The sequence below is a fragment of the Carassius carassius genome, chromosome 19 (assembly GCF_963082965.1).
Source record: "Carassius carassius chromosome 19, fCarCar2.1, whole genome shotgun sequence".
NCBI lineage: Eukaryota > Metazoa > Chordata > Actinopteri > Cypriniformes > Cyprinidae > Carassius > Carassius carassius.
Genome location: NC_081773.1, coordinates 30216642 through 30360820, shown reverse-complemented (window position 1 = coordinate 30360820; position 144179 = coordinate 30216642). Strand labels below are relative to the sequence as shown.

The 144179-nt window shown below is 34.9% G+C and overlaps 2 protein-coding genes and 1 long non-coding RNA gene across 5 annotated transcripts in view; 1 reads left to right on the top strand and 2 right to left on the bottom strand.

The window, feature by feature from the left end:
- Window positions 1-32731, top strand: part of tanc1b (tetratricopeptide repeat, ankyrin repeat and coiled-coil containing 1b) — a 201634-nt gene extending 168903 nt beyond the window's left edge. The window contains exons 12-27 of one of the 3 annotated variants that reach the window (XM_059500645.1): window positions 363-529; window positions 3287-3894; window positions 11423-11531; window positions 11784-11906; window positions 13884-14120; window positions 15366-15548; window positions 19686-19764; window positions 25059-25192; window positions 25270-25393; window positions 25518-25693; window positions 26913-27045; window positions 27975-28004; window positions 28120-28211; window positions 30013-30159; window positions 31278-31378; window positions 31541-32731. In XM_059500645.1, coding sequence (XP_059356628.1) covers window positions 363-529; window positions 3287-3894; window positions 11423-11531; window positions 11784-11906; window positions 13884-14120; window positions 15366-15548; window positions 19686-19764; window positions 25059-25192; window positions 25270-25393; window positions 25518-25693; window positions 26913-27045; window positions 27975-28004; window positions 28120-28211; window positions 30013-30159; window positions 31278-31378; window positions 31541-32648 — 3551 coding nt within the window. In that variant the 3' untranslated portion in view covers window positions 32649-32731. Of the gene's footprint in view, window positions 1-362; window positions 530-3286; window positions 3895-11422; window positions 11532-11783; window positions 11907-13883; window positions 14121-15365; window positions 15549-19685; window positions 19765-25058; window positions 25193-25269; window positions 25394-25517; window positions 25694-26912; window positions 27046-27974; window positions 28018-28119; window positions 28212-30012; window positions 30160-31277; window positions 31379-31540 lie in introns of those variants that run through there. The other 2 variants (XM_059500646.1, XR_009422458.1) reach the window with 2 other exon arrangements.
- A 4986-nt stretch (window positions 32732-37717) lies between these two features.
- LOC132094805 (uncharacterized) lies at window positions 37718-40536 on the bottom strand. The gene is made up of 3 exons (XR_009422404.1): window positions 40288-40536; window positions 39524-39557; window positions 37718-37846 (listed from the first exon to the last, which is right to left on the bottom strand). It is a non-coding gene; the product is annotated as an uncharacterized LOC132094805 (long non-coding RNA).
- A 7634-nt stretch (window positions 40537-48170) lies between these two features.
- Window positions 48171-136639, bottom strand: LOC132094826 (bromodomain adjacent to zinc finger domain protein 2B). Its single transcript, XM_059499451.1, has 38 exons — window positions 136488-136639; window positions 116982-117041; window positions 96389-96493; window positions 87889-88077; window positions 83092-83241; window positions 81940-82103; window positions 80483-80692; window positions 79537-79944; window positions 77940-78321; window positions 75102-75377; window positions 74865-74919; window positions 73680-73788; window positions 73489-73590; window positions 72543-72720; window positions 71207-71299; window positions 71069-71130; window positions 70850-70915; window positions 69498-69563; window positions 69043-69087; window positions 68763-68789; window positions 67449-67514; window positions 67140-67280; window positions 65838-66092; window positions 64580-64803; window positions 63629-63703; window positions 63093-63324; window positions 62300-62362; window positions 61442-61586; window positions 59550-60085; window positions 57718-57979; window positions 56655-56810; window positions 56424-56584; window positions 55265-55548; window positions 53408-53543; window positions 53131-53277; window positions 51545-51807; window positions 51311-51454; window positions 48171-48459 (listed from the first exon to the last, which is right to left on the bottom strand). The coding sequence occupies exons 3-38, from the start codon at window positions 96489-96491 to the stop codon at window positions 48306-48308; spliced, it is 6129 nt and encodes a 2042-aa protein (XP_059355434.1). The 5' UTR covers window positions 96492-96493; window positions 116982-117041; window positions 136488-136639; the 3' UTR covers window positions 48171-48305.
- Between the last annotated feature and the right edge of the window lie 7540 nt (window positions 136640-144179).

Here is a 144179-nt window from a genome sequence, read left to right as displayed (position 1 = left end):
TTATTTTAATTAATGCACAAAATGACTCTTCTTGTTGACCGTAAGCCATGAACCGCTACAGCAAGACTAATGAACTGCTGACCGAATTTTTTTTTATTTCTATTATTATTATTATTGTTATGGTAACTCTTAGGTCAGATAATTAACATGAGTATATATATATGCAATATATATATACATATCCAATAAAAGCTCCTCTTTACCTTTATAAGACTTTGCAATTTGGCATTAATGTATTTAATTAATGTTTTGTATAATGCATGGCATTGTATTTAGTTAATGTTTTGTAGAATGTATGTAATGTATTTAGTTAATGTTTTGTATAATGTATGTAATGCATGCACTTTTATGTTGTTTTTCAGAGAGGAAGATTGCAGAGGAAGATTGCATCATCTTGATTGACGGGTTGAACGAGGCCGAGTTTCACAAACCGGACTATGGTGACACTGTCGCCTCCTTCATCACCAAGATCATCTCCAAGTTCCCCAACTGGCTCAAACTGATCATCACTGTGAGAACAAGCCTTCTGGTGAGACGTGAATATATGCTGTATCTAAAGCTGCTGGAATGGGTGGCAGGTCTATTCTGAATTAGGAAAATCAATGAAAATCAGTGCAAATAATAAAATGCAACTGATCATATAAATAAATGAACAACAACGTAAATGACTTAACTAGGAAAGAGAATATAGTCCAGTTTGACAGATGGACAAATTGAGTGACACCCTCATCCTCAAAACCATAAACAAAACGACACTAAATGGGAAAATATGACAGATTAGACAGGTTTTGATGGCAGTTTGGGTAGATATGGTTTGTGTGACCACAATGTGTTTTGCACAGTGAATCACTGGCTGCTGAGGCATGAAGCTGAATTTCAAGGTTTTTTCTTTCTTTCTTTTTCTTTTTTCACTTGCCATATTTCACCCAAAATCAAAAGAAATAAAAATGATATAGAAAATTGTTGGACACGCTTTATATTAAGGTCCAGTTCTCACTATTAACAAACCATTAACTATGAATTTTGCCTCAATAAACTCCTAATCTGCTGTTTAGTTTTAGGTGTTTGTAGGATTAGGGATGTAGAATATGTTCATGCAGAATACAGTGACATGCAAAAGTTTGGGAACCTCTTGCAGAATCTGTGAAAATGTGAATAATTTTATCATACAAAATAAGAGAGATCATACAAAAGGCATGTTATTTTTTATTTAGTACTGTCCTAAGATATTTTACATAAAAGATGTTTACATAAAGTCCACAAGACAAAAAAATAAATAGCTGAAATTATTAAAATAACCCCATTCAAAAGTTTGTGAACCCTTGGTTGTTAATACTGTGTGCTGTTCCCTGGATGATCCACGACTGTCTTTCTGTTTTGTGATGGTTGTTCATGAGTCTCTTGTTTGTTCTGAACAGTTAAACTGAGCTCTGTTCTTCAGAAAAATCCTCCAGCTTCTGCACATACTTCAGTTTTCCAGCTTCATTTGCATATTTGAACCCTTTCCAGGAGTGACTGTATGATTTTAGTATCTACCTTTTCACACTGAGGACAACTGAGGGACTCAAACACAACTATTAAAAAAGATTAAGCATTCACTGGTGCACCAGAAAACTTTTGAATTTGAAGATCAAGGTAAATTGTACTTACTTTGACTTCCAAGAAACATGCAAGTATCTTCTGTTGCTTCCGAAGGGCAGTACTAAGTGGAAAAAAAAAATATATTTCAACAAAATAAGAAAGATTTGGACAACTTCATGATGTTCAAAAGTTTTCAACCCCCGGCTCTGAATGCATAGTTTTTCCTTCTGGAGCTTAAGTGAATGTTTGAACCTTATTTAATAGTTGTGTTTGAGTGATTTTTCTGAAGAACAGTTCTCAGTTTAACTGTTCAGAAAAAAACAAGGGACTCATGAACAACCATCACAAACACAAAAACTGTTGTGGATCAACCAGGTATGTGCTTCCGCATGCTTTTCATTTGGTTTGCCAGAATATTTTTCTCATCTGCTCAGATCAGGTTGGGTGTTACGTTCCCCATCTCAGATTCTCTCCACCTCATCGTGTTACTTTTGGCAGGAGAGTCTTGTAGCTCTAATAAGGAACATTGACCCTTTAAGTGAGACGGTATGACAGCTAGACAGTAATCCAGACAGGAGGAGGTGAAAAGGAAAAGGGAGTGCATTCGAGAGAGAGACAGTGTTCGTGTTGGTTGCGTTTTGACAGTTTGAAAGGTAGTGCTCGACTAGCAGAGCAGAGTCATCTAGTGTTTGATATGTGTCAGACGACAGATTGGAGAGTGTGTGTGTGTGTGTGTGTACTTATGCTAAAGCCCTCTAATGCGTTCTGCTTTAGCTGTCACTATAAGAGAGGAGAGCTAGTCTGGCACTCAATAGGACTTTGCAATGGTTTTCAGCCTTTTGAAAGTATTTGTTGTATATCTTGAGATTTATGTATTTTCTCTGAAATATTTTAAAAATGCTCATTTTTTTATATATCCAGTATGGCACTGTAGACTGGTAATTTAACATGTTTAAGCAGTAAAATACAGTAAAAACTGCTGTAGTAAAAGTAGTCAAGGCATATGTTATTTTCATCAAATGAACCCAAGGAAGATTCATAATTAATTACAATATTAATTATTAATTGCAATAGTACAATACTTATAATATTTACATACATTACTTTCAAAAGTTTGGGTTAGTAAGTATTTATTTGTTTTGAAAGAAATTAATACTTTTATTCAGGAAGGATGCACAGTTTCTACAAAAATATCAAAGCAGCACAACTGTTTTCAACATTGATAATAATCAGAAATGTTTCTTGAGCAGTAAATCAGTGTATTAGAATGATTTCTGAAGATCATGTGACACTGAAGACTGGATGTGTGATATGAGGCTCCTGCGTGATGTAAAATTAATTGTGTTTCTCTCTCTCTCTCTCTCTCTCTCTCTCTCTCATCTCTGCGGTGCTGTGTTATTGCTGCAATATAACAGGATTATTGGCCTTATTGATTTGATGTGTGTGAGTGACTGTGTTTAACCAGTCTTTCAGTTGATCTTGTGGACCTTAATAATTGTGTGTGTGTGTGTGTGTGTGTGTGATTGTAAAGAAAAAGCAAGTATTTGTCAGTGACATATCTGATCAAAAATCTTCATTGGAGAAAAATGAACTGAACCGTATTCAAAACTTCCATCAGGCAGAAAATCAACATTGTCCTCCTCAGAGAAATCTGCTGGGAAAGGTTTTGGATGCATGTCATGACATTTCCATCTCGTCTTTTCAGGAGATCACCAGTCTGCTGCCCTTCTCTAAGATCAGTCTGGATGAGTTTCCAGACAGCAAGGAGATGGGGACGGACCTGAACGCCTACATCCAGCACCGCATCAACACCAGCCAGAACATCCTCAACAACATCTCCCTCAACGGCAAAGCAGACCCCATCATTGTGGGCAAAGTCAGCTCCCACCTCATCTCCCGCAGCCAGGGCTCGTACCTGTACCTCAAACTGACCCTTGACCTCTTTGAGAAGGGTCATCTGGTCATCAAGAGCGCCGGCTACAAGGTGGTGCCCGTCTCTGTGTCAGAGCTCTACCTGCTGCAGTGCAACATGAAGTTCATGAGCAACTCTGCGTTCGAGCGCGCCGTTCCCGTTCTCAACGTGGCGCTGGCGTCCCTTCACCCCATGACGGACGAGCAGCTGTTTCAGGCGCTGAATGCTGGCAGCGAGCGAGGAGAGCTGCTGTGGGACGACTTCCAGCAGAGGATGGAGACGCTCTCGTGTTTCCTCATCAAACGCAGGGATAAGACACGGATGTTCTGCCACCCGTCCTTCAGAGAGTGGCTGGTGTGGAGAGCGGATGGAGAGAGCTCCGACTTCCTGTGTGAGCCCAGGTGAGCTTCAGTGATGTGTCTTAACAGATGCCTCAGAGAGTGGAGGAAAAAAACTGTTTTCAGCTTCTACAGTATAGTTAAGTACAGTAGTGTTGACGTTTAATATGAATAATATAAACTAATAAATCAAATAATCATAATATTTTTTATTTTTTATAATATTGGTTTAATGTAAATATGTTTGTTTCATATATTTTGATAATTTAACATAAATTATTCAAATTTATTCTAAAGTAAGCAAAAAAAAAAAAATCACATATCCATGTCATAAAATTATAATCATTTTAAATCTCTCATAAAAAGGAGATATCAGTTAATCATTTCAAAAAGATATTTTAATAATAATAATTTAATGTATTCAAAAGGCTGAAAATGTAAATATGTATGTATATATAATATGGATTATATATAATATTTCCAGCCTTTTGAATATAGTCTGTTATTATAAATGTAAAAAAATAAAATTTGAATACATTATAAATAATGTAATTATCATACATTTTTGAGAAACTATCAGTTATCTTTTTATCAAATATAAAAAAATTAAAAAAGCTTACATTTTAAAATTATTCGAGTACATTATAAATAATATAATTATAAGTAATACATTTCTTGATAAACTTTCAGTTATCTTTTTTTTATAATAATAAAAAAATTATATTTTGTTTTTTTTGCTATATATTATGTAATGATGAATTTATTAAGTATATGTCACACAACCACAAATTCATCGTTTCAAGTGAATGTAGCCACATAGATGAATCCGGTATATGCTTAAATGATTGATTGACTCTAGTTTTTCAAGTGATTGAATTAGGGGTGTGCACGGATAGTCGAACATTCGAATATTCGTTCTGCTCTAATTATTCGATAAAAAGAAATGATATTCGAATTTCGCAAAAAAAAAAAAGTTCACAATAAAACCTAATTTGGTCACTTTTTGTGATTCTCCATGGCATATTTGAAAGTGTATGCAAGCAAAAAATGACTAATGAATGAATAAGGGGCCTGTCACATATCGCGCCTAATAACGCGTGGAAAAGGCTATGCGCACCGCTTTCTCCTTCTTTCCAAAGCGCTCGGGCAGAAGCGCTCCTAAGGCTAAGCAACAATGACGCGCTCTCTCCATGAAGACGCGGAAATTTCAGCAAAGGATAAATGTATTTGCAGCACAAAAAAAATCGCTTTCAGTAGCTCTGCTACTAAATTTATTTCAAAATGGCAATCCATATACAGCTATGATCAGCTGTTCCTTCATCTTGGCTGAGCTTTCAACGTTGTTACGGGAAAGGATGAAGCTGAATGTTTAGTTCTTGTCACATGACCCGCGGTGCGCTTGTGGCATTCTGAAAAGTTGAGATGTTTTTAACTCAATGCGGTGCGGACGCGCCTGGAAAAAACGGGACCGCGATGCGCACGCGTCGCTTCCATTATGAGCGCGCATACCGCGCACCTACATTAGAAATAACAAACTTGAGCATGCAAAAGACGCGATATGTGAACGCCCCCTAAACTGCGGTCTTCTACAGTACTTCAAATATGCCGTGGATAAACACAGAAAGTGATCCCAGAACATTGTTGTGGCATCTCTCAAGCAACGAATAAACACCGCTAACTTGGAGAATGCAGTGAAAACTCCTCTTCTCGCGTCCGCCCTAGACCCTCGGCACAAACATCTCAGGTTTCTTGATGAAAACATGAGAGAAGTAAGAAAAAAAAACTTTATTGAACATTATCAGAACATTTTCCTTGATGCGAGTGGTGCGGATGCAGCCGCCACGATGAAGAAGATGCAATGCCCACTCGTCGGAAAAGGCTGAGCCAGTTCTTCAGCGATGATTACAGAGAGTCCAGCCGAGACGAGTGGGAACAGTTCTTGCTGGAGCCATGTATTCCACCAGATGAGGATCCCATTCAGTGGTGAAACCAAAACACGAAGCGCTTCACAAAACGTATTCGCTTAGCACACTGTTATTTGTCCCGCCAACGTCTGTGCCGTCAGAGCGCGTTTTCTCCGCGGCCGGCCTTATTGTTAACAGACTAAGGAGCCGACTTTCCCCCAATCATGTTTACATGCCCGTATTTCTTAACAAGAACATTTGAAACAATAGAAAAAAAGCAAAAAACATTTGCTGACAGTTTAAAAGTTAAGTGTAAGCTACATTCTGTACAATAGCCTAATTGCTGCAGGCTGCTTTACGTTTTTTCTTTTTTCACTTTTTTTTTTTTTTTGCTTTTAATCTGTACTTTTGTTTGTTTGCACGCATTGTTAAAGGTTTTCAGCTACAAAACATGATGTTTAATGTTCAAGCTTATTGTAAGCATGTTCAAAATGACGAAAACAAATGTTGCTGAAAAATAACGTCTGACTCATTAAACTTAATTTAAATAAACGAATATTCGAATATTCGTTTTTTGTGAGCTCAAACATTCGAATGTGATATTTGTGGAAAACGCCCATCCCTAGATTGAATCAGTTTGACCTGATTCTCTTGAATGAATCAAACTCTAATGCTGTTTTTGTTACTGAGGTTTAATTGAAATCCTCTATTGAAACGTCTCTGTCTTTATACTCTCGTACCCATAAGTGTGTGTGTGTGTGTGTGTGTGTGTGTGTGTGTGTGTGTGTGTGTGAGTGAGTGAGTGTGAGTGAGTGTGTGTGTGTGTGTGTGTGAGTGTGAGTGAGTGAGTGAGTGAGATGCCAGATCTGTCTTCACAGTCGACTAATGAAATATCATGATCTGCTTGAGGAGATGATGAAAGCCAGTGCTGATTTAAGAACATCCAGTGTCCTCTCATTTAATTACTTTTAAATATATTGCCAGTCCAGCTTTGATAACAGACAGAAGAAGGTGAATCTTACAAAGACCAAAAAAATCAAATAAAGGGCTTTTTTTTTTTAACTATCAAGATTTTTGCATCATTTTATTTATTTATTTGTACTTTTGCATTATATTTATCATTATTATTTTGTATTGGTTATCATTATCTTCAAATTTGCATATTATATGTATATTTATGTATGTGTGTACCGTATTTTTCGCACATGAGTATAAGTCACATCAGTCCAAAAATACGCCATGACGAGGGAAAAAACATATATAAGTCGCACTGGACTATAAGTTGCATTTATTTAGAACCAAGAACCAAGAGAAAACATTACCATCTCCAGCCGCGAGAGGGCACTCTATGTCTTCAGTGTAGACTACAGGAGAACTGAGCAGTATAGAGTGCCGTCTCGCGGCTGGAGACGGTAATGTTTTAACTTGGTTAATTTCTCTCGGTTAATTTCTCTCAGTTCATGTCAAATTAATTTTGATAAATAAGTCGCACCTGACTATAAGTCACGGACCAGCCAAACTATGAAAAAAAAGTGCGACTTATAATCCGGAAAATATGGTGTATATATATATTATTGCTGTCAAACAATTGCATCGAAAATAAAAGTTTCTGTTCTCATAATATATGTGTGTGTACTGTGGATATTTATTATGTATATATAAAGACACACACATACAGCATATATTTTTTGAATATTTATACTCATATAAATTATATCATATATAAATATATTTAATATATAAATGTACCTTTTTTTTCTAAAATATGTATATGCATGTGTGTATTTATATATACATATATTAAATATACACAGTATACACACATAATATGTAAACAACAACTTTTATTTTGGATGTGATTAATTGCAATTAATTATTTTGACAGCACTAATATATATATGTGTGTGTGTGTGTATATATACACACAGTATATACTTAATTGGACATTATACTTATTATTTACTTATTTCTAATTTGTGGGTGTGTATATAAATAATGCATAAATTATGCTGTTATTATTTATCTTTATATATAAATGACTTACTTCTCATTTTGCCCTTGGCATGTAGTGCAGCATCAAAAGTCTTCCACCCCTGTCTGTTTTGGGCCGGCTGCTGGATGGGGCCCCAAGTGTGGTTCAGGTTCTTTAGTTCTTGTTCTACATCCGGCACCAGGTCTTCTTTAGTCTGCCTCTCTCACGTTTTTCCTCTGGTGTCCAGAAAAGAGCTGTGCGGGTAATATATTTCAGATCTCTCTCCTTAGTGACCAATCCACCTCCATCTTCTTCTCATGATGATGGTTCCAATACTGCCCTGTTTACAACGAGCAAGCAGCTCGTGGACAGTAAATTCAGAATGATCCTATCTGAATCCTATCAGAATGATCCTAAAGTAAAACGGAGATCTCTTTCAGGTCAATGTCTGTCATCCTCCAGCAGTCTGAACCATATAACATGGTGGAAGCACACAGCTCTGGTACACCTTCAGTTTAGTCTTTATGTAATACTGCTGGGACCTCCAGACACTATTCAGCTTTCTATATGCATCACCTCGGATTGAACCTTAGACCTATCTGCTCAGCATATGTATTAATATGGTTTGTCTTCTCCTGAATGTGCTGTTGTGTGTGGGAGATCAAACCCAGATCGTCCACCTCACAGGTCTTGACTGGTTTTCTGTAGTTCTCTGCATCACCCAGTCAATGGCAATGTTAAAAATGAATGCCCACATCACACAGCCGTGCCTCACTCCAGTCTTGACATAAAAAAGATGGTCGCTATTTCCCATCTTACATGTAAAGCTGTTGTAGAAGCTTTTGATGAGAAGGACTAAGTAAATGGTAAAATGGTAAATGGACTGCATTTATATAGCGCTTTCAACAGACCACATGGCCATCCAAAGCGCTTTACAATTTTGCCTCACATTCACCCATTCACACTCACATTCACACACCGACTGCGGTGTCTGCCATTGAAGGCGCCATCCAGCTCGTCGTGAGCAGCTGGGGTTAGGTGTCTTGCTCAAGGACACCTCGACACTTGGTCAGGTGGAGCCGGGGATTGAACCACCAACCTTCCGGTTTGTAGACAACCTACATGAACCACTGAGCCACTGCCGCCCCGATGTCCTGTTGTATTCCATATGAGCGTAGTATGCGCCAAAGGCTGTCTCTGTGGTGGCTGTCAGAAGCTTTCTCAAAATCTACCAAGTTGATGTATAGTTGTCTCCGCCATTCTGTGCACTGTTCAATGATGATTCAGTGATCTATACAGTCTGTTCCTCTCTGGAACCTGCCTGTTCTTTTCTAAGATGTTGGTCAACTGATTTTCATTAGGATTTCTTACATGGTATGGACATAAGCGTTATTCCACGTCACTTATTGCTAAGTGCACCTTTCTTGGGGATCCTCTCAATGATGTCTTCTGACCAGTCTGTTGGGATCTCTTTTTCTTTCCATGTAGCTGTAAAGAGTGGGAGAAGCATCTTGGATGTAAGCTCTGGATCTGCCTTGAACAGTTCTGCATTTATATTGTCCTGTCCTGTTTTTACGGGACATTATGGTTTCCATAATTTATTCCTTCCATTTTTGTCTTTGATTAATGTTTGCCACAGATCACCTTGGTTATTTTATATACTTTTTCTTGTTCTCTCCTGCTTCTAGCTTCTTCAGTGATCGCTCTTTGATCCGATCTTGCCAGTCTCATCACTTCTCTATTTACTTGTCGTAGTTCAGCTTATATCTCTCTTTCAGTCTCTCTGATTGAGCATCTTCTTCAGTTTTCTCCTGGTATTGATGGCCTGCAAGGTGTCTGTTGGGATCCATTATTTTCTTTCCTTTGGAACCCAAGCATGCTTCGCTGGTCTAGAGATACACTGCTTTGATATGTTTCCACCTGGTGTTAACATCTTGTTGTTCCATTAGGAGAGTAACAGGTCATGTTCTGAATCTCTCTGTAAGGAAAGAGCGTCCCTCCAATGATGAGATCTATCAGTCCTCCCCATTTTCATTCATGGTACCGCAGCCCTCTCTTCCCATGGCTATTTCATAGTTTTGATTGTAATTTCCAATTTTTGCATTCATGTCTCCCATCGCAACCTTCATGCCATGTCTTGGTGTTTCCTTCAACACAGCTTTTAGCTGCTCATGAAATTTGTCTTTTACATCTTTATCGCTGTCGTTTAATACTGATAGTCGTGTTAATTTGCTTCCCTCTCAGTCTGATCTTAATGAGTCTGTCATTAACAGGTTTCCACTATATCAAACATTTCTCTATAACTTTCTTAAAGATAATGGCTACTCCTTCAAAGTGCTGATTGTCATCTCTTCCGGAGTATAACACCGTTCCTCCTGTACTGCTTCTCAGTTTTCCTGATCCTAACCCTAGCTCCCAGGATATGTCAGTTATTACATCTACTTTCTGATGTTACTTAAGCCAGCTCACCTCTGTCATACATTGTCCTCCCATTCCAAAATCCTATTTTTGTCTTGGTTTTGGTGCTCAGGACATCCACCAGGTCTTCTGGCATTAACTCCAGTATCCAATCCCCAACCAGGAGGGTCAATGAGCCCTCTTAGTCTGATCTCTAACCTTTGACCTGTCTGACATGGCTCTGGGTCATTGAGACACACAAGGCCCCAAACCATGACAACGTAGTGATCTTTACAGGGGATATATAAATTACACATGTATATAATATATTTTTTCAATAGGCTGATGTCTAAATAATTAATAAATGATGCTGTTATAATTTATTAATATATAAATGACAAATATACATATTAAAATAAGTAACTTTTTTGCTTGTTTATGTTTGCTCTATGTATTTGTTTATGTGTCTGAACCCTCTCCCGGTTCATACTAGAAAAGTTGGCTCTGAAAAAGAGGGACTTCTAAAAGGTTCCCTGCCTTGTTATTCGGCTGCTGAGAGAGAGAAAAGAAAGGCGACAGAATGAGTTTAATGTAGAGGAGATGCAGCGCTGATCAAAGCCAGCTGCATTCATGCATGGCCTTTTAATGAAGCTCGGTTAATTAACACCAGCGACAGCCTATTCCACCCTTCTGTGTTTTACAGGGGCGCTGTTACTGACAGACCAAACTCTGGACTCTTTCACAGCCTTGCATCAACTACATTACACAGAGCTTTTAGTCAGAGATTTACCTCACGAGAAGCTCGTTTCATCTCAGAGATTAGAAGATTTGACCTTTAATTACATGCAATTGATCCTTCGTTAAAAGTGTGGAACAAATCTGAATTTATAAAGGCAGAAATTGCCATGAAAAGTGAACCAAACACTTATTTTCACTGCATGTTTAATTCGGCCAGTGGCATCCACTTAAGCCAGGAAATAAAAAGTGATATTTTCCTTTTTTTTTAATAATCTAATTGTAATCTCAGTGGTTTTGACAGTCCAATCAAATAAATCAAGGACCTGATGTTTAAAAACACGCCTTTCCGATTCACCCTTCACCCATCGAGAACATGAATGAGAATAATAGATTCAATTGCTATAAATACTGTGTGATGAACTGCAAGAGTGAGCAGAAAATAAAAGCAGGATTAAGTTTGTGCAGGGTTAAGGCAGATGACATGAAGGAAGGAGGGTTTTAACAGCTGGATCTGGCAATCATTGTGTTTCTCAGTGCTGTTTCTCATCTTCTTCCTTCATAAATGCACGGTTCTCTGCAGGAGTGGACATGCACTGATGGCCTTCATGTTGTCGAGGCAGGAGGGGAAGTTAAACAGACAGCAGACTATGGAGTTGGGACACCACATCCTGAAAGCACACATCTTCAAGGTACCTGATGCATCCATCTATCCATCTGTTAAAAAGTTGTTGGCTGCCTTATTTTTTGTTTTCAGTTATTAAATCAAAGAGATTTTATCTAGGCATGTCCTGTTGCATTTTTAAATGCACGTTAAACTGAAAAAATTAATTGCCTGCATTAAGCTTATTTTGACACCACTGAAATATACACATCTGTATTAATGATTTTTACATTTATGATGTAATATTGGAAATACTGTATTCATGTGTGCTCATTTGAAGGGTCTGAGTAAGAAGACCGGTGTGTCGTCCAGTGTTCTTCAAGCCTTATGGATCAGCTGTAGTACTGATGGTCTTTCAGCTGCTTTGGCTTCCCTTAGAAACCTCTACACACCCAATGTCAAGGTCAGCACATAGTCTCGCTTCCAGATGTTTTCCCCCATTACTTTTAGACTGTCTGTAGCTGTCTTCCTCATATAATACCTGCTGCTGATGTGTAACTGTATCAACACTGATGACTCATAGAGAACCAATTAGAATGTAGAGTTTTTCTCTGACCTTTGACCCCTACGATGAGTCCTGCTCCCTGTTGAATGACATTACAGCTCCCTGTGCAAGCGTTTATAATGAGATGTCATCATTAGGACTGCGTTCAGACACATCACTTCTTTTACTCATTAATATGTGTATATAATAGACCTGAAAGGATTTTGGTGACTTCCTGTATTTAATGAACAGGGAATGACCCGGGCGCTGATTAGTTTGATGGCAGCAGGTTTCGAGACTCATTACTGTAATCCAAAACAGTGTCATGATTATGTCTGTGTTGATCAAACTTTCAAATCCACTGTTAATTGTCAGATTAGTGCTGCATGTCTTTACTCCATCGAATGATCTGAAGATTATAAAAAGATGAAGCTGATGAGAAGCCTTGGCATTTTAAGTAATTATCAAACTCTTTTAGATTCGGTGTTAATTAATCATCTAAAGGTCATTTAAAGAGAAAAGCCGTCCAGATGATTGCTCTGAGCTGGACTTGTGTAATACAGCAATGAAACAATTGAATTGAGCAAATGAAGCAAAAACACATTACTCATATTGACAAATGCACTGAACACTCTCTGGTTTTCTTTATCCTCTTTTTTTGCATCCATCCAGATCAGATTTAACCATTACATTAACAGAAAACAAATTAATAAATAATACATGTATTTATTTCACTCCAAAATCAACACTAAAAAGAAATAAAAAAAATAAGAAAAAAAACACCAGAAAATGAACAAATATAAACATGCATATATTTATTTGCATTTCACTTCAAAATCAACAGAAAAAGTTGAAAACGAATAAATAAATATTTGTTTGTTTGTTTAGAATTTCAGTTTCAAATCAGAACTGCACTAATTTTTCCCACGTTTTGAGTTTTAAACGAATAAATTTAAACTTTATAAATTTAAAGCAGTTACAGTGTTGTTTTTGCTACATGTTAAAAGTATTTGTGGTTCTGTATCACTTTTATTTGGAATTTTGGAGAGAAAAAATTGCTTAAATGTCATAACTTAAAAAATCTAAAATAGTTCAAATTTTTAGTGCAGTATATCGTTAATTTATATAAAATTATATATAACATAGTAAAACCCTCTACTGCCACAAACAGTACATTTTGTTAAATCCCTCCAGGGCTATTAACCTTTGGACTAATTATTTTCTCTCCTCATATTGTGTTGATTAAACATGGTGTTTCACTTTCTGCTAACTTACTTTATACAAAGAGTTAACAGTTTTCTCTCTTCGTCCTTGAACTCTTTAAACAGTTTTTCAGTGACTGTTCATCGAGTTTGGTCCTGTAATTGCTGCATGCAGCTGTATTTTGTATTTATCTTTGGCCTCTTCTTTCTCTCTCTCTCTCTCTCTCTATCTCTCTCTCTCTCTATCTCTCTCTCTCTTCCTCAAGGTGGTATCTAAACATTCTCATGTGGTTTTGCTAAATAAAACAAATGTAATTTCCAGGCGCTCTGGGGCCGTGCAGCCGCTGCTGATTAAACGTTTGTTATTCATTCCCTTATCAAAAGCAGAATCCAGGCTGATTAATGACTGGGACACAATGTGCCGCCGCGCGCCGGAGCACTTAATGAACCCGTGAATCGTAATCAGCATGCTTTACCAATCAGCAGTTTGTTCATTGTGAACTTTAAACACAGGATGAGGCATTGTTTTACAAAGAAAGACACAATGTGAGGGCTGGAGGAAGATATCACTCTCTATCATTCTGGATTTTAGGGATTTTGTTTTTGTGGATGATGTCTCTTGTTCTTGATTCAGACTCGGTTTGAGCTCTCTAGCATCATTTGTCAGTTTCTGAACGGTCTGGTTTGTCTTTAGGTGAGCCGTCTGCTGATGCTGGGTGGAGCCAATGTCAACTATCGTACGGAGGTGTTGAACAACGCCCCGGTCCTCTGCGTCCAGGCTCACCTGGGCCATCAGGAAATGGTCAGCCTGCTGCTGGAGTTCGGAGCAAACGTGGATGTGATTTCAGAGAACGGCATGAGCTCCTTGTGTTACTCAGCGGCCGCTGGTCATCTGGGGCTGGTCAGTCTTCTCTGTAAGAGAGGAGCCACGGTCAGTGCAGATATAGAGGTTTATTTATTCACTTCAGATGCCCTTTTCAGGATTCTTTGAGTAAAAAGTATTTAAATATTTTGTAAATATAGACACTACCATTCAAAAGTTTGTGGTCAGTACTTGTTTTTTTTCTTTCCTTCTTTTTTTTGTAGAATTAAGAGTATTTTACATTGATAAAAAAAAAACAGATTTCTATTTTGAATAAATGCTGTTTATTCATCAAAGAATCCTGAAAAAATGTCACAAATTCCCATATAAATAAAAAATATATATTAAGCAGCACATCTGTTTCTAACATTGATCATTAATATTATTAGAATGATTTCTGAAGGTCATGTGACACTGAAGACTGAAAATACAGGTGCGCATCACAGAAATAAATTATATTTTAACAGATATTCAAATAAAAAACAGCTATTTTAAAATGAAACTTTTTTTTCACAATTTTTCTGTATTTTTAATCAAATAAATGCAGCCTTGATGAGCAGAAAAGGCTTGAAAAACTTAAAAATTCTAATGGTACATACATTTGTATTTATAATATATTTGTACTTAAACTCATTTATAAATATAATTACAAATATATTTAATTTAAGAGCGTTTTGTATGATTCATTTTTGTATGATTATTAAACTATCATTTAAAATGTCAACATAAAGTGTCATTAAAAATCCATTTTACTTTTTGAGTGAAACAAGATCTTTTAACAAAAGAAAATGTTGGACAGGACTTTATTTTTTCTACTCAACTGCTTGAAAATGCAAATGTTGCATTGGAAATAATATGCACCAATGAAACATCGACACTAACGTGTAAAAAGCAATGTTATTTTATTTTTGTTAATATTATGAATTAGATTTTACTTTTACATTTCCTGTATTCACTTTATTTGGCGATAAAATTCAAGTAATTTCAGTCTTTTTTGAAATTTATATAATTTGTCTGTATAGTTTTTATTAAAAATCATTAGTTTTAGTTCGCTTTAGTACTTCATGTTACACTAAATGAAAAATAGAAAAGGTGCTTTGGCAGCTAGCTGAAATAAAATAAAATATTATTTTATTTCAATTAATGTACATATGTTTTAATGGTTTTGGTTTTAGGTTAACAATAATAACCCTGGTATTAAGAAAGTAGAGTTCAGTCTTTCAATAAATTAACCTAAGACTAATATTTGAGATGTCTAGATTTGCGTGCATAATGATTAATTTACTCTGTGTTAATGTTGTGGTTTGTGGTCAGGTGGATCATGTGGACAAGAGCGGCCAGTGTGCGCTGGTGCATGCAGCCCTGCGGGGTCATTCAGAGGTCATCGAGTGTCTGCTGGAGCTGAGCTGGAGCACTGAGGGTCAACAGGACCTGAGTCTGAAGAACAAAGCCCTGCAGCAGGGGCTCATCGCCGCCTGCAGTATGGGACACATTCATGTGAGCTCACACACACTTTTCTATTATGGTGCAATAATTACAGGGCCATTTTGAACTTTTATGAGGGCAAATTGTTTTTCTTACCACCTAAAACATGTAGTGTGTCACAAATTTGTCAAATGCTTCCGTTGAGTACGTTAATAATAAATAAGCTGAATGAAAAGCATCTGTTACTTATAAAATCAAATCAGCATCACATACAAAAGCAGCTGTAAATAATGCACAAGAGTACAGTTTAGTATGAATCAGGCTTCGTACGGGTGCTTGAAATCCTTGAAAATGCTTGAATTTTAATGCATTGTTTTCAAAACTTAAAAAATTCTTGGATTTTGGATAAAGTGCTTGAAAATGCAGTTCCATTGGCTTCATAGTAATTTGCTTTCTTACTGAATAGTTTTTTATTTTTTACATAACATAAAGTTTCAAAGTGGCTCAGGCTGTTGTGTGCAAACTTTTTTTTCCTACTACAACCCAAACTAATAAGAATGACAGCATTAAAAGGTATAATTGCTGCTTTCTGCTGTGCAAATTTTGCTTGTGATGAAAATAACTCAGTTATTTGATCTGCAGATCAATGTATTTCTTACCGATTTCTGCTCATTCAAAATCAGTTACAGATAAAGTAGCACTGTAAGATTAAATTTGTTTGAATGCATTATTGTGAAAGCGATTGCGTGTGAATGTGCTGTATCTGTTTAAATCATGCTTTAAACTGAAAATATTCAGTAAAAGGAATAGACAAATGGCTTGAAAATGACAAATTATTGGTAAAATGAGAACTAAATACTTGAGTAGTCTCTTGCTAAGTCTGTTTTTATGTATTTTTTCATGGAAGATTCTGCGCTTTCGTTTAAACGAAATCTTTAAGACTGTCGCAATTTAAAGTGAAAAAGAATGAAAAGTGTTTATCGTGGCATATACCTTTAAGATCTGCTCACAATCCATACAAGTTTCTGCTCACAAATTTATTTATGCAGGTCTTTTCCCCAGCGTTAGGGTTAGGTTAATAGGCATTATAACAAATCACACATTGAGCTCACTAAACATATTCTGTACTCTCGAATAATGTCATCATTAACAGCAGAAATTATGTAAACAAAAGAAATTCATTTTGCGGTGTAGACAGCGAGATTCAGTGAAATCATCAGTCAATAATCAGAAATGTTTGTTGCTCGTTTTCTGTATGTTTTAATCACGAATTGAATTACCAACTTGTTTTCATGTTACTAAAATGACCAATTTGAAGAATGTCATGAATATGATGTGTCGTTTCCCCCAAACAAAAACTTTATTGTCATTGTCACTTCAAGTTTAAGGACATTCAAATGAACGACCTTCATATAAATGGTTTTGTACCGTTCCAAATGCGCCACCTGCTGGCAATTTGCTGATTTTGTTTCGAACAATGCAAAATTTCTAATGTGCCTACAAAAATCCAAACGATTTACAAAGAGAGGTGTGTGTGTGTGTGCGCGCTTTAAATTAAGATAATTTATACTTTTGTGTGTGGGTGTTTTATCTTAAGAAAAACGTAACTTAAAATAGCTACTTCTGACTTTAATGGCTGAAATGTGAGGTTTATCATTATAGAAAAGTTTAGTTACTTGTAAATAACCTGTAAATCATGTTGTTGTTTTTACAGTCATTTTATATGTTACTGTAACGGCCTCGGTTAGGGTATATGAAGGACGACTCACGAGATGACTTCTTTTTCACAATTTATTGGCTCCTGTAGAACACAATGCACATTAATTGCCTTCTGGACTCCTCTTACTGTACTTCTGCTTCCCTCAGCAGTGCAAAACGAGACTGAGCCACTTCATTCACCAGAATAATCTACATCATGTATTTAGAATACATTACTTTAACATTACATGAGGTATTTTGCTCAGTGTGCACATTACTCACAGAAAATCATTAACTAAGTCCAGAAAATATTAAGCATAAAATGCAACAAATCCATAAACACAGTACATATGTTTCCTTAAAGAAAATAGCATAACAGCAACACTTAGTGGGCTGAATAAAAAGTGTGTGGTAACAGAGACAACGAAAATTACATTAATAAACAAAAGAAAAACGCATACCTGTAGAACACAATGCACATTAATTGCCTTCTGGACTCTTCTTACTGTACTTCTGCTTCCTAAACATACAAAAATACAGCGTTTACTCTACACAAAAGGAGCGCTGAAATCTCCGACGAGCTACATTGTTCACATGAGAAGGCCCGCCTGCCGTGGTAAAATGCGGCTAGAAACTGAATATGAAAACACTGCTAATAATTATTTTAGCGGTCAAACTAACACAAAACTGCTACATCGCATTATTGTATTAACATCAGACAATGTGCATTGAAAGTTATAACTTAAATGATTCAATTTCCAAAGAAAACAGTACATTAGCCTAGCAGCACATTTCTTCACAGCTTACCCTCAGCAGTGCAAAACGAGACTGAGGGAGTGCGAGCACTACGGAAGCTTAGGAGGTACAGAAGGGATAGTGTGCAGATAGGGTAATTTCCACAGGAAACATTCGCAAAAATAACTCAAAGAGATAAAATTCACAGATATTCAATAAAATCATTAAATGATAAATGAAATTCACAGATACTTATTTTGAGAATAAGAATTATTAAAGTGCATTTTTAACTCCGTTACATTACCATAGACATTGCTCATACAGTATTCATTTTGTTTGTGCAGGTATTAAAAAGCCTTAAATTTTATTTTGAAAAATTTATTTATTAATTTGATAATTCATATACTTTATGCTGGTTATTTTAGGCAAAATATTATGTGCAATCCAGACGGGTGGCTTGATATTAGCACAGTAACATCTAGACCAATAAACTCAAAAACATGTATGTAAACGTAATTTACCACAGTTGTAAAGTGCTGGAAAATCTTTAAAAGGTGCCTTAAAACTGCTTGAAAAGAGCTTGAATTATACTTTGGAAAAGGTGTAAGAACCCTGATGAATGTAGAGTACTGTACTGACAGATTTGTTTTAGTCAATTTTTGGGAAGCTGTTCTTCTTCACATACAGTCAGTGTTTCAGAGCTGATTTCAGTTTTTTTTTATTCTTTTTTTTTTACTTTAACTGTCTGAGAGTAGCATGTGTGAAAACAACCACACTATTATTAAATTCGATATATGATGAAATATGTCAAATAGACATCTCCATCACCATCGATGTCATCCTGGTCCTATTGCATCCTCATGGCTCACATTTATGCACACATATAAGTTTATGTGGATGTATGTGCAGTGAACTCAAGACTCAGACCTTGAAGTATAATAAATCTTATAGATGTTGTGAGGATGCGGTTGCCATGGGAGAACAGCCATAGCAACACGCCGGTCTGTAAGGTCAAGCTGTTAGAGCCGATGAAGAAGCAGAGGGAAAAAGCTCTTGTGGTTTGTTTAGTCTTGATTTGGTTCCAGCACCAACGCTTCAGTCTGAACTTATTCATTCAACTTCCTGTTGATCAACCCAGATAGTCGAGAGTTATTGTTAATCTTGGGTGAAATGAGAAAATGAACCAGCCGTGAAACTGTTCGTTTTATTAAATATATTTCTTTGTCATTTTTTCCCCTTGTTTTTGTACCCAGCATTAATGTTTTTATTTTAAATCACTTTAGCAACAGTCGTGTTATTTTAGAAACATTGATATACTGTTATACTTTTTAGTAATATTTTACATTTTTATATTATCTGTTTTCTATCATTTTAGTTTTAATATGTATTTTGTTGTTTTGTCACTTTTATTTGTGTTTTTATCATTTTAATTTTTTTTTATTAATTTATTATCTATTTAATTTTTTTATGTTGTGTGTATTGATTAAAAATGTGAAATGTTACCTTGGCAAACAGATGAAATAAAATTAAAAAATGTTATATTAAATTTAGCAACTTTATTAAAGTACAACTAACCCAAATGTTTTTTATGGTTTAGTTTTAGTTAAATATAACTCAGACTCCCATTCTTATAATCAGTTTTAATCATGTAACATATTCCTCATTAAATGCCCAGCCACTGGAGGTCAGACCCTGGTTTCATCCGTGTAGCATTCTTCACTTGATCTTCTGTTCTAGTATTGTTTGAGTGATGTGAGCTGGTGTTTTGGTGTTCAGGTGCTGGAAGGCTTGTTGGCGTTGAATAATGAACTGGAGGTGCAGATGGATGCCCACGACACACTGTGGGGCGAAACAGGTACGTTCAGTCCTTCATGTCTTGTTTTATCTCTCGTCTGTCTCACCGTGTCATGATTTCTCTTTCTGTTTTTATTGCCTTTTTTCCCTGTCATAAAAGCTTAAATACTCCAAATGAATCCTGTTAAAACTATTTTAAAATAAGACGTTGCATGATAGTGGGTAGTGTCAAATATCAAATTACAGATTGTATTTTTCAGACTTTTTTTTTTAATTACAATTTTAAGGTCAGACGTGGGCGTTCTTCTCATTTAATTACACAGCTCTGCATCCAGTGTGACCTTCGCTGGCTTTAAGTGCCGCTGTAAAGAAAGAGAAACTGCTGTATTGTATGTATTGTGAGATAGAGGGAGAAATGAAGTGAATTATCCAGAAGAGACTGACTCTTCAAAACAAACTGTGCATTTCAGAGAAAGATAAATGCAAGACCTTGAGCTAATAAGTGCATCATCACATGGCCTTTTATTATGAATGTTTGCTTATTTAATTGCTACATATTGAACATTTATGGTGCAACTCGCATTGCAGTCATGGTACACAAACTGTGTATGTGTGTGTGGTCATGTGTTTAAATGCATTCATCTGTCTGAAGTTCTAGAAGTTTGTCCTTTTAGGTTCAGTAAGAGCTCTGTTTTCCCTGAGGAGGAGTTTTGAGATAGAAAGCTACAGTATGATTTATCTTACAGAGATGTCAAGCATATTTTGGTTCCTCATTACAAGGCCACACAGAAATACATGTATATCTCGGCATCATTTGTGTGTGTGCATTGAGGACGTCTACAAAAAGCTGAACCCAAACAGATATTCAACAGATAAGAGTGTCTTTCCCCAGGCAGCTGTTCACCTCTGCAAACCTGAAACAAGACGCTTTCTCACTTAACATGGGTTCCCCCTCGTCTTTCGAGAAAATATTATGTAAACTATTTTAATTTCCAGGCATGCCATGGAAAAAAAAAATCTTGATTTATTATTATCTTTTAAAGAAATTGCTGTTAATATTTTAAATTGATTTACATTTATTTTTATTTTTAAAATTTCTACATTTATATTTAGGTTTTTTTTTATATAATTTTATTTTTAAATGATATATATATTTTTTTAATTGATTTTATAATAATGAATAAATCCATTTCTTTCACTGTGAATTTCCAGGCCTAAATAAGTATCTAAATATAAATTTCACTCTTAAATATTTTTTTGGCTAAATATTGTTTTTTGACATTGCTAATGTTTGTAAAATTATTTTTTAAAGTCCAGTTATAATCAATGACTTAAAAATAATAATAAAATACAGTAGGAACTCTGAATTTGAACCCTTGTGCACAAAACAATATGGATTCATTTCTTTGAAATCATTCCTCATAATGAAAAGAGGAATAGGGGCTAGGATGAGAGAGCGGTCCTTCAGCAGCAGAAGAGCCGAGATCTCTTTTCTTCTGAGTGCTCTTGTGTTAGATATTAAATGGATGCTAGGACTTTCAGCTTGTGGCTAAGATAGATGGATGCACAGACAGACTGATGGATGTAGGATTGTTTTTACCTCCTCTGTGGTAATGGACCAACTCCCGCCGCCTGTGGTGCTGTGTGGATATACATAGATAATATATAATACATTTTATTTATACACAGTACTGTGCAAAAGTCTTAGGCCAGTAGTATTTTCATCATCAAAAATTGGTTTTAAGTCAGTTATTTCTATCTTTTGCTGTAGTGTGTCAATAGTAAATATCAGTTTACATTTCCAAACATTAATTTTGCCATTACTTGTTATAAACCAGTGAGATTTTTGTTTGCACAAGAAATCTGACATTGAGTCTGTCTCAGTTTGTTCTGTTTCTTCATGTTATTCCAGACAGACTGATGATGAACATTTTTTGTTGGTGAAAATACTAGTGGCCTCAAAGACTTTTGTACAGTACTGTGTATATATGCGTGTGTGTGTGTGTGTGTATATATATATATATTGTTAACCTAGAGAAATGTGCGCTATTGAAGTGTGTGTGGAAGCTGAAGCATGAAATTTTATGTGTGCAATACACACTGCATTGTTTAAGATGGCTTTCAGTTCCAATAAAATGGCAAATAACTAAATTTTGGATTTTTATTCAACTAAAGTGGGCATGCTGTGATCTGTGCTGTGTTTTTTATTTATATTTTTTTACTGCAACTGACAGATGACAAAAAAACAACACGGGTAAGGGAGGGAATGGGAATCATTCTTCCAGGATTAAAACAGGATGGGATTTCCCCCCAGTTTTTTCATGGGACGGGATGGGATTTTTTTGGTAGTGGGGCGGGAAAGGTTTGAAAACCCACTCCCGTGTCACCCTCTATTTCACAGCACAGTGAAGACTTTTATGTCAGAAGATCAGAGAGATCTGGATTCCTCTGATTTGAGATCTTTGATGTGTGTCAGATGTTTGTTGAGGATCCAGACCGCAGACTCATAGTGTTTACAGATGCATTGTGGGGGATTGTGTGGTTCTGCTCAGGTTAGCAGATGCTGTGTCACAGTCGTCCATGTTGAAGCCGTTTGGTTTCACTGAAGACGTCCCTTCACTGTCTGATGGATGAGCAGCGCCGTCACACACAGATAGATCTGTCCGCTGTGGGATATTAGATCTGCTCTGCAAAACATTCGTTTACACAAGGATTCCTCAAATTCACTTCCCTGTGCTTCTCTAGCGATCCTGAAGAGCTTGATGAGCTTGTTAGATTAGGATTGGAGCTAAATACACATTACCATAATGAAAATATGAGAGTTAATGTTCTTGCACTGGACTAAAACCTACTGACTTGGCTCACACAGGGTATAACAACTTTCCAAAAATAATGTCTGTACTTATTTGGGGTATTTTTCCCAACTTGTTACACTTGTGCTGTTTTTTCAGCACCGCAGAACGGATCTAAATTACAAGAGAGGGTTACAAAGTATTACTTGTTGGTTTATTCCTATTATTGAAGTCAAATGCAGCCCAGACACATTCTTGAGCTGTGAATGATGGGTGTTGTTTGTTGTGGGGTTTAGTGTTTGTTTCTCGAGCAGCGTATATGAGCTCAAATGGAAAGGCTGCAGTTAAAAATGACCAAAACACCACAGATGGGAAACTGTGAACACTAAAACCCCTTTAAAAACAAATCATGCTGTGGATTAGTTTAGGATGCATCCCTTCATGTTTTGATGCTTGACTCCATGATTCTGTGTCACTCTCTTGTGAAAGTGACATAAAGCAGTGCTCTTGAAGACGTCTCTCTGATGGCTCAGGCATCGTGTCTAAATGCATGCTGTGTGGATGTGTAGAGTCCCGATCCTTTAATCTTGCTCAGACTGCAGAGAGCTGTTAGTCATGTGACCCCTAGACGACCCCGTCAGAGCCGAGATGTTATGAGGACAGAGAGATTCCTCCAGTCAGATTCTGTGGCTGGCTGCAATGTTCAAAGCCTTTACTATCCTTATTATATTATTATTTAGTTGGACTGTATGAACATTTTGGATTATAAAACTAATAGTTCCAGTGCTACATTCTGATTGGATGAAATATAAAATGCAGATTAACACACACCCATGATAAACTTTGAACATTAATGCATTAATTTCCCAACCATAAACAAAATCCAGTTATATTGTTGTTACATTATATCATAATTACTTTATGAGATTCTTCCTAGTGCAGTTCTTTACTTAATTCATGTATTATTTCATGTTATTTTTATTTTCTAATTATTATAATATTATTATATTTATTGTTATATTAAATATATATATAATGTTACATAATGTTATATTAAATATTTTAAATGTAAATATTTGATTTATTATTAATGACTTAGGTTTTAGTTTATTCATAATTATTTTATTATTAATCAATTTATATTGTATTAGTTTATTTACAATTAATACATATACTATTTGAAATATATATATGTGTGTGTGTGTGTTCATATATAATTTTAATACAAAATAATATTAAATATTACTTAATTTAGTTTTTTGTACAATCAGTATCATTAAAGTATTATTAATCAATTTAAGTTTAATAATTTAATATATAATATTTTATTATATACAGTACAGATCAAAAGTTTGGAAACATTACTATTTGTAATGTTTTTGAAAGAAGTTTCTTCTGCTCATCAAGCCTGCATTTATTTGATCAAAAATACAGAAAAAACAGTAATATTGTGAAATATTATTTCAACTTAAAATAATTGTTTTTAAATGTATTATACTTTAAATTATCATTTATTTCTGTGATGCAAAGCTGAATTTTTAGGATCATTATCACATGATCCTTTAGAAATCATTCTAATATGATGATTCATTATCAAAGTTGGAAACAGTTCTGCTGCTTAATATTTTTTCAGAACGTGATACATTTTAGGATACTTTGATGAATAAAAAGTTAAAAAAAAAAAGAAGCTATGTTTTTAAAATATGAATATTTTGTAATAACAATATACACTACTGGTCAGTAATTTAGGGGTCAGTTTTTTTTTTTATAAAATCAATACTTTTTATTCAGCAAGGATGTGTTAAATTGATAAAAAGTGATAAAGAAAATATATTATTAGAATATATATTATTATAATTTTTTTTTTTTAATAAATGCAGTTCTTTTTAACCTTTTATTGATCAAATATATGAGACAGCAGAACTGTTTCCAACACATAATAAATCAGAATATCAGAATGATTTCTAAATGATCATGTGATAGACTGGATGTTACATGTGACACTGAAGGCTGGAGGAATGATGCTGAAAATTCAGCTTTGCATCACAGGAATAAATTATTTTTTTAAAGTATATTCAAATAGAAAACTATTATTTTAAGTTGTAATTATATTTCACAATATTACTGTTTTTTCTGTATTTTTGATCAAATAAATGCAGGCTTGATGAGCAGAAGAAACTTCTTTCAAAAACATTAAAAATAGTAATGTTTCCAAACTTTTGGTCTGTACTGTATATATGTGTATATATGTATATATATATATACATTTTATTTATTTTTACTAAGTAAATATTTTATATTAGTTTTCCTATAGCAATAGATAATTAATTTCCTTGTATTTTCCTTCCTGCTTTTATTAAACATTTTCAAAATAAAACGCAGAGGAGGCGTCATAAACTCAAAATAGTTACTGTCCTTTTTTGTGAAATCACACTTGCAAAGCTCCCCCCAAAAATCTAGAAACATGCATTATATGTGCCACGATTCAATATTGAGTTAGAATAGCATGTAAAATTCAGTGAAAACTCCGAATGTGTGTTTGCATTCCTCTTTATTCTCTCAGCTCTGACCGCGGCAGCAGGACGGGGGAAGATGGAGGTGTGCAGCTTCCTGCTGGAGCGGGGGGTGCAGGTTCAGCAGGTGAACAGGAGAGGAGCGTGTGCGCTGTTCTGCGCCGTCCGACAGGGACACTGGCAGGTGAGACCATGCACAACACCCCAACAACACAAACATCTTCAGGAAAGATGTTCAATGCAGGAACGTCTCTCTTTCAGATCGCAGAGCTGCTGCTGCAGCACGGGGCGGATGTGAATGTGAGTGACAAACAGGGCCGGACGCTGCTGATGGTGGCCGCATGTGAGGGCCATCTCAGCACCGCCGACTTCCTGTTGTCTAAAGGTGAGGGACATGCGCAAATGCATCAGCACAGTCTCTAGCAGTCATTGCCGTTTATAATGCAACAAAGAATAAAGAGGGAAAAAATAGTGGCAGGTCTCCAGCAAACATCCTCTGCTGTTCCCAGGTGCCTCTTTAGCGTCGGTGGACAAGGAAGGGTTAACGCCGCTCAGCTGGGCGTGTTTGAAAGGACACAAGAATGTTGTTCAGTTTTTGGTGGAGAAGGGTGCGGTTATCGACCACTCGGACAAGAACGGACGCACTCCGCTGGACCTGGCTGCTTTCTACGGAGACGCAGACATTGTGAGTGAATAACGTATCACAGATCAGATCAGACGGGGACCTGACTGATGCACTGGATTTTTGAGCATATATTTAGTAGCTTGATGCATTTGGATGGAATGAACACACTCACATTCACTAATTCTGCATCCAGTTTAAGGTAAGTTGTGTGATGGATGGTTTGTTCTGCTCTGTTTGGCAAACTGTGCATCTATTTTGATGCATATAATTATTTGATTTCTTTACTTTATTGTCTATAAAAAGAGGATGTTCAGGCTCATTTCTCAAATGAAGAGGCTGCAGTTAAAAATGACCGAACAAACTGTGAGCTCAGTGAGGAGAACAGTTTAATTCTGATCTGAAAACACTAAAATCCTTTAAAAAGTGTGTTCTAGATTATTTTCTGTATTTATGCTTCACTGCATGTTACAGTCACTCTCTTGTGTAAATGACATAAAGCAGGGGTTAATTCAATCCAAATGCATCAAGCTACTGAATACGCCAAAAAACGTACTTTGTTGAACATGAAATTTGTCAAACCAATTGAGGAATTTACAGTAGGAAACACACTATCAATAATTAGTCAATTATTTATTCACTACCATTTAAAAGTTTGGGTCAGAATCTTTTTTTATTTTTATATGTAAGTGTTTTTGAAAGAAGTCTGCTCTGGTCACCAAAGCTGCATTTATTTGCTCAAAATACACTATAAAATTGTGAAAAATTAAAATTTAAAATAACTGTTTTCTATGTGAATATACAGTAACATGCAATTTATTCCTGTGATGCACAGCTGTATTTTCAGCATCATTCCTCCAGTCTTCAGTGTCACATGATCTTCAGAAATCATTCTGATATGATGATTTACTGCTCAAGAAACATTTCTGATTATTATCAATGTTAAAAACAGTTGTGCTGCACAATGTTTTTTGTGGAAACTGATGCTTTTTTTCAGGATTTTTGGATTAATAGAAAGCTTGTTCAGAAGAACAGCATTTACAGTATTTTAAATGGATCTCTTGTTACATTGTGTCTTTACGCTCACTTTTGATCAGTTTATACATTCTATTTGTATTATTATTACTATATAATTGTTATATTGTTCTGAATTATTCTGACCCCAAACTTTTGAACAGTAGTGTATTTTGTCATAAAACTATTACTTCCTGTCATTGTAATTTCAGCATCCTGGCTATGGTTTCTGGCGGATGATTTGAGGCGTGTGTGTGTGTGTGTGCAGGTTCACTATCTGGTTGAGAAGGGCGCTGTGATTGAACATGTGGACTACAGTGGCATGAGGCCACTGGATCGAGCCATCGGCTGCAGAAACACCTCAGTGGTGCTGACCTTACTGAAGAAAGGAGCCAAACTAGGTGAGACCTGGACCAAACGGATCCAAATGTTGCCTTTTGGCAATATATCAATATGTGTGTATTTGCTGTGAAATATAAAAGTATGACGGGTTTTTTGTCAATCAGAGAAAATGTTGACTGAGTAGTTGTTGGAGCTTCATGTTTTAATGCAAGAAGTAAACTACAGTGAGAAGAAGAATGAATGAAATCACTGAAACCGGAGCATTTGTCATCAATAACATGAACATGTGATATTCATTAGCCAATCACATCTTTCCTCCCGAAGCGCTTACATCACAGACCCTGCTCTGTGTGTGTGTGTGTGTGTGTCTCTGTGTGTCTCAGTCTTTCTCAGACCCAGCTGTTTCCACTGACTTAGGCTGATTTAACTGCACTTAACATATAACAAAATTAACTCATCATAATCATCAAAACTTAAATGAAAGTGGCTGAAGCATAGCAAGAATTTATTTTATTTACACCAGGGTTTTTTTTTTTTGTCAGCTGAACCTCTTTGACGTAAAAATGGATGAAAACTAATAAAAAAAGACAAGAAATAAATAATTCAAAATATATATATATATAAAAAAAACAAATATTATCTTGATGCAAAAATAGCCCTGCTCTGATGACATACAGGTAAAAAAACAAACATTTTTTTACATTTAATGTTTCAATTTGATTTGATTTTAAAACGACACATACATGAACAGTGTGAGCTCTTCAGTATCAAGCAGGCTTCACCAGACTAAGGTTGATGAGGGAACTGCAGGAGACAGAACTTTCTTTTCTTCAGTGGAAACAAGCTAAAGCTCTGTGTTGGTGTAAAAGTGACACACATGTGGCGTCTGCTGTGGACGAGTGATGCTGTATTTTCTCTTTGCATGTCTCGTTCTGCTCTGTTTCTCATTCTTCTCTCTCTTAACTGCTTTCACTAAAACCCTGGTCAGGCTACAGAACGTCACCTTATGATCGAACAGGTACACTCTTTAGGTAACTCTATTTCACGCCAATTCCATTCTTCTGCTCAGCTGTGTTTTCAGGATCAGATTGATGTAACGCTCCACCCCTCTCCCTCTCCCTCTCTCTCTCAAGGTAACGCAGCCTGGGCGATGGCGACCTCCAAACCCGACATCCTCATCATCCTCTTGCAGAAGCTGATGGAGGAAGGCAACCTGCTGTATAAGGTCAGGACAGATTAAAGTTTAGCCTAATTACACAAACATGTTTGAAAGCCCAAGATAAATTTTGATACATGATATTAATTACTGAATACCTATTAAAATAAAAATGGGATTAACAGTGAAAAAAAAATGCAAGAGGGTGGATGGAGCGAAAGAAATGCTTATTATAATTATAATATTTTAGAATGTTATCATATTTAAGCAAATATTGTAATTGAATTATTATTATTATTAAAAGCATATATTAAAATGAATAATTTTACATGTACCGTATTTTTCGGACTATAAGTCGCACCTAAGGATAAGTTGCATCAGTCCAAAAATAATGACCCGGAACAATTGTACCAGGAACTTTTTACCCCCAGACCTGTTGCTTTCTGCGTTTCCCCCACGGTCTAAAGTACCGGGAACATTAGGCAAATAGACTGGTGACGTAGGTCTGAGCGTGTTTCTCAATACGAAGTACGCTGATTTTGGACGTACATCCTCGGTAGTGCGGACTTTGTGCATTCGACTCGGGAGTGTGATGTCCGCGATGATACGAATCCGATAAATCTGCAAACAGCAGCGTACTTGATAACTTCAGTCAGCTGACCATGGCTACTATTTTCCTCTCTGTATATTTACAATAAAACGAAATAGGATATCAAATATCACTGCCTCCTTTCGTTTTCATTTAAACATAATAACAGCTGCAGAAATGTACTTAGTTCAGGGATATGTGTATATATACAGCCATTACAATGAAACGAAATATTATATTGATTTGCCCGTTTTATTTTCATTTTAACATATAGATAAATTGAATACAGACCAAAGAAAACCTGTTAGATTTACCCCGCAGCTGAATTATATTTTATGTTTAACCACTAAAGAGACATCAGAGCCAGCGGCACACATCAGGTCTAGCCGAGGTTAGGCTGCTTCTCGGCGGATACATGATCACTGAGCTCCCACTGATCGCGTGGAGCTGACCGTCTCTGAGATCGGCCAAACACATTTTTAAATAGGCGCTGTCTTTATAACTAAACCACAGATTTGAGTTTTAAACAACTACATTCTCGCCTGAAATACTTTTAAAATTACATTTCATGACACAATAACACTAATATTTTGAAAATGATCCGACGTGATGCGTGAACTCAACCAATCAGGATGTTTAGCGGCCAAGTCCCGCCCCCGAAAGTTCCGGAACTTTGAAAAAGTACCACCTCACCAGCAGGGACTTTCTGAGGGGCATTTTTTACCCGGAACTTTTAGTTCCTGGTTCCTGTGGTGGAAACACACCGAGTACCAGGCCAAAGTCCCTAGTTCCTGCGGTGGAAACGCGGCATAAGTCGCATTTATTTAGACCCAAGAAACCAAGAGAAAACATTACCGTCTCCAGCCGCGAGAGGGTGCTCTATGTTTTCAGTGTAGGCTACAGGAGAACTGAGCAGAATAGAGCGAAACTATGAAAAGAAGTGTGACTTATAGTCCGGAAAATACGGTACTTAATTAATTTTTTATTACTATGCATGTTTATTTATATGTATAGGGTGGATGGAATGTGAGAAAGTTTAGCATAATTTCAGTGATATTTGAGAGCTCAGTGTTGAGACTGACTAATAATAATCAAGTTTTGATGTGTGATATTAATGTCTGAACGCTTATTAAAATAAAACTGAGAACGATTATCTCCGCACGCCTTAACAAAGAGCTGAGCTTTAATCCAGGAGAAGCGGGACTGGAGATAATGACATACTGAGTGATTGTTATCAGAGTAGACGATGTGTGATTGATGAGCTCTCTTTCTCTCTCTCAGAGGGGGAAGATGAAGGAAGCGGCTCAGCGGTATCAGTACGCACTGAGGAAGTTTCCCAGAGAGGGATTCGGTGATGAACTCAAGGCCTTTAAGGAGCTGCGTGTGTCTTTGTACCTCAATCTCTCTCGCTGTCGCCGGAAAACCAACGTAAGACACCAGAGATCATTAGAGACGCCTCACCAGACACCTGCTCTCATTCACTTGTGTCTCTATTGTGCAGGCTGCTGACACAGTTCCATATGAAGTCAGCAGGAGCTAGACATTAATAACATTCAGCTATTAATGCTGACATCAAGCTTTACAAACATCAGTCATCAGAAAATATTTTACTACCCACAAGATTTTTCAAAAAAGTTTTCAAATACAAGGCAGTGTTATTTTAGGATTATTAATAATATTTTAAATTAGAAATATAAATGTTACTTTTCTTTTGCATTTTTATTTTTCAGTTTAATTTGTAGTATTCGTTTTTTCTGTATTATATTTTTTTCAGTTAGTTGCCAATTCAAAATGCATCTATAATTAATTTAATTGCATTTGTTATTTAAACTTTTGCCAAAATGTTTTTTGTGATATCGATGCTAATGGTAATAATAGTAATTTTCTTCTTTTTTTTCAGATTTATTTCACTTAATAAAAACTGTTTAATAATTTTAGGTTTAGTCAAAAATAATATCGTTGCTGACTGGAAATTTATAAAAAGAGGAAAATACCAATATTTAATATACAATATAATTTCCTGTGCAAATTTATTAATAAATTATGAAATATATTTATAAAAACATTGACTGATGTGCTTTTTTGATATTGATTCTAAGAGTTATTCGATCCCTAATTTAAATGATCAACAACTCAACTATAGAAATTCTTGATAAATGAAACATGTTCTAATAATAACCAGTCATTATTACACTTCACGCTGAGAGTTTGTGCCGAGGTGTGCTGGTTCTTCTGGTCTGGATCAGTCAGGTTTTGGGTTTTTTCGCTGCTCAAGATGTCAGACACGGCAAGAAAAGAAAGATGCAGATTACTCCGAAGGCCTGAATTGATTTGAAGGTCTATTCAGAAGTAATAGCCCGGCTCCAAAACAGAGCCAATTTCCAGTCTGCACCTCTGACTGATGACAATCAACAACTGCTGAAGAGTTCATTAATTAAATCACCTAATATTTGGAGCAATTCAGCCGCGCTGCGGTGGGAATGTAAAGTGGATGATGGCTTGTTCTGAGTTTTGGTACCTGATGTTCACTTCTCTCTCTCTGACAGGACTTTGGCATGGCAGAGGAGTTCGCAACCAAGGCTTTGGAGCTCAAACCCAAATCGTATGAAGCGTATTATGCGAGAGCGAGAGCCAAACGCAGCAGCAGGTGAGGCCATGATGCATCTTCAGATGCACAAAATTCAATAATGAATTGGAAAGTAGTGTATTGTGCACTTTTTTTCCATTTCAAAGTACTGCTATATAAACAGAAGTGTAATTCAAATTTACTAATTTTCTCTCCATCTCTATCTGAACGCTCTGCTCACAGACAGTTCAGCGCAGCATTAGCTGACCTGCACGAGGCCACCAAACTCTGCCCCAACAACCGTGAGATCGGCCGTCTGCTGGCGCGCGTGGAGGATGAGTGCAAACAGATGCAGCGCAGCCAGAGCAAACCCCAGAGTCTGAGCAGCCTGCCGGCCGACCCGGAGCACGCCGATGAAGACGAGGAGGAAGAGGACGACGACGACACTGAGGCCTGGTCCCAAAACATCTACTCGCTAAACCAGACTTCAAACGGCCGCTCGGTTTCACCGCCTCACAGGCAAAGCCTCCGACACCAGAACCAGAAGAGCCTCGTCCTGCAGCCCAGCAAACAGGCACAGATCGTTAAAACCAACCAGCATCTCAGCTCCTTACAGGCAGGAGCCACACGGCCGACACACACAAAGAGCCAGTCGCAGTATGCTCCGTCCAGCCCCATTCCCAGCCGACATATATCCAGCGTCCTAAAGGCTGGACCAGGCATTGATATCAGTCCGTTACTGCCCACAAACAACGATACAGACGTCCAGATGCACTCGTCCAAAACTCTAGAAGGAACGGTTCTTCCTACGACTTCTGGAGCTCAAAGTCAAGAGCTGCGAAAGGATGCCAGCATGAGGGTCTCCAGCTCCACCAGCAGCCTGGCGTCCAGCAGCAGTTTATCAGACAGCGGGAAAGTGCAAGGCCCAGACGTGCGCACTAAAACCGCATCGGACAAGCCTAAGATCAGCCAGACCGGCTCTGTGGAGTACAAACCCCGTCCGTTCATGGGAATCATGGACAAGACGGCTCGATTTCAGCAGCAGCAGCAGCCGGTGGCGTCTCGAGGCTGGCAGAGTCACTCCACTGAAGGACTCGTGGCTTCTGCGGGTCTGACCGGTGAGATTGAGTACAGCAAACCGTCCGGAGCTTATTACGAGCCGCTCAAGGGCCTGCGCAACGGGAGTCTGCATGCTAAAGAGTTCTGCTATAAAGAAAGCAAACCGGTTCTGGCCATGGCACATTCATTCACAGACAGCATGAGCAAACAGCCCGGCTTAACTCAAGAAAACCCCTCCAGTCATGTAGCGGCAATCAAACCAAAGAGATCCTTTATCGAGTCCAATGTTTAGGATGTTCATATGCAACAACCCTAGACGACACACTTCAGATGAAGTGTATATACAGTATACACACCACTGCCCATGCAAAACATTTCAGAAATTAATACTTCTCTAGAGAGAGGATGCATTAAACTGCTCTAAAGTGACAGTAAAGACATTTATAATAGGATTTCTATTTGAAATAAATGCTTTCTATTCATCATAGGATCTTGAAAACAGGTGTTTTTAGCATTAATAATCAGAAATGTTTCTTGAGCAGCAAATTATAATGATTTGTGAAGATCATGTGACATTGAAGACTGGAGGAATGATGCTGGAAATACAGCTGCGCATCACAGAAATATTAAATTTGAACAGATATTCAAATAGAAAACATTTATTTAAATTTCACCATTCTTTACCGTATTTTTGATCAAATAAATGCAGCTTTGGAGACGCCTCTTACAAAAACATTTAAAAAATCTTCCCTACTCAAATTTTGATTGGTATTTAATATATATATATATATATACAGTCAAAGGTTTTGGACACATACCTATTCTTCATTTTCCATGTTGTAGTATAATACGGTTTCAAACGTATCCATTTTTAATAAAACTTAAGTTTTATAAAGAAATTCCTATGTAGGCACAATTTATTTGTCTACAAAATTTCAAGCCAAATTTCAAAGTGATAAAGTGCCATATACAGTTATACAACAAGATTTAAAGAGTGTCCACAAACACAGTATTCACTCAGAAATACATGACATTTATATTCTCGGTTACATGATCACTGATTTATGGGTCTGTTTCTACTTGTGTTTTCTGTAAGTCCTGTGAACATGGACAGCACCAGCTTCCAGGATGATTGTTTCGATATATAGGGACCGATATATAGGGACCCTTCTTAAGGGACCGTAAACAGCTGAAGTCACACTGAGGATCTGATTGAGAACTGAACCTGTGCACAAGGGGTTAATGTCACCTGAACTGACGACAGCGATCATATGTACTGTACATATTACTGTAATGTGTAGTTTTCACCTTTTGTGTGAAGATGGTGTATTTGGACCATTTATTTACTAAAAGTGTATTTTGTGTTTTTCATGCATTTTTGGTTGGCGTGATGTTTGCGGTTATTAAACCTGTACCTGCTCTGTTTGTATGTTTGTACATTACATCTAAATTTGCCCTACGATGTTGAAAACGCTATTCTTTCCTGCTTGTTATTCCTGTCTAGATTAATTTATTTACGACGCCTCCTGCTTGGTATCTGTCAAAGCAATATATTTTATATAGTTATTTTTGCACAGCTACTTTCAAAAGAAATATGAAACAAATGTTTTACGAATATGAAACCATGGAGGCCATCTGGGTGTGAGCGCATGCTAAAGTTAATGTGAAGGAAGTGGAGAAAAATATTAAGTCATAAGTTTGAGACGGGCAGATATTATTTGGATATAGATTTATATAATTTTTTTATTGCAATTGGTGCCTCATGAGTTGTGATCTGTTACTGCGTTCTGTATTAAAAAATGAATTTATTTCTGCCATGGTCCATTTATGGGAAATAATAAAAAGAAAATCCCACTGGAAAACATATTGCTTTATTATTATTAATCACTATGAAGTGTTGCATTGGAATTTGGACAAGCTAGTTCAGATAAATAAATTATCAATCCGGTGAACATCCTTTATTAGCTTATTATATTCTATTTCCCACAAACAATATTAAAGCCATCAGTAAATACATTTTATGTACAGTAGTTATTTTTATTAATTTTTTTGCAACTGGTGTGTCTCATTGTATTTAATATTACGTTTTATTTCTCACACACTATTAAAGCCAATTTTAGTAGTTTAATGAAAACAAAAAGACCCAAAGATAAACCAGAGCAGTAAGTAAACATTATTATTTCTCTGTATTAATCTGAAGCATTGAAGTTTTCGATCAAAATCAGTCAATGTTGGTATTGTGCTGTATATTTTATTAATGAGTGTTTGGGCACTGACATGTTAACTTTATGATGAAAAACCATGAGGAATCAACCATTAAAAGCTTTTCCCAGAATGCTCTGCTATTTTGAGTAGAAATGCATTTATGCAGTCTTTCTGACCACTGAAAGGCTTTATTCAAATCAAGGTGGATTAGCTTGACTTCTACGGCACCGAACACCTCAAATTACCCTCGGCCGAACAACACTATTGAGCCCATCATACACAGAGCGCTTCTCTCACCAAGAGATGAACATGAAGTTGTTGAACGACTGTTGATGTCGTACTGATACTTAGATTATTAAAGCTAATGTTGTCAATGAGAATTATTTCAGTGTCGAAGACCAGACCTTTTTTATCTACAATACTGAAAGTAAAGGTTCTTTAGCGGTATTCATGATTCCATGAGCTTTAAAGGGGTCATGAACGGAGGAACCAAAATCCCCTTGATCTTCTGACAAGGAAGAGGTTTTTGTACTTTAAAACAATCTGTAAGTTTGATGTTTTTTATGTCTAAAAAGAGCTTATATTGAAGGCAGTCCGCCAAAACGAAAGCTTTTGGAATGTTCTACTCTATGATGTCATAGAGTAGAACCAATGGGAATGTGGCAACACTGAACAGGAATGACAAACACATTGAATTAAATCCAGATATTTTACCTCTAGATTTATCAGGACAAGCTAATTTGTATCTGTGTCCTGCACTGACCTGCAGCGATGACGGGGTCCTTCATGAGCTCTCTGGTGATCAGACAGGAACACATCAGGAACATCATTCCACCAGTGAAGATCTCAGATACTTAATCTTGGACTCGAGCCCGGAGACCCACCGACTCTACAGGACAGAGAAAACTGTTGGGCAACATGATTTTGCTGTTTTTGGTTTTGCTTTATGCTTCCGTGTATAACTCCAAATATATCTGGCCATCTCAAGGTGACAAACACAATTTGTCTTGCAAGCTTGTGAATGAGAATTGAATAGGATTGTGAAATTTGTGTCAAAACCCAGCCCTAATATATATATATATATATATATATATATATATATATATATATATATATATATATATATATATATATATATATATATATATATATATTAACACCCTATAGTTTTGTTGAAGTGCCCCTATTAAGGACCTTTCATGAAGTGTGTAACACAGCTCTAAGGGAATGAAAACATCCTGCAAAGTTTGAAATCTGAAAGTGCACGCGCTCTCAAGTGGCCAAGACCGCAAGTGTGGCACTAGAGTTGTGTCTCTCATAGACCGTGCTGCCAGCATGCATCACCTGTCATTTACAATGAAGAGGTTGCTGATTGCACGAGGAGCTGGAGAGAGCTGTGGGAATCGTGCATGTGTGATCAATATGTAGTCAGACTCCCGACTCACCGCAGCAGCAGGTTCTGATGACTGCAGCAGCTCTTCATTCATTTGCACAGAGCTCCAGCTCCTCCTGAGGACGCCACCGGACAACCACGAGACTAACAGAAGCATCTGATTGGCTCGAACTTCAGGCTTCATCAATGCAGGTGATAAACTCAACTAATCAATCTAATCAACCAATCAATCAACTCCCTACAGAGGACAGTCAGAATTAACCAGAGCTGTTTCAGGCAGTTTGGAGCATTGCATTTTTAGTTCTGCTAAGTAAATTTGTTGGTATTTTAATTATATATATATATATATATATATATTTTATCGCTTTGGGTAAAAGCATCTGCTAAATGAATAAATGTAATGTAAATGTAAATATATACATATGTGTGTGTGTGTCTGTATTGTATATGTATGTGTACAATATATATATTTAGAATAAAACTATATAGTTTACAGAAAAACAGTGTAAATGTTTAGCTTCAAATAAATCAATTACTAAGCCAAATAAAAATCTTAAATAATAAAAATATAAGTAAATTGTATACATTTTAATAAATAAATAATTGATTTGCATAAATAATAAAAATAAAAAATGAAATTTACATAATACACCTTAGGAGTACAGTGCTATAGAGAACAGAACAAAAATTTAACAATGTAATAGAAATTCTTTCTTTTTTTTCAAATAATACAAATATTCACAATATTTTTCAATTGGGTCTTTATACATGAAAACATATGAATTTTAGAAAGGGTGTTCCTCACTTGAGGATGATCATATTTTAGTGTTCATTGCATCTAACACTTTTTTTTATCTTTAGGTGTAAAAGTATAATTTGAACGACTTATGAAGAAAATATGAGTGTTGTTTTCCCATTCAAAACTCAGAGCTACAGACCTAGACTGTTATAAGTGTTTGCCAGGGGGTTCTGAGAGGTTTTAAACAGGTTGCTGCTATGCAGGTAATTTTTTGTAATAATAATAATTGTATAATTGTATAATAATAATGATTTCTAGCTTTCTAGAACTAAAGCATGAAGCACATTGTCTGTGTGTTGAGAATTAGATTTTGTTCGCTTCGTGAATGTATCGTTCGGATCAGTTTTGTGAACTACTTCAATTTATTGAAAATAATGAATTGCTTCTCAATCTAGCTTTGCACGTGTCAAAATCTGCCTCTGGTATGTCAATAAGTCATCCTTTTAGTTTAACCTTCAATTTTCTGATTTAATAAAACCATGTATGTACTGTCAATAAAAAATGTGCTTCTTTCTTTCTCTTGTTTTATTGGTGATGTTAATGGTGAGAAGCTCTAACCTGGGACCGACATTTTCAATGGTTCAGCTGGAAAACAGAGAAAGCATAAATGAATGTCATTTTATTTTAAATCGTTTCTGTTTCAGTATTTGACATCTCTGTAAGAGCTTGATTCATATCCGTGATTCAGTTCAAGTGTTTGAATCAATCAATTCAAAGCTGATTCTTTTGTGTGACCATTCAGAAGTGTTCATTAAACTTCATTAAATTAAATGGTAAAATTAAGGTAAACAACTCCGTCACAACGATGAACGCAGAGTTAAATTGGAAGTGCAATTATTACTTTAAGAACCTAAAAAAAAATTTTTTTCTATGATAATCGACATTATTACAATTGATTAAGCTTCACTTGTGTTGAATGGGGAGCATTGGTTTAAACTCTGCGCATTGATCTAGTGGTCAGAGAGTCAAACAGTGTCAGTATTCAACACAAGCAGATGGACTTACATGCTTCAGCACTTTCATCTCCAATTCTCCAGATATTCACCGTCTTATCCATAGAGCCAGAGGCAAACAACGGCATGCAGACACATATCTACAGCAGAGAGACAGAAATAATAGAAAAAGTCCATTTAGTCAGACACAAACTGCTGTGAAAATATATGTGTGAATATACTGCAAAAAAATGTAATTAAAAAACACTTCTGCACATTACAGCATTACAACAAGTGACTTGTTTTATGAATGAGTCACGAAATCACTGATTCTTTCAACCGATTCGATTAAAAACACTGATTCATCCAGGAATTAAACAAGTGACTGTCACTGAATCATTCACACAAAGGATTTGTTCTAAAACACCGATTCATTCAGGAAAGAAAGTTGCTTTCTATATATTCATTCTTGAATGAATCAGTGTTTTTAAATGAATCATTTGTGTGAACGATTCTGCAATTCACTCATATAGACTTATTTCGTTCCTGAATGAATCAGTGTTTTAGAAAAAATGGTTTATGTGCAAGATTCAGAGACTCTCGTAGACAGTCGCTTGTTTCGTTCCTGAATGAATCAGTGTTTTTAAATAAATTATTTGCAGGAATGATTCAGTGACTCACAGAAAGTAGCTTGTTTCATTCTTGAATAAATCTGAGCTTTTGAATGAGAAAAGTTATAAATGAAATACATGATTTATGAAAACAATGTTCATCTGATATAATTATTATTATTCAGTCTAATAGACGGTCGCTTGTTTCGTTCCTGAATGAATAGTTCAAGATTTGTGAATGATTCATAAATGAATGGGTAACTGCATCATTCACTTAAACAATTTGTTCAAAAGCACAAACATAATCAGTAATGAAGCAAGCAACTGTCTATGTGTGAGTCACTGAATCATTCATTCAGACAGTTCGTTCAAAAATGTAAAATCACTGATTTGTTTATTCAGTAATGCCATAATGTAAAATCATTGTTTCTTTAAATTAATATGAACTCACAGCAAAACCGAATACAGAAATAATAACAGAACGACTGAAATGTTTGGAAACTATTACAGAACTATACAGGATTTGAAGTGGAATGTTGAAGGTATTCTAATTTCAGTTTCAAACAGAACGGAACTCTGTATCAGAATTCTGTATTAATCTGCAGTGTGACTCTGGATTCATATGAAGAGATTCAGAGACTCACACACACTCACACACACACAGGTTCATCATGTGTTTGGTTCAGTAGCTGCAGGTGACAGAGCATCTTAACCACATTCTCTGATCGATCAATTAATAAGAAGATGGAGTGTGTGACGGTGAGAGGGACAGACAGATTTATGATCTTTTATAACCCTGTCAGCACATACTGTATGTCATCCATAACCACATCCATCACACCAGACAGCTGATACTGCATGAGTAAATACAAAAAATAATTGCATTTTGGCAAAGCATAAATGATGGATCTGTAAATCACATGGTTTTGGAATATTTAAACATAAATAATCTTTCATTAATCAAACTCTGGTTTGTTTCCCAAACCTTTGCTGGTAAATGATGCTGTATATATATATATATATATATATATATACTGTATATACATACACGATTTTTGTGGTTAATGCATGACTGTTTTTTTTTTATGCTCTTCATAAAGAAAGTCCAAGAACTGTCCAAGTCACATTTCTTCTTCTGGATCTGTGGTCATTAATAGATGCATTTTGTGGTTTGTTAACAAAATGCAATAAACTCAAACCGTAAGAATAAAGATGCCAATCACTCACCGCTTCATAGACGGTCACTGTTTTATCGACAGACCTGAAAATAGAGCCAAATAAAATCCATATTTACATCATGCTGTGTTGTTTGTCACCAGCATCTGAACTCAGACAGATCTTTGTTCCTCAAAAGTGTTGAAATCCAGCATGTTCTGGATTCACTTCGTGTTTGAATGCACTTGTGTAATCAGACTCTGACGCCACAGATCCATCTGCTGGTCAAACTGTGTCAAACTAAATATGCAACATAAAATATACTGTCTAATCAAATCAAATAGAAATATTAGATCTCAAACACTAAAAAGAAAAAAAAAACTTAAACACAAATTAGAAATGTTGACTTGGCTGAAATAAACTGAATTACAATTTTGTGTTACTAAAAAATAAACAAAAATAAATTACAGCTAAATAGAAATATAAAAAAAGACTAGCAAAGGATAAAATTGAATCTAAAAATAAATACTTTAATAGTATTTACAGTAATTAATGCTAAGATAACTAAAATAACACTGAATAGTAGGCAAAAAACAATATATATTGTGCAGTAAATACAGCTAAACTTAAACATTTGTGATCATTTGTCTATAGGTTTTGTTTTTATATGCTAAAATATTGTCTCTTCACACTGTGCAAAATAAAACTCAAAAACTCTACTAAACAAAACAGAATTTAAAAAAGTAATAAATATTAATAACAAAAACATCCCTCTATTCAGTAAAGTGAGCTAGTGTGTGTCAGCAGCAGTGATGTGATGAGTGGGCGGGACTTACCCAGTCCAATGAGAACGCACAGCAGAGCACAGGAGCAGACATCTCCTGACCTGTGCATAAACACACACACTGAAGCACTGTGGGAAAACAGATCAAGCTATTTAGTGACTCGAAGTACTGTTCTGAAACCTAGCGAGCTGTCTAACTAGGCAGCATTTTATGATATTATAGGAGCAGTGCAAAGGATGGTTTAAAAGGCTGTGCTTTTCTTTAAAGCAGCATGTTCCTTCTTTCAAAAGGCAATTCCATTCCAGTCATTGTTACAAAATAGACCCAATGTGCAAAAAGTGAGGTGGGGAAAAATGTTCAGTACAAATACTGTATACCCTGTGCAATTACACACACACACACACACACACACACACAAAGCACAATTTCCTGCTAGACAGCGAGACACAATATCCCAGCAGCCCCTGTGATTGACTGCTGCTTATCTACATGTGTGCGTAAATCAAAAGTGTGTGTGAAGATTCCCAGCAGGCCGTGGACCGCTGCCACAGCGACAGACACACACAGCCCGCTCTGACGCCTGCTGCTGAGGATTATGGATTAAACAGAGGATGTTCTCAAAACTATCACAGCTACAACGATCAATCATAAGCATCCAGTCTCAGAACTACTCTCATGACTTCTGCTATACATTCACACCTAAAGTAGATTAGCTCCAAATCCAAAGTCAAAACCACTGTTTTTTGTGTGTTTTTTTATGTATTTTTTTAAAAATAGATTTTTATTCATTATGCTAAATGATTTGGGGGCTTGGGGGGGGGTAAAGTAAATAATTTACCAAGTTGTGCAAACAATATGTGTGTGTATGAACGATAGATAGATCGATAGATAGATCGATAGATAGATCGATAGATCGATAGAACGATAGAACGATAGATAGATAGAACGATAGATAGAACGATAGAACGATAGATAGATAGAACGATAGATAGATAGAACGATAGATAGATCGATAGATCGATAGAACGATAGATAGAACGATAGAACGATAGATAGAACGATAGAACGATAGATAGATAGAACGATAGATAGAACGATAGATAGAACGATAGAACGATAGATAGATAGAACGATAGATAGAACGATAGATAGATCGATAGATCGATAGATAGATAGAACGATAGATAGATAGAACGATAGATAGATAGAACGATAGATAGATAGAACGATAGATAGAACGATAGATAGATCGATAGATCGATAGAACGATAGATAGATAGAACGATAGATAGATAGAACGATAGATAGAACGATAGATAGATAGAACGATAGATAGATCGATAGATAGAACGATAGATAGAACGATAGAACGATAGATAGATAGATAGATAGATAGATAGATAGATAGATAGATAGATAGATAGATAGATAGATAGATAGATAGAACGATAGATAGATAGATAGATAGATAGATAGATAGATAGATAGATAGATAGATAGAACGATAGATAGATAGAACGATAGATAGATAGAACGATAGATAGATAGAACGATAGATAGATAGAACGATAGATAGATCGATAGAACGATAGATAGATCGATAGATAGATAGATAGATAGATAGATCGATAGATAGATAGATAGATAGATAGATAGATAGAACGATAGATAGATAGATAGATAGATAGATAGATAGATAGATAGATAGATAGATAGAACGATAGATAGATAGAACGATAGATAGAACGATAAAAAGAACGATAGATAGAACGATAGAACGATAGATAGAACGATAGAACGATAGATAGATCGATAGAACGATAGATAGATAGATAGATAGATAGATAGATAGATAGATAGATCGATAGAACGATAGAACGATAGATAGATAGATAGATAGATAGATAGATAGATAGATAGATAGATAGATAGATAGATAGAACGATAGATAGATAGATAGATAGATAGATAGATAGATAGATAGATAGATAGATAGATAGATAGAACGATAGATAGATAGAACGATAGATAGAACGATAGATAGAACGATAGAAAGAACGATAGATAGAACGATAGATAGAACGATAGATAGATAGATAGAACGATAGATAGATAGAACGATAGATAGATAGAACGATAGATAGATAGATAGATAGAACGATAGATAGATAGAACGATAGATAGAACGATAGATAGATAGAACGATAGATAGATAGAACGATAGATAGATAGAACGATAGATAGATAGAACGATAGATAGATAGAACGATAGATAGATAGAACGATAGAACGATAGATAGATAGAACGATAGATAGATAGAACGATAGATCGATAGATCGATAGATCGATAGATCGATCGATAGATCGATAGATAGATCGATAGATCGATAGATAGATAGATAGATAGATAGATAGATAGATAGATAGATAGAACGATAGATAGATAGAACGATAGATAGATAGATAGATAGATAGATAGATAGATAGATAGATAGATAGATAGATAGATAGATAGATAGATAGAACGATAGATAGAACGATAGATAGAACGATAGAACGATAGATAGATAGATAGATAGATAGATAGATAGATAGATAGATAGATAGATAGATAGATAGATAGAACGATAGATAGATAGAACGATAGATAGATAGAACGATAGATAGAACGATAGATAGATAGAACGATAGAACGATAGAACGATAGATAGATAGAACGATAGAACGATAGATAGATAGATAGATAGATAGATAGATAGATAGATAGATAGATAGATAGAACGATAGAACGATAGATAGATAGATAGATAGATAGATAGATAGATAGATAGATAGATAGATAGATAGATAGATAGATAGATAGATAGATAGATAGATAGAACGATAGAACGATAGATAGATAGATAGATAGATAGATAGATAGATAGATAGATAGATAGATAGATAGATAGATAGATAGATAGATAGACAGCAATTTGACAAAAAATAAAGTTGAGAAATTTGCATCCATGGATATTACTGTGGGTCATATAACCTTTTCTATTATGAAAGTTGACAAATATAAAATGTTATTACAATTTTAAGTATTTAATATAATAAACTATGTATACTTTCCTATACTTTTTATCTAAAAATTCTGACCTTGTTTAAGAATTGCAATTGCAGTACTCGCAATTGCTTAAAAAAAGTCAAAATCATGAAATAAAAAGCTGCATTTATCCTTTTTTAATTTTTATTCTGTGTTGGAAACAAAAAGCCTGAATTGCAAGATATTAACTCAAAACTGCAAAAAAGAAAGTCAGAATTATGAGGTTTTTGTTTCCAACACAGAATAAAAAAGGGTAAATGCAGCTTTTTATTTCATGATTTTGACTTTTTTAATGCAATTGCGACTTGGTTTCTGAGGGAAAAAAACGAATTGTGATATATAAAATAAGAGTTGAAAGGCAAAAAGTCAAAATTAAGAGATGAGAAGTTTTTTTAATCCTGTGAATAATTTTCTTACTCTTTCTTTAATGCAATACTTCAGTTTAGACCTAATGTTGGCTTCACTTCTGATCCAGTTTCAGTAAAATCTCAGTGTGTTCAGTCAGTCCTGCTGGAGAATACAGTATTTTTAGTCGTTGAATCCCTCACTTTAAACTTTTTTTTTGACATTGAATGCTGGGTGCAGTGATAGAGACAGAGAGCATGAGTACCTGCTGTTGCATGCTGGGAAATAATCCATATCCTCAGTCTGTTATCCTGCCCACCAGAGGTCAATCGAAACTTGACTGTCTGGCCATCTGAAAACACTCACACACACACACACACACAGTGGCGTCATGCATTCATGATTTTTGAGGGGGCACATTTGGGGGGGGGGGGGGGGGGGGGTCAGGAGTATAAGTCATTCTACGAAAGCACTGTATAACTGATATAGGCTTTTTTTTATTATTTTTTTTCCTTTTTATTCAAAACAATTCCAAACATGCTTAATATATCAGGAAATATCTCGTTTCTCAAATATGTGTAGGTAAACGCGTTTTGCACCTTTATAGATTGTTATTTGATCAATATATGGAAATGTAGTGTAATCTATTAACTACACATAAAAACCTGACATTTTACTTAAGTGCCATATCATGCCATAAAATATTTTTAATACGACTGAATTTGCATTTAATGTAAATTTTAATAACAATATTGTAAGATACTTTTAACTAAGATAATTTTAACACTTTCATTTTACAGAGAGTAAAGAACATTTACATTATCAAAAAACATTTTCATTCAGTCTAGCCAGAGTTCAGGCACTCTCAAAAACTACCATTAAAATCACTGAAGCACTTTACATTATGAAACGAATATCTTACTTACATTCGTACGCACATCTGCACTTTTTGTTGTTTCTGATGAGAGAATTCGCTAAATAATTCAGTCAGCGAGCAAGTGAACAAAACACCGCGTTTCAGTGATGACTCTTCTGGACGTCTCTCATTGGCCATTGCATCCATAAGCGCAACAGAATAGTTTCTGATTGGTTATCATGAAGCGTTGTACGAACGCGTCTGTCTCTGGCTCAGAGCCAGCCAGCGAACGCAGATTTGAATTTAGCAGCTGATGCTGTGCACTGAACGATCTAATCACACCGCTGTGATTGTATCAAATATATAAAAAATATATTTCTGCAATTTTTTTTTTTCGTTTGGAAGCTGCATTTAAAATCCACTTGGCTCAGAAATCTGAGGGGGCACGTGCTCCCTCACTTTGAATGGGCACGACGCCTCTGCACACACACACACACACACACACACACACACGACTTATCAAGATTATTATGATGCTGGAGTCCCCTGTAAAGATAATTACTGTATATTCGCTCCTGTCATTTATAATGTGAATATAATTATTACTTATAAACAACTCTTATGATTTCCTCCCAACTGATCCTGAACAGATGGTCATGAACAGAAAGACTGTTTTGGAGTAAGTCAAAAGCATTTCCCGTCTCATTAAATTCAGTCAAAAACACAAGCAAAGGCCAAGAAGTTTCATATTTTTACTCAAATTCAGGTTGAATTATGAAATTTTGAGTTTATCCATATTTGTTAGTTCTGATGCATTATTCATAAAAAACAACAACAACAGTAAAAGCTTTAGACAGGAAGACTGAAAAGACTGATGACTTTGCATATAGTAACTTATCAACAGATTTTTACAGTAAAAATTGTTACACTTTCATCAGATCTGATATCTGATTTTATGTCTGTCTGAGAAAAAAATATTCTTTTTACTTATACGTGGTCTTTGTCTGCTTTAAGTAACACAAGTAACATTATGTTACTTTATATTTATAACACAATACACTATGAGAAATATAATCCATTAGTTTATGTGTTATAAATCATCAAAAGCTATGACCACAAATAAGCAAATATTATAATTCATTAAAACTGTTCTTATGAATATTCATGAGATACAACATATTTAAAGGATTTTTTGATATAATGCATTATGCATTCATTATAATACCAAGATAATTATTTCCCTTTCCCTTATATTATAAAATAAAATAAACAAAATAATCCCTAGGTGTGAAATAAAATTGGATTATTTGCAGAGTAATTATAAAACTAATACTAAACCATTAAAAAAAATTGTTACTTGAATTAAAACAAATATAAACCGAAATAAAAGAAAATATACAAAAATAACCTTTTTTCAGCTAACTGTCAAGATTTCGTTTCTCATTTTCGTTTAGTTTAACTTGACACACAAATAGCTAAGTCGAAATAAAATATTTTTAAAACTAATAATAAAAATCAAATGGATGGACATGTTATAAGCAATTCAAAAAATCTTATATTTAGGTCTAAAAATAGGCTACATTGTTTTTTTTTTATGTGCAGACCATAATGGATCAATTCTGATTTCAAATAAGAGCATAACAATGGCAACATTTTTTTTTTTTAATAAAGTTTTGAGATTGCATTATTTTAATGTCAGTTAGATGGTGTTTTTCTGTCTAAACGGGCATCAGTCTGATGACATTAATATGGACCAGACTTCGCTCATAGAAAAACCTCAGACTTTGCCACACGGCTGCAGGTCAGTCCCATCAGTCTCCAGCAGAGGGAGTAATAACCATCTACAGCAGAAGAGAGATTACTGATGCTCATCTGAGGACACAATGGCAGCAGTTATATCTAATGCATACATGTAATTTTGTTAAAAATAATGTAGGTGTGATAAAATAACATAAAAAAGAAATTTAAATAAATACATAAAAAAAATGGTAAAAATTATTGTTACAATTATTTATTAATTATTGTTAAAAATTGTTATGCATAAATTAATAAATTACGTATTACATATTTTTGTACTTATGTATTACGTCTCAACATTAATGCATTTATTTTTTTTAAACTGACAAATGAAATCTGAAACTTTACAGCGTCTTTGACGTCACGTCCCAGACAGCCATGGATAAAATTAATAATTACTATTAGTATTATTATCAATAAATATAACACTAAAAGCCTGAAAATATTGTTTTAAATGACTGGTCATAATCTACTTTACTACAATGACTGTGGATAAAATTAATAATAATAATTATTTGTATTATTATCAATAAATAATCACTAAAAGGCTGAAAATATGGTGTTCTTTAATAAATAAGCAGTCAATCTAGTTGACTACAATGACAGAATAAATTGAAATAATAAAATAAAATTATATATATATATATATATATATATATATAAAATATATATATAATATAAAATATATATATAATATAAAATATATATATAATATAAAATATATATATAATATAAAATATATATATATATAAAATATATATATATATAAAATATATATATATATAAAATATATATATATAAAATATATATATATAAAATATATAAAAATATATATATATATATATATAATTTATTTATATATATATATATATATTTTTTTTTTACAAATGAAAGTTTAAATATAAAAATAGACAAAACAGTGAATGAACCAAAGGAGAGGCTCATCATAATTCTGTTGCAGGAGTAGATTTGAGAAGAAGAGACAGAAATAAAGCTGTAACAAGAGACGCAAAGTCATTAAAACAAATACAAATCAATCATCACCAGATTAAACACAACCAGGCTGCTTGAAAACATTTTATTAAATATTTGACACAAACTAGAGAAAAATAAAACTCCTACAAAACAGAACGCTACACCTTCATTGCAATATCTTCACACAGGAGAATTCAAGTATACTGACTTCAGTACCAGAAAAATCACTGCAGTCCATTACATTAATCATCATGTAAACTAGATTTCATCGCAGCAGCACTTCTGCACGCGCAAAATATGCCGTCACAATGCAAGAGTGTTTGCTATGCAGTTGTAAAGTCAAAGAAAAAAAATCTGATTTCTAGATATGGTTTGAAGGTTTTTTTAATCAGTTTTATTGTTGCAATAATGATGTAAAAAATCCAGCGCAAACTGGATGAATGCTTGTGCATCAGAATAGATTGATGTTGGAGAAGTTGCAAAAACGGTGGATTTCTGAAGGCACTGCTGTTTTCAGAAAGTGCCGTATTAAAAAGCATGAAAAGATACAACTATTAAAAAGGCATAAACGCTGCTGGAGTCTTAATACAATATTCAGAACCGATATTAAACATTAATAGTCATATGTCACGATGGCCTGTTTAGGAATTTGTGATTTAAAGCATAGACATTTTTACCTAAATGAAGCTTAATAATGAAACCAGAATGGATCTTCCGTTCTCTAGAAGCGCAGAATTATGTAAACACCTTATTGTTTTCATATCTGATCAAGAAAACCCATTCATTTTGATTTTTAAAGCAGCTTTGCCTCTAAAAAGCAAAGACCTTTTTAGTCATAAATAATTAAAATCAAATTTAATACACAGTACACTGACTATAATATTAACGTTTATTTAAAAAGAAAGAAAAAAACTTAACATATTTACAAGATGTTTTTGAAAGCATTGCTGTTCTCACAGTTGTGTCCCTGTACTTGATTTGTGAATGGTGTGTGAATGACGCTGGTCTCAGTTGTGTCTCAGCAGCTCGGTCCATCTCTTCTGGAAAAACCGTCTCATCGTGTGTCCTGCTCGGCCGATGTCTGAACTATCCTCGTTGAATTTCTCACAGTTATCGAACACCAGGTTCACGTCAATGATGAAAGTCTCAAGATTCAAGTACCTGCGGTGAGAAAAGTCAAGAGCAAACACAACACTCACACACTGGGTATTGAAGGAAACTATGATTGTGGTGGCAAATGTGTTTAGTGCAAAATATTGATGAAGGGGAGGGGGGGGGGACTGGATACAAAAAAGTAATATATAATATACATACATACATATAGACCCACACATATACACTGTTTGGTTAAAATAATCATTCCACTGAAAATAAAAAATATATAATAAAATAAAAGAACACAAAAATAAATAAATAATATTATTTAAAAACTTATTAGTATCATCAATATATATATATATATATATATATATATTATCAAAAGCATGAAAATGTTTTTTTTAAATAAATTAATCTATTTGACTCGAATGTAAAAAAAACAAAAAACAAATATTAATTCACAAAAGGGTACAAAATATTGTTTTTTAATCATTTACTTAATCTACTAGACTCAAATGAATGTTAAAATAAAATACAATTAATAAATATAAAATCACCAAAAGGGTAAAAATATAGTGTATTTTAATAAATTACTTGATCTACTTGACTTGAATGACTGTTTGGTTAAAATTATGGTCTACTTTAAAACAAAAAAGTAAAATACAATAAAAAAAAATAACTAATGAATAGTGAATAAAATATACAACAATAATAAAAAATATATAATAAAATAGTTTTAAATAAATAAATAATAGTGAATAAAATATAAAAACAAAAATATTTAAAAATATGTGTTTTAAATAAATAAATAATAGTGAATAAAATATAAAAACAAAAATATTTAAAAATATGTGTTTTAAATAAATAAATAATAGTGAATAAAATATAAAACAAAAATATTTTTTAAATGTGTTTTAAATAAACAAATAGTGAATAAAATATAAAACAAAAAATATAAAAAAATAGTGTTTTAAATAAATAAATAGTGGATAAAATATAAAACAAAAATATTTAAAAATATGTGTTTTAAATAAATAAATAATAGTGAATAAAATATAAAACAAAAATATTTTTAAAAATGTGTTTTAAATAAATAGTGAATAAAATATAAAACAAAAATATTTAAAAAATAGTGTTTTAAATAAATAAATAAAAGTGAATACAATAAAAAATATTTAAAAAATACTGTTTTAAATAAATAAATAGTGGATAAAATATAAAACAAAAATATAAAAAAATAGTGTTTTAAATAAATAGTGAAAAATATAAAACAAAAATATAAAAAACAGTGTTTTAAATAAATAGTGAATAAAATATAAAACAAAAATATAAAAAAAGTGTTTTAAATAAATAGTGAATAAAATATAAAACAATAAGAATATTTTTAAAAATGTGTTTTAAATAAATAGTGAATAAAATATAAAACAATAAAAATATTTAAAAATAGTGTTTTAAATAAATAAATAAAAGTGAATACAATATAAAACAATACAAATATTAAAAAAATTGCGTTTTAAATAAATGACTAGTCTCAATCTACTTAACCCTTTGAAGTCGATTAACGCGGATACGCGTTGAGTCATTTTCTCCTGATAACCGCCCGAAAAGAACTTAAATTACACTTTCAGTTTTAATCGTACAGATAAGAGCAATACATCATTCAAATCTGTAAAGGGTCTACTTTATTTTGGATACAGACATAATAACAACAAAACTTTGTGCACTTATAAAATAAAGATAACAAACAAGGTGTGCTGTCTGCAGCCTTTGTCTGCGCTGATCTTCATTTACAAACAAGTCATTAAAATGAACTGTAACTCAGTGAATACTCAACGAAGAGACATGAGAGAGATATCTATAGAAAGCTTGAAATGTCTACTTTTAAACTAAATAAGTGCCACCGAAAACAGATATTCTGTGATAAAGTAATCCATATGAAAACAACGCGATGTCCTATGCAGCTCATTATGCAGCTCATTATGCAGCTCATTATGCAGGTCTTTGTCTTCTCAGGTGTAAATCACAATGATATTCATGATAGTTGACGAACCATTGTTCTGTATAATAGATTGTGTTTTTGAGAAAAAAATGTTATGCGTGGTTAGTGGAAAAACTAAAACTTTTAAAACACTTGAATAAGGCCATAAAACACATACAGAACATTGGTTCCCGGGATTTTTGAGAACTGGAGCTTGTAGCCTAGAATTTTTCTTTCTAAATTATGTGAAAATCATCTTGTTTACTCACTCACAGAAAACAATATATTGATTTAAATTTTCTAAGACACTTTTTATTGGTAAAAGTAATATGTGAGTAGGCGTCAACTACCATGAATATCATTGTGATTTACACATGAGAAGACAAAGGCCTGCATAATGAGCTGCATAATGAGCCGCATAATGAGCTGCATAATGAGCTGCATAATGAGCCTCTCAGTCATCTGTGCCACTGAGAGGGAAGAGTTACAAGAAAGAATGTGAGGACAAAATAAATCTATATAATTTTATGTTTGTAGTTTATTAAGAATATATTTAATTATCCCACAACATAATTTAATATCCACTTGGGGGAGCAGTTAAACAGTTTATTAACAATCAAAGCTGACTTTCAAACTGATTTTTGGCATCATTACTCCAGTCACACAATCCTTCAGAAATCCTTTTAACAATCTTATTTTCTACAAAAACAAGAGAGGAGAAAATGACTCATAACGCGTATACGCGTTAATCGACTCCAGAGGGTTAATAAAATAAAAATGATCATCATCATCATCATCATCAATAAATCTCAAATAAAAATGATCATGATCAATAAATATCTTAATGTAAAGGCTTAAATATTGTATTTATATTTGCTAAGTGCCAAGCCCTACTAATAACTGGTTAATAATGACTAGTTAACTGGTGATACGCACTGGCTGCTGGAGAGTTTGTCTCTGATAGTAGAGAAGTCCATGGGCTTCTTGATGATCTTGCGGTATCCCGGGACAGATTTGGGGTTGACAGGTGTCAGAAAGGGTGCGGCGTCCTCATGGCTCTCTAGCTCAGCCAACAGTATCCTGAAAAAGAGCGATCGGTGATTCACACACACACACACACACACACACACTGAAGGACACTGACTGAAGACTGAAGCTCTGGTACACTACCTGCACAAGGACAGGTCTTTACTGTGCTCTCTGGATGTTTTGGGACTCTCCTGTTTTGCTGAGTTAGGGGAAGGACTCTCCTCCATCTTCCTCTTTTTCATGTCCTTTGACAGTTTTCTGGGTGTGCTGTTGGCGCTGCTCAAAGTCTCCTCCGAGTCTCCAGCCACAGACGGTTTCTTGTGCCGCTTGGCCTCAGCAGGTTTCTTCAGGCCTCCGCTTGAGCGGATCAAGGCCTGCTTGGTCTTCAGGGACTGACTGCTCGCCTGCACAGAGACGAACGATTTGGTGAGGAAACTAAATCTCCAAACACAGGCCGAAGACTCTGATGACTTCATGAGGACCAGACTACTGCAGCATTCATGGGGCCTTTAAATCTAGTTACACATTAAAGTATATTTAGAGATGCATGTGTGCTTAAGATTTGAAATCAGATGGAAGGACTGGGAAGGAATATAATATTTATGGTTTTAAATGGTTAATTGTTGCTAATTGTTAAGCCAAATTCTCCAGTGATTTCCCAAAAGTTGGTCCTAATACAAAACTAAAATAGGAGACAATGACAAATACTGTAAATATTATAAATGTTATAATTCTAAGTTTTATCATTTATAAAATCAATAAATAATAAGTGCAGTAATAATTTAGAAAATTACTACTAAAACTCTTGACTAATTTTATGATTTATAATAATAATAATAAATGCAGTAAAATTCTGAGTAAATAAAAGTAATCCAAAATGTAGTAAAAATATTTTAATAAAAATATAAATAAATAATAGTTATAATATTATATTCAAATTCTGACCTTATAATATATATATATATATATATATATATATATATATATATATATATATATATATATATATATATATATATATATATATATATATATATATATATATACATATACACACACACATACAAAAGCATTTATTATTACATAGTTTTTGTATATTTTTTTGTTGATAATTTTATGATTTATAAAAATAACAAAATGCATTTTGCAGTAAAATATAGAATTGTATTATTATTACTGTAGTTTTCGTGTCATAAGTTTTAGTACAACTAGTAGTAATAATTCTATCATTTATAAAACTAATAAGTATAGTAGTAAAATTTGTAGTAAATAAAAGTTATGAAGAATGCAGTCAAAAAAGATGTTTATGATAATATAATAATATAAAATGTATTATTAAAACTGTGACACTATAATAATAATAAATAAATTATTATATTATAATGAAGTATACATTTGACTACTACGTTCATGTTTTTATATTATTATCGATGTTATTATATTATTGCTATTTATGAAAAAATAAATTTAAAAAAAATTTATCATTATTAATATTGTTGTTGTCAGTGTGCCAAGTAGTAGTAGTAGTAGTAGTAGTAGTAGTAATAGTAGTAGTAGTAGTAGTAGTAGTAATAATACTATTAACTGAACACTTCAACATTAGTCAAATAGACTACTTTTATTATACTTTCATGGTGTTTTTGGTCAGTATGAACTGACATTGTCTGAAAATATTCTTCTGAAATTTCAAGAACCGACGCACTGGAGAGTGTTAATGAAGTGTGCACCTGTGATATGCAGGCCGGGCAGAACCAGTCTCCATCTGGTATGCTGCTGATCTTGGGTTTATGGCAGTACGTGTGGCAGCCTCGATCACATCCATCACACAGCAGCAGCAGCTCCTCGCTGTCACTCTTACAGCAGATCTGACAGTACTGAGCCAGAAACACATCTGGATCACTTCACTTCAAACTAAACAACCACCACACAGATCTCAACTATACACACACACAGTCAACCTCCATTCCCATCAAGCTACACAAGCTGTGGACTCCCAGCACTCACCACTTTCATGATGGACTTGTCCCAGGCGATGGACTTGTGCAGCTGCTGCAGACACAGAGAGAGCTGACTGGCACTGTGCACCTCGCCCAGAGCTTTACGCCACTGCCTCAGTCCTGGAGCCAGATCTTCCTCAGTCCTGCCACAGACACACAGATTACAGCACTGCACACAATCAATACAGCAACATAAAACACAATGTTAGAATTTAACAAAATGCTAGATAATAAAATGTATTTTGGGAGATTGGGAGAGCATTTAGTACATGCATTTACAGGTCATACATATTTCTTACTGGCTATGAAAGAGTGTTTTGCATTTTCTTTTATTTCATTAAAAATTATAAAATGGGGGGGGGGGGTATGTATATTTGTCCTTTTAACAATGCAATCAATTTATTTTTTTGCTTTAGGGATGTTCAGATGTTTTTGAATCTATCAAATAAAAATAAAATAAAATAATAAAATGCATTAAAACTAAATTATTAAATGAAATATTAAAATGCAATAAAACAAAAACATTAAATAATAAAATACAACTTTTAAAAGGTTGTAATAAATAAATATGACCAGGGTCTAAAATAATCTTTGTCACACACCAATTGTGAGAGCATTTAGTACATTTAGAGGTCATAAACATTTGCATTTGCAAAATTTTCTTAAAGTAAAAAAAAAATAAATCTGTATATTTGTTTTCAAGACAATGCAATTATTTATAATTTTCCCTTGCATCTGTGATGATCAGATTTCTTTGAATTTTCCAAAAGTTCATACAAATTTGTAAGTGAATGGCCAATTTGTTCTGATTTGGTGCATTGTTGATTTTTGAGCCTGGATATGACCCTATTTCAGTAAAAACATGACATGATTAATAACATAACCCACATTCATGCTCATAATAACCACAGTGCACAAACTGAATGAGCACAGAGACAACAATCAGATTGATCAGTGTTGTGCCACTTTCCACAAATAGGGTACAACATTATGGTTTAAATAGCATTAAGAAACCATTCTTTTATATATTATTATTTAAATAATTGATACAATATTATTTAAATAAGATTCTATGGAAAATATAATTTGATCAGCAACTACAAACCAACATTTGGTCACAAAACTATCCCCAACTGAGTGATGGCTTTATTTAGGCTAAATTTGCAACCTGGTTAGTATTACTATTATAATTTTAATTACTCAGAACTCTGACCTTAGGAGTAATTATACATAATAATTGTGTTCTTGTTATTTTTTTTTACTATTACGTAAACTCTTATGTAGTATTTCAGTTTACCTAAAATTATATCTGACCATTTGTTAAAATGAATAAATAAATACATAGGTATACAGCACATTATAATTACTAATAGCATTATTATTATTATTAACAATATCAACAATGAATAATTAATTGAAAATAATGTAAACGAATAATAATACTATAATAATATACAGTTAAATATAATTAGATCACAGTATTATCAATATTTTTTATTAATAATGAATAATAATAAAAATCAGCAACCAATGATTTACATTGAATACATGTATTCCAATTGAATTATTATTATTACTATTATTGTTTGCTGTTATTTATTTATTTATTTAGAATAATTTCGGGCTCTGTTTAGTCCCCTTTCTGTGGCAGTCTCTTTAAGAAGCGCTGCTTGTGGAAGGCAGATGACTGGATGTAACGAGGATGTGGTTTTGTAGATGTAGACAGTGTCTCATGCTCATGCTTCACAGGCCAAAAAGTGAAGGTTGCAGTGTAAATGGGAAACAAGCAGCACAGCCATAAACCCACAGATGCACACAGCCACAGTGAAGCGTGGAGAGCGGCAGACGAATCTGGATGACCTACCCGTCCCCATCAGCTCTAGCAGGTGAGGGCGCAGGGGCCGGTACTGAGACCGTTCCCACGTTATCCAGTCTGATCTGAATGGTGCTGCTTAAAGGGCTCTTCAGGTACCTTCGCTCGATGTTCCTCTCCAGCTCCGCCAGACGTGTCACTGCTATATCCAGAGGGTTGTTCGCTCGACGTGTGATGCTGCTGATGCTTTTGTCTTTGCAGTTTTGCACGACGGGTTTGTGCTCGAAATACAGCAGGTCTTCACTTTGTGACTGCGGTGCTGGATGCATCCAGCCCTGTCCAAAAAACAAACATAACACTTTCATACGGTTTAAACACTGCAGTGTTGAAACATTAATGCTCTTAACCTGGATCTATTGATCCTACTTCATCTTAAGCTCCAGCAACTCTATTTACTCTCATTTCGGATACTGTACTCTTACATTTTAAACCATGTCCCCTAGTGGCATTATTTGGACTTAATGTTAATGTTGCTAAAAGGCTTATATTAATAAACTGGAAAAAGGCTTTCCTCCCAAATGCTCTCATTGGATGCATGACATGTAACAGTAAATTCAAATAGAAAAAAATCACGATGCTCATTGATGCAGAAAAACCTTTTATTATTTGGAAACCCTTCACTTCATGTATTTTATTTTACTCCCAGCTGGTTGTGATTCTATACATAAAGCTTTTTTCCTCTCGCTTTCATCCTTTTCAGCATTGTCTCAATTTTTGGTGTATTTTATGTATATATGTTCTTCTTATTTGTTAGCATATATATATATATATATATATATATATATATATATATATATATATATATATATATGTTTTGTTTATTATTATTAGTTATTAATTTAATTTTAGGACTATAAATATTATATATAATATATATATTATTATATATATTTATATATATACACACACACACACACACACACGTTAAAATCAAATAATATAATTATTATCAATTAAATTATTAATATCAGCCACTATTATTATTGTTATTATTTTATTTTAACAGTTGTCATACATTTATTGCCTTTTTCCTTTTTGAAAAGCATCAATAAATTTTTTTTAATCTAAAACATGAAAGCTCTCATAGGCACAGACAAGAAAAGATGATTGATTATGTATAATAATGTTGATTAAAATCCAGCTTTTCTACCTTAACCTGCAGACTGGCTGAGGTGACCTTGTGCTCCAGTTGCTCCACCTGCTGCAGGACACTGATGTCCATGTCCATGGCCTGTTCTTCCACACACCAGCTCTGGACGGTGTCCTCAGAGACCTGACTGTCCTCCAGCTCAGAGACGTCGATCACAGTCACTGCACACAGAGAGCAAGCTGAGAGCACTGCACCCCAAGCATCTCAAACAGAGACACCACGAGCTCCTACCATCTCTGTTCCTGCTGCAGACCTGCCCCATGTAACCCATGTGTTTCTGCAGCTGCTTCTGCAGCGCTTTCTCTCGAATCCCTCGGAAATGGCACGCTTTCTCTAAAGATCGTAACTCCTCAACATCAGTCACCTTCCACCAGCCAGTCAACATCTCTACAAGACAAACACAGCACAAAAATACAGCCAGGCTCCAAAATATACATCTCCATATTAGAATAACCATTATTTCAATCAAACATTCAGTCGCTGGAATAAAAAAGTAGATTTAAAATATTTAATGTAATAAATGAAGTACAGTAACATCTAGTAACACCTTTTTGTTTATTTTCACACACATTTTAGATTTTATTTTACATTTTACATTTAATTTTATAAGTTTTATAAAATTAAAATATTAACTCATACATTAAATTATTATTACTGTATATTTAAATGTATAATATACTACCATTTAAATGTTTTGAGTGAGAAATGAAAAATTTATGATTAAGGATGCATTCAATTCACAAATTCACATAAAGACATTTATAATGTTACAGAGGATTTATACTACAAATAAATACTGTTCTTTTGAACTTTATATTTATTAAGGAATCCTAAAAAAATAAAAACGTGTCAAGATTAAAACAAAAATCTTAAGCAGCAAAAACGGTTTTCTAATAATAATAATAATAAAAATAATAATTCTAATCATGTGACACTGAAGACTGGAGTAATGATGCTATAAAATACAGATTTGATCACTGTAATGAATTACATTTTAAAGTATATTGTAACAGAAAACAGTTATTTTAAATTGTAATAATATTTCACAATATCAATGTTTTTACTATGCATTTGGTCAAATAAATGCAGCCTTGGTGAGCAGAAGACAGATATAATAGTTACATTTACAATATTCACCTGCATATATTTTTCCTAAAATTGAAAATGCCACACAAAAATGGGTCTTTAAACATCTCATGACGAGATGATGAATCAGCCGGCTGTGCTAAAATAAAAATAAGAATAATACTAAAGACAAACTCTTTGCTCTCTCATGATGTTGTCTCAGCCTTACCTTCAGGAATCGGTTTAGGTGAAGGGTAATCCTGGTTCCTGGGCACCTCGATGAGCGGTGAGGGTGTGGAGATGTGTTTCTCTGCTGGAGACTCTGGAGAATCGCTCGTAAAGACGTTCAGGTGTCCACTGCCCTCTGAGGATGGGGGAATGCCTCTGATAATCTGAGCCATGGAAACACCAGAGAACGGCACGTTTGGACTCAAATTTCCACTGGACCAAGCACAGAAGGGCAAATCTAGAATGGGCAGACTGGACTTCAACTGCAAACACAGAGGTGCAGTCCGTAGTCAGAGAGCACAAATACAGAATGAGAAAAATACAGAAGGTTCCCAAACGGGGTGCATAAGTTGGTGCTTATAATTAAACCAAATGTCAAATTAAAATAAAATAATTGTGGGTGCACGATTAATCTAAATAAAACTAAAATGGCAAAACATTATCAAATCAAAGGCTGCAATTTAATTAAGTACATGGATTTTGGCAATACAATGTGTGCTAGGTTTACATTATTTACATGTTTGCATAATTCCCAACATTTTTGAGAAATTATATTTCATATTATATGAAATTATAATATACATATATTATATAGTATTATATATTATTTTATATAATATTTAGATAACATTTTACAGAACAAGAGTAGTTTACAACAGTAATATATTTATATAATTCATTACACAATATACATTTTCATAATCAAGAGCTAAAACAACAACAATAATTATCAGTGTATTATAATGCATGTACTTTTTAGTGCAGCCCTTTTTTTTATAAAAAAATATATATATTTGAAATAAAATATAGAACAAATTGCAATTTACAATATATTTATAAATTGTTACATTTATATTAGTGCTGGTCAATGATTATTAATTTTTTTTTTAATCACGATTAATCACGATTGTCTGCGATTAATCGCAATTAATCGCATTGTTATGCACAAAACTAATAATGCATTCAAAAGTAGTGTATTGTGCACTTTTATCATTTAAAAATACTGCTATATGAACAAAAGTGCAATAACATTTGGTTTGCAAACACTTTAAACAAATAAGGTGCTTTTTACAGCAGTATTGCTTTTACATAGTAGCAGTTAAAATATTTCTTGTAAATCTTAACATATACCATTAATGTAATTAAATTAAATAAAACAAGCTATTTGTCACTGCCAGGACATTAACATTTTTATACAAAATATTTTAAAGTTTGTTAAAAAAAAAACAAGTTATGCTCAGAGTCCAGAGCATTGATCATAACATTATAACAGGCATCTTCCGACTAGAGACCTGCACGATCACTGCAAGAGCGTGGTTCAGTTATATATATATACACAGTACAGACCAAAAGTTTGGACACACCTTCTCATTCAAAGAGTTTTCTTTATTTTCATGACTATGAAAATTGTAGATTCACACTGAAGGCATTTCACACTTTTTTGTTATGTATATAATTCCACATGTGTTAATTCAGAGTTTTGATGCCTTCAGTGTGAATCTACAATTTTCATAGTCATGAAAATAAAGAAAACTCTTTGAATGAGAAGGTGTGTCCAAACTTTTGGTCTGTACTGTATAAATACACACACACAAACACACACACACACACACACACATACTGTATACACAAACATACACACAGCATTTATGAATATTTTTATATAACATAATTATATCTTTATAGTTAAAACAAGATAACAATAATAAAAACTTTATTATAATAATAAAGCCCTATATAGGTGTACCCATATATATAATGATATGTAAATAATTTTGAAATAAAACACTTGCTAAAAATTAAACATTTTTTACACGATCTACACGATCATACCTGCAGTGCTGCTAATGGAAAGTTATTGATCCGCGCAGCGCTGTAGGAGCCAGCAGAGGCCGCTGTGGTCTGTGGTGAGGAAGATGATGCTGAATGTGGACCTTCAGTCAGAGACGAGACGTCACATGGAGAGCGAGGCAGCAGACTGAACCAGTGAGCGTTTCTCTCGGTCAGAACCTTATACAGCTGCTCGTTACGGATCTGCTGTTGGGCATTAGTGAGGAGACACGAATCACTGAGATCAGGTTTAACATCACGGTTAGGTGTTCTGGGTAATGTAGTCTGTGGTCTTGGGCTGCTGTATTGTTGACAAGAGACCTCAGAAGACATCTTAGCTACTTCCAACAGCTTGCTGAGCTTGGAGAACGAATCCGGTTTCTGCAGGAAGAGGTTGAGAGAATCTACATCCTGCGGAGGTTCGGGTTTCATCCCAGCGGTGCCGTATTTTTCTTCAGGTTCCTCTGCTGGCTCCTTTTTGACCTGGACGAGGTGAGCTTTTTTCATCCTCTCACGCTCTCTCTGCAATTCCTCAGGACCTGAAGGAACACAAGTTATCATCATCATAATCATCAGCCCATTTATACAATGCTTTGTTTCAATAAAATAACAGGCCATGTTTATAAAAAAAAAATAAAGTAGGCATGGTCATATTCCCTGAAAATTAAAAGGAGGAAATAATTAAAAATATTTTATATATATTCATTAATATTGCTTATATGTGGCCCTTATATGTGAACAAAATTAAGATTATACATTACCTGAAAGCTGAATAAATAAGCTTTCCATTGATGTATGGTTTGTAATGATTAGACAATATTTGGCCGAGATACAACTATTTGAAAATCTGGAATCTGAGGGAGCAAAAAAATCTAAATATTGAGAAAATCACCTTTAAAGTTGTCCAAAGGAATTCTAAGCAATGCATATTATTAATCAAAAAATTATTTTTGATATGTTTACGGTAGGAAATGTACTAAATATTTTCATGGAAAATTATCCTTACTTAATATCCTAATGATTTTGACATTAAAGAAATATTGATCATTTTGACCCGAACAATATTTTTTGGCTATTGCTACAAATATACCCCAGAGACTTAAGACTGCTTTTGTGCTCCAGGGTCACATACCTTTCTTATACACCATAATATTTACTGTATATTATTTATATATTATATATGTGTATATATTAACTACAAGTCAAAAGTTAGGAATAAAACTTTTTTTTATAAGAAGTCTCTTCTGCACACCAAGGCTGCATTTATTTGATCGAAAATACAGTAAAAAAACAGTAATATTGTGTAATAATATTGCAATTTAAAATAATGTTTTCTTATTTGAATATACTTTAAAATGTAATTTATTTCTGTGATGCAAAGCTGAATTTTCAGCAACTTTTTTACCATTTCAAATTAATTTTTGTATTTAATATTTCCCTTTGCTAATGAAAGTTTATGTCTGTAACTCGCAGTTGCCAGTTCTAAAGTCAGAATTGAAATAAGATATAAACTCGTAATTCTGAGAAATATAAGTCAAAGACAAAAAAAAGTAGAATTGCGAGATGCAAACTTGCAATTGTGGGAAAAAAATTCAAAATTGTTAAAGTTACAGTAAACATTTTTTTTTTTTTTACAGTAGAGGATACAGGCTTCCATGCAAGGCACAATGTCTTAATGTTAAAAAAAGTCTTATATAGTTTTACTGGCAATTCGACTAGATTTAAAGTGAGTAAATCATAAAAGAATTCAATTTTCCTCAACTATTACTTTATTATCTTTTTCTGTTTTAAACATTCGACCCAGTTTCGGTCATGTCCTGTAATCTTGACCGATCCTTCCTTCAGAAGATGCCTTTGTCTTCACATAATGATCTTATTCAGTCTCATTCTCTCACCCTCTCCACTCTCCAGTCCCTCCACAAAGATCCCGCCACACTGCGGCAGAACCCAGTAGCGTCGTTTATAACGGTCCTGACCGAACATCACGGAGCGCAGGGAATGAGAGGCTTCGAACAGCTTCCGACGGATCTGAGTCTGTTGCTGGAAGACAATCAATACGACAGATGCCATCTACTTCATCTTGCTTTATTAAAACTATTTGGAAATATGCAAGTGGACAAGTAATGAATCTGTCATATCTCCACACATTCAGCAGAATACATTTAGTTAAAGCAAGTATAGGCCTGTTATCCTCCTGGGAGCCAGCTCTTCATTTTTGTCCTCTATAGAGGACGTTTGTTTTTAATGAATTGAATGAGATTTTGCCTGTGGTGTCTTGCCTTCATTTTCTTAATAACTGATTCCTGATGTCCTCTACAGACGACATACAAGAAGGTTTCTGTTCTGTCTCTCTTTATTTGGTTGGTTATGCATTTTTGGCTGATGTAATAACATACAGTCCCTAAGATTTATTCATACACAGACCTTTTAACTCTATAAAGCAAATTTCTAAGGCATCTAAATGATATTGATATCATTTTATGTAAGCATTCTGCTATACTGTTAGAAAGATCTCATCGATTTACGTTACAAGCATCAGAATTTAATCTTGCTTTTTGGCCATATAAATATAAATATCAGGATCTGCACCGAATTGCTATTTTTGCTCAGTTTGGGCCTCAGTAAAACTGAGCTGTTTTTTTTCCTCACATATTCTCAGTGTTTCATTCTATATGAGCCACAAAAGCCTGATGTACTAAATATGATACTTAACAAAAACATGTTGTAAGATCCCAAATCTGATGTTCATTTACCTTGCTGAGCTTCTCGATCTGTCTCTCCAGCTCCTCAATGCTTGTGATTTGATCACCTTCATCCTGCAAAACAAGACCAAGAACAGCTGACATGCTGCTAAAACATCACCATGAGTTCAATCTTCTTACGAGAAATGAGTTTTGGTTCCGTAAAAACAATGTAAACAACTTTAAGAGCTCATAACCTCCTTCTCAGTGCAAAAAAAAAAAAAGACCAAGAAAAATAATAGATTATTACTCTACATGCAAAGTGACCACATCTGGAATTTCAGCCATTGAAAATGGGCTAAAATTCAACAATCTGTACACAAAGCCGCATCAAAATCTCCATCTCTCGGGGAATTAACCATGTACAGCCATAAAAATGATGATATTGAAAGAAACTTTAGTCAAGAAATTTAAATCTACAAGGATATTACGGTATCTTTAATACTTTTTGAGTTAAAGGCATGCTAACGTTGGGGGGAAAAGTGCTTTTTCCAATTTTTGGACTGTCACCATTGGTATTGCAACGAGTGTCGCTAAAGTCAACAGATTTTACTAGCAGATCTACCAATCTCGGTGTAAAAATAACATGTATAATATAATAACAAAACTGTGGAGTGGCATCTTTATACGGTTCATTATCCCACCCTGAAATTTGGATCCAAATCTCAGGTTTCAATTGTAATTTTAGCCCCCTTTACAAAATAGTGGATTACTCCGTAAACAATCATCCATGGCATTTCATATTTTGGCTTTCCTCTTCATTTCTATATTAAAAAAAAAAAAAAAAAAAAAAAAAGCATTCTACCTCATCTTCACATGCTTCTGCTTTTTTCCCTTTCTTCCCACCAAAATCATCTTCATCCTCATCCTCCTCTCCCTGTTCATCGCTGTCATCATCTTCCTCATCATCTTCATCACTCTCTCCTCCTTTGCGCTTGCGTTTACGGCTGTTCGCAGGCGTACTGATGGACTGACCCTCCTCTCCTCCAACGCTGCTCTCTCGCTTTCCCGTCCTCTTAGCATAGATGCTTCTCAATCTGAAAAATAACAGCAGCCCAAAAAAAGATGCATGACAATCTAGCTGAACAGAGCATCATAATTGAATTATAACTAGATCTATAGATCAGAACTAGATCAAAATATTGTTGAGTACTGAAATACAAGGTGAATGAAATTGCAATAGTGTCTCTTAATATTTGTCATATTCAAAAAAGTAAACTGTGTATCATGGACAACGGGAAGACTATCGTCTACTATGAGAAATGTGATTAGTGTTTTGCATTATACGTTTAAGATCAATAAGTGAATACTGCATGTGTGTAACTGTGATGAGTGTCTTACTTCCGTAGGTTCCCCTCGATCACCCATTTGTCTCGTCGCAGGTTAGTCATATTGTCAATGTTTTTGTCAATCTCACTGTGCAAAGACGACAAAGAAAATGTTAATCTTGTGCATGAAACACACTCAAATTTCTAAGCACCTTGGTTGGCATGACTAAAATCTTCCATTAATTGTAATTTTTCTATATATTTTTCTATACATCATCTCACACTATATTTTATTTTACTGGAAAAATACTAAGCAGACAGTGGTGGTTACAATATAATAACCACTTTTTCCCTTAGCATTTTTTAGTTAAACAATCTATGTATGCATATATGTGTGTATGTGTGTGTGTGTGTATGTGTGTGTGTGTGTGTACTGTTTTACTGGAAAATACTGGTTAAGGAAAAAAATGGTTATTATATTGTAACCATCACTGTTTGCTTAGGTGAAAACTGAAAAATCCTATAAGATATTACAATGCCCTTATTATGCTAATTTACACTTGCAAATGAGCATAACATATGCACTTTAATATGTATAATCTAGAAAACATTTTTTCTTGTTTTAATTTAGAAAACATCCATATGATTTAAAGTTAAACTATTTTTATATGATTTAAACTAGTAAAAACTATGTTTTTATGTATGTTTTTCATATTCTTCAGCCAGTGGGTGGGCGGGCATTATGCTGTGTAGCATGATGTATCAAAGTCAAAGAAATAATGACAGGACTATAAAAAAAGTTGACTTTTTAACTTTGCAGATCAAATACATGCACAAATAGCTATATTACACACTAAATTAAAGGTAAAAAATGCATGCAAAGTGCCCTTAAAGTATATATATATATTTCTGCCATTGCACAATGTATATGGGCATTTTTCCTGGTCCAGTCATTCTTTAGTGCAGCATCAGTTTTCCACTTCCACCGGACACATGCAGAGCTAATGAAGTGAGATGAGCGCACCTGACCACACTCTTGCTGCAGGACAGCTCATTGACCAGGAAGGCCAGTACGGAGGCTTTCTGAGACGGCGTGTGGGCCTGGAAAGCTTTGGTCTTCAAACTCTCGGCCAGCGGTGCCAGTTCAGTCTGTCCACAGTGAGCTTCCATATAGATCTGCAGCACCTCGGACACATTGTCCCGGTTCAGACCGACGTTAGTCACATGGTCTCCCAGAGCCGTCTTTGCCTGTAGTGTTCAATACATCCAAACAAAAGAACAGAGCAATGCAATGAGGAATTCAGTGTGACAAAGGCAGCGAGTTACGCTCAAAGGGAACTGAATATTCATGATAATCTGAAGGCACGATTAAATCGTTTCATTTAGGAGTTTAAGGCGGAGAAGAGGCTTTTTATAAAGACTGTGAATGCATGTAAGATTAGTGCAGAGAATCTGCTGAGGGGCTGGACTGAATTCCTTTCTCTTTATTAGAGATATTCAGCTTGAAGAAGAGCAGCAGAAACCGTGCACGAATAAGGATCAGACAGATTTTTACACACATCTGTGATGATTATAGGACATTCAAATGAGAAAAGTAAATCAAATGAAAAAATATGAGATCAAATCATGTTTATTGACAATCAATTACTGTTTTGCTTTTCAGGCAATCTCTTTTTTGTAAAAATAAAATACAAGTAAATATAAAAATAACCACTGATGTTTTGTACTGTATTGTAAAAGAAAAAAAAAATCTGCTAAGAACTTTATTTGAACAACTTTAAAGATGATTTTCTCAATTTTACCTTTTTTCGCTCCCTCAGATTCCAGATTTTCAAATAGTTGTATCTCAGCCAAATATTGTCATATCTTAATAAACCATACATCAATGGAAATATTATTTATTCAGCTTTCAGGTGTTGTATAAGTCTCAATTTCGAAAAACTGACCCTTATGACTGGTTTTGTGGTCCCGGGTATCACATATATTAAAATGTTTAATAACTTGTTCAAATTAATTAAACACTTTTAAATAAACTGCAGCAATTAATATTTACCACACATTATTTTGTTTTTTTTAAAGTCGTGGGAGAATTGTGATATCTACTTGAGACAAAAAATTAATAAATAATAATAATTGTGCTTCTCAGTTTAGAATCTAGAACCGTGCAGCTCTCTAAGTTTGCTCACTGCAGTTCAGTTGGTGAGAGTTCAGCAGGAAATCAGTTGAAAGCAACCAGACTTCACACACCACTGAAGTGAATGATCAATTGATCAGGGTCTCACCCTGTGTCCTGCAGGGAGTCCTGGGTCACAGACAGCAGCAGACAGCATGCGCACCAGCAGGTCCTGGACGGAGCCCATGCTGTCGCCCACGTTCAGAAGCCCTGCCTGCAGCACGCCGAGCGACGGCACGTCAGCGCTGAGATCAAACCCCAGGACCTTTCCATAGCAGCGCAGGAACTGCATGATCATAAGACAGTCTGAGAAACATCCTCCCGGCAGCAGCAGACCTGCTATCCGTGACAGCGCTGGCAGAGACTGCACATGGAGAGAGAAACACACTTACACACTCAATTCATTCAAGATCAGCACATTACTAGTGAATGATTTTCAATATTGTGTCTGTGCTTGCTTTGGTGTTCAGGATGGTTGCTACTAGGGCTGCACGATATTGGGAAAAAATTACATTGCGATATTTTATTTTTCTGCGATATATATTGCGATATGAAATCTAATCTAATTTTTTCTTACAAACAAAAATGGGGTGAGCTCACTTACATTCTCATTTTAAATGATTTAAACATCGACACCACCGTCAATTGATTAATATGCGCGAGGGAGAGAGAGCAAGACAGCGCTCGTGTTGTTTGAAGACGTTGAGCGTGCGGCCGGGGCTCGCTCTCTCGCTCGCGCTCTTTCTCTCACGCTCTCTCGGTCTCTCTCGCTCTCTCTCTGTCTGTCTCTCTCTCTCGCGCTCGCTCTGTCTCTCTCGCTCTCTCACTGTCTCTCTCTCGCGCTCTCTCGCTCGTGCGCGCTCGCTCGCTATGTCTCTCTCGCTCTCTCTCTCTCTCTGTCTCTCTCTCTCGCGCTCTTTCTCTCACGCTCTCTCTTGCCCGCGCGCTCGCTCTCTCTCTCTCTCTCGCTCGTTCGCTCTCTCGCGCGCTTTTTCTCTCACGCTCTCTCTCTCTCTTTTCCACCAAAATATAAAGCAGCACAACTGTTTTCAACATTGATAACAATCAGAAAATGTTTCTTGAGCAGTAAATCAGTACATTAGAATGATTTCTGAAGGATTATGTGACAATAGATTTTAACCTATATTCACATATAAGGCAGTTATTTTAAGATCTAATATTTCACAATTTTACTGTTTTTACTGAAAGTTTGAACAAACAAATGCAGTAAATAAAAAAATAAGAAGAAGAAGAAATGGAATTATTAATTTTTTTTAACTGGTAGTATACAGGAAACCCCCAAGTCAAAATGTAGCAATTTTGTTTGATGCCACTAATTGTGCAGAAATGATGCACGTAATGATTTTATTTAGTATTGTGTAAGAAGGATTCAGTGGCTGCTGTGATTCACCTTGTGGTCTGAAAGACACATGTCTTCATTGGGTTTGTTCAGCTCTTTGGCCATCTCCAGCTCCAGCCGTCTGAGCTCCAGTCTGCGCTCCTTGTTCAGTCTTTTCTCATCTCGTTTCTCCCGTTTCAGTCGCTCTTTTTCCTGCAGAAACATTTAAAAAGATTTGACAAACCTTTTGAGCCAAAAGACTGATCTACTCATTCATAGTCTATATGACTGAATGGATGAAGGATCTGAAGAGAACAGAGACATTAAAGGAGACAGAGAATAAGAGGACATGAAATGATGAAAAGGAGCTGTATAACACACCTCAGCTTTCTTCCTGGCCTCTATCGCCTTCATCAACATCCCATACTGTCGACGTCTCTCCCGCTCCTACAACAAACATCAGACATCAGAGAAAGAACAGAGAGCATGAAAGAAACAAACCTACACAGGAAAGAATGAAAGACACAAAAGAGAGCAAATGAACAAACAATGAATCACAAAAAAAAAACAGTATGAAAGCAAGAATAAAATGATGAAAGTGAACAAAAACAAAATAATTAAAAATGTAACAATTTCAAGAGAACACAAAGATAAAACAGAAAAGAGAAAGCAAATGCAAAAAAGTAAATTAAATTTATGAAAGAAAAATGAAAACACTTAAAAGAGAACAAATAGGAAAAACAAAAAAACAAGCAAAGCATGAAAAAACACTTCAGAAAAAAAAAATCCAAAGAATAAACTAAAGCAAAAATTTGTAAAACATCAAAAAAAAAGAGAAACAAAATTATGAAACAGAACAAAGAATGAAATAAAGAAAATCAGAAACTAAACATTTTTGATTGAATAAAAGAACAAAAACAAAACCACAACGCATGCACTGTACGCTGAATTGCAGAAGCATGAAGATTTAGTGAAGCTTCAGCAGGTTAAGAGCTGAGAGTCTGCAGAACTACAACAGATCTGTTAACTCAGTCTTCTACTTCCTAAACGTCTTTATGAAGCACGAGTTATTCCAGGTGTTACATATTAACCATTAGGTTTCTACAGGTCTTTAGTGCAGGACAGACAGAAGGAGACAAGGGAGACATGAACGAGTCCACAGAAATCTCTGAACTTCTTCAGTATAACAATCTTTAAACACGATGCAAGAAACTACAGACTTTCAAACATAACGATCCAATTGGAAAACTGTTTCAGCTGCTGAGAGAAATTATTTTATGGCCCGTTTTAAATCAAAAACAACGTGCACTTCAGGGGCTGGATGTTCTCAAAGATCACAAACACTAGACGCCGCGCAAATGAAAAACGAGCAAGAATCAGAATGAATGTTTATGATATTGCGTTGTAGGCTTGATGATATGAAGCTGCGTGGACGATCAAGTTTCCACCGACACAGATGGAAATATCATGCACTTTCTCTACGATGTCTAAAATGCTTCCCACATAGGCAGCTCACTATGTTTCAGAAAAGAGCCCATTTCTGTCTCCTTCAGCAGGCAGACGAAAGCAGGGTTTCATGCAGGAGAAATGCAAGCGCAGTAAAGGCAGTCAGTTGCACATGCAACACGGAGCAAAGCACCCGAATCACAAGCACTTCACAATGTGTTAGATGTAGAAAAGTAAACATACCCATACCATATCTAGTCTATGTCTCTCCAACTCCTGCCAGTGAGAGTTGGCCAAGGCAAGAACAAAAATGAGAATATAAATCAATGCATTCAACCTCATTGAGCAACTCCCCAGTGGAACGATTACCCACAATACATTTAGAGCAATAGCTGAGCCAAAAAAAAGATCATTCTTACAACAATAATGACAGAATTCATTCTTGGCTAAACTATTTCTTTAAAGTAATCACATAAAAGCAGCAGAGACCTGAGGCATTATTCAGTTTTTGGAAGACGTCTGCTCATACCTGGTGCTTCAGGATGATGGCCTGCTGTCTGCGCAGCTCCTTCTCCTTCAGACGGAGATAAAAATAAATTAAAACCTGCAAATATTTCCTCCGTTCCATTACCGAGATGGGAGACAGAAAGAGATGCAGATTTAGGGATGTCATAAACAGATAGGATTTTCTCCATTTATTTCCGAGGTATATTGGAAAGCCTGGGTTTTGATTGACAGGCGTACAGTCGAGGGGCACATGAGTGTTAATGTGAAATGAGAAATGGAGAAATGGAGAACCACTGCTGTCTCAGGTCCCACTCAATCTCTCACAGAAACACACTCAAATGGTTATAAAAATGTACACTAGTCCAGTTTCCAGTGTAATATATAGCAAGGAGAGACGGTGAAACCTGAATCAGAAACTGCTCATAATAAATAATTCAGAATAATTCAGATTCAAACGCTACAAAAAAGAAAACAAACCTTTATTCGTTTTTCAGCTTCTAGTATTTTGGCATTTGCAGCCTCTTCTTTCTTTTTTCTTTTAGCCTGTTGGCATAAACATATTTGACAGATAAATGAATAGATTATTATTACAACATAGCATAAAACATCTGATTTGACCAGTAAATATTTGAATGCTTAGTACGGTATGAATTAAAGATGTGATAAACTTATCTCTCAATACTTTTCAGACTATTTTTAATAATATTTGATGGACGTTCCATATTTATTATTTATAAAAGGGGGATTTTTTCCCCCCAAGTAGAGGAAACGTCATTCAAACCGAACAGACATGATAAAGAAGCAGATTAAAAATGACTAATAAAAGATTTTAAAAAAGCAGTTAGTGTTGATAACTAACAGTGTCAATTTGAGATATGGTCATAATGCTAATGGCTTCTCCTTACATGTTAAAGATTAATAAGGACACTTAACGAGGAATATTTGCTCAATTTCAGGAGTAACATGGATGCCTTTGGAGCCAGACATGCTTCTTGTTTAATAACTGCTACTTCCCATACTTTAAAATAAAAGTAAAGCCCTCGAAACTAACATGTACTATTTTCAAACTGATTTATGCTAAACATTTCCTAAACTTAAGCTGGCAGCTTTTCCACTACTTTCTGAAACGTTTCAAACATATATATTTCAAATTAAACTTAGTTTTGCATGTAGATCATTTATTATTGTATTATTTTAAAGTATTTAATTGTACTGTATATGTGACCCTGGAGCACAAAAGCAGTCTTAAGTCTCTGGGGTATATTTGTAAAATACATTGTATGGAGCAAAATTATCGTCATATCATTAGGATATCAAGTAAAGATCATGTCGCATGAAGATATTTTGTAATTTTCCTACTGCAAATACATCAAAGCTTCATTTTTTAGCAGTAATATGCATTGCTAAGAACTTAATTTGAACAACTTTAATGTTGATAATGTTGAACCATACATCAATGGAAAGCTTATTTATTCAGCTTTCAGATTATGTATAAATCACCCTTATGACTGGTTTGGTGGTCCATAGTCACATTTATAGTTTAAAAAAGTAATATATATGTGTGTGTGTGTGTGTGTGTGTGTGTGTGTGTGTGTGTGTGTGTGTGTGTGTGTGTGTGTGTATGTATGTATATGTATTTATTCATTTATAAGTACCTCCAAAACTTCCCACACTTCAAACTAACAGCACAGGTATCAAAACTGATGTCAAAGCTTGTAGAATTTCCATTAATTTTTAATTAATCTATAGCTGAGAATTGTACACTTGTATTCTATTTATATTATTTTCACTGTACAGTGTATAAGCTTTTAAATTTGACATACAAGTACCTCCAAAATCTGCCGAGCACGGAGTTCCTTCTCCAAACGCACCTGCTGGATTCTCTTGAACTTCTCCTGTGAAAGAAAGCAGGAATGAGGGAGAATGAGCTGCGATCTGGGTTTTCACTGATGAAACGTGAAGCAACAAGCATCTTACTAAAAACCCATAATGGTACAGGCAGCAATGCATGCACAGAAACACAAACAAACTACAGGTCAAGAAAACACCTGCTGCTTTAGAATCTTCATTTGTTCTTTGTGTTTCCGCCGCTCTTCAGCCGCCATGATTGCTGAAAGTTCATAGGAAAAGGTGAAGGGTTCATCAAGCGTATTAGACATCAAAAACAAAACCAAACTCCAGCTCACCCTGCTGTCTCCTGGCCTCTTTAGCCGCTCGTGCCAGCGCCTGCTTCTCCAGCTTACGCATCAGCTTCATCTGAGCCGCCTGCCGCGCAATTTCTGACAGATACACCACAGCTTTAGAGCTCAGTTAATGTACAGCTAGTCCAACTATTGACAGAGCTTCTGCAAGTTTTATAAAGGTAAATTTAAGACCTTTTTAAAACCGATTAAAGAACATTTTGGGAACAAACTGCAGTTCCACAAAGCTGTTTGCATTGCGCTCTTCTGTCTCTTTCGGCTCTTTTGTTTTGATGCGTCAGTCTATTTAAATTACTTAGTATATGAAACATGATAAGTCTTTTTACATTTTCTTATACATTTAGCACCAATAGGGAAGAAAAAAAATATTTTTCCCCCCTACTTTTTATAAATGTATGATAAAATGTAAAAAGGAGGCTGTTTTTGTGAGTCCGGATCATGGCTTCATATACTAAGGAACAAATAGAAGGCTATATCAACAATACATCAATATGTTCTCTAAATGTAAATGTCTGAGGAGAAAACAATGAGCTGCATTGGCAGCACTTCAAAGTTTGACAATACACCTACTTTTTTTTTTTTTTTTTTTTTTTTACCAAAAAATAGCTTAACGAGAAATAACTTTTACTGTAGCTTCTTAACGCACTGCTCAAAACTGCTGCTCTTCCTCAGTATTTCTGTTGTGTTTTGCAGTGCAAATGTCTAGCAATTCTTAGATCAAGATAAACGCAAGAGAAAGCTATCAAAAATAAGTGAATTTATGATAAAAACAGACAAATATCTGCCAATGGACTCACAAAAAAAGAGAAAACAAGGGAAAACAAGTTAATTTCCCCATTGACATATTTACTCTTGGTTTAAGCATAAATTCAAATTCTACATTGTGTTTAATTTGCCAAAAAAAAAAGATGTCTCAATTTTGCATTCATTTAAATTTAAGGATGTTTAAAAATTTTATTGTAAAACAAAACAAAAAAAATACTAAAAAACATATTAAATTACGTTTTTCCAATTACTGAGTTATCTTTTATTACAGTTTTGCAATAGCAATAGCATGCAATATTTAACACCATGACTATTAATTTAAGACTCTTAATATGTGGAAGAGCAAATAAATACTTTTTAAGACCTACAGAAACCTTGTATAGAGAAGAAGTTAAAACATCTAATGTGAAGATTCTTCAAAAAAACAACAACAAAATAAACCCCGAATGTGTCATTTTGGGTGAACTAAATGTTTTAAAACACTCTAAAGTCTTCATTCCAATACGTGATGTTTTAGTGTCACATCGCTGCTAAAACCGATGTCTTGTTGTGTTACCCTGGGCCTCCAGTCTGCGCAGTAGTTTGGCCTCAGAGCTGCTGCCAGCATCAGCTTCACTCTCGTCTGGTGCTCTGCTTTTCCTGCGAGAGCGAGCGGGGTCAAGATTCTTCAGACGACCCCGACGACCTTTCATTGCTACGACTTCCTCTTCCTTCAGTAAGCACCACTGTAACCCCTGAAGACAACAACAGTGTTTAGAGAATTAATTATTCTTTTTCAAAAAAAGTCAAATAGTAATAATAATTTGATTACACACATGCACACACACACACACACATATATATGATATATATATAAGTTGTAATATTATTACTAGAAATAGTAATATTATTAGTAGTTTATAATAATATAAATGTTTTGTTGTTGTTGCTTAAATAATAATAATAATAATAATAATATCTAAAATGATTTGTTGTTGTGGCATCAAAGGGTTTTTATTAAATAATTTAATATTTTATTTAATCAAAACACACTAACACTACACAACAACATTTTTAGTAAATTAATCATTAATTTTAGTAAACAATATATTTATTATAAATATCATTTTTTAGAAGATTTTGCATTATTTTATTATCATTAGTAGCAACAACAAAAAATAAATAATAATAATAATAATGACAATAATATATAAAATTATCATCAGTAATATTAAATAACCATTTAATATTTATATATTTAATAATTTATATTATTAAATATTAATATTACATATTTATAATCAATATTATAAACTATGAATATTGATAATTAATATTTTTGAATATTAATATTGCATATTAATATTTGAGATTTTAAAACAAAAACCACAATACACTAACACCAGATGTACACTACAATGTAACTTCCCCCACAGCAAATTAAATCTCATTTGTTCAGCCTACACAGGGCCTGTTTGACCTTACAGACATGAATAAGAGCACAGCACAACTGAAGGAATCACCTGCGGTCCATCTCTGGCTTCATAGAAGTCACCAACCTTTATTTTAGCACTGAAGCTAAAATGATCACGTGTAATGTTGCTTATCCCGTTTCTGGTCAGATACTGTGAGGAGTGAGAGTGTAAGATCAACAGAGCAGCAGCAGCAGCAGTCATTAAATAGCAACTCAAGTTTTCAAGTCATCATCTCTTGCCTTGATGACGTCAGGATACTGTCTGAGCTTTCTGCCACATGGAGCGTAATACGCCACCTCTCCACGCAAACGCCCAGACATGTTCCTGATGCGCGTCTCCCTCTGCCATCTGGGAACAGAAAGAGTTATTTCATTTCATGCTCAAGACTCAAAGTAAACTCATGTAGAAATGAGACAACTGCAAGTAAACCATTTATAAGCTGATTTCCAATTAAAACTGGCCAAGTTTGTCCAACCTTTCTTTTTTTTGTTCCAATGACATTTAGCTGCTGTTCATCACGGTTTTCAACACGGTTTAAAAAAATGAGGGTGAATTATTAGTTGCATTTAGTCAAATCAAGTCACATTCAGTTCAGTGTTTATTCTGCTTAGATAAATAATAGTGAAAAGTTCATCAAATTATGAAACTTAATTTAACTAAAAAAAAAAAAAAAACGGCTCTATAGAAAACTATTCAGCTCAGTTCAGTTCAAGTTTGTTCTCATGAATAAACTACTGAATATTAAGTGTATTTTAATTTTTAATTTTTAGTGTCTTTAAGCACAAATGTAGCAATTTAAATATGAAATTAATGTTTAATATTTAAATATCATGTAATGATAATAATATGTAAAATTAAAGAAAATAAATATGCATTTTTTTATATTTATATTTTTAATTTTAATATTTATATTATTGTGTTTTATATTACCTTCTGTTGTTTTTAAATGTGCTATGTTACTAAACTAAAGTTGTAAATCCATTTCAGAAACTCATTGTTTTTATGTCAGAAAAATACTGATATGCTAAAAGTAATTAAAAAATAAGTCTGATTATATTTATAAATATATTGCTCGCACAGATGGATGCTTTGTGTTTTTAATTACTAACTTTAGCATACCGGGCAAAAAGTAAAAGTTAAAATAGCACTACTTCACTTTTATTCAGTCCTGTTGTATGTACTTCATATATGTTCTTGCATTAATGATGTAGTAACACCTCTGTACTTAAGGGGGCGATAGAGTGTCCTTTAATTGTCTGTGTCATTAAACCAGATTCGTTTTTGTTAATGAAAGACACAGTTGCATAATTAGAAGAAACCTTGTATGTTCTGGGCCTAAAAGGATATTAATATGCATACAAATGTTTGGTATCACAAAAAAGACAATAAGGGTAACATGAAATGGCTGGAAGGTCAAGACTCACCCATATTCTAGAGGTTTCCGCAGTGCACATTCATCTGTTACTCTTCTCCTTTTCCCTAGAAACATAGCAGACATGCAAATATGTAAACACAAGAAACATACACTAGCTGTTTTAGTAGAAATGTAGTGGTTGACCGATAATGCCGATATATAAATCATATAAATAAAGCCAATATACATGATACCATATTATTAAATTTAAATATGATAAACACATGCATAACAACTGTTGAAATACCTGTGGATGTGACCACACTGCAAGACGACAGAGCTGGGCTGTGATTGGCTGAATTTCCAGAGCTGGTCACAATGGCTGGTGTGGGTGTGGCAGGTGTTTTATGAACCTGTAGATTGAGAGGGGAGGGGCTAGTGCTGTGGGAGGAGTCATGTACAGACACTGAGGATTTGGTGAGTTTGAGTGGAGTTCTGTCCATTTCTGAATCTGTGTCCATCTCTTCATCTTTACCATCATCATCATCAGAATCAGAATCAGTGTCTAAATTGCTGTCAGAGTCTGCAAAAGACAAAACGATATGGTGTTTGGTCATGTATGAACGTGAAAAATACACATATTATGCTGCATATTACTTTTTAATCATTTAGGATCATAAACATGCATGCAATGTTTTGGTACCCTGATGTGCTGCAAAATGCGTGAACATATACGGTATATATGTTTGTGTCAACCTGCAAGGTTCAGGATCAAAGGCAACTGCACAAAACCAAAAATAAATAGAGAGATAAATGTGTCTACTTTACATAGACATGTATGCACTGGAAAGATGCTTTTATTTGAAGACAATTGTGGCATACAATTTCATTGGGAATCAAACTCAGGATCCAGGGTTATTATAGTTAACTGAAACTAAAAACAGAAACAACAAAAAGTGTTAGTCGAAATAAAACAAACATCATCTTAATTCAAATAAAATATAAAATTACACAATTTAATTTATTTGAGCTAGTTCCCAAGGCAATATTTCTCATTTTTTTGTTAAGTTTAATTTGTAGTAAAATAACTACATCTACAGTCGTGGCCAAAAGTTTTGAGAATTACATAAATATTGGAAATTGGAAAAGTTGCTGCTTAAGTTTTTATAATAGCAATTTGCATATATTCCAGAATGTTATGAAGAGTGATCAGATGAATTGCATAGTCCTTCTTTGCCATGAAAATTAACTTAATCCCAAAAAAACCTTTCCACTGCATTTCATTGCTGTCATTAAAGGACCTGCTGAGATCATTTCAGTAATCGTCTTGTTAACTCAGGTGAGAATGTTGACGAGCACAAGGCTGGAGATCATTATGTCAGGCTGATTGGGTTAGAATGGCAGACTTGACATGTTAAAAGGAGGGTGATGCTTGAAATCATTGTTCTTCCATTGTTAACCATGGTGACCTGCAAAGAAACGCGTGCAGCCATCATTGCGTTGCATAAAAATGGCTTCACAGGCAAGGATATTGTGGCTGCTAAGATTGCACCTAAATCAACAATTTATAGGGTCATCAAGAACTTCAAGGAAAGAGGTTCAATTCTTGTAAAGAAGGCTTCAGGGCGTCCAAGAAAGTCCAGCAAGCGCCAGGATGGTCTCCTAAAGAGGATTCAGCTGCGGGATCGGAGTGTCACCAGTGCAGAGCTTGCTCAGGAATGGCAGCAGGCAGGTGTGAGCGCACAGTGAGGCCAAGACTTTTGGAAGATGGCCTGGTGTCAAGAAGGGCAGCAAAGAAGCCACTTCTCTCCAAAAAAACATCAGGGACAGATTGATCTTCTGCAGAAAGTATAGTGAATGGACTGCTGAGGACTGGGGCAAAGTCATATTCTCCGATGGAGCCCCTTTCTGATTGTTTGGGGCATCTGGAAAAAGGCTTGTCCGGAGAAGACTGTCACTGTCCTGTGTCATGCCAACAGTAAAGCATCCTGACACCATTCATGTGTGGGGTTGCTTCTCATCCAAGGGAGTGAGCTCACTCACAATTCTGCCCAAAAACACAGCCATGAATAAAGAATGGTACCAAAACACCCTCCAACAGCAACTTCTTCCAACAATCCAACAACAGTTTGGTGAAGAACAATGCATTTTCCAGCACGATGGAGCACCGTGCCATAAGGCAAAAGTGTTAACTAAGTGGCTCGGGGACCAGAATGTTGAAATTTTGGGTCCATGGCCTGGAAACTCCCCAGATCTTAATCCCATTGAGAACTTGTGGTCAATCCTCAAGAGGCAGGTGGACAAACAAAAACCCACTAATTCTGACAAACTCCAAGAAGTGATTATGAAAGAATGGGTTGCTATCAGTCAGGATTTGGCCCAGAAGTTGATTGAGAGCATGCCCAGTCGAAGTGCAGACGTCCTGAAAAAGAAGGGCCAACACTGCAAATACTGACTCTTTGCATAAATGTCATGTAAATGTCGATAAAAGCCTTTGAAACGTATGAAGTGCTTGTAATTATATTTCAGTACATCACAGAAACAACTGAAACAAAGATCTAAAAGCAGTTTAGCAGCAAACCTTTTGAAAACTAATATTTATGTAATTCTCAAAACTTTTGGCCACGACTGTAAATATAATAAAACTAATTAATAATTTAATTAATAAAAACTATCGACATTTAAATAATAATAATAATGATGGAAAAAATCAAATCATTACAAATCAAAATTTAAACTATAAGTGTATCAATAGCCGGGTTTCCATCCAAAGTTGCGATTTTAACTTATGCGCGAGGTGGATGCTGCTGTTTGGGTGCGCAGTCTTTAACAGTGCTGAGAGGAAATTATACAGAAATACTTTGATCACAAACTTTGCTCAGGCATTTCCAAATGACCATAACACTTCAGATACTGTGGAAAGAGATCGGTCCACTGGTTAGTCAGGATTTACCGTCCAATAGAGCAAAGTCACATGACTTTTTTCATGCGCTTGGAGGAATTTATTTGCAAAATTCATTTCCATCTCCCATTATTCGCAATAACCCTTTTTCACATGTCAAAAACCACCTCAAGCGAGCATAAAAAAAATTTTGTGCATATGTTAAACCATAATACTTGATCTGAATGATTCCATCATGCTGACCTGAGAGACTGTCATTTGAAGCGTCATGTTCATCCTCGTTCTCCATTAACGAATCATCAGAGTCTTTACTGTGAGGGAGTTCAGACTCCGGCCCCCTGAGGTGCTCCACCAATGGTGGTCTCTCGCTCTTCAGCGAGGTAGAGGAGCGGCCCGTGGTGGTGAGGTTGATGGGAGTGTTGAAGGCCGGGGGTTTATCAGGGGTGCGTGTGCTCTGGGTGCGAGGTTTGGTGATGAGGGCCAGAGGAGCGTCCTGCACCGCGCCGGGATACTGGTTCTCAGCAGGAAGTGAGGGGAGAAACGGACTGTTGAAGGGAAGTTTGGGGCTGCTCTGTGATTCCTGTGCACCTCTCAACGCTGGAGGAAAGGCCTGAGGTAGAGATGACTGACGGGACAGAGATACTGCTATTACTTATTCAGTGATTTAATATACAATGATTCATTGACTCCTTGAAATGAATGCTGCCTCTTCATTTGCACAAATATTGAAACATGCAACTACAACTGAATTTAGAATTTATTGTTTTTATTATAATGCAGAAGATTGTTTATTATGAAAACTGTCAATCTGAGAACTGAATTATGCACAAATGTGGCATTGGCAAGATTTTTTTTGTTTTTGAACGAGGTGCACACCAAAGCTGCATTTATCGGATAAAAAAAAATACAGCAAAACCGTAATAATGTGAAATAAGTTACAATTCAAAATAGGTGTTTTTCTATTTCAGTATACTGTAAAGTGTAATTTATTTCTGTGATGCGCAGCTGTATTTTCAGCATCATTACTCCAGTCTTCAGTGTCACATGATCTTCAGAAATCATTCTGATATACTGATTTGCTGCTTTATTATTGTTATTATCAGTGCTCAATTATTCATTATGGTCCTTATTGGTATCTATGTTGAAAACAGAGATTCTTCTGTTTAATATTTTTTGTGCAAACACCGATACATTTTTTCAGAGTCCGAAAGAACAGCATTTGAAATCTTACAAATGTCTTTCCTGTCCCTTTTAAGCAATTTAATGTGTCCTTGCTGAATAAAAGTTATAATTTATTTCAATAATACGATAACATGATTTTAATTCTGTAAATCCTCAAAAAAAAGTGTCATGGTCTCCTTAAAAATATGAATTGTTTTCAACACTGTTAATAATCAGAAATGTTTCTTGAGCAGTAAATCAGTGTATTATTCTGATTTCTGAAGATCATGTGACACTGAAGACTGGAGGAATGATGCTGAAAATACAGCTGTGCATCACAGGAATAAATTGCATTTTAAAATGACCACTTATTCTAAATTGTAATAATATTTCAAAATTTGTAATGTTGGCAATTTAATGTTGTTAGGGTCATATACTATATATTATTTAAGTCCATGGCTACCATAAAGTGTTCGGTAACAAACATTCTTCAATGTAATGTTGTTGTAATTTAATTTTGGGTCAAATAAATGCTGCCTTTGTGAACAGAAGAGACTTCTGAATAAAAAAAATAAAATAAAATAAGTTTAGTTTCAGAAAAAAAGTTTTTCCCAACACTGATCAGCAAATATCACATGCATGCATGCTTTTCATCTCGTTGTGTTTCAGAGAATGTCACCTGTTTGAGTTTGCTGAAGTTGTTAATGGTGAGCAGGGTCTCATCGAGGGGATTCTTGCACGTCTTCAGACGCTCTGACTGCAGAGGAGTGGGTTTGGAGGAGGCCGGTGTGTGAGAGGGAGACAGAGACAGTGGCTTGGGTGACGGGACAAGGGAAGGTGGTTTTGGAGAGGACGAGTGGGAGACGGGCCGGTCTCTCGGGGACGGTGTGTCTCTGTCCCTGCGTCGCTGCGTGACCAGTGCAAGCGGTTTTGCACTGGATGCTTGACCTGTGGCCTGGATGACACTGGCCTGATTTCTGGACTCCTCTGTTGTCCTGAAGGACTGGATGTGCAATGGCTGCTGGGACAAAAGCAAACCCTGGACGTGTGTGTGACGGCTCTTCTTCCTGTTTGTGTGCACATCCTCCTGGGAAAACAGAATAACTAATTATACTAACATAAAATGATGTAACAGCTTTGTTCAACATAGTTTTAAATGTTGCATTACTTTAAATGTGGATTATTTAGTACTATTAATATTTGTAATCTTTTCATTATAATTATTTTTAAGATTATTATTATTGTTTGTTTTTATATTTAAGCAGTAGTAATAATAATATTAATAATACATTTCAGAATAACATTTGAAATAATATCCATACAAATCAAAGACTACACTTAGAATAGCATATTACCATATTTTCTATTATATAAAACATTAAAACGGTATAAACATTCGATAAGTCGTTTTACAGAAAAACAACTAAATACAGAAATAAAATTAAACAATCTGCACTTTTGGTAACTAGATTTTAAATCATACATAGTGTAACTCAATACTGTCCACACTATTATAATTTTTGCAATGTTTGTGTCTGTAAATCAGTTTTAGTAATTTTTAAACTTTTTTCATTTCATTTCAAATTTCTGTCTAAGACTTAAACTAAAACCAATTTGACACATACCTCACGGATACCTTTCTGATCTTTTCTGCACTTTTCTGAGTCCACACTATCATCACTCTGATCATCATCATCATCATCATCATCATCGTCGTCAACATCCTCAAGGTCGTCTGAGTCAGAGCTGCTAAGAGCATCGCTCGAGCTGTCAGAGCTGGATGCTGATTGGCTGTCGCTGTTGATGGAGACGTCTGCCACTTTGCTATGCGGCTTCTGTCAGGAAGAGCAATGTCATTCGACAGCAACACAAACAAGCCCTTTCTGACACCCATCCAGCTGACAAGACAGACCAAAAATAGTCACAAAAAAAGGTGGATGATGTTCTCTGACACAAAGTGTCAACAGCAGCATTTATAACGCACACTGACATGAATGCTGCATATACAGTACAGACCAAAAGTTTGGAAACATTACTATTTTTAATGTTTTTGAAAGAAGTTTCTTCTGCTCATCAAGCCTGCATTTATTTGATCAAAAATACAGAAATAAATGTAATATTGTGATATATTATTACAATTTAAAATAGTTGTTTTTAAATGTATTATACTTTAAATTATCATTTATTTCTGTGATGCAAAGCTGAATTTTTAGGATCATTATCACATGATCCTTTAGAAATCATTCTAATATGATGATTCATTATCAAAGTTGGAAACAGTTCTGCTGCTTAATATTTTTACAGAACATGTGATACTTTTTTAGGATACTTTGATTAATAAAAAGTACAAAAAAAAAAAAAAAGAATCTATGTTTTTAAAATACAAATATTTTGTAATAATATACACTACTGGTCAGTAATTTTTTTTTTTTTTCTTTTTTTTTTTTTTAAATAAAATCAATACTTTTATTCAGCAAGGATGTGTTAAATTGATAAAAAGTGACAGTAAAGAAAATATATTATTAAAATATATATTATTAGAATTTTTTTTTATTATGAATAAATGCAGTTCTTTTGACCCTTTTATTCATCAAATATATGAGACAGCAGAACTGTTTCCAACACTCATAATAAATCAGAATATTAGAATGATTTCTAAATGATCATGTGATAGACTGATGTTACATGTGACACTGAAGGCTGGAGTCATGATGCTGAAAATTCAGCTTTGCATCACAGGAATAAATTATTTTTTTAAAGTATATTCAAATAGAAAACTATTATTTTAAGTTGAAATAATATTTCACAATATTACTGTTTTTTCTGTATTTTTGATCAAATAAATGCAGGCTTGATGAGCAGAAGAAACTTCTTTCAAAAACATTAAAAATAGTAATGTTTCCAAACTTTTGGTCTGTACTGTATATGGAAAACATTAAACCCCTTTATTTACAATACACAAGTCTACTAATTAACTGACTCACATTTGAGTTGCACAAGAAAAGATTACAACATGTGGATTATTATAACGACATGAGAGTGAGTAAATAATGACGAAATGTCACGTTCAGTGAGTCTTTACCTCATCTTTTGTTTTGTGTCTAGTCTTCTCCTCTAGCTGGTTTAGTGCTGGTTTGGGGCTGGTTTTCAGGCTCTTGGTCTGATCTGGAGGGTTGAGGACTGGAGAGGGTGTGGAAGAGGCGGAGCTTGATTTCGCCTTTCCATTGATGGAGCCATTCAGTCCTGCTTCAGAAAACATCATGTATGAAACAAACACATCTTTAGTTACAGCATGACTCCTTACTGTAAATGAGAATCAACTGAAAATGAATGAGCAGGTCATTGTTGTTCACATAACAAGTAGACCGCAAGAAAACTCAGTAGGTTTTAAACTTTCGGATCATGTGAATGTGAGATGCCTGTGGAATCAGTGAGGATTGTTTTCCTCATGAGTACAGTAGAGGTGTAAACAGATGCCATCTGTATATAATAGATCAAATAAAATCTCAAATGTGTTTAATAACAGGTTGAAGTGACAGTGTGAGGGAAACACTAAACTGTAAATACTGTCTCACAGTAAATGTCTGAATGCAGATGCACTCGTCATATACTGCGCAATGCAGCAGATATATAGAAATAAATCATATGAATATAATGTGTTGAAATTGTCAAAAGTTCACAATTTTTTTATGTTTTAATGAAGTCTCTTATGCATTTGTGACCAAAATTTTTTATGTCATTTAAATTTAACTTTATATTTATTTTTTTGCATTGCAGTAACAATTACTTGGGGGTAAATTGTCACAAAATAATGTGTGCTTAATTTTCAGGAAAATGCATAATGAATTCATTGATTTCATTTGAAATCGGTTTCATTGGGAAACAGAGGTTTGTTTTCCCCACGCCAGAATGTGTCTGAATAAAAGAGTAGCATTCTGCTATATTTTAGTCATTTTCCTGACTTTATTAATAACAAATTGCAAAAACTGTGATTTAACAAATATAGATACTTGTATGTGTTAAAATGAAATATGAGCATATTTTTGATCAATATTTTAAAAGCATAAAAGCAATGCTTCCTCAGTATTTGGGTCAAATACTATTTATATTGCTTATACTATGGATCAGCCTTCATGTTTGGAGCTCAAAGATGTCTAAATATGCTGTCTGTGTAAACCGCTTACTACCTTTAGGATTAAAATACACACAGAGTATTTGAGAGGTAATGTAGCACCTTTCATCGGAGCACGTCTGGATGTGTGAGACTGAAGGAGGGTTTGCTCTTGGTTCAGGGCTGGTGCGCTGAATAATGCCGGCAGACCCAGAAGATGAGGGAAAAAGGCCCCTGACCCTTGACCCTGAGCATCTGCAAAACGCCACCAATCTGTGGAAACAGATCAAGTTTAAAGGGATAGTTCACCCACTGTTTACTCACCCTCCTCTCATTACAAATCTGAGTCTCTTTCATCTTTTGAGAACAAAGAAGATATTTCAAAGCATGTGGGATTCCAAACAGTTGACTTCTACAGCAATGAAAAAATACTATTTAAGTCAATGGCTACCGTCAAGTGTTTGGTTACAAACGTTCTTCAAAATATCTTATTTTGTGAACCCTACAAATCAGGATTGCAATAATGAGTCCACTTTTTTTGAGTTTTAAATGAATAAATCTACTTTAATACAGTTTTATATGAATCACCATAAATTAAAGGCCGTACAGTAGATACTATTATACGTATAGACGGTTTCAACGGCAACAACATAAACAAACGTTACTTTGCATGCGCGCTTTTGTGGACCTAACTTAACTTCCGGTAGACTTCCAAATAGAATCAATAACAACAGCCAAGTCCCTCTAGAGTAGATATTTTTGATAAACAAACAAAATATGTTTGGCGCGTGGATCAGGCGGACTTAATGAAAATGCAAATTCATTCTTTGCCAGCAGGAGATGTTTTGAAGCATAGACATAAAGGGCGAGAAATAGAGGTTTCCCCAGTAACAGCTGTAAACAAAGCAGAGCTGGTACGCTCACACGCTGCTTTATCAGGCATATAACATGCAAGTCTTCCTTCAGAAATACAGTTATATAAAAACACCTGTGCCTCGTTTTGATATTTAAACAAATAAATGTAAGGAATTATTATTATTAAACGTGCAGTACGTAACGTTACTCATGTTTATTCAGCGAAGCCTTTTTGAAAATCGATCAGTTTTAAAATTGTGGCGAGTCTCCAAAAATAAATAAATGTATGGGAAACACATCCCAAAGCACAACCACATGAGCCCAACTTCAGTCTACTCATCACCTTGACTTTAACTGCGTTTGTAGAAGGCACTGCAGCCAGACCGATATACACAACACAGACCGGAAGTTAACTTAGGTCCAGGCGCGTGCGCCCAATGAAACCGTCTATAGATATTATAAACACAAATTACTGCATGATTTCTTTGTACGTGTTACAGTTTTGTTTTTGCTACATGTTAAAAGTACTTGTGGTCCTGTTTTGCTTTTATTTGGAATTTCAGAGAAAAAAAAAATTGCTTGAATGTCCTTAAACTTGAATGTCCTTAAACATTAATAAAATGCATGAATAATATGTGTTTGCGTCATATTCTGAGTTTGCATTTCAGTGCTTTGATTCATTTTGAGGAATAATGAATCTGTTTTGTACTAAAGTGAGATGAGTAAATGCATGTTGATGTTTAGTCTAGAACTACAGTAACAGGCTCAAAGCACACAAAACGCCTCTGCACTTACTCCTGATCTTTCTCATCACAGGGTCAAGTAACTTAAGTAATCTTATTACATAACTTGAGTTAGTTGTAATGCATTATACCCAACACTGACTATACTGTATGTATACCATTAAAATGAAAAACACAAACAACTTCATACTGTATAGAAAGCTATGCTAAAAATATGCATTTTAAAAAATATTTACATGCAAAATAGAGGCATGCAACATACTACATAATGTTAAAGCCAAAAAGTGCCATTACTGCATTTTGTTCTCTACTTATCAACAACACTGGACACAATCAGCTTCACTTTTGCATGAAGCGTCCATAAAAAGCACAAAAACCTCTTTATTTATCCTCAGCTGTGCCATAACCACAACCAAACTAGCTCATAAATCCTCAGCAAGCAAACAAATCTTTACAAACAGTCAGTGAGTAACACTAAATGATCCAGAGCTCGAGAAAATCCATCTTGTGATTACAAGCATCTGATTTCATCTCCTAACAGCGGTGCTTTACTCCATCCGCTCTCATTTCAGGCCTTCATTATAAACACGTTAAACACGGTAAATCTAAAGCAGACATCACACACCCTTTTCTCCAACACTCATGGCTTACAGATCTGGCTGAAAACACTCACTTCTTTACACGACCACTTTATGACAAATAGTAAAGCATGTCCTACATCATATGAATATAAGAAACTAAAAAGCATGACTTTAGCTTGATTTGACAGTTTCAGTGTCTGATGGTCCTTCAGGACGAGGGCTGAGATTTGCACAACCGCCATCTCTTTTACAGCAACAATCTTGTTCAGAAAGAATCACAGAGTGTCATGTAGAGTGTGCGTCTGTGAGGGGCTGAAGACGCTGCAGGAGGTCAAAGCAGAGCTCTGACCCGAGGCATTCAGGTCTTTATAAATGTCAGGGGCTCAACGTGGACCGCTGGACTGATGGAAAGCACTATAAACGTGAAACATGCTGCCTACATGCTCACAAAAACATGTCCAGATTTCATACCCCCTCCTGAAAACAAATAACGACTACATTGTGATATTTTGTTTTCTTTACTCTAACGGATCCAGATGTTTCACTGCTGACATATTGCAACTGCTAATATTCTAAAGGAATATTATATATATATAGGTAACACTTTATTTTAAGGTGTCCTTGTTACACGTTACATGAACTGTACCTACTATTATAATAACAACAATAAACAATAAATTATGGATAATTACAGATAAGTAGCCAAACCCTAATACTAACCATAACAATAAAGTACATGAAGTTAATTAATAAATATAACTCCGTTCTTAAATGTATAATAACACTGTTACAAGGACACCTTGAGATAAAGTGTAACCTGATTAGTTTATTAATTTTTTAATGCCATGTTAGCCCCAAGACAAGGTCATAATTCATAGAATTTTTAATTATTTTATAAACATTTTAACTTGACATGGGACCAAAAAACAAATCTAAAATACATTGGGTTAATACATTACAAAATATTCAACTTAAAACATGTTTTTGAATTAAAAACGTTTTCTGGCAGTATTTTAAAAGTTACAGTCCAACAGGATGTGTATAATAATTAAAATTCAAAATGTTTAATTACAATTAGAAATTATGAAATAATAATACATATTATATACACATGACATTATATACACATATAAAATATAATTTAAATTATTATATTATTATATGAATGAATATATGCATAATTCTATTTATATTTATATAAAAATTATACTTTTGTTTATTATACATTTGTTGTGGCTAGCCGCACACTGATCCACTCAAGACTGGAAGTCTACAAAAAAATATTTTATTTTTCAAATTGCATAGTGCAAAAAGGTGCAAAGTGCATGTGGGTTAAAAACAGAACTGACACCAGCAAACGTTTCAGCGCATTGCTATCTTCAGTGCTCATTTAGCAAACAACATTCACCTTTTTTAAGCAAGTCAGCAATTAAGGACAATCAGTTGAATGAAGTTATCTCAATCTCAATTGTCTCAAGTAGAATTCCAAACAAGTATATATACACACACACATTTCAAATGAACAACTTCCAATGATAATACAGCATTACAGACACACAAAAAGAAAGAATGTGTTTTACAAAAAAAAAAAGGAACTTCATGTCAGACAGAGAGTGATTAGCTCTAATTTGAGGGACAAGCTTGTCCATCCCGACACCCACACCTCCTCTCCAACTACTCTTGTCAATGCCCAGGGTAATTTTCCATGTCACAATTGCTTTTTTTGTACTAAGTATGTCAAATGTAAATCATTTACACATCATCATTTACAAAAACGTATAAGATTAGACAACTGATTACCAGTCCATGTCCACAACTATATGTTGGCAAAACTACACGTGCATTACGCACAATAATGATTGAACACACAAGTGCCATTAGGAGACAGGATGATCCATCTTCAATTTCTCGTCATTTTAAGTCTGCTAACCACTCTCTGTCTGACATGAAGTTCCTGGGCATCGAGAGGATTCTACCTCACAGGAGAGGTGGAGATAGAGATAGAAAATTATTGCAAAGGGAGGCTTTTTGGATCTTTGAACTTAAATCTTTATTTCCTGAGGGTATGAATGAAGAACTTGAATTTTCTTGTTTTTTGTAAAACACATTCTTTTTGTGTGTCTGTAATGCTGTATTATCATTGGAAGTTGTTCATTTGAAATGTGTGTGTGTATATATACTTGTTTGGAATTCTACTTGAGACAATTGAGATTGAGATAACTTCATTCAGCTGATTGTCCTTAATTGCTGACTTGCTTAAAAAAGGTGAATGTTGTTTGCTAAATGAGCACTGAAGATAGCAATGCGCTGAAACGTTTGCTGGTGTCAGTTCTGTTTTTAACCCACATGCACTTTGCACCTTTTTGCACTATGCAATTTGAAAAATATTTTTTTTTTTTGTAGACTTCCAGTCTTGAGTGGATCAGTGTGCGGCTAGCCACTCTTGTTCATTCCAATGTCACTTTATTGTAATGCAGATTTAAAAAAAAAAAAAAAAAAAAAAAAACATTTAGCTTTATGATAAAAATTTGGGGGTAAAATGTGCTTAATGTTCAGGAAAGAATGCAGAATATTATCTCAAAATATTTTCTTGCAATTCTTCATTTCAAGCCGTTTTAGTGTTAAATATTTCACAGACATATTCCTGATAGGCTTCATAATATTTAAACAACACTGTAAATCTGTTGTATAGACTGTACTCGTGAAAAACCCCTGAAGCTAATGACTTCTTCTAAACATACCTGGTAAAGCACTGATCTGAGAGCGGGCAGCCAGAGCGGCCGACAATCCCAGAGTTCCCAGACCTCCGAATTCAGAGCGGACAGGAGAAGAGGAGTGCAGACTGAAGACTGGGTGATGGATCATGGGAAAGGCACCGGAAACTGAAGAAATTCCCAAACCCTGGTTGCCAACCATTTGGAACAAATGACCTGAGAGGGAAAAATCATAAAATATCACTCGTGCATGTGTAACAGTCTGATACATAAAGCCTGTCAGAAAAATCAGACCATCTGCAGTAATTAGAAGAGAATGTGTATAGATTTACATTATTACAATGAATTTAAGAAGTTGTTCATAGATACAGCAAAGAGAAACAAAATTGTGATTGTGATTTTTCCTGATAAAATGCTATTTGAAACATCCTAGATTTGATGTGTTTGCTTGTAAGCCTGCATAATTAGGCCAAAATTGTGTGATTATATATCAATATGGCTATATAATAATAATAATAATTATTATTATTTTATTATGGTTTATTATAGGGCTGAAATGATTCCTCAAGTAACTCGATTACAAAAAATGATCGAGGCAAATTCCTCTGCCTCAAATCCTCTTTTAATTTATTTTAAATCTCACGTCAGGTTCTTTCGCAATGATTTTTTTAATGTTACACAACGCGTTTACGTCACCCACAAAGCGGAAGGAGACACAAGCCCTGCCTCCGAAGTCGCATACTGCAAGGAGTCAGCAGTGTTTTGATTTAAGGGCGCGTGCAAACGTAAAGAGAACGTCGTGGCGTGTGTCCATTGCAAGATAGAGCTGGCACACCACAACTAGAGCCCTATGATTTCCGCGATGCAGAAAACGCGGAGGGAATCGCGGAATCCAGTCATAAAAACGGAATTTACAGTTTAACCCGGAATTTGCCAAATTTTGAATGAATTAATCAAAAATAGGGCATTGCACTTACATCAAATCACGATATGGACTAATATCTGTAAATATTAAGCCGGAACAGTCTATTTAAATATGAATCCTGCATGTTCTGCGTGTCTGTGTTAATGAATGGAGCAGAAGCGCGTCTTCCTTAATTAACACACACTGAAGCGCCCGTGACGCTTGCGGTGATTTCAGCGTCTGCTGTCTCACTAAATAAGGATGTGAACACATGAACAACATCTCCAGAACTGCTCTGACAGTCACTTCATGAGCATTTGACCGTTTGATTTGAGTAAAACTAGCGTCACATAACATACACAGAGCTGTAAAGGTACGTCAACCCGTCAAAATAAAAGTCAGGTTAAAGACTATTGTTCAGCAGAATGTACATAGCCTACCACTATAAAAAAAAAAAATAAATAAAAAAATACATTATTTTTTTTTTAAGGTTTAATCAGACAACATTTCTTCCGTGTTTTATATTTAATAGTAAATCCCCTTTGTTTACCCAAAAGTTAAGTTAATAATCAATAATTAAAAGATAAATTAAATTAATATTTTATGTGTTTAATGTTCATCTCAGAAAATGCTTTATTTAAAACCCCAACTGAATGGCACTTAATTCCTCTGTCAACTTTCTTGTCATTGTTCACAGTACAAGTACAGACAGAGAAACAATGGGTAATAATTAAATGTTTATTTTTGATGTATGCATTGCATTCTATGCATTTAAAAAATAAAAATATTTTTTTTCTAAAAAAGTAAACTTAGTTGTTCATTTTAAGAGACCTGTGATGTTCAACATGGACGTTAATACGCACAAACACACACACCGAGACTGTTTGGTGATACAAGAGTTTATTGTTATTATTGATCAGAGAGTGAATAAAATACCTGCAACCCTCCGGCCACACTCTCCACTGCAGAAACAAACACAGACTACCTTCCATTACAAAGACATTCCCTCCGTGACCGTCACAAGACCCAGGAGTCTTATTTTCTCTTGCATAATTAATATTGCACTTCAATTAAGCAAAAACACATTTTATCTGATTAATCGATGGAATTTTTGGTAGAATACTCTATTACTAAAATATTCGATAGCTACAGCCCTAGTTTATTATTATTTTGTATTTTAATAATAGATAAAACCCATTATTATAAAATACAAATATTCATAATGATTATTACTAATATTAATATAATTATAACTAAATTATTTGAAAAACGCAGCACTTAAAAAAAATTAAGAAAGAAAGAAATAAAATTACTTTCTGAATTTCGGTTTGATATTCTCACGAAGCCATATCAGTTTTGGCTTTAATTTCATGAATCGTAAATCTCTACTACATGCATGATTTGTATGAAATGCAAAGTAATGCTGGTTTGAGGGTTTGTTTTTAAGATATAACACTGTCAATCAACGTCACTGTATTTCACTAATGCACAGGTTCTATAAACTGCATGCATATATTAAAAGCCATATAAAAAAAAGTCACTACATTCACATTACTAAACCAATGAATTCCCCTTTTTCTCGGCTGCTCAAGTGGGCTATAGTAGGCTTTTCTTTTTCCTGAAGTCATTTACTGCTAAAACTCCTGAGGGATTCACAAAGAATAGAGTCAGAGCACAAAAGCTGGACACAGGAAAAATCCCCTTCAAGAGAGACAAAAACCCCTCGTTCCCCGAGCTGCTGTGATGGCCGTTTACAGGCAAAAAAAAGACACATCTTTGCTTTGAATCTCATTCTAATGAGCTGCATATTTAGCGTCAGCTCCTTTGAGGCCCGGCCCGTCGATACAGGATGAGGCGAGGGAAATAAATGGCTGGAAGAAATGTCCAAAAGCCCGTTCTCCATCCCCTCCCGCTGTCCCCCTCATCTGCACTGCAAGAGCCAATGACATCTGCAAATAGCCTTTAAATATTAATGCACTCCAAGCATATATATATATATATATTTTTTTTTTATATATATAAGACTGTTCTCTTAATTTTTCAGAAAAAATGCGCGCACACACACACACAAAAATAAATAAATAAATAAAATAACCTTTGAAATCATATTTAATATGAACCAGGAAAAATATACACTAACAAAATAAACTAAAAAAATCTGCAATATGAGTGAAATTTACAACCCTAAACATAATGACACACACTTGACTTCTGCTTTGAATTCATTACTCTGGTCAAAACAGGTTATCTGAGGCAAACTATCTTTGTATATGATTGCTTTTGTGCATGTAAAGAGAGCAATTCAAATACATTATTCATCGGTGAGAGAGAAAAGCTCTAGTAATTGCATGGAACAAACCGACGGATTCTCTCTTGGCATTTCTTATCATGAGCGAGAACAAAGAGGCGAGGAGACAAAAAAACAACAACATGCACAAATCACAATTTATAAATTTGCATATTATTGTGTGGTCAGGCTAATCCGACAGCGTCTACACATCAACAGCAGACATTCACCCAGCGGACAAACCGCCTCTGATTGGATCATTTCATACAGGCTAGAGAGCAAGAGGCCTCATGCTGGGGTTCATTAATAAAGTAGCTCTTCATATGAATCAAATATTTTTTTAAACCAAATATTTTTTTTCCATGAATTGTTTTTTAATTTGGTTTTAAAATGTTTAAATTAAATGTTTTTAATGAAAAAGCACGTCTAAATAACTGAAATCAGGAAACGTACACAAATTAACAACAATTGATTAAAAGTTGAACAAAAATTACATTCTATGTCCCTATGAATTTAGAATTTTTTTGCCCAAATTTATTTGTTACAAACATGCCAGGTTCCACCTCCACGCAATCACGATGCACACCCTCACCGGAATTCTAAATCACATCAACCTGATCCGCATCACCATCCAATCACCTCAGCACCATAAAAGCCACACACACGCACTCAGTCATTGTCCGGTCACGTTCGCGACAAGGTCATTCCTGTATGCTTACTCTAAGGACTAACTCCTCTTCTACTTACCTCTCTCCAGCGATTCTCCGAAGACCCAGATCCCCCGTGTGCATGTGTGTGGTACACCTTCACTCCAAGACGTCTTCACCCAGCCTGCACGGATCCATCCATTCACTCATCCCTCACCACCTGCTCCTCTGCTTGTGTCTGTTCTAATAAACACCTTTATCTGTTACTCCTCAGCTTCCCGAATGATCCGTAACAGATGACCGGACCAGCACCGCCAGGCACAAGCATGAGCCTCACTCCGAAGAACACTCATGGCTACACCTGCATCCCCAACACCAGCGAGCACTTCCGCCGACCATGTCAACACTTCCTCTCCTTCCGTTCACGCCAGTCCCATGGCCAGGCCGGTGCCCTACTCTGGTTCGGCTGAGGAATGCAGCGGTTTCCTCCTACAATGTTCGCTGGTCCTGGAGATGCAATCGCACTTATACCCCACTGAGCGATCGAAGGTAGCCTTTGTTATTTCCCAGCTGCAAGTTAAAGCACTACTGTGGGCAGATTCTATATGGACTCAGAATAACCCAGTTATCCAGTCTTATTCTAGCTTCATCGACCATTTCCGTGAAGTTTTCGGCAGACCAGCTTGGGACTCTTCCATTGGTGAGAAGCTGTATAATCAAAAACAGGGAAAAATGTCTGTCAATGAATATGCCCTTCAGTTTAGGACTCTAGCGGCCTCCAGTGGATGGAACGAACAGGCTTTGCTAACTACCTACCGTCAGGGATTGGAACCTCGAGTGCGGTTGCATCTGGCTGAATACGAGGACACCATCGGGCTTGAACAATTCATCCAGCGGTCCATCCGCTTCGCCACTCGTATGCAGTCATGCTTAGAAGAGCACCAGGGCCAAGTGTATTATTCCACACCACTCTGCCGACCAGAGGCCGTCAGCTCCCCAGAACCAGCCAGCGAACCCATGATTCTTGACTCCTATCGCCTTACTATGGCGGAGCGACAAAGATGGCTGGCCCAGAATCTGTGCCTCTACTGTGCAGCCCCGGGGCATGCCATTGCTGTATGCCCCGTCCGTCCTCCTCGTCCCATGGTGAGTGCCATTCTCCCTTCAAGATACCAAATGAAACCACTCACCACTGTTGTGACACTTACTGCCGCTGACATGTCTCTTCCAGTTTCCGCCCTCCTCGATTCTGGGTCAGCCGGCAATTTCATCTTCCAGATACCAGATCCACACTATCACCGGCAAGCCGCTAAGCAGGAGGTGTGTGCGCCATAGTGTGGGTCCCATATCCCTTCAAACCGGACTACTCCACCACGAGGAAATCCATCTGCTGGTTCTGGAGGAATCCACCGCTGACATGATTCTAGGGCGTCCGTGGCTGGAGCAGCACAACCCCGTAATTTCCTCGAAAACAGGCGAGATCCTGAAGTGGGGCGAGGCCTGTTTCAAGTCATGTATCTCCGGTTGTCCAGTTCCAGTCACACCTTGCCCTGAACCTCTTCCACTCTATTCCACATTCATTGAGAGCCCAGTGGAAAACCAGTCCATCACAATCCCTCACTGCTACTCTCCCTTCAGTGACGTCTTCTGCCCCAAACGGGCCTCCAAGCTGCCTCCACACCGGCCGTGGGACTGTGCAATAGATCTGCTGCCGGGTGAACCAGTGCCAAAGGGAAGGATATATCCCCTATACATTCCTGAGGAGAAGGCCATGGAGGATTACATCAAGGAGGCGCTGGCCCAGGGTTATATTCGTCCATCGACCTCCCCTGCTGCTTCGAGCTTCGTCTTCGTGGAGAAGAAGGACAGAGGTTGGAGACCATGTATAGATCACCGGGCTCTCAATAACATTACTGTGAAGTTCAGATATCCACTTCCCCTCATCCCAGCTGCTTTGGAACATCTCCTTGGTGCCACTGTATTCACCAAGTTGGACCTCCGCAGCGCCTATAACCTCATCCGGATACGTGAGGGGGACGAGTGGAAGACCGCCTTCATCACCCCTACTGGCCACTACGAATATTGTGTAATGCCGTATGGACTTGTTAACGCCCCCTCCGTATTCCAGGATTTCATCCTCGAGGTGCTCCGGGAGTTCCTCCGCAAGTTCGTCTTAGTCTATCGATGACATCCTCATCTACTCCCGGAGTCTGGCAGAACATCAACGCCACGTTGCGGAGGTCCTGCAACGCCTGAGGGCCTACCAGCTCTACCTCAAGGCCGAAAAATGCTCCTTCCATCAGCCCTCAGTGCAGTTCCTTGGCTATACCATCAGTAGCAGTGGCATCCGGATGGACGAGGGGAAGGTTAACGCCGTCAAGGATTGGCCCACTCCAACCACCATCAAGGAGTTACAGCGATTCCTAGGCTTTGCCAACTTCTACAGACTGTTTACACGCAACTTCAGTACCAATCACCAGTCCTCTCACCAGTCTCCTCCGCAATAAACCTAAGTCTCTCTCCTGGACTCCTGCCGCCACTGAAGCCTTCCAAACCCTGAAGAAGGCCTTTACGACCGCCCCACTCCTGGTCCATCCCGATCCCGATCTACCCTTCGTAGTGGAAGTTGATGCCTCAACCACCGGAGTGGGAGCGGTCCTGTCTCAGCAGCAGGGGAATCCCAGCCGCCTCCATCCATGCGCCGCCTTCTCCCGGAAACTCAACCCGGCGGAGGTTAACTACGACATAGGGAATCGGGAGCTCTTGGCCATCAAACTAGCTTTGGAGGAATGGAGGCACAAGCTAGAGGGAGCCAGACACCCCTTTCTGGTCCTCACTGACCATAAGAACCTAGAGTATCTTCGAGTAGCCAAAAGACTCAACCCTAGGCAAGCCCGCTGGGCGTTATTCTTCACCCGCTTCCAATTCACCATCTCGTACCGCCCAGGGGTGGAAAACGTAAAGGCCGTACCCCCCCCCCCCCCGGATGCTACGCCCTCGAAGAAAAGCCTGAGACTCCGGAAACCATTCTTCCTGAAAGTATTATTGTCTCTCCTATTGACTGGTCCTCTGAGACTCTTCCTCCTACCAAGCCAACTACCAACACCCCACCGGGTTGCCCAACAGGACACCAATATATCCCCAGGACACGGCGCACACCACTCATTCACTCCACTCATACATCACTTGGCACTGGTCACCCGGGGGTCAATGAAACCCTCTCGTTGCTGAAGGAACGCTTCTGGTGGCCCAACATGGCCTCGGATGTCAGGAGGTACGTGAATGGATGTACCAGCTGCGCCATATCCAAAAGCCCTCGCCATCTTCCATCAGGCAAGCTCCATCCTCTGCCCGTTCCCAATCGCCCGTGGTTACACCATTTCATAACGGATCTCCCGCCTTGAGATAACAATACCTGTATTCTAGTCATAGTGAATAGATTTTCTAAATCCTGTCGTCTTCTTCCTTTAAAGGGCCTACCCACAGTCATGGAGACGGCTGAGCTACTATTTAACCATGTCTTCAGGTACTTCGGCATCCCAGAAGATATTGTATCGGATCGAGGCCCCCAGTTCATCTCCCGGGTATGGAAGGCCTTCCACTCCCTCCTAGGTGTGGCCATCAGCCTCTCTTCCGGGTACCATCCTCAGTCAAACAGGCAGACGGAAAGGAAGGTTCAGGAGATTGGACGCTTACTCCGTACCTTCTGTCACGGCCACCAGAACTCCTGGAACCAATTTCTGGGGTGGGCCGAGTGTGCTCAAAACTCCCTCCGTCAACCCACCACCGGACTCACTCCTTTCCAGTGCGTACTCGGCTACCAACCACCTCAGCACCATAAAAGCCACACACACGCACTCAGTCATTGTCCGGTCACGTTTGCGACAAGGTCATTCCTGTATGCTTACTCTAAGGACCAACTCCTCTTCTACTTACCTCTCTCCAGCGATTCTCCGAAGATCCCACGTGTGCGTGTGTGTGGTTCACCTTCACTCCAAGACGTCTTCACCCAGCCTGCACGGATCCATCCATTCACTCATCCCTCACCACCTGCTCCTCTGCTTGTGTCTGTCCTAATAAACACACTTTACTCCTCAGCTTCCCGAGTGATCCGTAACAATTATCATTTTATTTTTTTTCATTTTTCTGGACTCCATTTTAAAAGTTAAATTAAATGTTGGTAATCAAAAAGCATGTTTTAATTAAATGAAGTCACGAAACGATATACTTTCATGTGAAATCTTTAAGTTGTTCTATAATTCCATGTTTGCGGTTTTAAATTTTAACTGATACAATTTTTTTTAAATAGTTTACATTTTTATAATCAAAAAGTATTCATATCAATTGAATTCAATACAAATTATAGATCTATATATATTTTTTCTGTTTTGCTTTTTCTGGATTTATGATTTAATACAAATGTATTAGTGGTGATACTCAACCACTATTATTTTAAAATGTAATCAAGTCAATATTTAACCTTTTTTGCAAACAAAGTGTTCCACAGCAACACAAAAGAAATGGTTACATTTCTTAAAAAGTTTATAATAAAAATAGTATTAGATTTACTATTATAATGTATATTATTATTAGGAGTACATTTCACAGTAGAACTATTTCTGTCACAGTGTATTTGGTCAAGTTAACCTGCACTTTTATTCTGATGGACTGGACGACTGTGTTTCTCACCGCTCTTGCTGTGTGTTGTTGTCGCTGAGGTTTCTGGGTTTGATGAAGCTCTTATGGAGGTCTGACTGGAGGTCGAGGAAACCAGCCTCTCCACTGACTCCATATCTGACAAAAAACATGAGAAACAATGAGTACAATAACCAGAATCACACAAACATTATGCATTTAGCCTAATCTAATGTATCTCTAAACATTCAAATGGCCATCAGTGAGAAAATAAAAGTCCAAGCACACCTGTGGCAATCCTATTTTACTATAAAATTATATGCATTTACAAAATAAGAAAACATCTTTCTTAAAAGAAAATAAATTTTCTCCTTTTGCATTGTGACTCTGCCAAAAAAACAAAAACGAAGAAATATGATATATATTTCAAAGTTTATACATCATGATGGTTTTTGATTTGAAATTTATTATTTTAAATTAAATACACAATTTATTGCTTCTGAAATTAAAACATGCTTTACTTTCACAGAACAATTAACCGAAACAAAGATATGATTTAAGTTTTCAAATATGTATACATCATAATGGCTTTTGTTTAACAATTTAAAATTTATTTTACATTTAGGTTGTAAGGCGCTCTAATGTAATGAAAATAAATTTAAACGTTTAAAATGCTTAAAATATATACTACAGATGTTTCTTTAATGCTTTGTCATTTTAACGAAGCTTTTCAATATTGAGGAAAGGAAAGAAAAAAGAAAAGCATGAAAACAAACTCAGAGTAAGTGTTTAATTCCTGTAGCAGTGCAGAGAGATGCATCTCCTACAGAATTTAAATGTCAGCCTCGTTAGCGCTTAGGGTGCACATGCATTACAGTAAATCACACCGACTGACAAGCAAAATCATATGAGATTTTTCACAGACTGCAAAAGAAAAATGATAGGGGTCTTTTGTGGGCGGCGCTGACACACACAAACAAAAAAGACTCCATCTAAATGATTTAATGAAATTTGCTTGCATATTTAAAACCAATCTCATTTTCCATAATGCTTTTTCTTCCTCAGTGCAATCATAAACATGATTTCCTTTTGAGCCAATTTACATCTCATCCTTTATTTGAAAGAAAACTGAACACAGCAAATAAGTGCAAAGGTTTTGTTCACATTTCACTAAACTGATAAGATAGAAGACATTTTTCAAAAAGCACAAACAGAGATAATGAGGTTTCCATTTAGAATTAGCTACTTATTTGTTTGTTTTTTGCATAATTACTCAATTTTTTCTTGTAATGCTTTTTTTCTTTTTCTTTTTTTACATTTTAACAGGCTCACATTGCAAATGTAAATTAACTAAATTTATTTGGCGTAATGCATTGTAATTCTTGTAATGCATATTACATCGTTGCATTCTAATGTTTAGATGCTAATGTATTAAAAAGCAAAAATAAAATGACGAAACGTGTAAATATGCAATAATTTTATTTTTTACATTTTAACAGGCTCACATTGCACACGGAAATTAACTTTTATTTATTTAGAATAATTACTCCATTTTTACTTGTAATGCATATTACATGTTTGTATTCTAATTATTAGATGCATAAAAAAAGACTGAAAAAGACTTAAATATATCCAAAAATCAGAATTGAACAACAAATGAACAACAGAGAGACATCCTGTTGGTTTAAATTGACGAGAGCTTTAATGAGCAGGAACTGCTGAATTAATCTGACATGAAGTGCAGCAGATATTGACACACAGCTGATGAAGCACACGCTGCTAGTGAAGAACAACACATAATAGAGTCAAAGTGATGGAAGAGTAAACATCCAGAGCAAATGTGTGGCTTGAGTGACTGGCAGCTGCTTGTGTTAGTTAACAAGAGTCCATGTGAAAATCTCACTGATCACTGAAATGCCACTGGGTAAAAAACACAGCCAAAAACATGTCCATATTTCACCCCAAAATCAAAAGAAAGAAAATCTATTTGGTTTAATGTAAATGATGCCAGTTTTAAGAAAATAAAAAAAAACAAACGTTAAAAAAAATCCATGACAATTAATTGTTATAGACACATACATTATTGGTGATTCATGCTAGATTTTTCAATTATTTTATTAAATATATTTTATATTAATTTAATATATTTCATGAAAAATATTTGTTTTATACATTTCATATTTAAAACATGTTTAATATATATAAAAAAAAAAAAAATATATATATATATATATATATATATATATAAAATACTCTATTACAGTGATGAGAATCTAACAAGAATCAATTGTGAAGATATTAAAAAAAATATTAAATATATAAAAATGATTATAATTATTATTAACCATTCTTTATTATATAACCATTTTAAGTAACACTTTACAATAAAGTTACCATTACTTCGCTACATTAACATTAACTAAAAATGTAAAATACTGCTAAAGCATTTATTAATCTCAGTTCATTTTAATACAATGTTAACAGTTACATACATACTGTAATGAATGTATTGCTCATTGCTAATGTTACCTAATGCATTAACCAATGATAACAAATGGAATATTATTGTAAAGTTGTTATATATATTATATATATATATTATGATTTCAGTTTCCTGGCAAACATGGTCTTTCCATGAGCATCACACACTCATCCACCATAAAACAACCTAGCATGATCACAAACTGTGACACACAGGATCAGAAACACCCTGAACCTGTAAAGAAACAGGACAACAAACAAGTTAAGAGGCTTTTCTCTATTCTTGATCACATCTCGCAGCAGGATCAAAGCACAGCTCAGTCGAGACACACAGACAGATGAGAAGAGACTGAATAAAGAAGAGCAGTGACTCTGATAGCCGAGGTCAGGCCGCGCTCTTTACACACACACACACACACACACCTCTGACACTTACTGCTAGCTTTTACATCAAGCCTGAGGAAAACAGGAAGTAAAGAGACCAAAGAACACACCGTGTTCGAAGAACAAACCTAGCCATGAAGATAAACCACTACAATTCACAAGAAAGCCTGGAGATATCAGACCAAAAACAGACACCGATCACCTGAGACTGAAGGCCTGTCATTTATTACTATTATTCTTTTTTTCTTTTAATAAAACAATATATTAAAGTAAAAAGCATGATATGTAAAAGGAGTAAGCAATATTTTCTACATAACAGAAATTTTAAACAATTATTGATAATTACATGCAATTCATATTTTATTATGATTATGTACGTTTAATATTTCAATTATGTTAAATTATTATTTTCTATTACTACTACTACTACTACTACTACTACTACTACTACTACTACAATAATAATTTTATGATAATTATAAATATTTATAATATTTATAAATAATAATAGTTACTATAATTTAAATAATTATATGATCAAAACAATAATAATAATAGTAAAATTATGATATGAATAGGATTAATAACTAAGTTATAATTGATATTTATAAATATGTATAATATAAGCATAAACAACAAAATCATAAAAAATATTATTATTATGACAGTGAGTAATTATAAAAATGGTTATAATTATTTTATGATGAATAACTATACAAATAATAGTAATAATAATAATAATAATAAAATTATGAATGATTAATAATTATAATTATTAATTGTTATGAATGTATAATGTTTTTAAGCATAATAAAATGTAAATATTAGTTTTATTATGGCTACAAAAAGGTATAATATTTATAGTTATAAACAAAATAATAATAATAAATAATAATAATAATAATAATAATTATATTATTATTATTATTATTATTATTATTATTACTACAATTATAAAATAAGTAATTATTATGAAATTATTATTTAATGATTTGTGATAGACAATAATATTAACAACAATATGATAATATGATTATGATAATGATGATGATGGATACATTTTTAAAATCCTTTCGGATGTTGACTTTAAAATATATATATTTGTATCATTATTAGCACTTCTCATGTCATTGCCTCTTTTGGATGAATCGCTCTGTTGTACTCCTCATTTGAGAGTCACTTTGTATAGAAGCATCTTCTAAATTAAATGTAAAAACACTGAACATGGCATGTCCAATCAGAATTTCTCATTTGAACTATTTGTTTTTATAAAACATCCTTTTGCAAGATCAGAATTGCTCAGTGAAGTCTGCAGGAGCCCATCATCCTCCCAGCGATGACGCTGACTTTAAACCACTTCACTTGAGACAGTGAGAATCATAAAGAAAGTGTTCATTCAAGATTGAAGAAAAGAGCAGGTAAAAGAGATGTGACCCGGCTGTGACGCTCCTCCTGACTCCAGTCTCTCCTCAATATCAGCTCTCTGCTCTAAAGTGATATTACTCCTCAGTCTAAAAGCACCGACGCTGCACAACGCTTCCTTTCAATCCATTATTATCGCTCGCATTTCACAAAGAGCAGGAAATTTAGGAGAACACGCTCCTAATGTTGGTATGAGACCAGTTCAAACCTCCAATCAATGAAAGACGTTTGGCAGACAGATGAAAGACAGAATTTCATAACATCTGACAAGAACATATCTGGCTCATACTTCACCCCGAAATATAAAGAACGATTACAGTGAGCTCCTAATGTCTGACATCACACTGAAATGATCATATTTCAAATGTAATCCAAACCAGGAAAGAATTAAAGAATTGGAATTTTTTTTTTAGAAAAACATGATAATGTAAAAGGAATCAGCAATATTTTGTACATAACACAGAAATTAAAAACAATTATATGCAATTTATAATATTTTTAATATAATTATGCATAATTTTAATATTTTAATTATTTTGGTTAAATTATTATTAAGTCTAACCATTTTAATTATATTATTTGTATTTAGAAAAAAAAAATTTCATTTCCATTGTACAGAGTATATTATGGATAAAGAATATATAGATTTGTAAAAATTTACCAAAAAAAAAAAAGAAAGTGTCACAATGCCTTCATAAATGGATATAAGACTTTAAAAACATGCTTAATTGTCATGCAACTCCTTTTCTTCATATTTCCTCTCTGTAGATGTTGAGCTGAAACATGACCTAGAGATGTTTTCATAAGAGAAGATTGCAGAGAACACAATTACTCCAGGGTTATTACACCTGATTACACAAACGCTTGTTTACAGCCAGCTCAAATCATTCCTGGAGCTGCTTTTCTGCCTCTGGTGACATCACACCATCATATGTGTCTGATAAGCCAATATCAAGATCCAAATTAGGGTCATGAGACACCAGCGCAAACATCCAATTTATTTTTAATCAAAAGTGAGAAAATGGAAGAGAATTCAGCTTAACTCGGCCTATGCTGAATTCAATGGATGGGAAATTACAACGTGCTGAATATTAGCATGTCTTTTGTGAGATTACAGCCTTTTCCTAAAGATCATTAGAGTAATTAGTCTAAATTACAGGCATTTATGTCAAATTGAGAACTGAAGCCCACGAAAGTCTTAAATAGGCAACTGATCAATGAAGTACAAGTCTGCTTTAACAAGCTTCATTAAGTCTCTGAATGTGTTTTGAAAACAGCTGGATGTGTATTAAAAAAAAAAAAAAAAAGGCCAACTACAATATAGCAAATATTTCAAAAACCATAAAAAGTGATTTTAAAAATATTTTTATAACAGAAACATTTTTCTTCAGTTAAAAAATATTAATATTTTTATTTGTATTGATTTTTAAATATTGTTTACTGTTAAATCAGATATACTAATAAAAAGTGCTGTCAAATGATTAAATCGCACCCAAAATAATTTTTAGCGTACATAATGTGTACTGCGTATATTTATTATGTATACATACACACACACACACACACACAGAGTATATAGTTTGAAAATGTTTACATGTATTTAAATGTATATATTTATATTTAATATATAAACAATTTTTCATATATATATATATATACACACACACAAATATTTTATGTAAACAAAAAACCTTTTTTTGGAATTTGATTAAATCGCCATCATTCAATTGACACCATTAATAATTAGTTTTTAACTAATACAACTATTATAAATAAAATGAAATATATATATATAAAGAATAAATCTAATAAATGTTTAACTATATGAAATATATGATATGAATGTGTTTATTAATATGAAAATACAAAATGTGCAATCTTTTTAAAAAGTAGATGCAACAAAGCAAGTTCTTTCAGGAACAAGTACAAGATGGCTGTAAATAGTTTGTGTTTTGATGTGTAATGATTGTGAAATTCATTTAAAAAGTAAATAGTTTATATCATACTAATTAACCACTGAAAAACTCATTTCAAGCTACGGCCCATGATTGGATGTACAGAAAACACTGAAGAAATGTGTGTCTAACTTTGTTCCTCAATATTGTAAAGATGTGTTTTCCCTCTCCGACAATGTTAACAAAGCAAAGTGTTAAGAATGCATCACTTGCATAATTTAAACTTCAAATCATAACAGTAAATAGTCAACAGGCGCATTTCATGAAAACAACAAAAAGCGACTCCCTGTGCAGCAGGATGATTTACATGCAAACAGGTGGAATATAAATGACAGGCAATCACAGACAGGAAAACAGAGAGCTCCTAATGAAACGGAGGAAAGGTGCAGAAGAGCAGAACCACGGCATCTTTACTGCACATCTCTAATCACATTCAATCATGAGCAAGAGAGAGAGACAGAGACAGAGACAGAGACAGAGACAGAGACAGAGAGAGAGAGGAGAGAGTGTTACACCTTTGTACCTTTTTTTAACCTCTAAAAGGTCCATATTAGTACTTTAAAAATAAAAAAATAAATTAAAAGTCCCATAGAAATAAATAATAAAAAATAAAAATAAGCTAAAAAAGTGTCAGGTCTATTGGTTTACTTTGGACATATTTTTAGGAACAAAGAATTTTTTTTATTTCTTTTTTTTTTTACAAACTATACCCTAAATATACATTTCAATGTATCTAAACACGCGAGTCGCAGCACTCAGGAATGGTTTTTAAAAAGCGCAACATAGAACACTTTTGAGATGCAATAACGACAAAAACAATAAAAGAAATAGGCAAGCAGCAGAATTGATAGATACGAATTCTAAGTTTGTTTTAGTTAGGGAACAAGTTAGGGTGATAAGTGATAATCAGAATTGGAATGGAAAAACGCATTCTGTCTGAATGGCCCCTTATTCAGTCTATTTATTTAGTAATAGCTGAAGTGAAGCTGATTTTAAAGTCCTGACCCTCAATAGCACCTCTAGCACCAGGATGTCAGCAGGCTGTTTGGATGGACGACACTTCAGACCTGCTATTTCTAGAGAAGAGGGCAAAAGGGCCAATAGAACTTAGCGTTGTTTCTCAGAGACTGTGGGAGACAGAAATCAACAAGTCAAGACCAAGGTGAACAGCAGTTTGAGATGAAGGTCTCTCAACACTGGTGGAGGACTTTATATGTGTGTGACACATTTACATGAGTGTGTCTGAGCTAAAAAGATGCCATTTGCCCTTATTATACGTTTCTCACCATTTGTGTCATGAAGCAGCATTGCAACCAATCAGCCATTTCAGTAATGTATGATTCAAAATGTAAAAAAATAATATGGATGTAAAAAAAATTGCATAACAACAACAATAATAATAATAATAATAGAATTAACATGCATTTAATTATTTATAATATTGATGCATTTCATTTTGTGTTTTTCTAATTTGCCATTATTTTATTTTATTACATTTTGCACACTCATAATTAAACATTTTCATATATAATAAAATATATAACAAAATTAATATAAACAATATTGGTAATATAAACTAATACATAAATCTAAAATTAATTCTTTATTTTGATAACATTTTCAATAACAAAATAATCTAGAATTCAGTAATAATTTAATAAAATGTAATAAAATATAAATAAAAAATGCATAAATAAATATATAAATATAAATATTTATTCAGTGACCCCTTCTCTTTTCCTGCCTGCTTTCACTGAAAACTTCTAAAATTATAATCTCAATTCAATTAAAAGTCATTTTCTTCATTCAGTATTTTGAGAATGCGGAACACAGAGTGAATCAGAAGGAATTTTCTGCCTCGGCTCTCATCCAAGGACGAGTGAAAATGAAAAATGGATGCGTGTTTTATGTGGACGACTGCTGAAATGAGTTATTGAGTTATTGTGAGTACTGGAGCAAATCTCAAGGAAGGAGAGAGAAACGGAGAGAACAGAGCGATACAGTAAAGCTCTCGATTCAGCAAGAGAATGGTCACGTTTACATTAATACTTCCAATCAGAATGTGGAAGCATGTTGAATAAGGCTGAATAAGGCCTAAAATGCTAAATAAAAATGACTTATGAACTAATGAATTAACCTAAGAGACAAATACTGGTAAAACACTATGTCATGAAATTAAACCAATAACTGCAACACTTTACATTACGGTTTCATTAGTTAACATAGACTAACATTAACTAAGATTAATAAATGCTTTAGAAGTTAACTTGTGTATGGATAGGCTCAAATGTAGACTAAAATCAGATGTTTCTTTTGGAGTCAAGATGTATGTAGACAAATAAAGTTCGCAATTTTTTGTATATATTTTTTATAATTATTAAACAATTTTGTCCTTTATGATATATAATCAAATATATCACATATATAGTAAAATATGCATACATTTCATTTAAATAAACTAATAATAAATTAATAATAATAATAATAATTATTATTATTATTATTATTATTATTCACATTAAATCATTAAAATACTTAAGTATATTTAAATAATTACATATTTGGCACAAATGTAACAGACTAAAATCAACAATTTAACAATTTAATCTTTTTTTTGGAGTCAAGGCTTACGTAGACAGATAAATATGTTCTGAAAGAGATAATGTTTTTAATTAATTACCTTATTTTTAATAAATATTTAATTCAACTGTGCACACTATTTTCATATATAATATCATATATAATAAATATCAAAATATAATAATAAACATTAAAAAAAACAACATTAAATTATTATAATTAGTAGTAGTAACATTTTCAAACATATAAAACCCATATATTTAATTAAAATATTATACATAAAAAATATTAAAATCCTAAAATAAATACATATTTACATATGGATAGGTTCAAATCTAACTGACTAAAATCCAAATACTTTTTCTTTTTTTGAGTCAAGGCTGAAGGTAAAATATGTTACAGCATCCTGTGTGACTCTGGACTTAAATATCTTTATTGCAATGATTTTGTGTTAATACAGAGTGTCAATAAAGAGCGAAGCTCAGAACCTCATGAAGATGGTTTTAATTTACACTCTGCACCAGATTCAAATCCCAGAACAATATGAGCTTGATATGCAGAAATTAGTTCTGATGAAACGGTCACATGCAAAAGCAACAACAATGGTATATTCTCCCATGAGTACCTAAAAACGGCCTCTTTTCTCTCATCAAGATGATTACCAATGGACTGCTGCTCTAATGTACCCTACATGTGCCTGCAATTACTGCATATCTAAACTCAAGCAGACACATCTTCAAATATTCCAAACTGTGATTGGTGTTAAGATTCAACATGTCTCTAATTGGTTACAGAACAAGTCCAAGCGCAACAGACAGTATGTGGTTGAAAAGCAGACTGACTAGAGATTTAAAAAAAAAAAAGCAGCTTTACTTTCCATATCCATAAAGGAATTCAATTTAAATGACACATAAGGTGAGAAAGCATAGTGTTCACAGATAAAAGTGAGAAGAGTCATTTATATTCAGGTGCCATGAAATGAAAGGAGTGTCTGGTCTTGTTTGTTCATAATACAAGCATCCAGGTGTCAGGTTTGTCCCATATCTGCCTTTAGCGGTTTCTAAATGCTACTTTACTGACAAAGAGGGAGTCGGGTTGATACCTAGTGTAACTAGGCCTGCATTATAGAGTCAAAATAATCCCATTCCATCAAGCAAATAACTCTGTTAATTTGACATTTTGTTGCATTATAAAGGAGAGCCTCTCTGAAAATAAACATTGTCCAAAAATAAATAAATATCAAAAAAATAAAACCTTAAAAATGTTAAAGTGAAAGCAGAAAACAGAAAAAATCTCGTTCAAAAAAATAATGAATAACTCAAAAACAGAATGCTAAAAAAAATAAAAGGTTTGGAATGACAGGGCTATTTTTCAGAGAAAAGGAAAGATTTTCAAGCATGTCTGGGAGCAAAAATAAAATCCATTATGAGTATTTAAGATGTCAATATGACTCGTGTACTATATTTAAATTCTCATTGCCCAATCTGCACATTAAACTTGTATGACACATTTGGATATGGACAATACACAAAAATAAATGCGTTTGGCATCATGTGTCTTAATGATTTTTATTTATTTTTTGCTATTTTCTTTGTTTTGTTTCTCTTTTTAAAGTTGGATTGACATTGTCACAATGAGCCGATGTTGCATGAAAAACAGTCTTTATTATTCCTTTAACAGTCTATTATTATGTGACAAATTGTAAAATTCATTTGTTTATTTCAACAGTAAACCACAACAAATTAAAGCAGGCTCCCATGACAATGAAAAAACGGTGTTGCTGGTCATTTGGGCTTTGACTATGAGAAAATAGCTCACAAAGGCATGAACAAAGACATAATCAGCAATCTAATACTTCCTTATCATAGTCTAGTAGTTCTGTGGTGGGATAATAATATCAAATCATGGATTTCGAAGACAGAAAAATTACTTCTCACTTTACAGATTTAAAGTCAAAAATGGAAAAACTACTAAAAACTATGTAAATTTGAAGAAAATACAACCCAGACAACATTAAATATGAGACATGGTTTCAACTAAAAACAATGTGTTTCACTGATGAGTGTTATTCTAGTATAATTTGTTTAATGTTTTGAATAAGATTTTCTTTTCACTTTAATTTTAGCTTACGTTTTAGTGTTTTTATTAGTTTCATTTTTTATTTTTACTTTTTGTATTCTTTTATTGATTTTAGTAGCTCAAGAATCTAAATGAAGATTGGAAAGGGACTTTTTTTTTCCAGTTAAAGTTTATTGTATTTGCAGTACAACTTTTTTTTTTTTAATGAATTTTAGGTTTAGTTATCTATGATAACCCTGTCACTATACCAAAATAAACCATTTAAAAATCATGAGACATATATGGTGAGCGTAACGTTTTAATGGTAAATCTAAATCCAATTAAGCAATAAATCTGTAAAATGCCAAGGATCTGTTACTGAGCTAAAGGCCCTAAATATTAAGTTTCATAAGTGCCAAGCAGCGAACCCTGTAAAGCCCCCATATTTGTTTTTTCATCAGGTTGAAAACTCCCCTGATACACAAGCAGAAATACTGTGAAGCTCGATGTTCACCCCTCACAGCTGCTTCAGACAGATGTTCAAAGTAAATCAAATTTAACCTCTGAAACATCTTGGCATCTCCAGTGGAAGACAAGAAACCACAGCAGCTGCAGTTCAATACGGTCACCGCTCCTCTTCAGAGAGTTTCATCTCATTCTGTTTGCAGATTTCAGTTACTCACAGGAGTCACACATTCACACATGAAAGATTCAGACAGAAACCACTGCGTATATATGAACTAAACATCCAATTGTTAATGCAAAGACATCACTCTCTTTATAGGACACTGACAGCTAAAGGGATGCACATCTGCTGCTATTCATGCTTAAAAGAAATAGTTCACCCAAAAACAAAGACTTGCTGAAAACAAACTCAACCTCAGGCAATCCAAGATGTAGATGAGTTGGTTCCTTCATGGGAACAGATTTGGAGAAATGTAGCATTGCATCACTTGCTCAGCAATGGATGCTCTGCATTGCATGGGTGCCATCCAAAGAGAGTCCAAACAGCTGATAAAAACATCACAATAATCCACAGCACTCCAGTCCATCAGTTAATGTCTTGAGAAGCCAAAAGCTGTGTGTTTGTAAGAAACAAATCCATCATTAAGACGTCTTAAACTTCAAACTATTGTTTATGGCTGAAATACGAGTCCTCTATTCATAATATTGCTACCTCCAGTGAAAAAGTCATCACTGAGCAAGTGATGAAATGCTAAATTTCTCCAAATCTGATGAAGAAACAACTTCTTCTACATGTTGAATGACCTGAGGGTGAGTTCATTTAGCAAATGTTTATTTCTGGGTGAACTATTCCTTTAACAAACATAACCTGCTCATAATACCTCAAGCTGTTTTATTATATGCATTTTATATTTTACAACATTATCTCGAACATAATTTTGAATGGCACAAACTTGAATACATCTATTGAAATGCTTGTATATATTTTACAAAGCCCATCTTCTGTCAACAGCTCAATGATGTATTCCAATAAAGCATGCACTGCTGAGGTTTAAATGCTAAGCAACAAATTGCCTTGTTAAAGTAATCATAAATCATCAACACCATCAAACACACTGGCACTGCCCTTGGCCAACGCTCATTCATCTCTAAAGAGCAGAGAGAGCGCTGCCAAGAGTGCTGCGTGCTTGTTACACTGTGAAAGATTCATCACATTATAGTGCCACTTTAACACAAATGACTGCAAACGTTAAGATGCATAGTTAAAAAAAATACAGCCCTTTAAAAAGAAATTATGCATAGCATCAGCTCGTCTATTGCTTGATGTAAAATCAACAGGAAAAGATAATGCATGCCCAACTAATTCCCAGTGCTGACAGTAAACATTTTCTATTAGCACAACATGAGAGAAAATTTCCAGGGCATCTATCACCAATTCTAATCTGAAGTAATGTATTCAGAAGGATGCGATCTGATTGGACGGCTAGTTTGCAGCTCTGTTGTCACCTGCAGCCTTACGCTCATGCAATTGAGAAAACAGGATTATTCTTATCAATAAGCATTAATAAACTTCTTGTATGACAATTAAATATGACTCCAAAAGTCAAATGAGATCATTGTTTAAAATTAGTTTTAGCATGTAATTTGTTAAATCATAAATATACCCTCATAAAAATGTTTTTTTTTTCAGAAAAACCAAAAAAAAAGTAGAACTTCACATTTAATGCATGAATACCAATTTATCTAGTATACCAATATATATATATATATATATATATATATATATATATATATATATATATATATATATATATATATATATATATATATATATATAATTTCTCCAAATTAGAAGAACTATCAAGGCATTCCATTTATTCTATATCTTAAACATTTAGTTTTACTTTTGATGATCTATATCTTAATTGATTTTAAATTTCCCAAATGGGGAAAAAGCATTACATTTATCTTATAAATATACAAATATACCACAACCTGTGCATGCTTAACAGAAAAAAAAATGCACTAAATTGTCAAACAATGACAAGCCGCAGTACGACACCATGTGCATTCTGGTGCAGGAAGACACAGCGCGCATGACAATGAGGCCGCTAATGAAAATCAACCATCAACCTGCGATACATGCACATTACACCAGAGTCTAGATGTTATTCAGCGCTCTGCATGGCTGTTTCTGTTCATCGATTTCCCATTCTCAACAAGGAATATGGATGTCAGAAATTAGAACTAATATTTGTACGATAACAAACCTGCAACCATCACTGAACCACTTCCTGTTTCATCTGTTTAGATGGAAAACCACCTTTAGAATTTCAAAGCAAAAACAATGAATTCAAATGCACAGCATGCTTAATCTCTCCTTCACCCAGCAGCACAAAAACGTGCTCTGTGTTTGAACAGTGAATGCTTGGTAATTACTTCACTCCATAAAAGAGCCTTTAAATCATTAATCCATTAAAAATCTTGTTTAATGATCGGGATACTTTAGTCCATTAATTATGCTAATTGTTAAACAAGATAGGGTAAACAAGAGCTGCAAACAATTACCTTTTTCCTTTTCAAATTCAACAGCACATTGTTTACCGTACTGTCTTTCATGCAAATACAAAATGCATAATTGTGCGGGTAATTGTGAGCTAAAGATTAACACTGCTTTAATGAGCGTAACCTTGTGCATAACGCAATTCTTTCGCATTTAATGCATAAAGAGCAATAAACGTCACTGTGTTATAATTATGAAAAAAGGAGAAAATAGTTGAATTGCTTTAAAAAAAAAAATATTTGGTCTTTTGATGTTTTGGGAAAAATTTTCATTTATTCTATATCTTAAATATTTATTTTTACTTTTATTTATGAATCTGCACCAACTCCCCCAACCGCACCCCTCCACCCCAAATTAGAAGAACTATAATTTCTATAAAATCAAAATGATTAAACATTACTATTTCTTATGTTCATATGCTATGTATATATATATATAGAGTGATGAAAAACAAATAATTGAATGGGATTTTGTAATTGATTCAATGAAATCAAACAGATTTGTTCAAATTAATCAAACAACTAAAACTGTTTTTGGTACTGCATTTTCTTTTTTAATTATTCTGTATTTCAATACTGACAAAACTTAATTAATTCTAATAAACCTTTCCATACTTGCCTAGAGACATACATAGAGACACTACCAGTGTTCAAAATCACTTCCTAAAACAGCATAATCTGATCCTCTTCCACATCCCTGGTAAACAAAGAGAGACTGTTAATTGATCAAGTAGTGGCGCTGGATTCCCCCGAGCGAGAAGGTCATCCATACTCACTCTTCCATGGGGGGAGAAACAGCGCCTCTACTCCCTCGCTACCATTTTTCTTCACTGACAAAGACTCCATCTGCCACCGAGCCATTTGCAGCCTGTGAGTCAGAATATCAATGATTTCCAACCATTCTGCAAGTCTGCTTTCACCTTGGCGTCACCTCTGCGAGCGGCGAGAAGAGCTGACGGCACAGATATTCTCTCTCAGCACCGCGGGCATCTCTCTCATCCCGCTAAGTGCCGTTTATGCACCTCGAAGAGGGGAGTGGATATTACTGGAGTTATTCAGACACACATCCCTGAAGCAGCAGAATTTTCCAGCAGCTACTTGAGTCAATTTTACAGAGGAAAGAAAACAAGGTTGAAGCTACTTGCATCAACTAAATGCTACTTAAATCAGTTCCTGCAGCAGCTTGTATCAAGTTTTCCATGATTGTTTCAGATAGAAGTTTACTGCACTGTGAAGCGGTTTTCTTTGTTTCTTTTGGTCTAAAAACTAGAGTTGTTCCGATTCCGATACTAGTATCGGAAATATCACCGATACCACAACAAATTCTGGCATCGGCGAGTACATGAACCCATATACCGATCCGATACCATTTTCAAGACCTAGTTATGACCGCTAGCTTTCCCTAACCGCTGCACGGTTCTTCTTCGCTGCTCAGAATGCATTGCAAACACAGGAAGTTGTGCTGTGTTGCCACAAGCAACCCCTGTTTAGAGCAACGAAGAAGAAATGAAAACGCGTTAGCAGCACTGATCTATATATGACCGTTTCTATATTATAGTGGTTAGCAGTATGTCCGCTGTTTAGCAGTATTTCAGACTGGACCAACCAGACAGTAAAACGGCGACTAGGGATGCCACAAGTACTGGTACTTCACTACCAAGTCGGTGCTGAAAATTAAAAAATGTGATGATACCAGCGTCTCTGTAGTACCGGTAGTAAGTTACCGACTCCCGAGTATATTCGGTACCCGCAGCTGCGTTCAGTCACTTCAGTGTTAGTCTAAGCGCTGGGCTCCAAACTTTAGCCAAATATATACTAGTGTCTATAATATTAAACTGCAAAATACTATTTAAATATTACTCCTGCAAATTCTACATCTCTGTGGGTGACGGGCGCAGATGCGCCGAGCTCGCTGTTTTGTAGTCTCTGCCGTGTGTCACTATATGAGGACACGAACGCATAAACTCTCACTTCATGAGAATTTACCGTTTCATTTGAGAAACCGGTCATATCATAAACACAGACACTCAAAGATCTTCATGGCGAGTAAATTGCTACGTCTCTATGTAGTAATAATAATAATACGTCTCTATTAATAAGGCCATCCTTAAAAATATTTTGGTTTGCAGTAACAGTAATTTTAAAAAAAAAGGGTCGATAGGTCTGTCTATATTTTTTTTTTCAAGTTTCAATGTAAAAAAAAAAAAAAAGTAAATTTTTGTGATGGTGATGACGTCGGTATGAATTTAAACAAATTAGCATATCGTGACGTCACTGACCGGGTCTTCAACCTGTGCCTTCGGGCGCATCATTGCAAACCTCATTTTGATGCAGGCTATATAGACCACAAACAAATTTAAATCTTTGTCAAAAACATTTTTATTGCATGAATTTCAGGTGAGAAAAAAAATGAGGTACTGTTTTACTTGCATCCACCGCTACATATCAATGCAACCTACAAATGAGAGAACGTTTACTTTGCTTTCTTGGGTTGTCACTGTTGTTGAAAAAATCCTTTTTTGAGTGATTTGAGTGACGAGTGTTCATTGAATCGATTGTAAAATCGATTTTGCATGTCTAAAGTTTTATACGGCAAATAACACCAAATATAGGTAAATCCACGGACAACAGGCAGGAGGAATGTAAAGATTCAATATATTGGTAAAGACCAATATTTCTGATGATTTATTGGCGTGAAGTTACGTGCACAATGACAAACAGGAGTGCAACATTTTCGAAAAACAATAAGCAGAGTGGACTGCCATAATGCAAAACATTTACTGCAGGCTTCAACATGGCTGTGTTTACGATTAAATTTGAAAAAAAAAAAAAAAAAAAAAACGCATAGGCGATTAGGCTATCAAAAAAAATATTTTTTCGAATATTCGTCTAATTTAAAATAAAAATCCACATTCGAATGCGCATATGAATTTTAGGTGTGCATTAAGGAAGCTGCCTTATGAGCCCCGGTCTGTGTTCCATTCCATCTGGCCGCGCACAGCTGTGTCTACACAACTTTCAAAGGCGGACGAGCTCGACACGCAGTAGCCTATCTGCTTTCTCATCTTTCACCTCGTGTACGCGCACGAGATGCGATGACAATATATGTGTCATTGCATTATAAGGTTATGTTAGCCTATCCAGTTGAAGCCACTTAAAAAAAAAAAAAAACAATGTGGAGAAGATCTTGTTTACATCAAAACTGAAACCAAGCCGTTCACACAGAACGCATATTTCGCGCATCTCATGTTTTTAAATGAAAAAATGTATCCTGTGTGACTATTTTTCCGCCCTTTTTATTTATTAAACAATGCATGCATACATGATGCGGTTTTGTTTATAGTTCTTTAAGCAACTTAATAATAATTGGTTCATAAACATTATTTTAAATATTATGTTTTTTTCACAGTCATGTATTCTAATGCTTTGAATAAACATGCAGTAATATCTTGAGCCTCAGAAGAGAAGCAAAAAGCTTTTCTTCACCCAAACTGAAATTATGCATTTAAAATTCGAATACAATTCGAATACAACTGTTCAAAAAAAAAAAAAAACCTGGACGCGCTCCGAGAAAAGGTCGTTAAAATTATTTTCTTATTTTCGTTTTCGAACTTGTGTTGGTTGATTCGTGCAATAGATTTTCGAACATAAAGTGACAGTCTACACGGTCACAGTTTTAGACTAGAGAGGAGAAGGGATGGGAAAAGATCTGGGCACAGTTTTTCCAGAACTTTGTGCCAAGTTAAAGCGGTGTCGAGCTGTTTTAATGAATTTTTTTAGATGTATTATGGTGCCCGAACCCGTATGACTTTGAACAGTGACGCGAACATTTAGTTTACTGCAGCCGCAGCCATCATTACCAAGCGAGAACCGTTGACTCTGACAGTGAGTGAGAGTATGAGACGAAGCGAACGCACAGGCCACAGTGTGACATCCGTGTAAACACAGATGACGTCAAGGGTTTTTTTTTTTCATTAAAGAAGATAGCCTTCATTTGTATGTAGGTCAATGCAATTTATATATTTACAATACTTAAAATAATTAATAGTATTTTATTGCGTTTGTATTAGTTGTTTGAAGAGTAAAAAAATAATTGGTCGGTCTTAACGCAAATTTACAATCGGCAAGTCGGTCGGATTAAAAGCAAAAAAAAAATAATAAATTGAGTCGGTGCTAAATTGACAGGGTCGGTCAGGTTACGGCAAACAAGAATATTTTTAAGGATGGACTAATAATAATTATGCCTAGACGGTTGCTTGTTTTTTACTTGATTTGTTGTAAAGAGATTATCTGATTAATATAGAATTTTTTATATTCCTAGACTTATTTGTACATCCTTAGATGTAGACAGCTGTATATACAGATACACATCCAGGTATCGGATCAGTACTCGGTATCGGCCGATAGCCTGAGCCCAGGTATCGGAATCGGGAAGAGAAAAAGGGTATCGGAACATCTCTACTAAAAACTATATTTTTGGTCTTTTGAATGAAAGTGGCAATGTTAAGATATTTATTAAGAATTTTTACTTAATAAAAACACCTTCAATGCAATATTAATTTCAATATTTTAAAATATCAAATATAATATTATGTAACTAAATTTTAACTGCAACATTTTAATAATATATTTTATATATTTATGAATTCAGAAATTGTATAAATGCATTTTATTTCTTACATTAAACATTTCACTAAAATTAGGGCTCCTTTCAAAAAAATAATAAAATCAATATAATATATATAATATATATAATAAATATTTATTTTATATACAAATTAATTATTAATTTTATTTATATATTTTACTTCTCACATTTAACATTTAATTGAAATTAAAACTCCCTTGAAAAAAAAAAAAAAAAAAAAGCTTCAATTCGTTTTTTTTTGTTTTTTTTTCTCATTTTCAATTATAGGTAAAATAATAATGCAATAATATGTAACTTTGCTACAGCATTTTAACATAAAAAAAACAAATCGGAGACTTCTGTGAACACCGTGTGATGACAAATGAATCACTGAATCAGAGCTTGAATCAATTCACTGACAGTCTGAACAGATTTGTGCAAATGAATCAAACATTTCACCTCTAACGCTGTTTTTAGACACTAATAAAAACTCTGTCTGAACACTTAAATTTTCCATGATCTATTCCATGATAAGAATTCACTGCACTATGAAACACTGTATCATTCAAAACTCAAAACTTGTTTCCCATTAAAAAACAAAAGCAGAAGGAAGGAAGGTGAACGGACCAGAGGCGGCTGGAACCCTTCCCTCCATGGAGCCTCAGAGATGGACAGATGTGGACAACTCTATCTGTGTGTTTGTGATGGTACTTAAGGAGGTCGACCTCATCTGACCTGCTGCAGCTTCATCCCAGCTGAGCCCCACAGCTACCCCACGCTCTCCTCTAATGAATCGCCACTTCACCACCGTGATTACAGCACCACAATGTTCCAGAGATGAATCTCATAAGGTTCTGTTGTGACCTCAGGCCACAATCATCTCAGCAATGCTCGAGAAGAACATTATAAAACACCTCTGTCTGTTTTCATCCTCCACCCTGAACACATCCAGTGACACAATCATACTGAGAAATCTCAACTATATTTTGTTTCAATGTTGTTGTTGGTAAATAAAACTATTAAAAATGGTTTTCAATAATTGAAATATTCAAATTAGAAATGTTCAATTAGAAAAGTTTAAGTACTAAAATTAAAATCAATCTAAAATAAACAAATGAAAAATAGCATATAAAATTGTTAAAACTAAATAAAAAAAAAGATTAATAAATATTGTAGTGGTATTACTACATAATTTGTTGCTTAAAATGAAGTACATTTTAAAAAGTGCTAAAATAGTTAAAGTAAATTAAAAGAAAAAAAAAAAGAAAAATAAACCCAATATACAGTATACACACGCACATATACATGCACGCATACATGCATACATACAAACATACACATAAAATAAAAATGGCATCCTGAAATAAATTAGTTGACATAGAAAAGAATAATAATTTGGAAAGCTATCAAGAAATAAGCATTAAGTATTCATAAAATGTTAGCCTGGTTCTACAGGTAGGTTTGTGAGGGAACTGCAGGAATTTTTTTTATAATTAAACGCAATCATTAAATAAAATTGTTAAAGCAAATAAAAATAAAACACTTCATATTAAATATATGAAACTAACTATTTGTTTACCTGCATGTGACCTTTAACCGAGAACTGTGAAAATGCAAATGTGGTGTTCAAAATAATCAAGGATACCAGATAACAAATATACGTCCCTCCTCTACATGATTAGAAGTGTCATTACGATGTCTAGGAAGACGGTCTGAAAGCAGCTTCCTCAGCTTTCTGTGAAGGCATTGACTGCTGTTGGTTTCAGACACAGCCATGAGAGCCAGTGACCGACTCTCTCCTGTGAGTCTGTGTGCAGCCTCCTGCTGGCTTTGACCTTAGAGGTGCGATCTGGTCTCTCTGATGAGCGTGTCATTACAGCTCAACACATTCCTGACCTAATGAGCCGTCTCTTCTGATCGCATCACAGCAATCATTCGCAAAGACGGCGCTGAAGGACAGACGCAGCAGAAATCCACACGTAACCATCAACACGACATCCTTCCAGCTTCACAACACGGTTTATTTTGCCATAGAGATCAGCTGATTGGATTTTGGACCACACATACACAACTGTGTGTGGATTTCAGTATGTGTGTGTGAGGTTTTACTTACTGTCAATGACAGCCTCTGCTTCAGCTCTGTGACATCACTGTGACATCATCGCTCCGGAACCTGGATTAAAACACACGAGGAACAATTAATATAACCGATAAAAAAAAAACATTACTCCTCTTTTAAAAGGTGAAATGTGTTGTTTTTTTCCAATGATAACCCTGTTGAAAATCCATAATATGCTGGTTAGGTATGTTTTGAATACACCTAACCAGCATATGCTGGATTTTCCAACAGGGAAAATACATACAGTACAAGGGATTCATTGGTAGACTAAACCATAAATACTGCCATATTACTGCTCTGCTTGTTTGAGCATCAACATTATCTAAATTCATCTTTTTTATTTACAATATTTTGAAACTTTTAAGGGCTTGTTAACTCCAAGCACAATAACTACGTTTAAAGATAATGATAAAGACATAGTTCTAAAAACATAAAAGAATAGCAGAGTTCACAACACTTAAAAGGGCACAGAGAAACAATGTCATTGGAATCACTTTCAGAACGATTTCTTTTCCTGCTGATGAACGATAAAAACAATGACAGCCAATCAGAATCAATCCTGCTGTAATGAGCTCGAGAGTTTAAAGAGGCAGACGTGCGTGTGTTTAGAATAAGACAATATTGTTATCTTTATAGTTATCGTTCTAGGTGAGAATGGGGCTAAACGACATTTTTTGCTGTGTATTTGTGCCTCTCATCCACTACAAATAAATAAAGCGTCTTTCTCGTCCTCTGGTCAGTCTGCCATTTTCTCGTCTTATTTAATATTGCCATACGGTGCATTTGGTGAAAGTGTTAAAGGAAATGAAGCCACAATATTTTAAAATCTTTCTTACAAACACCATTTATTTAGCCTACATCTCACAACTTCAAATAGTAAGGTATTAAAAAAAACATCTTCAATGAATCAATGCTCCTTAAAATGAATAGTTCAAATAAAAAGAAAAAAAAAAAAGTGACAAAAATCATGTTAACAATAGTCAATAGGGTTTCAAAAGGTGCTGAGAGGAGGAGGTGCAAATGAACTGCAAAAGACTTGTGATGAATTAACCAAAAAGACACCTAAGACCCTTGAGTTTCTAGTGTCAACATCTTCATGAACTGAAACCTACTGGGATTCTCCAGAAGTTCAAAGTGTCAGGCACTTGTAGAGAACTTTCTTAAGAAAGAAAGGTTATAGTCATGTCACAAGATGAAAAGTGAAGATGGGTCAAGAAATACCTGAAGATTTTTTAAAGATTAGCCGAGCAGGTTGAACCTTCTCAGGCTGCAAATGAACTTAAATCTGCCCGTTTCTGGAAGACACTTCCTTCAAACAGTGGTACAAGAAGTCAACAGCATTCAAGAACATCAGGATCTTTATGCAGCACAATAAATCACCTGTTTAAAAGTCAGCCGCTGTATGGCGGACCAGAAAAGGCTTCACAGAAACACCCACTTGTAACTCCTCCCAGGAAAGGGAAAAAGGGGCATATCTTACTTAAAAGTACATTTAAATAAAATAATAAAATAAAATAAATTAATACTATAGCAAAAAGTATAGTTTATACGTAGTTGCATGGTATTTTATAATAAATGTTTAAGCATTAAATCACTCTATTCTGAAAACTAGGGGTGCACCGAAATTTCGGCCGCCGAAAATTTTCGGCCGAAATAAAAAAAAACAGCTGAAAACGTAAACCTTAGGTTTCACTCACGGTCGAGCTGTTATCACGCGTCTGCCTAACAAAGATTAAGCATGTCAAAGGGCTGTCACAATCAAAAAAAGCTTGTCACAAAAGCTGCACAATCGATCGGACCAACCAACACAAGTTTCGAAAATGAAAACAGGGAATCGATTTTAACGGCCTTCTCTCGGAGCGCGTCCAGCTCGTCACTATACGCTCGCAGCGAACGCGTGTCACACAGCAACTGCAGGTTCTGACACACACACACACACACAGAGCCTATTAGTGCATAATATCAATGTAGCCTTCAGTAATGTTTTTCATTGATGTTATGGCAGTCCATATCTCAAGCGCCCTCTTTACGTTCGCCCTAATGCCTGTTTAGTTGTCGGTGGATTTGCCTATATTTGGCGTTGAAAAACGGATCAACGCCAAATATAGGCAATTTACTTACGATTCAATAAACACTTTGCCTATGTCTCAAAAATCTAACAGGATTTTTTTTTTCACAAAAGTGACAGCCCTATACGAGAGGACACCAAAGTTGCAATATGTAACATTTGTTCTGCAAAAATCTCTAAAATTGTGGATTTTTTTGCACAATTTTTAAAAAACTATTTTATTTGATGGAACATAAAACTTGAAGAATAATTATTATTTATATTTATTGTAAAAAATATTTTATGTTTTGTTATGTAACTGTTAATAAAAGTTTGATTATTATATTGTGATTTTTTGCCATTTGCCATTTTCGGCTTCAGTTTCGGTTTTCGGCCAAGTGCATCCTAAATTTTCGGTTTCGGCGCAGAATTTTCATTTCGGTGCATCACTACTGAAAACTATTATAAAATATGCTTTGCAAACCAAGTATTTGTTTGCATTACATCGATGAATTTTCATTAAGTTTCTGTCCTGTCAGATTTAACTAGATATAACCTTATACCATCACAGGACTGAATTTAATTTCATTTAGCAGCAGGCATAGGGAAACCCTCTCAAACTACCAACTACAGGAAACATTTAGAGAGAGGCAGACAGATAAAGACAGACAGAGACAGTGAAACTGAAGAGAGACTGACTGACTGGGATGAGCTTTACATGAAAATCACGTCATTCCATATGGTCTTTTTCAACACTGACATTTATGGAAATTACCACCAGATGAACAAAATAGCTGAAAGGAAAAAAAAACTAATTGCTGCTGGCTGGAAAATTCACTAAAAGGCAAAAAGAAAAATCCTCATAGATATCCTAGAACAGGCATCCAGTTAGCTCGTGCTCATGTATTGACTGAGAAAGATTTTTTGCTGATGGTTAAATGTTCTAAAATTAAGTAAAAATAAAAGTGCATTCAAACATTGCTAAAAAAAAAAAAAAAATCATAAAAGTACAAATTCTAAATGTCTAACTTTATAAAAAAATATTTTTCTTTATGTTCATTTAGTATAGAAACCATGCTTATAAAGCTTAGATTGAGTTTGGGAAAAAATATTTAAAAATGATTCAATACAAAATTCAATACAAAAATTAAAATAAAAAGTTAAATAAAATATATAAATGTTAATTTTAATTATTATATTTATTTATTTTTTAATGAAATACATGTGTGTGTGTGTGTGTGTGTGTGTGTGTGTGTGTGTGTGTGTGTGTGTGTATGTCTATGTATATGTCTATGTCTATGTCTATGTATATGTGTATGTATATGTGTGTGTGTATATATATATATATATATACATACACATACATATTTATATATACACACACACACACACACACACACACACCCACACATAAATGCACACACATAAATGTACACATATACATAAAAAAATAAACATTCATCCTTATGCCTAATAGTTTAGGAAAAAAATATTTAATGATAAGTTAAATTTGAAAAATTAAAACATACATTTTTAAATTATGTTTATTATTATTTACATATTTACAACTACATTCTATAATTTTTTTTACTTGTATACAAATATTATATCATAGACAACAAGCAGTCCTGCAGAAGCAAAACTACGAACCCCTTTTATATTGTGATTCTGCTAAACACAAGCAGAGGCATATTAGGGGAGGGATATTTCCATCCTACAGAGCATTTCATCAGATAACTCATGCTGTTGTGTGCATGACGACTTATAATTATATTTTCCCATAAGATAAAGCATGCAAATTTCTAATTCAAAAACACAGCTGTTCATAAAGTGCTTGTTTCCCGTTAAGAAGCTCCATACTACGACAGCTCTTTACTGACGGAAGGACTCGGTTTCTTTTATGAAGGCCATATTTTATCCAGTGCTGGAGGTCACTGCAAAGAAAAGCTCTTTACATAAACTCTTTGAAGCGCAGAATTAAAGACATGGCTTGAGTTACAGATTGCCTCGATGCCATTGTTAAAAGAGAAAGAGAAAGACACATCGTCTTCTCATGAGACAGGACTCATAATGACAGTAAGGCACAGCTGTTGAGAAAAGAGAGACTTTCCTGTTCATCCACACCCCACCCACCTTTAAGTCCAACAGACGTGATGGATTATGAGGTTATATGATTTCCTGGTGACACAGGAACAAAATCACACCCAAACCTTTCATTTCAAGACTTTCTGTTTGAGTTCTTCACACCTGAATTGACCTGAAATTCAAGAATCCAGTGGTACTTTCACAGACAAGGAAAAGAAAGGGCCATGCCAAAAAAAAAAAAAACTGACTGACTGACTGACTGAAAAGATCAATATATTATGTTCAGCACTCATTTTTATACAGTGACTACCAGATTAAGTCTCATTTGTTCTTTTGTTCTGTTCACATTGATCTTCTAAAGTTTGAGTACCAGCAAAACACAGGCAGATATAAGAGGAGGTAGTGTCTCCATAGCACTGTGACTGGCTGATTAAAGAGCTTTCAAAGCCTCTCTATCAGAGTGCCATTTTAGTATACACAATTACAGATTATGTTAATATTTTGAAATATTTTAATAAATTAGAGGTGAGTTCGTCACTTTCTTAATTTATTTTTTAAAGTACATCTGCACAGTCTTCATTCATTTTATTAATTTTGACTTTTTATATTAAATTTTGTTTTGTTTTTTTATGATTTTAAGTTTAGTTTACTATAATAACCATGGTCTATCATGTTCATAACTGGTCTGCAAATCAGCTTGTTTTGTTTTCTGCATCAAATTTAATTTACAAAAGTGATTTTATAAATATCCAAAGCAAGCAAAGTTTCTAATTAAAGTTTCAAATAACTTATGTACTTGCCTTGTTTCTGAATGAATCAGCCATTTGAATGAACGAATGAATGAATGCCTCACTCATTAAAACAGACATTTTTGTTTGTATATGCTGTCAATTACAGTTCTTAGAAAAAATCTGAATTGGCAAAATCGGTATCAGCAGATCACACTTCCAAAAGTGTAAAATTAATGGATTAAGTACTTGCAGAAAAATACCAGTATGATGTCAGTAAAATTAAAGCAGCATAAATTTATTTCATTTTGCATTTCACTTTTATTTATATATTTTTTTTATTATTATTTGTTTTATTTAATTGTATTTATTTAGTAAATTGCACATCACTTTGGTATACTCTGTGGTTTTAAAAGTAAAAAATAAATGTACTGATTTGATATTAATTGTTACTAAAACATTTTAGTGATCAATTCTGATTTTGATTAACAGGATATATTTCCATTGTCTAACTAATGACAGGTAAAATGTGTTGCCTTATCCCTCAAGAATCAGCGAGTTATAAATCAGATGACATGCTGCTGTAATATACAGATTAGGGCTGGGCGATATACAAAAAAAAAATGATCTCTCGATATTGTCAAATTTTTTACGATATTCGATATATATCTCGATATGTTTGCATTTAAATAATAAAAAATAAAACGTTTTTTTTTTTTAATGGGCAAAAGAAAATCAACAACATTTGATTAAACAGCCAATTTAAGCAGTTAAAAAATTTAGACCAAGAGATCACTTACTGCTTTTTATTAATGAATACATGTAGGCCTATATGTAACTGAAGCAGTGCAAATTAAGTAACAGTTACAGAAAGTGCATTCTGTCAACTTTTTAGTGCATGCAATTCACAATTTAAACTATGCAACTGGGATAAGTATTTTATTTTAATTTTTTAACAAGTTTTTAAGCTAAGAACACAAGTCTGTCAACTGACTGTGGTTTTAAGAGAAGCTCTGTGGCATGAAACTGTTCCTACTGACACTAAAAACCCTCTTAGATGGGGAGCTAGTTGCTGATGCACATAGCTATTTCTTATATATAAATATATATAAATGAATACCAAAGACTTTTGCATTCTCTCTGTCTATATTATGGAAACTGGTAAACATATCAGTGAAATTCCCCAATAGTAATTCCAAATGGCCATAGCCTATGTTTCTCTATTCAAACATCAGCGGTCGAGTAAGTGCATTTATTTTGCGATCACAAATGCAAACAATACAGTTGAGATCTCACGACAGAACACAGACCGGCTGAACGACGCTTTCATTAGATCGCTCAATTCCAGTTTGTTAGTGTTTTCAGATTATCGTCAGCGGCTCTTCCGCAATGAGGAGTGAGCACGTGCGCATGGTTGCCAGATTGTTTAAAATAAGCAAACACCGGGAAGAAAATGTATCCTTGTAACAGTGGAGCTCTGATTCGGAGATTTAAACTCTTGTTATCTGGCAACCGCTCTCATTACAGCTCTCGTAGTAGAGGGGCGTAGAGCAGTCAGCAGTTACAGGTTCCTTTTTTGGACATTCGGCGCGTTCTTTTGGGAAAGTATGCTTGAATTTGAAATATTCGATATTCCCGATATATTCAAATTGTACATCGTCGTCAAAATAATTCCGATAGTATCGCTAATATTCGATATATCGCCCAGCCCTAATACAGATAAATACCTGTGTTTGTGTGTGGATGAGGTAAACACCTCATGAAGATCTGCGGTGTAAAGTCAGTAATTAATAAGTAGAATAGATCAACAGTGAGCAAGGGGTAATTAAAAGGGCTGCAAGCTTTCAGAGAGGAAAAAAAACAAGAGCAGCACATTTCACATACAGGTCACCTTCACATGAATCTACATAATGGGATGTTCACAAATGCAGCAATCTTATCTCCACTGGTCTGTTCTGTTGGCCATTTCTTTCTAACCTTAATGGTCATAAGATGTCAGTCTGATCTAATAATCTATAAAAAAAAAAAATGAATATTCTGGAAGAGAGAGTGTAAATTATTACAGCCACACAAAATACTGAATCGAACTCACTTAGGATACATAGAATCAATTTCTAATCTTTTTCCATGCATTTTTTACATTGTGCATGTGCACAGACACAAATCGTAAATGTGTAAATCTCTCATATATACGGCCGCACGATAAATCGAAATGAAATTGAAAACGCGTTTAGACAGAAGCTGTAGTTACTGCATTACTGATAGCCTATGACAAACAGTGCGAAGCAGTAATAAAGAAGGTAAAAGAACTGGCATTTTCACATGAGCTCTTAACACCACAGGAATCCTCAGTCCTTCACTGAGCATAGGACATGTGACATCCATTTACAGCAGATAATTAAGTGACAGACCGATGGAGATAAAAAGAGAGAAGGAAAAGATAAGTGTGAGAGAGGCAGACGGTCATTTGTCATATGGATGGAGGATGAACCCAAATGCAGACAGTAGTCACAGCAACACAGTTTATTGTACAAAAATAGGAAAACAAAACCCACGAGGGGGCAAAACAAGACAAAAAGGCAAAAGCCTTGACTAGGACTTGACGAAGACTAAACTAACAACAAAACAATTAACATACGTTGAACAGAACTCTAGACAAAAATACTCACAGCAAGGTATCATTAAAGATAGACAGAGACAAAGCTTCACAACATTTGGCAAGACTTGACAATATATGACAACGTTAGACAACATTTGGCAATGAACCGACAAAGGGACAGAGAAACACACGAGGTAATAAAGGGAGGCTACTAATGAACACAACAGGTGGAACAGGTGAAACAATGATGACAAAACTAGGGTAACAAGGGGGGCGGGGCAAGGAAACGAGACAACACAAGCACATGGCCCAAAGACAAGGCCATGTGCTTGTACACAAAACACGGGCCTGTCATGATCCTGCCACAAGACTAGAGAAAAACCAGGACATGAAGGCAGAACCATGACAGTCATTGACCATGCTTTTAATGTCTCATGCTCAGCAGTGTTACACTTAACGTAGTATCACAAAGCTAGACCTGTTACTAACAACATAACATCTGTGAGGGCTGCACAATTAATCAAAATAAAACTGAAATAATGTTATGGCTTTCCAAGATTACAACCCCCCCCCCCCCAAAAAAAAATTAAAGTAAGAACAATACAGCTCCAGAGACAGAAAAATATTTATGTTTTCACCACAGGTGACGCTTCGAACTTAGACGCTCTTCATCAGACATAGAAATGATCATAGATTTTTCTGAGATGATCAAAATCACATGAACCGTGATTTCATTAAATAAATATATGTGCTGCATGGTTCAAAGTAAAGTGCAGCATTGTGTTCATTTACAGCTCAGCTTTAACATGCATTGGGTAATGTAACATGCACAAACCCTCTTCCAATACTTCTAATGAGAAGCGCTTTTAGGGCACTGTGCAGTTCATCATCAAAACAGAAGTTTGATGTTTTGACATTTAGAAATACTAGTATCATAATTTTACAGTTTTAATGCAAAATAATCATCAATATTATCACCATTATTATTTTAAACTTTGCAGATATTTTTATTATTATTAGGCTAATTGTTATTTTATTAGATAGCCATCTTCATATATAATCACAACATTTTTCCAAATTGTGTAGTCGTATAATGAAACTAGTGTTGTCACGGTACCAAAATTTCAGTATTCGGTACCGATACCAGTGAAAATCCACGGTTCTCGGTACCAATTTCGGTACCAAAGCAAAACACAATATGCTAATAAAAAAAAAAAAAACTTTTTATCACTAAAAATAAAACCAATACCATTCTTTATACTTATTTAAAATTGTGATTAAAGTTTTTTTTTTACAAGTAATACAAATATACAAAAAACAGTAAACAAGTTTCACTCAAATTTTATTTGTCTTTTAATTAAATTTGAACATTCTATTTTTTGGTAAATAAAGGATTTGCTATTAAAATTAAAACATGGAAGAAATATTGTGTGATTTATTTCTTTAAAGAGTTTTATTAATTTTTTCAACATTTGTTTCAACTATGTTTAAATGCATATTAGTCAATTTAACTGAACATTTTAACTGGAATGGTGGTGGTGCTTTTTTTGTCATTCAGTGATTCTGTAAAAAAAAAAAAAAGGAGGTGAGAAAAACTAACAAGAATACTGATAAGATAATATTGATACGAATTCTAATAAGAACTATAAAAACACACTAAAGATTAATAAGGATTAATTAGCTGCTGGATTCATGAATATTAATTAGGTTTTGTGCTGAAATCAAATGAACGATAATAGGCGAGCGCCAGCCAATGAGATTGCAGTTTGCACATTAACTCCACACACTAACGTTATAGGAAAACCCAGCTGAAGATTTCCATAGATATGCCACTATTTTGACAGGAAAATACAACCAAGAATAGTTTAAATGTAGTGCGTCAATTCTCTCTCTCGGTCTCTGCGTGTGTGTGAGAGAAAGCAACAGCGATCTGTGCACCTTCACACTAGAGGTACATTAAACACAGGTGCGCTGTGCATCCATTGAGATGAACTGAATCACACAGATCGCCTGACTGAGAGTGAAACTTTAAAGCACTCCGAGAGTGTTCGGCGAGTGAACATTTATCTGAGCTAAACTTATACTTAGCCTCCAACTCACACAATGGCGAATAAAATCTGAGAATTTATTAGCCATTGGCTAATATTAGAAATCATTTAGTCGCCAGAAGGAAGATTTAGTAGCATATGCGAGTGGTGTACTCGCAATTTAGAGGGTTGCTATGTAGTAAACAAACCCGCACGTCTCTGCCATTCATTCATTCATTCACACAGAGACACGCAGAACATGCAGGATTCAGATTTCAACCAACTTTTGCGGCTTAACATTTACAGATACTGGTCCATATGGAGATTTGATTTGATTAATTTATGCTAACTTTGACAGATTCTTTGACTGTCCATATTAAAATGTAAGTTTCATTTTCATGACTGGATTTTGAGATTCCGTCCGCGTCTTATGCTTCGCGGAAATCATATCGCTGTATGCGTCAAGAACCAGGTTTGAACGGGACCTCGGTACCACCGGTACTTAAAGAAACCTGGTACCGTCACATTTTCATTTTTTTAGTACCGACTTGGTACCGAAGTACCGGGTCTTTTGACAACACTAAATGAAACACAGCAAACCCGGATTTAAAAGTAAATATACATACATACATACATACATCACTATGACCATTTAGATAAATAAAGTAAAATTATATAATTTATTAGTATTTGTATTTTTGTAAATACTGTGTCAGCTGCAGGGCTATCTTAATGGAGAAAACAGAATAAATAACATTAGTCATACAAATAACAAGAAGCTTTACAAGACATTTAAGTTAATGCCAGAAAAAGAAATATTCAGGAGATACCTTTTTTAAGGTAGTCATCAGTTAAACATCTCTCTGGATAATATTGTTGTCTATTAATTTTAAAAACAGTAAAGAAAATCTTTAACAGTCACTGTAGTTTTGTGGTGGTTTATTTTTTAATAAATAACTATGTGTGAGTTTTCTATGCCCTAAATGGCAATAACATAAGAATTGTTTTTTTTACCTAAATTGTGCAGCCCTAACATCTTGTCCATTTATTCTGGCCAAGAACAGTCCACTTGTACATGAAAGTACCAAACACAGTTGTTGTTTTTTGTGTGTTCACATGCCTACCAAGCACCTCAAACAAAACTAAGTATCTTCTGAAGATTAAAAGCCACTAACAGGACAAACCCCAGTAATCCTGCTAATGACTAGTGCACTCGACTCCTAGAAGTTGCTCAATGTCAGACAATCTGAGCTTGCAGTTTTAACAAGTGCTTTTCTGTTGTGTGCATCACGCATCAGTGAACGGATCATGGGCGGTCGTGGGTGTGCCGTCTGAGACTGAGACTATACTTAACTCACAAAAAGACTCATGTCATGTCTGCAGCCTTCCAAAACATCAACCAGAGACAAAGAGGAGATATTGAATTATGCATTCAAACAGTGTCACATTTGTTCTGCTGCACTGGGGGCCTAACTGCTGTCTTCAGACCCCCGAACGACTCTGCAGAAGACAGACCTCCTGATTCCCCCTGCAGGCGCCCAGCATCCTGATTAATGAGCGTAAGATTGTGGAAGAGCACACGAGAAGTGAAAGATGGATGGTGCAGCGCAGACACAAACTCGCATCAGGAAAACTGCCCTAATTACTGACGGCCCTGTGGTTCATTTGCTTTAAATGCACACAATATCCCCTTTTTTTTTCTAACCAGGAAGAACATTCTCCCCTACAGCCTCATCCAATGACCTCATTCTCAACAGCACTACGATTAGTCATTCCCAACCAGTAAAACACTTACGTGACCTCCCCCTCCAAGAAGACCTGTGCACATGACAAAACGAATGAATGTATTATGTTGAAGTTAAATATATGGTCTTTTTCAAGATCAACCAAAAAACCTAGTCTCACAAAGATTTTTGACTGCTGGTAAAAATCTTGTCCAATTTGCAACCAACTCTGGCCAAAAAAAATTCAAAAGGCTACTGAGGCTGGAGAAGATCACCTGACCAGCACGAAAAGCAGCCAATCACAGTTTGTATTTATGTGCTATTTTTGACCAGGTTTTTTTTTTTTTTTTTTTTATATATATATATATATATATATATATATATATATATAAATTTTATGCTAGAATTAAATTTTTTTTTCTGCACTTGATGTTAAGGCTTCACAATTTGGACAAAACGTTGTGATTAGCCATAAAAACAACACCACCAGCAGCAACAACTTTTTTTATATATTAACCAAAAACAACAACTATAATTATATTTACTATTATTATTATTATCAATAATAATAATTATTATTATTATTAGCACTACAACAAATATATAAGAAATAAAAATATTTGGCCTACTATTGTAATATTTCACTGTAAAAAATATTAAAAATACTACTTTTTACATTATAACTGTAAAAGTACAATACTAATATTTACAGCTGGCTTAATTTCTTTATTTTAAAGCTTTTATTTTGACAATTTTTTTTTTTTAATCACAGCTTTTGTGATTTGATAATGACACTAAGCTTCAATTTCTGTTTTATTTTTATTTAGCTCTAGACTGTGCCACAATAATATACTGGGGATGAATTTTTTTTTAAATAGCACAAAACTCAGAAAAAAAATAGTGTAATTTCTGTCCGTCCAAAATAATCAATCCAATTATTACTCTTACATAACTATTAATTGAAAATTGGTCTCGTTTATCATACTGCTGTAGTATAAAAGATATAAACCAGGTGCCCATCTCAAATTCTTGGTCAAAAGAAATATTAATAACTGCAACATAAGCCTCTTGTGGCTTTATTATCACTATATTAAATTAAAGCTGATAAACAAACAAATGATATATCAGGCTAATAGTCTCTGTCTACTGCAATCACAAGCTTCACAGTGTTTGTTCTGCATTGAAAAACATTCTGAATAATCAGAATCTAAGCAGTGATTCTGCTAGCATTTAAAAGTGCCGTTTCAAGCAGGATTACTGTAACCTTGAGCTAATGTTGTTGCCTGCCAGGAGAGCGGAGCCTGATAACACGCAGCACATTCAAATGGCACTGTGTTATTTTTCATCCCTTAAATACCAGACTATGATGCAGAGCGGTTTGTATTCATAGGTGGTTGTTGCACTTTCAAGGATGGCAGTATTGAATAAATCTGTGTTGACCTTCTGACTGTAACTCTGTTTTATTTTTTGAATCTCTGGCCAGATTAATTCTCAAAACTGTCAGTATAATCTAATTCCTCCCCATCGCTGTAGGTCTTTAAAGAGATGCATTTCAAAAACAGGATCTATGTGCTTTACATATTAGATTTACAAGTCAATTAGGCTGTGTGGTAGGGCTGGACGATTATGGCCTAAAATCAAAACCTCGATTAATTGAACATTTTGCCTCGATTACGATTATTGAACGATTATTTGGTTTTTGGTTTTGTTTTTTTTGCCCTCATAGTTCACTGACAAGGTTTGTACTGTAAATATGATTGACTATCAGCAGTTATTAGAAAGGAACAAACAAATCAGTTAGCAATATCATAAATAAATACAACTAAACTAAATTTCAGGTATACAGAAACTGTAATTAAAACTTTAAAAACACTGCATTGTTTTCTTTTTATAAATAAAAAAAGATGAATCAAGTAAAGTTATTAAATATATTCAGTCAAGATCAGTGAATGATTTTCTTTTGTTCTTTGATTAACATTAATGACAGGCAGAGCGTTTATTAGGCTGTTGTCTCTTTAAGCAAAAATACTGTACATGTGTGTTTTCTTTCTCATCGGTTTACGTTCACGTAAGACAAAAACGGCTGCGTTTATGATGATATACTGATGTAGTTTTCTGTATCGTAGTTTCGACTCGGAACAACCTTTTCTACAGTTAAAATACACAGAACAGTCCAAGAATGGACACAAACCGGGAACCCGCAGCGCGAAAGCCGACCGCTGCTCTCTGTGCACGCGCTTGTGCTGCTTCATGTGCGCTGCACACAAACATGCTATAATAAGTTTTGAGATTCTAAGCTACTTTAGTGATAAATCACAGGACAGCGCTGACAACTAGTTTCTGTGTTCCCCTGTGCGCGCGATCTTCATAGCTAACGTTACTGTTTATATGTGTTCGTGCCACAATGCAGCTGCGCGAACATGGTAGCTCGATATAAGAATACACATCCGTTCATCTAATCGCTTGAATGTCCAAACCATAAAACAAATACAACTGACAAAGTTTAGTGAAGACGCAAAGCTCACCGCTCAGACCGCTTTGCTTTTATGCCACTGACTGGAGAGCAGAGTCATGTGGCTACACACGCGCTAGTATGCTTTTAAGGGGGAAGTGTTAACAGGATTAAAAAACCGATATAACCGACATGGGAAAATTACGTCGGTTAGAGGTTATGAATTTCGGTTTTGATTATTTTTCGATTAATCGTCCAGCCCTACTGTGTGGGTAGGGCTGGGTATTGTTCAAAATCTTTCGATCCGATGCCCATTTCGATACCTCAGTTTCGATACCGGTTCCTAACGATACTTTTTTCGATACCATATGATTCAAAATCCATTTCAACATCAACACAAATACATTAAACACAAAACTTTTATTTTTCATCTTAATTAAAACAAATTCTGGTAACACTTCACACTCAGGATAACATTATTGATACAACTGGTTGTGCTTTTTGGATAGGGGTGCGCCATTCAGGGGCGGACTGGGACCAAAAAGTTGCCCTGGACATTCTGGCCAACAGCAGCCCACCACATCATAACCGAGCGGCAACCTCACGCTCTCTCTGGTGAAGCCAATAAGGAAGTGACTAAAACTGCAATTCATCGACTGGCCGCTTGAGGCTGGCTGCAAAAGAGAGTCAATCCCATAGATTCCACATGTTAAAATGCCGAACTTTACAACAGAAAAAAACATGTTTTCAGCCTGGTACAAAAAATTATTTTGGTCTATATAGCAAATTTTGCCCTTCATGACAACTGTGAGGGGGGTGAATTTTTTTATAACTCATCCATTTAAACTATATTAAGCCTTAAAGTTCTGCATAATTAAGGGCGTGGCCACTTGAGTGACAGGTGAATTGTCACTGCTGTCACAGCCGTCGCGCTAGGTGGGCGTGGCTTAAGCAACCAGCTCCCGCCCTTTTGCCCATTTTCGATTGTCCGGGAGAGTCGCGCGGTGACGGGCTGTCAAGATGGCGACGGCTCGCTCTGCACACTTTAGGCTTCAAAAACTCTTCAGGAGTCTATGGGTGACGTCACAGACACTACGTCCATGTTTTTATACAGTCTATGATCATAACGCAAACGCCCCTGCTTTGATGTCATTTATTAACATAATATTTAAGTAAACAGTTTGGGGAATTTAACCAATAGGGCAACTGATCCTCCATTGAAAAAAAAAAAAAAAAAGAACAGCAGCTGTTCATTTAGCGACTCCTAGTGAGCGATACATGCTCATCAAGACACAAACATTCTTCTAGAACTCACACTTTGCATTCAGTAAGCAGATCCATACGAATCATGCATGAAATAGAAGTTTATAAACTCAAACGATAGCTTTATGTGCTTTACAGATGAACTTGAAGTCTTTATTCATTCGAGATGTTCAATAATTGATAATCTTTGGCTCTGTAATTCAAGTTCAAGATCCGATTAGTGAACCGATGATTCTTTTGAGTCAGTCTTTTAAAATTATAATTTATTTTGTTTAACGAAACCAGTGTGGAAACCAGTGTTTCACAAACTGGATAGATCTGAGGTGCGGGCTCGCAAAATCGTTAGCCCCACGTCCCGGGGCTATTGTGTTTTCCAGTCCAATGGGCTATCGTGAATAGTGATGTAAAATTAACTTGATTCGCGTTGTTCACTCGCTTGAAGGGGTGAAACGGATCGTAGCTGCTCGTTTGCACTTGTTTCTAAATATTGCGGATTCAAGCGTTTTAAACAATTCACGTGCGTTCTGAGCTTGCGCTCACTCATTCAAAGCACGCGCTGCAAGCAGTATTTCAGACAATGCGCATACAGAGAATGAATTCATCTATCGCGTATCGTAACTTCTGAATGAACATATACACACACAATTATATCAAAATAATTGTCTCTGCAAGTATTCTCGTAAACACAGTCGGTTATGTTTTAAGTGAACGTATACAGTGGCCTGCTGCTCAGAGAAGATCGTTGTACCGGATCGGTCTCTCTCTCTCTGTTTTTTAGACGACGTGAAAGGGGGCGTGTTTCAAGATACTGCGAGTATCTTCAGAAATCCTCCCAGTCACGTCACGTGGTGGTTGGACAGCCAATCACAGCGAATTTAGGTCCTTACATGCACGTATGCTACAAGCTCACACAGACACAGCCGCTTGGCAAAAGAAAAACGTCCGCTTGGCTTTTGAAACTGAAATTTGGCACCTAAAGATAAATAATTTTTCGATACTCATAGTATCAAATTTTTCCGTTCGATACCATAAAGGCATCAAAGTTCGGTACCCAGCCCTATGTGAAGGTGAATCTCATGAAAACTATCAACATGTCCAAGTACCAAATGAAGAAAAGGAAAAATAAATAAATAAATAATGACAACATACACTTGTCTTTTTGATGTCATTTTTATGACAATGTTTATTACTTCAAATGTTTATTATTGTAGTGCAAATAATCTATTATTAAACAAATATGAATTGATAATATAATATCAAAGTGTACTTGATTGTCAAAATAAATACAGTTTTTTTGGAAATGGTGAAGGATCTTATTTTTTCTAAAAAAAAAAAAAAATCAAAAAACTTGAGCCACATTTTGATGTCATTTTTATGTGCAAATTCTGGTTAATGAAATGCAAATAATGTATTATATTAACCAAATATTTTTTAATATTAATATTATGGAAAAAATATTGTAAACTTATAAGACTAGACAGGTACTGCCTCCACAGTGATTTAAATAACTAAAATGTTTTATATTGAAAAGTGATTTACCTCGATCAAGAATTACCAAATAAATAGTTCAAGTACAGCAATAAGTATTCGGGGCAAAATGTGCCAAAATTATTCTCTCTCTCTCACACAAAGTCTTAATTTTTTTCTTAGTAGAATTTTTTTTTCTGATTTTGGGCAAAAAAAAAAATACCTGAAAAGATAAAGGATCTTATTAAAAAAACCTGAGTCTGTTACAATGTTTCAGAAGGATCAGCACACATACAGTAAATACTCTTTGACACACTTTACTCTTTATTACTTCTTCTGCTATTGTTAGTTCTTGCATAATAGCATCTGTACTTCCTCTTTACCTCACTGTGACTAAACTCTTTCTGAACACCTAATGTGTATTGCTATGCACGTTTTCAAAGGCCAAAACAATCAAGGAACTAAATTCCCATGAAAGATGAATTGATATACTACTGTAACAAACAGTATAAACCTTGCCTGATCTGCAGTTAGGTCATGTTTATTTTATTATTTACAAAATAAATGTACAAAAAAAAAAACGAACGCAAGTGTTTTTCACAAATGATTCTGAGAAATGCCTCAGAAACCGGTTTCAGCCGTGAGACTAAAAATCTTTATCACTGAAGCCTTTAATTGTGAAACCGTGTTTTCCTTTCAACTGGCAAAATAAAGGTAGAACCACAAAACAAGTCCTGACAGCTGTAGATTCTTCCTGCAGCCGAGAAACAAGCACATCACAGGCCGCTTTTGTGTTCAACTGTAGCTCTACAAAAACCAACAATAGACATTTGTTTGCACTACAAAACGTGAGTTTGAGAGAATGCATTAGTATAATCCATGTCTCAAAGTGTGTGTGTCTAAGCAAGGTAGGAAAAAAGAAAAGAGGAGGGTCTTTCTGTTCCTTTCAATTCATTTCCACTAATGGCTTCCAAGCATCTTTACACAATCCGGCAGCTGCTGCGAGGTCGATGCATCAGCGAGGACGAGAAGAGATGCGCATTCCCAGTAGAGATGTGAAGAACAGCAGACACTCAGCAATACAGCTGCTGCCACGCATTAGCTCAAAGACACAAACGCAGAACTGTGCTTTAAAGCACTTACCATCAATAACAACTATCCTGAGCGCTGATCAGACTAATTAAAAGTAGCACTGCCGCTAACTTAAATGCATATTTCAGTAGTGTGACAGTAGCTCAGCTGGTTTCTTTTTCAGCTTTTCCAACATGCATTCAAGTCAATCGGTTTGCTCAGAATCAATTTAAAAAAAGATTTTTTTTATATTTTCTGTGTTAAAACAGGTCTTATGAAGCAGTGCCGAGACTTCATGCAGCTGGTATTGAGAGCTCAAATGCGGTGAGATTTAAGCGCATTTCACGGATCCCTCTTGGCTTACAGCACAATGTCATGCTGTTAGGAAGACGCTCGGATCTCTGGCATCGTCTGTATAGCCAAAAGATAGGATCATTTGAAGAAAAAAAGGCCAAGACAAATGGAGAGAGAGGGAAACACACAGGGCGAATATCACAACTATCCCAAAATCAAAAGCAAAAAAGCAGAATTTTGGCATTTTCATGACAATTTAGAGCCAAAATCTCATTATTGTAATTGCTATTATTCATTTTCCTCTAACTTGGTCTTATTTATAATAATAAAACATCCACTTTTATCTCCATGGCCAATAACAACGGTCTCAGTCACTGGACTGAATCTGAATCACATCTCTGGATTGTGAGACTTGAGAGATCTCAAGGTCCGATCACATGCGACATTTCTCACGGTCAGTGAATCTCTATACAAGACAATAAAATTTCAAGAGGTCAAATGAACATTACAATACCTCATTCCTTTTAAATAGTGATTACGGAGGCATGCTACACTTCAAAAGTGGAACCGATCAAGGTTGATCTGGCTCGATATAGAAACTTGTTTCAACAACCCCTTGCTTACAAGCAAGTGGATAAAATGCATCACAATGAAACTTTATAAAACTGTTCAGGCTTTTTTTCTGATGCATGAATCAATAAAATCACAAAAGTCTCAAATGTCTCTTCAAGATACAGACTAGTTTTAATTATTCCCAATCTAAGTTTTTTTGGAGAAAATAATAGGCCTATCAATATCAAGACTTTATACACCACCACCTTCATCTGCTACGTTGCATGCATTATCTAATAATAAAACATTTAAAAACAAGGACAGTCATTTACTGTAGATCCACGCAGGCTGAAACATCAAACCCTGAACATGTGTAACATCAAACCTCTCCCACCCAGCTGTTTCCTTTCATTTTGACTTGAATGATTTGGCTAATGTACTTTTCATAGAAAACACATACAGCAGACCAACAGATAAAGGCGACTTTTTCTGTCTGAAAGCAAAGCAGAGTGTTGAATACTGTGCAAAAATGACATAATTATGTTTCTCTCCTCTATATAAGTGCAATCGACATCAATAGAAAGAAAGAAAATCATCTTCACGATCTTTACAGTTCTTTTCAGCCTAATTATTTTGGTTTATTATAAGCTCACTTTAACGGACAGACGTGATGTTTGTAACGTTAGCCTAACGTTAACGTATTTAAATATCCATCACTGAAATGAACTAGCCGAAGACAATTTTATAGCTAAACTTAAACGTCCAACGAACAGTCAAGATACACACTTACATTATAAAATATATAGATTCTAAAGTTCTTTTGGTTTTGAATATGAAAAGAATCATGGACCTGTCAACGAAGTTATCATTAATCAATCAGGTGATGCTAGTTAACGTTACACAAAGAGCACTTGACGTCCCAGTCATGACAGAAAATCTACTTCACACACGATCTTTAAGACTGAAAAGCCGCGTTTTAATTGAAATACTTTGACATGCTATATATATATTCTATACCCGATGACTTTAACGAGAGATTGAGATCAATAAGTGATCTTTTGGTGAGTTTATGACCGTTATCAACCTGATTCAGTTGCGCAAACAACAAACAGCAAGTAACGTACTAACGTACTATACACAAACCAGGACGCGCGGTCGGTCTCCTTCAGATTAATGAAATAACTCACTCACCTTCTCCTTTCACTTTGAGATCAATCATCCGGCGATCTTGTAAAAGGTAAATTAACTGATAATTTCCCACCGGTTTCTGAGGAGTCGTAGCGGAGCCGCGCTCTCGACTCGTGCGCGCGCGTGAATGTTTAACGGCGGAGTGAAGCTTCACGTTCGACTGCACTTGAAGGAAGCGGCGTGACGTCACCGAAGCGCTTGTTCAACATTTCAGTGCTTCATTTGTGCATTTTTCACTCAGACCGAGAGCGCTACGATCACACAGTCCTTCCGTTTGACAGGTCGATATCTCTGTTTTATCTGAGTAAGGAGAATTTAATTGTTTCTCTCTATTTTAGGATTGGATATTGGAATTTTTTTTAAGATTAGATAATAGATTTCAGAAACGCTCGAAAAACAATGGCAAAAAATTAATCATTATGAATCTCGATTCCTTTATTCCTTACCTTTTTAACCGTCTAAAAAAAAAATAATAATAATCACGCTTTCAAATATGTAACCCTGGAACACAAAACTCTTCATAAAGGTAATTTTATTATATACATATAATTGTTTTTTTTTTTTTAGATTCATACAGCATCTGAAAGTTGAAAAAAGCTTTCCATTGATGTATGGTTTGTATAGGACAATACATCATCAAAAATTAAGTTTTGATATATTTATGGTAAAATATCTTCATGGAACACGTAACTTAATGATTTCTTTCTTATTTTAATTAATTAATTAATCAAAAATTTTACAGCTTGATAAACGTGAGATTTCATTTAGCAATTTTTTTTTAAATGCCACGTGCTTAAGTTCACATAAGAAAATAAAATTAAGGAAATATAAGGGAAATACACATAAGGAAAGAAAAGGAACATCTTTAAGTGTTTATCAGTCAGATACAACAGCACTGAATGTGACATGAAGTCATGAAATGCAGTGAGAACACATGACTTAAACCAACCTGACCCCTCTAAAACCAGTTTAGCGAAGCTGGGAGACCAGCTAAGCATTTTAAGCTTCTTTAAAGGTGACTTTCTATAAACAGCTGGATTCATGAATAAATAAATGAGCATCATATTAAAAAGCACCATTGCTTGGAGAGAAAAAATAAAAAAAATCATGGCTAAGAGTTCACCTTTTAGATATTTAGACTGCTTTACCAGCACAACATAATGTGGTCGATATATTTTTATGAGAAGGTAAAAATTACCAAGTTAACTGTTTAAATATTGATACGGTGTTTTTATCCACATGCAGGGCCTGTGATTTCGCACCTCGCTCCTGTTAACAGTAAGAAACCAATTTACTGACAAAGTCACTCCTGAATTAAAGATGTGAAAAAAAAATCCTTATTCAGCTGGCAGAATTTAAAGCAGGTTTCCGTGGCTCCTGCGAGTTCATTGATTTTACCCTCGTATTCTTTTCAAGTTTGTGCGTTGCTTTTGGAGTGGCGTCGGGGACCAGCTCGCCTTTCTTCAGATGCATTTGTCACAGCAGTGAGATGCTGTGATTTTAATTGTATTGGGGAATCTTGATTGGGAAAAGCAGAGGGGGAAGTGAAAGCTCAAAGCAAATTCATTACCACAGAGGCCGTGCATACCAAGCTTTTCTGCATGCAGTGAAAATGTCAGCCTCACCTCGGTCATTTGTAAAGTAATAAGCAGAAGCACAATGACGGCGAGGCGCAGCAGCGCAACGGGGGGAAGGGCAAATCTGCCTGTCGCCTTAAAAAGGATTTTTAAAAGAGTCTTGATTAGAAAGTATAATGAGACTGAGAGCAACGCTGCACACTATCTCTCCAGAGGCTGATGGAAAACAAATCAATGTAGCTATTTTGTTTTAATTCCTATTTTTCCACATTAGACTGCGGTGCGTTGTCATCACTGTCCACCAGAGCCCATGCAGTCAGAGTTATTGATTTTCTGTAGACACATCAAGGGAATGCAGAGAGTAATCTCTTTTTTTCCCCCTGAAAAAAAAACACCAAAAAAAACAAGAGCCATGGCATAAAAATGGAAGAAGACAAAAGGAAGGGTTGATGGAAAACATTTTATTGTATCATTCTTGTTTCAAGTTTAATTTGATCAAACAGGCATAAACCAACAAATGCCACAAATATCACAAAATTAATAAAAAATGCTTTTATAATATGTTTCCTTTACTGGAGGATGATGATATTGGTTAACAAATGAGGTTACTTAAAAGAATAGTTCACCCAAAAATGAAAAATGGCTGGAAAAAAAATCACCCTCAGATCATCCAAGATATGGAGGAGTTAGTTTCTTCATCAGATTTGGAGAAATGTAGCATTGCATCAGTGTCTGATCAATAGATGCTCTGCAGTAAATGGGTGCCGTCAAAATGAGATTCCAAAGCTGATAAAAACATGACAATAATCCACAGCACTCCAGTCCATCGGTTAATGTCTTGAGGAGTAAAAAAACTGTGTTTGTAAGAAACAAATCCATCATTAAGATGTTTTTAACTTTAAGCCATGGCTTCTGGCTAAAATAGTCCGTATTCTATAACAACACTTCATCCAGTGAAGAAGCAATCTCTGTTTGTTTGACATTAAAATCCACCCACATATTTGTTTAGAGCTGTTTTTGCAGGTAAACAGTGCTTGATGTGCGTATTTCTTTCCTAATTCAGAAGACACAATTTTTTCACTGGAAAAAGATACATTTGGTATTATGGGCTCGTATTTTAGCAAGAAGTGATGACTTAAAGTTAAAAATAAACATGCAGTTTTTTTCTTCACAAGACATTAACTGATGGACTGGAGTGCTGTGGATTATTGTGATGTTTTTATCAGCTGTTCGGACTCACATTCTGACGGCACCCATTCACTGCAGAGCATCCATTGATGAGACACTGATGCAATGCTACATTTCTCCAAATCTGATGAAGAAACAAACTCATCTACATCTTGAATGGCCTGATGGGGAGTACATTTTCAGCAATTTTCTTGGGAGAACTGCTTTAAAATGTCTCAAGAAAACAAAAAAACTTGTTTTGTCTGAATCATTTGGAATGGAGAAAGAAAGGAATGACCCATATACAGTCTTCTTAAGCAGGCCTCATAGATTTAAACAGTTAATTTAATTTGTTAAAATTTTAACCAAAAAAGGTTAAATTAAGCAACACACATTACACTGTTTGTTTGCTATTGTGTTTTTAACCTGCATTAAATTAGAGAGAGTAATTGTGGCTTTGTCTCTCTGGTAAATGTTCTCTTAAATGGAGTAATTGCTCTTTTATTGCAGATGAATCTGACAGCGGCAGGAATTAATAACTGTCAGATTGTAGTGTGTATCATTAGATGGGCGACTATTCAGCTGCTTGTTGACATGGAAAATGTATTCAAATATTCAAAAGATTCATCTCTCAATGGTGGTTTTGCGTTTGTATTTATGAATAAAAAATACCCTTTTATTTCACTGCACAATTTACATATGCATATTAATAATTCATGCATTTAAAAACAAACAAAATCTGTAAATTTTGATTGGGCATCAAAGGATTAGTGTGAAAAAAGATCATTTGAGTTTTTTTTTTTTCATGGATAAAATCATTACTAATTTATATTACCCTAAACATTATGTGAAACAGAGAAATTAAATTCTGATCTTATAATAGTAACAGAAAAGAGATCTCAGGTTCAGTGACCTCTCAGACAAACCTAATAACTGAGTCTAATTGTACTGATTTGTAAGAGAATATAGTCATATTTAGAAACTAAAAGGCTTATCAGAACCTAATGCTCTTAACAAATACATAAATAAATCAACAGTTGAAATGACCTTACAATAAAAATGGCTTCAAGTGGTAAGTAATATGTAAATTAATAGTTTTAGGTCAAAAATATTTGTATTTAATGGATCATTCCATTTTGCAAACATTATGGGAATGTTATTTTTAAATGTTCTATGAACATTCTAAAATTAGCAGTAAGATTTTAAAAAACGTTAGATGAATGTCCAACTAAAACATTTCAGAAAAAAAAAAAAAATCCTATTAACAAGGTACAGTAAATATTGTTTTTATAGTAACGTTCAGAGAACCTTATTAAATGTCAGATAACTTTAAACAAAAATTATATTAATGTTACTTTAAGAGAACGTTCCTAGAACATTAGCCAAAGTTCTGAGAACGTTCACTGTTACCTGGGAACACACACACACACACACACAACTGAACATTATTGATACCAAGTGATTTATTTAATCTTCCAAATCAAGAGTACAGTCAAGCCATTGCGAGAATTAAGTGTTATCATATGACCCTGGAAAATCCCCAGCTTCTGTCAGGCAACATTTAGACCTGAGAAGGAATGCTCCATTAAGCAATCACATATCATCCAGCAAACAGCAAGAGCAGTGTTGATTTGACGAGATGAATGAGTGCAGGATCACAGGACTTGTATTACCCAGCAGCCTCTTGGTTCCATCCAAGGCTCCTCCAGTGGGCGGCAGTCTTAATGCTGCTGCTTGTTTTGGCTCTGTTAATTGGAGCATGTTCACAGATGAAGGCCATGCTGGAGACGGTAGAGCACGAGAACAGAACAAAAGGAAAAAGAAGCACTATTGTTAAGAAATAATCATCAGTTTAGCTCGACCAAACGAAACAAAAAAAAGCAGACGTGAAGGAAAAACTCACTTTGAATGATGTTTTAGACATTTTAACTTGTCCTGATTAGCTGTTTGTCCTCTTAAAGCAGCTGTGTATTTGCGTGGCCTTGTATATATTTTAGTTTGATCTTTTGTTCTTTTTTTTCCAATTCTGTATTTTAAAGGGATTTTATGGTATTGATTAATATTTATGCAGTAGTTATAATCCATTTTCCCATTTTTTCTTTTTCTTTTTACTACTTTTTGAGAATATACCTGAACACTTTAATTGTTAAAAAAAATCTTGAATGATTTGGAGCAAAGACTCAAGTTTGGTCTCTTTTTAAAGTTTATTGTTATGTAAAAAATGCACAAAAATTCTATTTTAAAATTTAAAATCCGGTAACTTCCAGGAAACATTCCAGATTTCCAATTCCAATTTTAAAAACATTTGCAATGGAAAATTTTGGACATTTTGGGATAGTTTCCTGGAAATTTGGCAACCTTTACCAAGTTTCATGGCATTCAAATGAAGAAAAAAAAACAAATTTTATAATGACCAAAGAGCACCAGAGGTTTAATGTCCCCGACAACCTCTGTAGTCCCATTTAGACACTTGCTAGCAACCGCCTTTCAAGACGAGTAAAATCTGTCATTGTGTTCTGTGTGCAAACACCATATTGTCTTAACAAAGGACGTGAGAAAGCGGCACATGTCTGGTGGTGTGCACACAGCGTCTGGCATGCACATTTCCATGCCAGCTGTCGGTTTGTGTCCTGTCATATTAACACTGAACTTAACTGTCCCTTTTAATTAGCAGTGTCAGGTCAGCACTTACATTTTCCTCCTCTGTGCATCAGCATGAGAAAGCTAAAGATGTGCAAACGAGATGCCTTCGGTGTTATTTGATCAAAAACAGGTCATTACAGCCATAATCATAATAGTGTCAGCCTTGCCATATTATATATGCTGCTCTGAAACCATCCATCTCCTGGACAACAGCAAAGTAAAAAGAGAGACGGAAGACAAAAACAAAGGTCTGTATGAAAAACCTAGCACTGTGCGACACCGTGTAATTAAAGGGGAAGCAGGTGGCATCATTTTAAAGGACTCTGGCTTGTTCTGCATTTGTACCAAGAGTTCAATTAATCATGTAAATCATACAATTTGAGAAATGCTATGCAAGAGACACATCATACGTTCATTTCCAGTGCTGTAATAGTTCTTTAAGCAGCAGGAGGGATTCATTTTTTGATAGAATGAAATTAATCAAACTGTGGATGGATCACCAGATGAGCAGTAAATCACAAAATAAACAGCAATTCACTTAGGATGGAAACAGAAGTCAATTAAAAAATTAAATCAAGATGAATTAATGAATAAATAAAGTCTATTTTAGGCCAGTTACATTTTTGCATTATTTATGACAATTAAAAATGTTTTTTTTTTTTTTTTTTTCCTGTAATAAAGTAATTGTATGTTGCAAAATTATTTTTCATTATAAATAAATCATAAATAAAATTTAGTACATCAAACACTGTCATGTACACATTATTTGAATTGTGCATATTATATAAAACATTTTCATGAGAATTAGATTGTTTTGCATTATGGTAATGAAAATTTGTGGGGGTAAAATATACTTTATTGTTATGCAATTAATGATATGTGATGACTGATGTGTTTTTATATATATATCTTAATGCCAATACAGAGGACAGGATTGCTGATGCCCGTCCACATGTAAAACAACATAATGATGACAAATGGACATACACAAAATTGTTGAAAAATGCACTTATTTTATATTAAACTTATACATTTAAAAAGCACAGAAAAAAATAATTTACATAAATATTTAAATAAAACAAAAATCTTAAAAAATGATTTATTTTCTTTAAGCAAAAATATATTTTAGATTTTAATTTAAGCTAAATTTAATTTCTCAATTCTTTTTTTTTGATCATGGGGTAAAATATGATTCACTTTTGTGAGTTTTATCCTTGTAAGAATACTGCTCCACAGTTGAAATCTGAAAGAAAAAAAATGGACGAGTAACTCAAGGGTTTGTCTATTGTTTCATTATTATTATTAGACTCGGTCTCTTTCTGCAGGAGGCTCCCCTCTGCACTGCCCGTTTCTCCGAGAGCAGCTATTGTGTCCTTCTCTAATAAATTAGTCTTTGTTGACCTGGCTTTTGTCATGTCCTAAGAGCTCCAGACAGCAGGCTGAACCCTGGGAAAACCAGGAACAAGTACAAACCACAAAACAATCCTCAGCTGCCTGCAGTCTGACAGCATTTCTGCTCTTCACACCCACGAAACAATAGCAACAGCATAGCAACTAGAGCCCGACCGATATGGATTTTTTGGGGCCGATGCCGATATTAACTCGAAAAGAGCCGATTTATAAGCCGATATTTTGATTTTAAAAATAATCTGGATATTAGACCCATTTCCTATAAACTGCATTTACACAACATTCAATAGCAAAATATCTGCCTGTTCTATGTATGTGGGCTGTATAAACCATTTTCCAGAATGGACTATGTTAAAAAAAAAGCCTTAGATTACAGTCTCAATGACTAAACAATTGCACATCAAAAGTATATATTTTTTAATGATCAAAAAACAGTCTGGTTTTAAACATTTAACACTTTTACTTTCTTCCAGTTGAAGCTGGTTTTAACAGTCTGTATGTTTACTGTAAATAAATTATAATACTAAAGTTAAAGTATTTGCAGAAGTAGTCCCACACTTTGCTGCTACAGCATTCACCTTTTTCAGCCATCTGTAGGCAGAAAGAGAGACGGAGAAAGAATAAGCATGTGTATTAATAATATCACCATGTATCATTACTCATGTCATCATTAGAATTATAATAATAATAAACTGGGATCTCCTACATAGGCAAAAATGAGAAATATATATATATTTTTTATTTGTCAAGCAATAGGTATTACCTACTTATATTTAACAATATTATTTCAACATTTTCCTGTTATGTCTGTAAAGCTGCTTTGAAACAATATGTAAAAAAAAAAAAAGCGCTTGTTCAGCTCACATTTATTTACATGTCCCCTCTGGTTTAATCATTT

Bases quoted from the DNA above. Each gene is read 5' to 3' on its own strand.
- LOC132094826 (XM_059499451.1), bottom strand. From the start codon at position 96,491: ATGGAGTCAGTGGAGAGGCTGGTTTCCTCGACCTCCAGTCAGACCTCC. The intron at 83,242-87,888 runs GTATGTTTAGAA...CTGTTTCCACAG, and splicing joins TCAGATCAGTGCTTTACCAG to ATTGGTGGCGTTTTGCAGAT. The intron at 56,811-57,717 runs GTAAGGCTGAGA...TTTGTCTTGTAG, and splicing joins ACCTAAACCGATTCCTGAAG to AGATGTTGACTGGCTGGTGG.